General features: G+C 33.0%; 8 protein-coding genes and 1 long non-coding RNA gene across 20 annotated transcripts in view; 3 read left to right on the top strand and 6 right to left on the bottom strand.

Annotated features, from left to right (window-relative positions):
• Positions 1 to 11,633: 11,633 nt before the first annotated feature.
• LOC126659672 (uncharacterized) lies at positions 11,634 to 14,964 on the top strand. Of its 4 annotated transcripts, XR_007635047.2 has the most exons (9): positions 11,634 to 11,945; positions 12,017 to 12,154; positions 12,340 to 12,403; positions 13,222 to 13,257; positions 13,346 to 13,389; positions 13,611 to 13,678; positions 14,246 to 14,317; positions 14,459 to 14,509; positions 14,710 to 14,964. It is a non-coding gene; the product is annotated as an uncharacterized LOC126659672 (long non-coding RNA). The 4 variants fall into 4 exon arrangements; XR_008789779.1 differs by lacking the exon at positions 14,459 to 14,509 and having other exon boundaries at positions 11,639 to 11,945; positions 12,278 to 12,403; XR_007635045.2 differs by lacking the exon at positions 14,459 to 14,509 and having other exon boundaries at positions 11,645 to 11,945.
• A 524-nt stretch (positions 14,965 to 15,488) lies between these two features.
• Positions 15,489 to 18,360, bottom strand: LOC126661196 (proline-rich extensin-like protein EPR1). The gene is made up of 2 exons (XM_050355014.1): positions 16,534 to 18,360; positions 15,489 to 16,015 (listed from the first exon to the last, which is right to left on the bottom strand). The coding sequence occupies exons 1-2, from the start codon at positions 18,320 to 18,322 to the stop codon at positions 15,693 to 15,695; spliced, it is 2,112 nt and encodes a 703-aa protein (XP_050210971.1). The 5' UTR covers positions 18,323 to 18,360; the 3' UTR covers positions 15,489 to 15,692.
• An 11,024-nt stretch (positions 18,361 to 29,384) lies between these two features.
• LOC126661195 (extensin-2-like) lies at positions 29,385 to 32,354 on the bottom strand. Its single transcript, XM_056103895.1, has 2 exons — positions 30,416 to 32,354; positions 29,385 to 29,801 (listed from the first exon to the last, which is right to left on the bottom strand). Exons 1-2 carry the CDS (start codon positions 32,313 to 32,315, stop codon positions 29,479 to 29,481), a joined length of 2,223 nt encoding a protein of 740 aa, XP_055959870.1. The 5' UTR covers positions 32,316 to 32,354; the 3' UTR covers positions 29,385 to 29,478.
• Positions 32,355 to 44,650: 12,296 nt separating this feature from the next.
• LOC126661537 (uncharacterized) lies at positions 44,651 to 46,617 on the bottom strand. Its single transcript, XM_050355389.2, has 2 exons — positions 45,715 to 46,617; positions 44,651 to 45,570 (listed from the first exon to the last, which is right to left on the bottom strand). Exons 1-2 carry the CDS (start codon positions 46,615 to 46,617, stop codon positions 44,773 to 44,775), a joined length of 1,701 nt encoding a protein of 566 aa, XP_050211346.1. The 3' UTR covers positions 44,651 to 44,772.
• Positions 46,618 to 51,592: 4,975 nt separating this feature from the next.
• LOC126660367 (uncharacterized) lies at positions 51,593 to 54,617 on the top strand. Its single transcript, XM_050353832.2, has 7 exons — positions 51,593 to 51,779; positions 51,916 to 52,015; positions 52,150 to 52,270; positions 52,374 to 52,495; positions 52,952 to 53,073; positions 53,168 to 53,327; positions 54,303 to 54,617. Exons 1-7 carry the CDS (start codon positions 51,653 to 51,655, stop codon positions 54,409 to 54,411), a joined length of 861 nt encoding a protein of 286 aa, XP_050209789.1. The 5' UTR covers positions 51,593 to 51,652; the 3' UTR covers positions 54,412 to 54,617.
• A 196-nt stretch (positions 54,618 to 54,813) lies between these two features.
• LOC126660366 (putative disease resistance protein At1g50180) lies at positions 54,814 to 64,426 on the bottom strand. 5 transcript variants are annotated; one of them, XM_050353827.2, is made up of 6 exons: positions 64,319 to 64,426; positions 62,652 to 63,702; positions 59,812 to 61,553; positions 59,060 to 59,135; positions 58,785 to 58,968; positions 54,814 to 55,141 (listed from the first exon to the last, which is right to left on the bottom strand). In XM_050353827.2, exons 2-5 carry the CDS (start codon positions 63,691 to 63,693, stop codon positions 58,832 to 58,834), a joined length of 2,997 nt encoding a protein of 998 aa, XP_050209784.1. In that variant the 5' UTR covers positions 63,694 to 63,702; positions 64,319 to 64,426; the 3' UTR covers positions 54,814 to 55,141; positions 58,785 to 58,831. The 5 variants fall into 5 exon arrangements, with proteins under 5 accessions (XP_050209784.1, XP_050209785.1, XP_050209783.1 ...); XM_050353828.2 differs by having other exon boundaries at positions 54,815 to 55,024; XM_050353826.2 differs by lacking the exon at positions 54,814 to 55,141 and having other exon boundaries at positions 58,648 to 58,968.
• Positions 64,427 to 70,490: 6,064 nt separating this feature from the next.
• On the bottom strand, positions 70,491 to 84,816 carry LOC126660685 (protein ANTI-SILENCING 1). Of its 5 annotated transcripts, none has more exons than XM_050354290.1 (12): positions 84,730 to 84,816; positions 83,979 to 84,359; positions 80,545 to 80,713; positions 79,119 to 80,422; positions 78,965 to 78,991; positions 78,762 to 78,854; positions 78,428 to 78,506; positions 77,250 to 77,340; positions 75,358 to 75,466; positions 71,507 to 71,623; positions 71,295 to 71,372; positions 70,491 to 70,880 (listed from the first exon to the last, which is right to left on the bottom strand). In XM_050354290.1, exons 2-11 carry the CDS (start codon positions 84,321 to 84,323, stop codon positions 71,322 to 71,324), a joined length of 2,385 nt encoding a protein of 794 aa, XP_050210247.1. In that variant the 5' UTR covers positions 84,324 to 84,359; positions 84,730 to 84,816; the 3' UTR covers positions 70,491 to 70,880; positions 71,295 to 71,321. The 5 variants fall into 5 exon arrangements, 4 of the variants coding, with proteins under 4 accessions (XP_050210247.1, XP_050210248.1, XP_050210249.1 ...); XM_050354291.1 differs by having other exon boundaries at positions 83,979 to 84,326; XM_050354292.2 differs by lacking the exon at positions 84,730 to 84,816 and having other exon boundaries at positions 70,491 to 70,917.
• Positions 84,817 to 98,879: 14,063 nt separating this feature from the next.
• LOC126659791 (single-stranded DNA-binding protein, mitochondrial) lies at positions 98,880 to 101,345 on the top strand. Its single transcript, XM_050353119.2, has 6 exons — positions 98,880 to 99,103; positions 99,365 to 99,546; positions 99,938 to 100,146; positions 100,244 to 100,344; positions 100,938 to 100,997; positions 101,149 to 101,345. Exons 1-6 carry the CDS (start codon positions 99,028 to 99,030, stop codon positions 101,166 to 101,168), a joined length of 648 nt encoding a protein of 215 aa, XP_050209076.1. The 5' UTR covers positions 98,880 to 99,027; the 3' UTR covers positions 101,169 to 101,345.
• A 7,041-nt stretch (positions 101,346 to 108,386) lies between these two features.
• LOC126661192 (proline-rich receptor-like protein kinase PERK1) overlaps positions 108,387 to 114,884 on the bottom strand; it is a 19,492-nt gene continuing 12,994 nt past the window's right edge. Inside the window, exons 5-8 of the mRNA XM_050355008.1 lie at positions 110,853 to 110,929; positions 110,621 to 110,753; positions 109,937 to 110,098; positions 108,387 to 108,745 (exon numbers count right to left, since the gene is read on the bottom strand). Of these exons, the coding sequence (XP_050210965.1) occupies positions 108,707 to 108,745; positions 109,937 to 110,098; positions 110,621 to 110,753; positions 110,853 to 110,929 (411 nt within the window). The 3' untranslated portion in view covers positions 108,387 to 108,706. The remainder of the gene's footprint in view (positions 108,746 to 109,936; positions 110,099 to 110,620; positions 110,754 to 110,852; positions 110,930 to 114,884) is intronic.

Below are 114,884 nucleotides of genomic sequence, written 5' to 3'. Positions count from 1 at the left end.
GATACTGCTTGTCATTATGATTGTGAAACTAACAATTCTGCAGGCACTCAAACAGATATAATTCATCCAAGATCATCTAATCCTCATCAGTCACCAGTTGACAATATCTTACCTAGAAATACACCTACTTCATCCCTCATTCATCCTACCATACACTCAACAAGAGTAACTAAACCTCCATCTCATCTTTCAGACTACATTTTATCTAAACCAACCAGACAAAACACTTCTCCTCACACTCTTTCCAAAGTGATTTCTTATCACAACCTACACCCTAAACACAAATCATATTCATTAGCATTATCAGCAATAAAGGAACCAAATTCATACAATGAAGCAGTAATGCACAAATGCTGGCAGGAGGCCATGGCTGCTGAAATAACAGCTTTACAAAACAATAACACCTGGGAACTTACTCATCTACCAAAGAATAAAAAAGCAATTGGCTGCAAGTGGATCTACAAAGTCAAACACAACTCTGATGGGAGTATAGAACGTTACAAAGCTCGGTTGGTAGCAAAAGGATACACGCAAAAATCTGGCATAGACTATGTAGACACATTCTCCCCAGTTGTTAAAATGACAATTGTTCGTGCTCTTCTTAGCATTGCTGCCTCTCAAAACTGGTACCTACATCAGTTAGACATAAATAACGCCTTCCTACATGGAGAGTTAACTGAGGAAGTTTATATGACTCTTCCACAAGGTTTTGATAAAACCAGTCCTAATCTTGTTTGCAAACTCAAAAAGAGTCTCTATGGTTTGAAGCAAGCAAGCCGTCAATGGAATGCCAAATTGACATCAGCACTTCTCAGTCAAGGATTCAACAATGCTCACTCTGATTCCTCAATGTTCATCAAAAGATTTGGCAAAGACATCACAGTTCTGCTAGTCTACGTTGATGATGTTATTATAGCAGGAACAAGCCTAGCAGACATAGCATCCATCAAACATTTTTTAGACAACAAGTTTAAGATAAAAGATCTGGGCCCCTTAAAAAAATTTCTTGGTTTAGAAATTGCACGTTCAAAATCTGGAATAAATCTTTGTCAACGCCAGTATACTATTGATCTGTTAACAGAAACAGATTTCTTGGGAGCCAAGCCATGCAGCACACCAATGCCTGCCACTACAAAACTCATTAAATCTGAGGAAGACCGTTTACAAGATGTTACATCATATAGAAAACTTGTTGCTAAGTTACTCTACCTAACTACAACAAGACCTGATATTTCATTTGCAGTCCAGCAACTATCTCAGTTTCTGGACTGCCCAACTTCCACTCACTTGGCTGCTATACATCGAGTTCTTAAATACCTGATAGGAGTATTTTACTCCTATTTAGAGTGTCGTTTCCGCATGCTTTTATTATGTTTTATCACGGTTTTATGGTATTCTGAATGCCTTATTACGTGTTTTAGTATTTCAGATACTTAAGAGCATTGCGGAAGCATTTTGGTGCAAAAGTTGGAAAAGACGACAAAAGAGATGCGGAAGCTCATTTGCAAATCTGAAAAGCTGACCCCGTGCACTATTTGACCAATTTGGACCAGCTAGAAGCCTCAAATGAACTCGTGTTCCTCATGAAAGTTAAAGTAGACGTTCTAAGCTTTCCAACGGTTCAATAATCGACTCAATCGGACATTTCTACACCGAGTTACGAAGGTTTGAAGATCGCGATTCAGAGCAGAAAATGGTAGCTCGAATCGAGCTCCTCATTTAACCCAAGGAGCTCGATTCGAGCTTGGACTTGCTGGAGAGGGGAATTCTGATTTAAAAATGCAACAAGGCTTGATTAATTTGCCATTTTGGGCCCAACACATGTGTAATGAATGTTTGTCTTTTTCCCTCTTTTATAGGTACTATAAAAACATCCTTATCTCTATTTTAGGTTAAGAAGATTTCCCTAGACTTTATTCTATTGTGTGTACTTTTGAATCTTCTCCTAATTTTAGAAATTCCTAGGGGCTTAGCCATCTTCTTCAATTAATTTCCATCATTTTATAATTTCCACCATTGTTGAGATCTTTGAAGCTCTATGGGATGAACAACATTTATTTTCTATTGCAACTTATTATTGTGGGTTTTTCATCTTATTGTGAGTACTCCTTAACCATGTCTTTTATTTATAATATTGTTGATTTATCTCTTAGTATGTGTAGCTAATCCCCCATGTTTAGGGGTTGAGATGATTTCCTTCATGTTGTGTTAATTAGTGTGCTTGAGTGGTTAAATGCTTGTTCTAATTCTAGTTTCTAATGCTTGTGTTAGCTTAGCTACCTAATGCATGATTTGGTGTTTGCTTGACTCATTGAGAAATGGTTAGGTGAATAGACTTTGGAATTAGAAGCCTAGATTGTAATACCACGAGAGTGGGTTAGGATTTAGGTGACCATGAGTTTGTTGATTAATTAATGTTGGGTAATTGGTTGTGTTTAGTATCACGAGAGTGAGTTAGGCATTAATTGATTATTTGATTATTGGTTTTGTCGTTCTTAGAGGCTCGAGAGAGCGGGAACGGTGCTTTAGGCACAACTCGGCCCTTGCCATATACCAACTCATCCATGACTATGAATGCATGACCTAGAAATAATTTCAACCCCTAGACACCTTTCCTTATTGATTAAACTCGTGTTAGTATAGTTGTTTAAGTTGCAAGTTTAATTGTTTAGTTGATTAATGCCATATTTAGTTGATAATCGTGTTTGAACCATTGCATCATTGTGTTGCGCTAAGCGAATTGAATAGCAACTAGATTCATTCTCGTCAATCGCTCAAGATTCACTCCTCGTGGGATCGATATCCGACTTCCGGATTATTACAAGTTGCGCTTTTAGCACAACAATACCTAAAGGGTACTCCTGGTCAAGGCTTGTACTTCACCTCCACCAATGACATGCAACTGAAAGCTTTTTCTGATTCAGATTGGGCATCCTGCCCTGATTCACGAAAATCCATCACAGGTTTCTGCGTTTTCTTGGGTTCATCCCTCATTTCTTGGAAGTCCAAAAAGCAAGCAACGGTTTCCAGATCTTCCTCAGAGGCTGAGTATCATGCATTGGCATCAGTTACCTGCGAGCTCCAATGGTTACAATATTTTTTACAGGATCTTCATTTTCCACATCAACTGCTCATGTTTATTGTGACAATTTGTCTGCAATAAAAATAGCAGAAAACCCAGTGTTTCATGAGCGAACGAAGCGCATCGAGATAGATTGCCACTTGATTCGTCAAAAGATTCAAGAACAGTTAGTTCGTTTATTTCCAGTTACATCACAAAACCAGCTCGCACACTGTTTCACAAAGCCCTTACATCCAGCAATGTTTAAGTCTTCAATAATCAAGTTGGGTATACAAAACTTGTATACTCCACCTTGAGGGGGGCTAACAGAATATCTACATCAGCAATCCACCTTCTGCCACTTGTCAATCGTTCATTAGCTACATAGTTAGTTATTTATGCATGTGTAGTGTGTGTAATGCTGAGTCAGCAATCTGTTACAATAACAGAATTAGTTTGTTAGAGGTAGTTATATTTTCTCATTGTATATATAAGCTTATTCGCTGAATCAATAAAGACTACGAGATTATTTTCTTCCAAACACACATTGTGTTAAGGACGAAGTAAAAGAAACGGTCCAAGTACAGACTAAATAAAAAAAACATCTTAGGAATAGAGTAAAGAAAAATAGTAAAGTACCGGGACATTTGAATAGGTTATGCCTGTACATTTTTTAAACAGATCTGCTGGAATTTAAATTCGAATATATTGAATAATTTTTCTAAATTTAGTGTATTTGATCATATGATCTAAATAATAATATAAGATCTTAAAAGAAATTATACTAATTAGGCAAAATAAATGTATCTACCCACAACTCTAACAGTTTTGCTAAATATATCACGATCTTTAAATCTTACCAGTTCGATCTACCATCTTTTAAATCTTTGCCAAATATACCTAAGACCCATTTGCAACTGACATGGCGTGAGATTGTATACGCCACGTAGAATCAATTTCGTACATGTAGATGAACAACATCCCGCAACATCAACTCAAAACTAGTTCTGGATATATTTAGTAAATATCCAAAAGATGAAGGATAAAACTGGAAAAATTTAGGCTGAATCACCAAAAAAAACCCATCTTTTAGCCCCTTTTCAAATGCACCCTGACGTTGCAATTTAATCAGTTGTACCCTAATTCGCACTTTTGGTTTTCAATTCCACCCTCAAGTACTAAATTGATCTCTTTTTTATTTGAAAAAAGTTAAAATAAATCATTCATTTTTAACTTTTTATGTGGAAAAGAGTTCAAACGAGTACTTTATAAGGGTTTTTATGAATTTTTCCCGAATGAAAAAAGTCCATTTTGATTTTGTGGGTGGAATTGAAATCCAAAGGTGCGAATTAGGGTGCAACTGACAAAATTACAACGTCAGGGTGCAACTAAAAAGGAGCTACAAGATGAGGGTTTTTTTGGTGATTAAGCCCAAAATTTAAAGGTCATGCTATTTAGCAAAAACACTTAAAGTTGTGGGTAGATAAGGTCAGTTTGTCTCATAATTATAAGACTAGTTATATAATAACAATAAAAAAAAAATTAAATTAGTACAAATTAAGTAGAGTTTCTTTGTCAATTGAATAACATATGGGTGAAATTTATATAATATAAATTAGTGCAAAGTAGAGTTTCTTTGTCAATTGAATAATAAATCGAATAACATACGAGAGAAATTATGCGTAATAATAAATTAGTGCAAAATATAGTTCCTTTGTCAAAGGAATAAAAAAGAATATTCCATTTTTCCTAGGTTTTAAGCTATGCATATATTCCTCATTTCATCATCAAATCAAATTGAATAGCATATGAAAATCAGTATTCTAAAATCCAAATCATACATGAGATCACAAATCAAATTCATAATGAGATTTCAATAATCCTATTGAAAAAGAAATGGCAATACAATATTTGCTGGTCCAAACAAAAACCAAAGACTTATTTTTCCCCCTAAACATATAATGATTTTTCCCTAAGTTACATATATAAAATTTCAAAATTTCAAGAATAAATTAACAACATATAATTGAGAAAATCATTTAGGAAATGTAAAGGGAACAATAGAAGAAGCAAGCAATCCCTTTAGGCATAAAGAAAATCAAGAAATTATATAACAATAATCTTACAAGCTAGGACTGCAGCTTCAAACACAAAATGCACTGTTAAAGAATTGAGCTAGAAGAGATGAAATTAAGCTCTCTATAGGCTACCATGAATTGATGAATAAAGAAATGCAAAAACTTGGAAAATGTGGTTAATTCAGCTTTTTATAGTAAGATACCAAATTTTGTTGTACAAACTTATCCTTCTAAATAATGTTTACATATGAAAACGTTATTTTTTTATATTATTTTGAATAATCAATTTTAATTTCAAATTAAGGCAAAGTACTAATATCAGTAATATATTGTATGATAATTAGCACAAGGTAAAGTTTATATTGTTATGAATTCAATTTTGTATTTTTAGATCTCATATTTTTTTATAATAGAAAGGGGTCGTTAATTTTTTTAAATAAAGAGTATTTAATCCAACTATGTCTTTAAGGAAAAATTTATTTATATATCCACAACTATGTCTTCTTGGCCAAATATACTATGATTTTTAAAAGATTTACAGTTTGATTCGTCATTTTTCCGATCTTTATCAAATACACACATAGCATATTTAGATATGAAATTTTGCAATATTATAGGGTTAAATATTTTTGTGGTTATCGAACTATATACTTTTTATAAAATGATTATCGAACTATGAAAAGTACAAAATAGTTACCGAATTATTATATTTTTATAAAACTTTACTAAACTATAATAAATTACAAAACGGTTACCGACTATAACTTTTTTTATAAAACGGTTACTGAACTATAGTTCTTTTACAAAATGGTTATTATCTTGTTGGATGGTTGTACAACTTATCCTTATCCACATCTGTACTTCAGTCCGTTTTGTAAAAACGATATAGTTCGATAACCGTTTTTTAACTTTTTATAGTTCAGTTATTGTTTTGTAAAGAAAAAAATAGTTAGATTACCATTTTGTATTTTTTATTATTTGATAACTATTTTGTGAAAAGACTATAGTTCGATAACCACAAAATATTTAACCTCAATATTATATATGCACGTGTATAAAATTTATTGTATTTGAGCCTAAATGAAGTGTACATGAGGCACTTGAAGAGTCGGGAATCGATGAGGGACGCTACTAGAAAACAGCGCTTTAGCGACATACTATATTTCTTTCACTATTTTTTGATTTAGCGACGGAAAATTCCATCGCTAAATTGAGCGGGAATTAGACACTAACATTTCGTGACGGATTTAGCGAAGGAATTAGTCGCTAAATGAGGCGCCAAACTTGGTGCCATTTTTTTTGAGGAATTTAGTGACGGATTTGGAATCCATCGCTAAATTTGGCGATGCTAATTTAGCGACGGATCCTTCAATCCGTATTTAAATTGGCGAGGGACCAATAGTGATAGATTTCAAAATCCGCCACTAAAAATAAATTAATTTAAAAAACATTTTTTACAAAATATTTTACTATTTTTTAAATAATTAAAAACAATAATAAAAATTTATTTTTTTAATAACGAAAAATAATTAAAAATTTATTTTTTTTATTTTTTTAATAATAAAAAATAATTAGAACATAAAACAATTATTTAAAAAAATATTTAAAAAATTACTATTTTAAAAAATAAGTATTTTAAAAAACAAGTTTTTTTAAAAAAAGTATTTAGATAATTATATTCTTTAATAAATGATAATTATTTAAAATGCGGGAGTAAATTTGTGTTCTTTTTATTTATATTTAAATATAATATATATGGATATATAACAAGAATCTGAGTTGGTTAAGATAAAGTTTTGTCTGAGGGAACTTCAGGATTAAGGAGTCTTTGGTGGTAGCAATGGTAGGATGGATGACCTACTAGAAAGTTTGCACAAAATCTCTGGTGGATCGATGTATCGGATGGGTAACCTATCGGGTGATCAATAGATAGAATAATGGTCAAATTAATATATTTTACGATTTAATGAAAATTATTTTTAAAAAAAATAAAAAAAATTGTCGTTAATCCGTCACTAAATGATCGCAGATTTTTGAAAATCAATATCTCATCTGTCGCTAATCAATTAATCGTCGTCGCTAATCCGTCATTAAATTAGCGACAGACTGTAAACCCGTCTCTAAATTAGCGACACATTTTTTTTTTCAGTCGCTAACTGTTTAGCGATGAGGTTTTTAGCGACGGATTTGAGGCATTTAACGACAGAAATTTCCAACGCTAAATGCATGTTTTCTAGTAGTGGGAGCAATCGGAGCAAAATAGAGAAGTTAAGGGCAAGAAAGGCCCTCTTGCGAGCAAGCCCAGCTCCTTGCGCTCGCAAGAGAGCTGCCAAAAGCATGGCGCGTACTAGATAATTCTCTTGCGATAGCAAGAGATGTCTTGCAATCGCAAGAGATCGTGAAAACACACATACCGGACAAGAGATTAGTCTTGGAGCACAAGACCTCGATTACGCTTGCAAGACAGGCGTAGAGTGGAAATATTTTGCAACGAAGTCTCAAAATACCCCGAAAACTAGGAAAAACTCAAGGGTAAGACTGAAATTCACTAGGACATTACCTATTAGGACCAAAAAAAAGTATAAAAGGGCTTCTTTTTGATGAGCCACCATATCTCACATCTTACCTTTTTTTAGCAAAAACTCTAGTTTCATTAGAACTATTTTCCTTAGATCAGTTGGTTTTAATCATTTGTAATCAATATTTTATAGATTCAGGATTCAAATGAAGGTGTCAACTCTATTGGGTATTTATCCCCTATCTATTTGATTCTCTCTTTGATGATTTCTTCTTCAATTATGTTTGTTGCTGTTGATTTTGCCATGAGTCGTTAGACCCTTTGATTGGGGGTAACATAATTTAATCTTTTAAATCTTAGATGTATGTTATAGAATTTGACTCTAGGGAGCGTTTCCTAGAATTTAACTCTAGGGAGCGTTTCCTAGAAAAGATCTAATATACAATAAGTAATTAAGACTTAATTACATGAGAATGATTTATGGATTAGTTATTTCTATGGTTTACTTAATAAGTGGACATTGGTTAGCTAATTGAATTAGGAGAAATTCTTAGATAGACTTGGTCCATCACGTCATCCGTGAACTAAACCTATCACATAAGGATACATCATTAAAATGATGGTAATCTTGTAAATTCGTTTATTACTTATTTACACATTTGAGTAATATTACAAGATTGCCATCATTTTAATGATGTGTCCTTATGTGATAGGTTTAGTGCACGGATGACGTGATGGACCGAGTCTATCTAAAAGTTTCTCATTAGTTAGTAATTACGCTAGGGTGATTTGGCTTAGTTGATTTAATTAAGTTTTTGTTAGGTTATTTGACTCGAGAGAGCTTGACTTATCGTCCTAAACTAGCCAAAACTATAAACCTATCCTTCAACCATTCATTTGTGACATTCATCGGCATTTTGATTGTTAGTCCTCAATCGTTTTTAATCATTTGTTTCATATTCTAGTTTCTTATTTGTGTTTTAATTTCCTTAGTTTATATTGCTTTGTCCTCAATTGATTAATTTAATTCAAACACGATCTTTTTATCCTCTAAACAAACTAGAAGTAGCTTGAACCGGTGCTTAAAATCTTACCTTCCGTGTGGATACAATAACCCGGACCGTCGAGATTGGAAACTAAGGTTTAAGGCAAAAAGAAGCAACAATCAATTAAATTACAAAACCTAATCGGGGTTATGATACAACAAACATCAGTTTTGGCTTGAAATTTTATGTTTAGGTTTTAGAAAAGAGAAATTTGCAGAAAATATTCCGTTTTTCAAAATATTTGTAAAAATACTCCGTTTTTTGAAAAATTATTTGTCTACCTTATTTTTCGAAAAATTTATTTTTTTACTCCGAAATTTATTTTTTTCCTCTGAAAAAATTTGTAAAAATACTCCGTTTTTTTTAACTGTTTGAAACTGTATTATAAACGGTTTCAAAGATGTCAAAGTTTTTTAAAAATACTATGTTATAAACCATTTAAAACTCTATTAGAAACTGTATTTGAAACCGTTTGAAACTCTATTTTTATGAAACCGTTATAAACCGTTTGAAACTCTATTAGAAACTCTATTTGAAACCGTTTGAAACTCTATTAGAAACTCTATTTGAAACGTTTTTATAAAACAGTTTCAAATTGTGTTTTTTGAAACTGTATTTGAAACCGTTTGAAACTCTATTTTTATGAAACCGTTATAAACCGTTTGAAACTCTATGATAAACTGAATTTGAAACCGTTTGAAACTGCGGAGTAAAAAAATAAATTGCGGAGTAAAAAAATAAATATTTATTTTTTTTAGGTACGCTTATAAACTTTCAGTTTTTGAGGTAAATTTATAAATATTTTAGTTTTTTAGGTATTCTCCTAATTAGCCCTTTAGAAAATTACCATGATTTTTCTATTAATTGTAATTTAATTTTTTATAATATTTAAGATTGTATGAATTTTATAATAATGTAATTAATTAATTATAAATTTAATATGAAGGTTGGGTTTGGTTGGATCATTATGTGGTATATAATATGGTTTGATTAGATTAGCGGTGTTGTCATGTCAGCTATTTTTAATGTCTTTTGCCAAGTTGGCAGTGGAGTGGCCGACTTACTAACACAAAAACCAGTTCGGTTCAAAATTGGTTATAAAAGAAACACATTGTCCTTAAGCTGGCTCTGGTAATTTTAAAGATTTGACTATTACTGACATGACTCGTAAAAGTTTGATAATATTAGGTGATTAGGTTTTTATTTAGGCAAAACTCATACGGAATCCCCTCTACTTTACTAGTTTTGTTCGAGAGGCCCCTACCCCAAAGTTATTTACGTTTGGATTGCTGTACTTGGCGAAATTCCGATTCTCAGGTTCTTTTGAGGGACTGGAGGAACAAAAAAATGTAAGTAGAGGGACAAGAGAAAACTAAAAAAGGACCTGAAAATAAAAAATTATATAAGTAGAGGAACCGGAAGAATAAAAAAATAGTATAAGAGCTTCTTAAACAAAAATGATATAGTATAAGCACCTTTAAATGGATTTAGCCTTTTATTTTATAATGGGCTTTAGAACTATTTTCGACATTGTTAAGAGCCATGAAAGAGAATTTGAGAAAAATGCTTCATTTTTAACTTCATTTATTTTCTAAAAAAATATATATATTTATAAGAAGTACTCCAGGTTTAGGACTTTATTCTTTTACTCTCTTGTTTGAATATTTTTGTCTGTATTTTCTAAATTTATAAAAATGCTTTGTTTAATTTTATTTTTAAAAAACCATTAGAAACTGTTAGAAATCTTTTTTAAATAAACTGTTTTAGAAACTGCTTTTAGAAACGGTTGCAATTTGTATTTTCAGAAATCATTTGAAATTGCTTGAAACTATTTGAAACTGTATTTTTTTTTATGACGAGAGAACCTCCGGCGGAGCCCGACCATCTGGCTAAACCCCCGGAGAGGCTAGCCTCGGCATCCCACCGCCCGGACCTCCCACTTAATATGGGCCTTAGCAACTTGTTAAAGATAATCCCACATTGCTTAGGAGAACAAATATAAATGAGTTTATAAGTGTAAAGGTTCAACCACCTATTAACTAGTTCTAGTTATTAGGTCATGGTTGAACCTAAACACTCTCATAAGTATGTGGGTGGATTGTCACATTCTCACCAATTTATAATTAATTACTCCCACCAATATTTCTAATATGGTATCAGAGCGGGTCTGGCTCGGGTTCTTAATTTTTCGGTTGTCCGTCTGTATGTCCAGTCCCAGCGGCCCGGTCCGGTATTGCCGCTGCGTATTAAATCAAAAATTTCAGTGGGTCTGGCCCGGATTCTTAATTTGTCGGTTGTCCGTCTGGATGTTCATTCCCAGCGGCCCGGTCCGGTGTTGCCGCTGCTTGTTAAATCAAAAAGTTTCAGTTTCTGGGGGAGTCAATTTCAAGTGACAACCGGATGTCCAGTCCCGGTTGCACTTGAGGGGGAGTGTTAAAGATAATCTCACATTGCTTAGGAGAACAAATATAAATGAGTTTATAAGTGTAAAGGTTCAACCACCTATTAACTAGTTCTAGTTATTAAGTCATGGTTGAACCTAAACACTCTCATAATTATGTGGGTGGATTGTCACATTCTCACCAATTTATAATTAATTACTCCTACCAATATTTCTAATACAACTCATTCATGAATGCTTCCAATAAGTCCTATTTGTGGAATATGGGATTCAAACATTGGTTCTTTTAAGTCCTATGCTTACTATCCACACTTGTGACCAATTGAGCCAATGGCGGGTATTTGAAACTGTTTTTAACCCTTTTAAAAATTGGTTTACTATTTTTTAGTAACGGTTGTAAACTATGTTTTAAAAACCATTGTAAACTATTTCTAACAAAACATACCGGAACAGGATTTAGAGTAGGAAACCAAAGGCTAAGAGTAAAAAAATAGATTCTGACCACTACACCAAAAAGGACTTTTACCAACGAAATCGAAGAGGCGGTTTCTAAATTCGCCGGTGGTTTCCTATTTTGAAAATATAATGACGGTTTATAGAGGGGGCTATTAATTTCGTCGCTAAACAATATGAGAGTAAAATGACACGCGTAGAGTAATTAAATACTAGCCTCTAGCCTTCTAGAACCTTTCCAAAAAGAAAGATTGTAGAAAACTATTTTCTACCCTAATCAGAAATCAATCGTGAGAGAACCTCACTTTTCCACTCCTCTTTACTCAAAGACAACATCATTTTCCCTCTTCTCTGAATGTATGAAGATCGGAATGTAGATGAAGAACAGGTAAAATTACAATTACATTACAATTTCAATTTCAATTTCAAAATGAAGATTGATTTGATTTTGTGTTTTAGGTTTTGGTAGATTGATTTGATTTTGTAATTACTTGGCCGATTGTGGCAAAAAATGAAGATTGATTCTCTGAATGTGCGAAGATCGGAATGTAGATGAGAGACGATGATATAAGCTCTAAAATTTTGATATCGGTTCAGGTATTGACTCTTTCCTACAAGATTTGTGTAGTTTTTCTTATGTAAGTTATTATCTACAATTATTTTTACAGGATTTGAGTTTGAATGTTGTTGTTTGGCTTTATATTGCTGCTGCTGTTGCAGTTTATGAAAAAAATTCTATTTGTTTTTGTATGTTTGGCTTTCTGAAGAAAGAATTGTTGTAGTCTGCAGAGTTTGATGCTCACTCATATTGATTTTTGATATTTCTTCTGCGAGTGGAAGTTTCAGGTAATGGTCAATTTCCACTCTTCCCATGGCTCATAGATATCTCTTATTCTTGTGGTCAGTAGTCCCAAAATGTGGTTGAATTGACTGTATCATGCAATCTTTAGGAAATAAAGATTATTGATAATAATTATTTTTTTTATTATTTCTTTTTGGTTTGTTAGCTTACTGTCGAGATGTTCTTAGCTTTCATTTGTATATGTCATTTTCTTAAATTCCTAATGTTTATCTTTGGAGGCAAATTGATTGATGAATGATACATGTCTTTAAAGTAACGAATGTAGAGCCTAAATTAAATGTGACTGATATTATAATTCATATGCTCAACTCTAGTGAACATAGATAATTGTTGCTGACTTTACTCATTTGAGCTAGCGGCTCGACCTTCAGTTCTTCAAGGTTATTTTTATGTGGTGTTGCTTTGTTGAATATTTTTTTTTTAATTTGTGTGGTGTGGTAATTTTTGGAGAGTCTTCCAGTTGGGAATTCGATAAAACTGTATACTTTATGCAAATGGAACACATGCACCTAACTTTCCAATTGAACAAGTTAATCTTGTTCCAGTTGATAAGATGCCTCGACTCCAGTTTTCACCGCCAGAAAATGATTTAAGCCTTGCATAATTCTTTTACCACTCTCACTAGAGTTAATAGATACTACTAAATCATTTTGGTAGATCCTATTATATGGCATCCATATTATGCGAGTTTACTCGTCGTTTATGGTGTCCAGATCTGATGTTCTTTGAACTTGTTTTTCCAATTAACATGTGGTTTACATGGCTGTTGTCAAATCATTTTCATCAATTCTTTGTTTTTCAGGAGTACTTTCTTGTGTAGCCACATCAGTACTTGCTGGTAAGTAGGTAGTAGTCTTTCAGGGGAAAACATACCTGTTTAAGTCATAATCGTGATACTAACCCGTGAATTGTCTCTTTTATCGTAGTTTGCGTTCGTATCCAGGTGAACAAAAAAAACAAGGGATTCAAGGTAAGTCCTTGAGCATTTTCCTGGATTTCTTCCTGTTTTCATGCATAGTTATTCCAATTATTATACTTGCACACTTGTTAGAAAGATAATCATGTGAGATACCTTTCTTGCTAAAGGCTAACTTTGTGTTTTCTAATATTATCTTCATTCGAACTTCAGATAGTAAAGAAAATACATGTGCTTCAGTTGTCTATTTACTTTTTGTATTTTGGTCTTTGTAGTGATGAAGCATTGACAGTCCACAAACCTGGAACTCAAACTTAAAAGTTTTTGTTATGCCTCTGACATGGTAAGCAACATACATATAGTTTTATTTGCTTGATAATACTGATATTATATATGTAATGTGTTTGTGACAAAGGGTTAATCTTACAAAGGTATACAATTGCTTATACATGTGTCTGTGTGTTTAGTTTACCTATTTGGTCTTGACTCTTAAGTGTTGTTGTGCTCCTCTAATTTGTTTAGTAATTAGTATGAAATAAAATTATTCTGAGGTCCTGGTAGCTGATTCCAAGTTCTGTTGATGCGTTCACTGATTTCACTACCATTGCAGTTGCAACTATATATAATTTCTTAATTTGTTCATGTATAATTTTGACATTGTCACATCGTTATATCTAATGGAATAAGTTGATATCGAGTTGGATAGTTGGAAAATCATTTTAAATCATATAATTAAGTCTGCCTTTTCATGTGGTGTACATTGGAATGGTTCAGTTAACTAAAAGTGACATTTCATTGCAGGAGTCTGGAAAAAACTATGATCTGTTTTCACTACTAACAATGTTAACACCTCTCTGCCATAAGTCATATCTGGGTCAAATAAAACTAATATCACTAGTTATTATCGCAGATCCTAATGTTCACATCGTATGGATAGAGAATGCAGATGCTAGATTGAAGGCCCTTTGTGATATTGAGCCAGGTTTGTTTTATGAAGTGCATTTTCTATTATAATATGATGTCTAGTTACTATTGAGCTGTTGAGCATGGAAATGAAAACGCCAAGTTTCAGAAGCATTTAGTTTACTAGTTGTTTAGATTAAAACTTTTTTGTTGCATGCAGACTCTATTCTGAATTTTGAACTTTGCTCTGCTGAATTTCATTTAGTTCAAGGTTTGTTTTGTTTCCATACCACATCATGTTTAAACAAATTTCATTTCATGTAGCTTGCTTGAGTTATCGAAGCTTAGTTGTAGTTGATTTTATATATGGCTAGTTTATTAGGATGTTGTTATTAAATATTGCATTAATAATTTGCTTCATTCTATTTGTTAATAATTTGATTACAATGGCTGTTCTTTTTTGTTTTACAGCATGGAGTAGGCAAAGAACAATATTGTGCTCATACACTCAAAGCATCAACAGTTATATTGCAGTTATTGAAGATGAAGAAGTAGAAATTGTATTCATTCAAATTATCAGTTTATGTTTTATTTTACTCGTACACTTGGAGTATCAATGGTTATAACTAGCCTTATAAGCTTTGTAATTCTATATACATATTCTGTGACTTTTATTTTGATGTAATCAAATTTTAGTAGTACAATGTGATGTACTTTTAAGACCCATGTTTTGTTGTAGTTCATAAAGGTCTAAAAACCGCCTCTAGAATCAATTTGTTTTAGCTTATCGGGGTGGATATAAATTATAGTAACAGCACTGGCTAATGCTCTGTTTTAGATTTAGGGGCGGTTATAACCACCTCTACTGACTCCTCTTTGAAATACTGTTTTGCCTTGTAGGGGCGGTTATAACCGCCCCTACATATCGCCGTTATTTTCGTATTTACCCCGGCACTTGCTGAAACCGCCACTATTCTGTAGCGACAGCTAAAACAGCAACGCTTTTGAGACGCTTTTGAAAACCGCCTCTACAGTTTGTAGGGGCGGTTTAAACCGCCCCTATACCCAAATTTGACCGCCTCTGTAGATTCAATTTCTTGTAGTGGACGTGTGCTGGAGTAATGTTTTCAAATTAAAGTTTTTGAGTTAGATTTTGGAAAGTTTTAGTTATTTTTATAAACATCCCATGTTGAAATGCAAATTAACATTATCATATATATTTATGAAATGATGACTTGTAAGTTGCAATATCATAAAAGAATACACATGTTTATATCAGATCAAAATTACAGATCTCTTAATGAATGAAATTACAAATGAAAATAATTCAACAGAAGAACAACCAACAACAAACAAAGAATTATTAAAAATAAAATAAACAAAGCAATTAGAATCAAATCAATTTCGATTCCAAAAACTCTAAAACAAAACAAAATTCAATGAAAAAACAAACCCTAATAACCAGTAGTAGGGGTTGGTTTAGTCTCACAAGTGTAGAAAAAAGGACCAACATAATATAATTTCATTTTCTTCTCGGAAAGGATGCGGTAAGAAGAAAAAGGAGCACCAGAAATTCCTTTGTTAACATCTGTAGCAAAACTGCAAGATTTTAATGGAGATTTTTCAAGTTTGACAGTGCAGTCTTCTACCTTCAAATTATTATACAATCCTTTGAAGAAATAACCCTTTGCATCAGTAGGACCGGTCAAGCATGAAAACGGTGTCGTCTTGTACCCACTCTCGTCTATGACTGAACATGTTATTCTTGCCACAGCACCTGCATAATATGAAACTTAAATTCAAGTTCTACTCGATTCTAAAATTTAAAAATTGAAAAATTTAAATTGATCTCAACCGATCGAGTTTTATTTCTGGAGAACGAATTTGAATTAGTAAAATAATTGATAATTGTGTTTGACTCGATTATATATATCATAAAAATCTATTTTAGTTTAAAAAATAAAAGTATAACTATAAATATGTATAATTATAAAGGATAAAAGAACAATTGAGTAAAAGTCGGTTAGACTCGAGAGGTTGAGTATGTTGATGTTCAAACTCGAGTATAGATCGAATTCGAACTCGACTCGCTAATTGACTCAAGTGGGTCGAACTAACTCGATAAATATTGAGTCGATTTTCAGTATTTTGCGAGGAAATTTTGAGTAGTTTTTTAAGTTGACCCGACTCGGTTACATCCCTTAGTGAATGTAAGCATATGAGCTATTTTGCTCACCCGGTAGATTGTACCTCGACGAATTAAAAAAAAAAACATTGACGGAATGTAGATATTACCTGCAAGAGGAAGGTAAGTAGAACCCGATTTGCACATGACAAGACCTTCTATGCCAATTCGGAGAGGATTTTCCATCTTTGGACTGTATCCATAGCTTGGTTTGACAGTATCTATTTTAGGTTTTGGGACATATCCATAATCAAGTTTCTTAAGATCAGGTTTTGGAAGATAACCATAATTTAATTTGTCAGTTTCTGGTTTAGGAATAGTCAACTTTGGTTCTTCAGGTTTTGCTTCATAGTACTTAGTATCGGGTTTTACAGTTTCTGATTTGTCTTCTGGACTATATTCTTCAGGCTTTGATTTAGGATAGGTGGTTTCAGAAGTATACGATTTAGGCTTTGGGCTTTCTTCAGGTTTTTCATAATCTGAATTTGGTTTATTAGGATAAGTCACGTCGGGTTTTGTGGTATCTGATTTAGGTTTTGGGCTATATTCTTGTGGTTTTGATTTGGGATAGACAGTATCGGGTTCAACTTCAGATTTTGGAGTATATTTTTCATCGGGTTTGACATAAGCAGGCTTTGGTTCAGGAGTGTAGGTTTTCTCAGGTTTGACATAAGCAGGTTTTGTTTCGGGCTTATATGTATTTTCAGGTTTGACATCAGCAGGTTTAGATTCATGAGTGTAGACATTTTCAGGTTTCACATCAGCAGGCTTTGATTCAGGAGTATAGACATTTTCGGGTTTGACATAAGTAGGCTTCGGTTCAGGAGTGTAGACAGTTTCAGGTTTGACATCGGCGGGTTTTGGTTCGGGAGTGTAGACAGCTTCAGGTTTGACATAAGCAGGTTTAGGTTCAGGAGTGTAGGTATTTTCGGGTTTGACATTAACAGGTTTAGGTTCGGGAGTGTATGCATTTTCGGGTTTCACGTCAACGGGTTTAGGTTCTTGAGTGTAGACATTTTCGGGTTTGACATCGGCATGTTTTGGTGCAGGAGTGTAGACATTTTCGGGTTTGACATCGGTAGATTTTGGTGTAGGAGTGTAAACATTTTCCGGTTTGACATCGGCAAGTTTTGGTTCAGGAGTGTAGACATCTACAGGTTTGACATCTACAGGTTTTTGTTCAGGAGTGTAGACATTTTCGGGTTTAACATCGGCAGGTTTTGGTTCAGGAGTGTAAACATTTTTGGGTTTTACATCAGCAGGTTTTTGTTCAGGAGTGTAGACATTTTCGGGTTTCACATAAGTAGGTTTTGGTACAGGGGTATACACATCTTCGGGTTTGACATAAGCAGGTTTTTGTTCAGGAGTGTAGACATTTTTGGATTTCACAGTATCAGGTTTTGGTACTGGCGCGTAGACATCAGCAGGTTTTGGTTCAGGAGTGTAGACAGTTTCTGGTTTGACATCGGCGGGTTTTGATTCGGGAGTGTAAACAGGTTCAGGTTTGACATAAGCAGGTTTAGGTTCGGGAGTATAGGCATTTTCAGGTTTGACATCAGCAGGTTTAGATTCGGGAGTGTAGACATTTTCTGGTTTGACATCAGCGGGCTTTGATTCAGGACTATAGACCTTTTCAGGTTTTTCGGTGTCAGATTTTGGTTCAGAACTATAGTCATTTTCGGGTTTGACATCAACAGATTTCGGTTCAGGACCGTAGACTTTTTCGGGTTTTGCAATATCAGTTTTTGGTATAGAATTATAGATATTTTCGGGTTTGGGAACTGAGCTATAACTATTATCCGGCTTGGGGGCGACATAGCCGTAGTCCCTGGCAGAAGCAATAGCTAGCAATGATAAAAGGAGGATAGAGGAACAAAAGAAGAAATGGGTGACTGCCATGGCTGCTATGGCAAAGCTCCAATGGAGAAGAAGAGATTATGGGTGAGTGATGCGATGAACTACTATTTTCATGGCTTTTTATAGTTGCAACTTAGAAGAAAGTGGTCAATTAATGGCCAGTTTGTCATTAAAATGAACGTGGAGAGCTTTATCTAGAGAATGTCTTTGCCATGTCTTATAAATGCAACGTGACTAGCAAACCTCTTAATATTGGCACTGATGCACGATTCTCTTTTTATATATTCTTTAAATTTATAAAATCTGATAGAATTCAAATTGTAATTTAAGACTTAAGTTATATATGATAAATTTCTATTAATTAAACATTATTTTAGTAAAATTTTAGAGTTAAAAAATTAGAGAATGTGTTTGAATATTTCAACTAGATTTACATCCATTAGCGTATAATTTGTCTCGCTATCAATCAATAAAATTAGACTAAAAATATAAATAAGCCGATTACACTTCATCAGAGTGAAAACTAATAAAGAAAAGGATTAATTCTATTAAAAATCACGACCTTTATAAAAAGTTTTATTTCAATCATAATTTTAAAAAGTTGGCATTTTAAATCTATCATCAAAGTGAAATTCGGTGTATTTTTTCTGACGAAAAATTATTAATCCTACGTACTCTAACCGAAAGATAATAATATTTGGAGTTGATTTATAATTTGCATCTTAAATTAATGGTTTAATGAAGAATTTAGTAAAAAATAATACATTAAAATGATAGATTTAAGAAAAAGGCCTAATACCTCAAAACCCCCCGACCTTTTAGCCCCGTTTCAATTCACACCCTGACGTTGAAAACCGGTCAATTTTACTCTATTTTGCATTTTCTCGTTTCAATTGTACTCAAATTTTTTAATTTTTCATAATTTTTTTGTTTAAATGATGAAATCATTTAATTAACTAATTTTAAAGATAAAATTAAATTTATTTCCATTGAAAAAAGTACAAATAAATCTTTTATTTTTAAAAACTAACTAAAAAACATAATCAAATTAAAACTAATTTAAATTTTTAATTAATTTAATTAAATTTAAATAAATTTTCAACATATACAATTAATATATGCTAGACATGGACAATGTTTTTTAATTTTTTTTTAAACGAAAAAAACGTCAATTTAATATTTCAGAGTACAATTGAAACACTAAAATGCAAAATAGGGTAAAATTGACCAGTTTTCAACATCACGGTAGGATTGAAACGGGGCTAAAAGGTCGAGGTTTTTTGAGGCATTAGGCCAAAAAAAAAATGAAAGGTTATGGTTTTATATGGCAACTTTTAAAGGTCGTGATTAAAATGAAATTTCGTGTAAAGGGTGTGATTTTTTATGAAATTAACCCTAAAGAAAATCAAAATTTGAGCTGAAAATGAAAAAGCTCGTGAGTTGGAATAGCTCGACGAGATGCTCATGAAACTAGTTTTATTTATATATATTTTAATGGTTATAGTTTCACATTACGTGCTCAATTTATTATATTAATTAAACTCATTAATAATTATATCATTTTGTTTTATTTAAAATCAATGATAAATTAGTTGAAATTTTCATTGCAAACAAATTAATATTTTTGTTTAATAATTTTTAAAATTAGTTGACGTCAATAACATTTATTTAGAATTTATTATATAAATTAAATTTATTATGATTATATCATTTACTTTATGTACAAGTAATGTTATGTGATTACTTTGATCCCGAAGAAAAACTCTCCTGAGGAGATGTCTGACTGGAGGCCCATTTCTTTATGCAATGTTTTGTATAAAAGTTCTGCCAAAGTTTTAGCAAACAGGATGAAGGTGTTGATGCCTATCGTGATTTCCGAGAATCAAAGCGCATTTGTGGAAAATAGATTAATAATTGATAACTTTATCATTGCCTACAAGATTGGTCACTATCTGAGATGTAAGCGGAGAGGGAAGTTCGGTTTAGCGGCCCTGAAAATTGACATGAGCAAGGCGTTTGATAGGATTCAGGGGAGTTTTGTTAAACATATGATGGAAGGGTTGGGTTTTAATAGCCGCTTTACTGAGTTGATCTTGACTTGTATTACTACAGTCAAATACACTTGCGTTGGTGGTTTTACAGAGATGGATCCTATCATTCTGAGTCGGGGTTTGAGGCAAGGAGATCTTTTATCGCCCTATTTGTTTATAATTTGTGCGGAAGGCCTGAGCTCGTTGCTAGTTCAGGCAGAAAGGAGGGGCAGTATTCACGGTGTTGAGATTTGTAGGGGTGCTCCGTCGGTTAGTCACTTGTTTTTCGCTGATGACTGCTTTTTGTTCTTCAGAGCTTCTATGTCAGAAATGGAGGAAGTCAAAAGGGTGTTGGATCGGTATGAAAATTTGTCTGGCCAAGAGGTTAATTTTCAGAAATCTAAAATTCAATTCAGCAGTAATGTGTTTGCAGCAGATAGGATTGATATTAGCAGTGTTCTTAATGTGAACAACCCTGATGGCCAAGGCAATTATCTTGGGCTGCCGTCTCTTGTGGGCAAAAACAGGCGTGAAATTTTTGGTTTTATTAAGGATCGTGTGTGGAATAAAATCAAAAATTGGAACTCAAATTTTTTTTCTCGAGGGGGTAAAGAGATTTTTATCAAGACTGTTACCCAGTCTATGCCCAACTATGTCATGAACGTCTTCCTAATTCCTCAACGGCTTTGTGACGAGCTTGAGCGGATGATGAATTTGTTTTGGTGGAGGCGAGACCAAATTGCGAAAAAAGGAATTAATTGGGCTCCGTGGAAGAAATTATGTATTCCAAAAAAGTATGGTGGGATGGGGTTCAAAAAAATTAAGGAATTTAATGTGGCTATGCTCGCAAGACAAGTATGGAGACTTGTTAGTGTCGAAGATAATATAATGTTGAAAGTCCTCAAAGTTAAATATTTTCCAAACTCTTCTTTGGAGGCTGAGTTGGGGCGCAATCCGAATTATGTATGGAGGAGTATTTTGAGGCTCAAGAGGGAATGAGAAAGGGTGCAAGACTTCGCATCCGAAATGGTAAAAAAGCTAGTATTTGGTCTTCTCCATAGCTAGTTGATCCAGTTAATGGTTACGTGCATACTGCTACTCCTCCTAACTTAGAAAATGCAAAGGTTGGCTTAGAGATCAGGACAAGATCGTGGTGGAGTCGGATGCTATGTAAGCTGTGTTAGAAATTCGTAATCCGAGCTTGGTGGATCCGGAGTTGCTTGTAGAAGATTGTTTGGATTTAGAAAAGCAGTTATATAATGTTATTTTTTCTTTTGTGAGGCGATCTGCGAATCAAGCAGCGCATATATTAGCGCAAAATGCTCGTTCCATTTCAGGTCATCAGGAGTGGTTCTGTCACTTCCCTGAGTATCTTACTTCTGTAACTGCTTTTCATTGATTTATTGAAATCTCTTTTATTCAAAAAAAATGTATTATAAAATTTAAAAAATAATATAAAGTAATTGGTTTTTTTATGTTTTTATTACTCTCCTAATATGATTCGTTAATTTAAATTTTATTAATTTATTATTTATTACAAAATAAAGAATAATTTAAAAATTACATAACATGTATAAAAAATTGTACTAATATTTATTCTTATTGTAAAGAAAAAAGTCATAATATATATTTTTATTATTAATTAAAAAAGGCGGTTTTTGAACAAAAATAAAAATAATTATGTAATAATAATACACATGGGTGACTTCACTTTTAAACCATTAATTATTATATTTTGAATTTGTTGCATCTATTAAATGTTCATGTTAATACTTTATTACTAATTGATTACTATTAAATAATTTATGGTCATTAATTAATAAATTATTTTTAAATTTTAATTACAGCGATATCCACCTTTTAAAAATAATCACATCGCATACTTTTGAAGATTTAATATTATTGTCGATCTCTTTTTTTTGTCAAAGATTGAACTTCATTAAAATGAAGAAAGATATATATACAAATAGGAAATAACTCCTCAACACTAATGAGTAAGTCATTTCAAGGTAAAATGATGAGAACTGCAAAGCAGTCATCCACAAGGGCTTTTTAGCCACCAAATGGGCCACCCAATTAAAATCTAATTTTCGGAAATCGAAAAACTAGATCAAAGATATCAACTAAAACTACTCCAGTATTCTTGACGATGATGTCTGAAACAACAACTCCTCCATTGTTGTTGTAGTCCTAGTGCATCCACCGCTAAGAAACCATCGTGCCTATGCCACAATTGAAAAAACCAAATCGAAGCAAAAAATAATAAAACAAATAATTTGCCATTAAAATAGGTCTATAGCTACTTTTTTTTTTTAATAAATGTTATTTTATCCACTTATCACTATTAAATGAATAGTAATGACATTCATCCAATAGTGAAGTAGATAAAATAAATAAACACAAAGTAACTATAGAAACGGCCATAGAAATTAGATTTTGTATATCACCGCCATACTAGATAAATTGAATATGGAAACATTACTAAACAATCAAATATCTCAATATTTATTTAAAATATTGAAAAGTTGATGAAAATATTAATTAATTTTAGATAAAGGATTAATAAAAAATTGAAATAATGTACTTGAATAATATAGTTGATGAAAAGTACGCTACGACAGGTTTATTTTATTTTTTAAAAGAAGAGATAAATATATATTTTAATTAAGTTTATTTGTATTAAATGAAATTGCTGACTGGAAGTTTTAAATTTGGTTTTTAGGGCAAATTGAAAATGGCTCTACAATAAAAACCGAATCTAACCCAAAAGTTTTAACCTTAAAAATAGATATGCCATTAAACTTATTTTGTTTAATGCTTGCTATGTAGCAGATTTAAAAGGACAAAGTTACTCAATATAATCAATATGCACAAAAGTTCTAAAAAAAGAAATTCGATTATCATAAAACCAATACTACACAAATATTAATCATCAACTTATAATTAAAATTGAATAGAAAAAGAATAAAAAAGTACTTATCTGTGTAAATGAGAAAGATGACCGTTTTGATGTCCCACAGTGTTGAATAACTTCATATTCCATCCAAACTTAAAATATTGCCAAATATATAAACTTCACTCTTTAAACGCATCTATTGTGGACTCTTTATAAATTCTCTTTATTAAAAAATAAAATATAAATTAATATTTTGATGAATTTTTTATTTTGAAAAAAAAATATAATTTAATTCTCTAAGTTTAAACGGTTAAAACAAATTTCTATTTCTTTTATAAAAAAATTACAAAATATTATTTTTTTCATTTTTTTAATTATTTATTTTAAGAAGTATTAAACATTTTTACTTTTAATTTATTTTAAACTACACTTTAAAATAAAGAAGACCATTTAAGATGCTTTAAAGAGAAAGTGCCAAGAAATGATATATTTTTTTTGATGAATTTAAAATTTAATAAAAGGCCACGAGGAGTGGCAAACGCTCCCAACTACAAGAGTTTTCGCACAAAAGTGACACGAGGCACACTAGAGGCTACGACTCGAGAGAGGAAAAACAATCAGTGGAAAAGAATACAATCCGGATTCCTAAAGAAATCCATTCCCGAGTATGGGAAGCTAGTTACATTACAACTAAAGTAAAAACAAGCTGAGATGAAGTTTCTAAACACTAGATCTTCAATGCCTGTTGATTTTTGATCTAAAATTCTTCGGTTTCTGCTTTTCCATAACTCCCAAATGGTAATGTCCCAAATTGAATGCCAAAGTTTTGGACTCGAACATCTAGGAATGAGAGAGTTCCATTGGAGAAGGAATTCATCAATCTTATTTGGCATAACAGATGAAATACCAATCTTCCTCAAAATATTATTCCAAACTGATGAGGCAAAGGAACAATGCATAAGGATATGATTCTGAGTTTCCGGTTCCTTACACAGCGAGCAAAGTCTGTTTGCATCTGAGACGATGTTCATGTGATTAAGATAGATCAAAGAGGAGACACAATCATGTAATGCTAACCAGATAAAGAAACGAATCCTTGGAGGAGAGAAGGAGGACTAGGCTGTGCAGAATGAAGACGTGACAGGTGAAGGAACCGATCTGTTATTTATTGTAGCAGATAATGGAAGTTGCAAATTAGTAGTCCTAGTTAATTTGCAAAAACTTCCAGCTGAATACACACCTCCATGTTTAATCCAGCAAACCAAATCTTGTTCTGGAGATAAAATAATCAAACGCAGGTGAGAGAGCATAGAATCGAGCTCTCTTTTTTCATTCAATCGTAACCTGCGACGCCAACTCCATTCACTATTAAATATATCAGAGATAGAAGCTTCTTTTTGTCTTGACAGATTAAAGAGGCGAGGGAAAAGATCCTTCATAATACCATTATCAACCCAGCGATCAGACCAAAACGAGATTGAGAGGCCATTATTTACCTTAAACTTAATATTCGACAAGAACAGCGACCATTGCGAAGAGTCGGTACAGCAGCTTCTCCGAATACCCTTCCAAACATATGAAAGCTGAGATGCATCGTTGGAAGTTAAAGAGTTCCAATTATACACATTAGAGCCTGCGAACATAATCCTCGACCACAAGGAATCCGAGTTTTGAAATTGCAATTTCCAAACCCATTTGTACAGTAAACTCTGATTACGAATGCGAAGCTTATACATGCCTAAGCCACCATCTTTAAAATCAGAACAGATAGTTTCCCATGAAACTTTACAAAGAGCTCTCGATGTAGAATCACCTTTCCATAAGAACCGTTTCATGTAACTCTCAAGTTTATTTTCGATAGACACAGGCATTTTAAACAAAGACATGTAATAAACAGGTAAGCTCTGCATGACAGATTTGATCATAATTAATCTTCCTGCAGGAGATAGAAGTGATCCTTTCCAGAGAGAGAGCTTTTGATTGAATCGAGAAATGATAGGATTCCAAGAACCCGAGTTAATCGATCTTCTTACTAAAGGAAGGCCAAGGTATTTGGAAGGAAAGGTACCTGTTTTACAGCCCACAATTGCTGCTGCCCATTGAAGATCATGGTTGTTGACATTAATTCCAAAAAGAGAACTTTTATGGAAATTAATACGCAGCCCAGATACGATCTCAAAACATCGAAGAATTCGTGTCATATTCCTGATATTGTCCTCAGAAAACGGCAAAACAAGCAATGTATCGTCCGCAAACTGAAGTTGCGAGATGGCAGGCAAATTGGAATCATAACTGTACCCTTCAATCAGCCTTAAAGAGATAGCTTTCTTGATGATGCTATGAAGACCTTCTAAAGCCAGGACAAATAGAAAAGGCGATATTGGGTCTCCTTGCCGTACTCCTCTTTGAAGCGGAAACGGTTCCGTCGGGCTTCCATTTACCAGAACTGAGCTAGAACCCGAAGTAAGACAGCTAAGAATCCAATCATTCCAAATAGAAGGGAAATGCATACAGCGTAAAACACCAACCAAATAATCCCAATCAATCGAATCGAAAGCTTTATGGAAGTCCAATTTTAATATCAATAATTTCTCTTTCCTTCTATTAGCCAAATGAAGAATCTCATTAGCAATAAAAGAACATTCTAAAATGCTTCGACCTTTGATAAAAGCATTTTGATTTTCAGAAATAAGCTTAGGCAAAATAGGAGCTAAACGAAGTGAGAGAGTCTTTGATAAGAGCTTGTAAATACCGTTAACGAGACTTATAGGGCGATAGTCCTTCAAATTAGATGATCCTGGCACTTTCAGAATTAGAACGACGAAAGACGTATTGATCCCTTGAGGTAAATATGAGGAGCTGTGGAAAGAGTTGAACACTGCCGTAATGTCTGACTTAAGATGAGCCCAAGCTTTACGATAAAAAAAGAAATTGAAACCATCGGGCCCCGGTGCTTTTGAAGGACCACAAGCAGAAAGTGCGCCGTATATTTCTTCCTCTGTGAAAGGTCTGATAAGATGATCTGATTGTTGCGAAGTTACATAGCTGAATTCAAGATTGGATAGGTCGTAGCAGCAGGTTTGCTGCTTAGTGTAAAGTGTTGAGAAAAATCCTCTAATGTTACGTTTAATGTCTTCTGGCTCAGTAAACGTATCATTGTTGGACTGAATTTCAGCTATACGATTATTTCTAAAATGGACTGAAGACACACTATGATAAAATCTAGTGTTTCTTTCCCCCTTCATATACCAATTTAAGCGAGATTTCTGAGCCCAAATTGAGTCTAATCGTTTTTCAGCTTGCCAAAGATCTCTTTTCCAAGTATCCAATTGATCAACCTCCGCCAAGGTTAACTCTCTAGTATCATTTGCTGTTTCCAGAGTGTCAATAGCATCAGATAACTGAGAAATACGTTTATTTTGATTGCCGAAAATGTCTGCATTCCAGTTTCTAATCAGCTGCCGTAACTTTCTAAGCTTTTGAACTAGGGAGTAGTTGATTCCAGGGCCTGAGAAAGAGTGCCAGGAAGTAGTAATAAAGCTTTCAAAATCAACATGTTCCCACCAAGCGTCAAGAGAACGAAACGGCTTCGGACCCCAGTCGATGTCGTTAGCTGACTGAAAAAGAATAGGAGTGTGGTCTGAGTGTAATCTTGCCAAAGCTGAGATAGATAAGAAAGGCCAAATAGTTGCTGAATTACTTGAAATTAGGCATCTATCAATCCGCGATCTTGAAATCGAGTTGTACCAAGTGAATGAACGACCTTGGAGAGGCACATCCAACAATTCAGAGTCATTAATAAAGTCATTAAAAGCAAGCATTGACGGAGAGTAACCTGAACAATTAGACCTCTCTGACGGGTTGGTAATCTCATTGAAATCTCCACTGAAAATAATCAACCCTTGAAACAACAATAAAGGTTTAAGTTCTTCCCAAAAAATAATACGCTCTTCGGACAAATTGCTTGCGTAAATCAGAACATGTCTTATAGGGGATCCAAACCATAAAAAATCCATGCATAACCAGCGGTTACCTTGAGATAAGGAGGTAATAGTCAACAAGGAAGAGTTCCAAATCAAAAGAAGTCCTCCTGATGATCCCAACGAGGGGATGAAAGAAAAATTACAATCTGAATTCGGCCATAGTTTGCGGACAAGGAATTCATTAATCACTTCTTTCTTCGTTTCTACTAAACCCAGGACAGTAATATTATGTTTTGACACCAAGTTGCGGATGTCGGATTGTTTACGGGAGCTCAGAATACCCCCTCTACAATTCCAGGATATAAACTTAAAAGGAAACGACATATAATCAACAATAAAACCTTGGAAAAGAACAAGAAATTCAGCTCGAGACATTCTCATTCCTCATTGTGATGTTAGCAGCTAACTGCTTAATGATAGAGTCTTTTCCTGTTTCAGAAAATAACTCGATTTCCTTCCCTACATTCCAAGTTAAAGTTGCCTCATCAGGTTCGTTTACTGTTCCCTGCTGCTGCGACTTTAAAAAAACATTATTCATGCACTGAAAATTGGTGTCTGAGATATCATTGTCAGTACCAATAATCGAGTTTGACAGGGATTCAATATACCCATGATATCTACCTTTTTAAAAGGTCTTCCTGAAGTTTTCTTGCGAGAGGTGATCCAAATAGAATTTGGAGTAGGAGTGGGGGTCTCAGAAGGAGTAATACTGCTGACTATCTGTAAAGAATCTGGAACAGCGGAGCTGTTTGGGTTTAAGTCAGAGATGGCTAAAGGGGTATTCTTTCCTGTCGAAAGAATCTTGTTGCTGTCATAAAGGTTATCCCTTAACGGAGAAGGGATTTGCTTGCTGTTTAAAGAAGAGGGAGAGATGATATATAATCACGCCAAATTTATCTTTATACAAAATTTATCACAATCACCCAAATTTATCTTTATACAAAATTTGATAATCTAAGTTAAAACAACTGAAGTTTAATTATTGTTTTAAAAATAACGGAAAAATAATTTTAGAATTGAAAAGAAATGATTGGGAGATTTTTATATTAATGTAAAGAAAAAATGAATGTAAATATCCAGGGATTGAGAAACATAGGATCATTTAAAATGATAATGAAGAATTTTTTTGACAATCAATGAAAACAGAATTTTATAAACAGAATTTTAAGCAAAAATAGAAAAGAAAAAAACAAGTTTATGAAAATTATTTGTGAAATTCAAAAAGAATGCTTAAATATATGAACAAAAAGGATCAAATCATCTTTAGAACTTCAGTAATGAATTGGAGAACACAGAAATCTAGTCAAGACAGACACGGATTGTCCAAATTGATTAGACAATAATGTATTGTATTGGTGTATTTGATATTGAAGAGAAAACCATATCAGAGTTAATAAAAGTAAAACTGATTTGGCATATATAAGAGATTTTTTGTGTACTAGTAAACTATAATAATTTGTTCATGATAATAGTTTGATTAGCGAGAAAATGAAGATCTCATTTAACATGAAAGCATATGATAATCTAATAATGAGGCGATAAAAAACCGTTATTATTAGAATATATCAATTCTCTTGAATATTTCTTTCTAGTTTAAGGCTAGAGAAATTTCTAAAAGATTCTACGAAAAAATTTCTCGGTTAGAAAATTTCATAGAATTTTGCATGTTTTTCTTTTTAGTTTTGAAATAACAGTACAAAATTCCAGAAAACTGCTTTTTATGAATTTATTTAAATTTTGAATACGTTTCACAGCGAAATAAATTGCATTGAACAACTCTTATTGTCAATCTCTTTCAAGTTATAAATTCTTTAAGTTATTAAGGAATAATTTATGGAAATTTTTAATTATTTAAGAGTTTGTAGTTGATAGATATGGTATAAAATTATACTCCAATAAAGTAGATGAGTATTTTTTTTTTTTTTTTGAAAATGAGTAGATGAGTATTTTAATTGTAGTGGAAGTGTTTAAATTAGCTAATATTTAGGTAGAATAATTATATTTATTTACTTCCAATTACATTTAGTTTACTTTCAATAAACCCTTAATTATTATAAAAAAAATAAAAATAAACCCTTAATTAGTTTACTATCAGTAAGAGATAAATTCCCAACACGTGTAATATCTGTGAGATGTAAGAAATATTTAAATAAGATTAAAATAAATAAGATTTTCATTTAATATCAATTCATTAATTAATAAATGACTCAATAAGATGAAAATGAATAAAACAGACAAACAAAACAATTAGAATCAAATCAAAAAAGAAAGAAAAATACAAAACAAACCCTAATAACCAGTAGCAGGGGTTGGTTTAGTTTCAGAGGTGTAGAAGAAAGGACCAACATAATATAATTTCATTTTCTTCTCTGAAAGAATGCGGTAAGAAGAAAGAAGAGCACCAGAAATTCCCTTATTGACATCTGTAGCAATATTGCAATATTTTAATGGAGATTTTTCAAGTTTGACAGTGCAGTCTTCTAGCTTCAAATTATTATACAGTCCCTTGAAAAAATAACCCTTTGCATCAGTTGGATCGGTCATGCATGAAAATGGTGTTGTCTTGTACCCACTCTCGTCTATGACTGAACATGTTATTCTTGCAATGGCACCTGCATTTTGTTATTACCATATATGAGTCGAAAGCTAAATAAGTTTTGGTTTAATCTACTTCAGTTTGAAACTAATATGTTAAAGATTGATGGAATGTGTAATGTTAATTTCTAAAAAATATTATCGAGGTTTTGAGTTTGAAATTTAATAATTCATAGAGGTGAATCGAGTCAAAATAATGTTAAAATTTAAGTTTGACTCGATTTGCATTCAATCGAAATTTATTTCAGGTGATTAAATTCGAGTTCATAGAATAGCTGAGAATTGAGTTCGACTAGATTAGATTTTAGGATAAAAATAAAGATTCTGTTATAAAAAAAGTATAATTTTAAAAGATGCAAAATTAATGAATTAAAACTCAATTAGAGTCGAAAACCGAGTATATTGACGTTTAAACTCAACTTGGCAATCGACTCAAGTAAATCGAATTCGAACTCGACTTGTTAATTGATTAAAGTAGGTCAAACTCGAACACGACTCAATCAATATCGAGTCAATTTGCCAAAAAAAAAATATCGAGTCAATTTTGAGTATCTTTTTAGTAAATTTTCCCCACACAAACTATGATATCGTCCTATGAATAAAAGAAAGATTGATGGAGTGTAGATATTACCTGCTATAGGAAGATAAGTAGACCCCGATTTGCACATAACAAGACCTTCAATGCCAATTTGTAGAGGATTTTCCAACTTTGGGCTGTATCCATAGTCGGGTTTCTTAAGATCAGGTTTTGGAAGATCACCGTAATTTAATTTTCCAATTTCAGGTTTTTCTTCAGAATATTCGGTATCGGGTTTCACGCTTTCCGATTTCTCTTCGGGACTATCTTCTTCAGGTTTAACAGTTTTTGGCTTTGACTCAGGGTATTGAACATCGGGTTTTACGCTTTCTGATTTCTCTTCTGGACCATATTCATCTGGACCATATTCTTCAGATTTGACATCTTCTGGTTTTGATTTAGGATAGGTGCTTTCAGAAGTGTACGATTTAGGCTTCAGGCTTTCAACAGGTTTTTCATATTCTGAAGTTGGGTTATCAGAATAAGTCGTGTCAGGGTTTTTGGTATCAGATTTTGGTATTGGGTTATATTCTTCTGGTTTTGATTTGGGATAAACAGTATCAGGTTCAACTTCAGATTTTGGACTATATTTTTCATCAGATTTGACATAATCTGAGTCGGGTTTAGTATTGGTGACATCAGGTTTTTTAATGTCTGATTCAGACTTTGGGCTATACTCTTCATTGGGATTGACATATTCTGGCTTTGGTTTAGAAATAGTAACATCACGTTTAACAACATCTAATTCAGATTTTGGGATATAGCTATAGTCTAGTTTAGGCTCTGCATTAGGTTTTGGTTCAGGATTGTAAACATTTTCGGGTTTGACATAAGCAGGTTTTGGTTCAGGAGTATAGACATTTTCAGGTTTGACATAAGTAGGTTTAGGTTCGGGAGCGTAGACATTTTCAGGTTTAATGTCAGTGGGTTTTGCTTCAGGACTGTAAACATTTTTGGGTTTGACATCGGCAGGTTTTGATTCAGGACTATAGACATTTTCAGGTTTGACATAAGTAGGTTTTGGTTCGGGAGTGTAGACAATTTCAGGTTTAACATCAGGATATTTTGCTTCAGGACTGTAGACTTTTTTGGGTTTAACATCAGTAGGTTTTGATTCAGGACTATAAACATTTTCAGGTTTGACATAAGCAGGTTTGGGTTCGGGAGTGTAAACATTTTCAGGTGTAACGTCAGTAGGTTTTGCTTCAACATTGTAGACATTTTTGGGTTTGACATCAGCAGGTTTTGATTCAGGACTGTAGACATTTTCGGGTTTGACATCAGCAGGTTTTGATTCAGGACTGTAGACATTTTCAGGTTTGACATAAGCAGGTTTTGGTTCGGGAGTGTAGACATTTTCAGGTTTGACATAAGCAGGTTTTGGTTCGGGAGTGTAGACACTTTCGGGTTTGACATAAGCAGGTTTTGGTTCGGGGGTATAGACCTTTTCGGGTTTGACAATATCGGGTTTTGGTGCAGGATTGTAGACATTATCAGGCTTGACATAATCAGGTTTTGGCTCAGGACTGTAAACATTTTCGGGTTTGACATAAGTAGGTTTTGGTTCAGAATTGTATATTTTTTCGGGTTTGACATAATCAAGTTTTGGTTCTGGATTGTAAACATTTTCGGGTTTGACATAAGCAGGTTTTGGTTCAGGATTGTAGACTTTTTCGGGTTTGACATAAGCAGGTTTTGGCTCAGAATTGTATATTTTTTCGGGTTTGACATAAGCAGGTTTTGGTTCTGGACTGTAAACATTTTCGGGTTTGACAATATCAGGTTTTGGTTTAGGGGCATAATAGTTGTCGGGTTTGACAATGTCTGGTTTGGGAGCGGAGCTATAACTATTGTCCGGCTTGGGGACGACATAGCCATAATCGCTAGCCGAAGCAATAGCTAGCAATGCGAAAAGGAGGATAGAGGACGAAAACAAGAAATTTGTGATCGCCATGGCTGATCAGCTGGCAAAGATCGAAGGAGAAGAAAGAAGAGAGAAATTAGTGATGTGATAAGCAAATATTTCCATGGCCTTTTATACTTAAAACTTAGAAGATAATGTGAATTAATGGCCAGTTTGGCACTAAAATGAACGTGAAGAGCTTAATCTAGAGAATGTCTTTGTTATGTGCTATATATGCAACGTGACGAGCAAAACTTGTTATCTTGCACCGATGCACGCACGATTCTCATTATCTATATACACTTTCATCTAAGTCAATTATTAATGAAAGAATTAAATGCAAAATTAATTTCATAAACCAGTTTATTTATTATTTTGAAACTAGTTTGGTAATGTGCAATAAAAACTTTTATTGAAATTTGTCAAAATAGCATAAAAATTAAAATAATTAATTCGAACTCTCTATAGAAATTTTTAAATTATAAAGAATTAGTGATGTGAATTCCGAAATATATATTAACTTGTCACCAATGAAGGAACCAGAAAATTTACTCAAGAGGAGGTAAAAATTTATTTGGCCAACCGATATGTTGTTTGGTTATTTTTTTCAATTTTTTCATGTATTTTAGATTATTCTTTAAAAAAAACTAAGTCTTTAAAAATTAGAAAAGCTAACAGTTCCATCAATCATCTATATAGTTTATCAATTCATTACCTAAAACTTTTAGGTCAATTACTTAAACATGATATGCTAATTAATTTTTTAGTAACATTGTAATTATTAAAAAAAAAGTAACTAAGTAGAATTACTAAAAAAATAGAAAATAAAAAAAAGTTGTAAAAGATGATAAATATGAGTTATTATATAAAAAACAAAAAAATTAAATATTAAACTTAAGTGTAAAAATCATTATTATCAAATCCAAAACAGACCGTCTGGTTCGACCGAAAAATCCAAACCGTTCTAGTTACTGATTCGGATTAGAGTAAAAATCCTTATAATAACAAATCCGCAATTTTCTATCAAATCGGTTGGACAATATTTTATTGATTGAATATTTAATTACGCGAAATTGAGTTATATATTTATGAATTGGATTGAGATTCCCTCAATTTCAAATGAACTTGAAGGGGTCATGTTCACGATCTACACAGTGAATGGTATAGATTAATTTTATTAAAATTATATTTTTTTATCTACATCATTCATTTTGTAATAAACGGTGTAGATCGTGAACATATAATCCTTCAAGTTCAAAATGAACTTGAAAGAATTTCAATCCAAATTGAATTAATCAATTTAGAATTAATTTGCTGATTAGAAACTTGATAGAGCATCGTTGGTTCTATAGGATAGGGGTGGGCATGGACCGGTTAACCGGTCCATGAGGGTAATTTGTAAACCGGTCCATTGTAATACGGTTTTTAAAATTAAAAACCTAAACCTAAAATTTTAAACGGTTAACCGGTAAATTGGTTAACCATAAAAAACGGTTCGGTTTTTCGGTTTTTTGGTTTTTAACTATATAACCATTAGAAAAATTAAAGACAAAAAAAGATATATTTTTAATTCTATTTGATTTTTTAGCAAACAAAAAAAATTATAGAAATTCAAATTATATTAAAAAAATATAAATCTAAACTATCTTATAAATAGTTAAATCAATGCAAATATTTAAAACTATTATTATTTACAAATAATTTATGAGTAATATTAAAGCTAGGTTTGTATTTTTTGAATTGTTTGTAGTGTTGTTCACGTCCACTTTCTACTATTTATAGACTTAAATATTTCTATTTTTGTTAAATAAATATTTTAATAAGGAAAACAAATTTCTTTTACAATATTTTCATATATAAAATCTCCTAAAATATATAAATATTCCTAAATAAAATATATGTCAATATATTTTTATATTTAGATTTTATTGTGTATATTATAAAATCAATATTATTTTATAGATCATAAAATATATCTTATTAATTATTAAAAATATATGAATATATATATATATAAACCGGTTAACCGGTTAACCACGGTTTTTAGAAATCCAAAACCTAAACCTAAACCATTAACCATGAAAACTAAAAATCAAAACCTAAACCTAAACCGTTGGACCGGTTAACCACATTTTCCGGTTCGGTTTTCCGGTTTCGGTTCGGTTAATCGGTTTGACCGGTTTTGTTGCCCACCCCTACTATAGGATAGCTTGAATTGCAATTAATTGGATAGTTCACAATTCATCAGATAAATTGAGTAAGAAATACGTGTTAATCCCTGATTGGCAAAATATATAATTAAAAATCATTTATTTCCATTCATTGCATTTTGTTAGCGAAAACAATAATTAATTATATCTTTCATTTTAGACATAATGGATATAATTGTTTATCTTTTCCAGATGTCGTTTAGAACCACGTCATCTATGAATTAAGCCTATCACGTAATATCACGTCATTAAAATAATGGTAATCTTGCAATATTACTATTCAAATATGTAAATAAGTAATTGTTCGCCTGGAAATATTCCGGACTCGAATCTTTGAATTTATAATCGGGATCGGTTTGAGGTTTGATACTTTAACGAACCTATGTAGATATTCGCAGGGCTTGTTTGGTTAAAAACACTTAACCACGTGATCTAAAGAGTAATAATTTGGGAGTTATGAACTCAGGCGAGATTAATACCGAAAACTACTCCTAAATTAAAACAATCCGGAGATTGCGAGATAAAAAGCACTGGGTTTGGTTTTTGATTGATTGATTTGTTGATAATAAAAATAATGAAGCTCTGAGCTATTTATAGTTCCTCATAACCATGACTCCTAATTCAACTAAAACTAAGACTCTAATAGAAAATCACTCCTAATGAGTTACAAATTCCTAAATAGAAAAAGCAATAATAAAAAGGCTTCTATTTGGGCCTGATTCCCTAGCAAGCCCACATGAAATTCTTTACCCAGTAATTATTTGGGCCGGTGTAAACAGTAATAAACGAATTTATAAAAGAGAAAATTAGGAAAAATACTCTCTTTTTAAAAATAATAGGATTTCCTACCTCAAGAAGGAAAAGATAGAGAAAATACCTCACCCTTTTACTATAATTATTTTTTTACTCTAAGACATATTTATATTATAATTATACCTACTTTTTATTATTATTTTACTCTAATTATATTTTTTTTTACTCTAATAATATACCACCTGTTACTCTTTTTTTTCCTTTCTCTTTTTTCTTCTTTCTCTTCTCTGCTTTCTTTTTTTTCGTCATTTTTCTTCTTCTTCTTCTTCTTCTTCTTCTTCTTCTTCTTCTTCTTTATTCTTCTTTTCTTCTCCATTTTTATTCTTTTTTTCATCATCGTTCCTTCATCGATCCGTTGTCGCTCCGCCATCGTTTCGTCGTCGCTCCGCCGTTCTTTCATATTTGATTTTAGCGATTTTTTTCTTAATTCGTGGTGATAAATACAATTCATTTTAACTTTCAGATCTAAATAAATTAATCTTGATTTTTTTCAATTTTAGATCTAAAAAGCTGCATGAAAAACGATTTTATGATGAAAAAACGATTTTCTGCAAACAAAACAGCATCTGATTATCATATGAGTATCACTGCATTATCATCACATTATCATAACACTGCAGAAAAAATTATTTTTTTATAAAAAAACAGCCTCTGATTATCATATGAGTATCACTCTATTATCATGTAGTTATCATAACATTGCGGGGAAAAAAATTATGCATAAAATAATGTTTGATTATAAAATCGTTATCATAATATTATCATATTTCGTTATCATAACATTATCATATGATACCGAGATGATATTTATGGTATCAAGATGATAATGTTATGATAATATCTATGATTATGTTATGATAAAACAATATTGATTATCATGTCAGTATCAGTATATTATCATGTTGTTATCATAACACTGCAGTAAGATAACTAGATGATAATGAAATATGATAATGTTATGATAATATCTATGATTATGTTATGATAAAACAGTATCTGATTATCATCTCAATATCAGTATATTATCATGTTGTTATCATAACACTGCAGTAAGATACCTAGATGATAATGAAATATGATAAGATTATGATAATTGGATGATAACGTGCGCAAAAATATAATTACAAAAGGATTTATGATAACCAGATGATAACGGAGTAAAATCATAAATATTTTTAAACCCAGAGTAAAAACATAAATCTGAAAAAAACGTGAGGTATTTTCTGCAACTTTTCTGTGTTGAGGTAAAATGTGCAAATATTTTTATTTTTGGAGTAAATACCTAAATTTCCCTTTATAAAATTATCATCATTTTAATGACGTATCATTACGTGATAAGCTTAATTCATGGATGACGTGGTGGACTGGGTCTACCTAAAAATTTCTCGTTTATGTTATGTAATGTACTAATGGTCATGAATATCATAGATTCTCTATATCTTCTTTTATTTTGGTCGATCCTTTAGATTAGGCCTAATAGTCTAAAAATAGAGAGATTTAGGATTTTCCCTAAAAAAATAAAAATAATATGAATTAATGTATCAACATGCAAAAGTTAACAAACATATCTCAAGATTTTGGCTTATTTCTTTGTATACTTCCCGTGCATAAAATATTTGTTATTTTACTCTCAGTGCATAAAACATGCAATGTTACACACATCTCACATGCCTTTTCTCTTTTATTTTTCGCTCTTTTCTTTCACTTCTCTTCTTTTACTTTCTTATTCCACTTTTTTTTTTCGCTGTAATTTTTTTTTCCTTTCTCTTATTTTTTTTTTCTAGATAATATCATCTTCAACCATGTAATTTAATTTTAAAAATATATAATCAATTATTAGTTATTATATTTTATTTTATAATTTGATTTTTTTTTATTTTAGTTCTAGATTTAAAAAAGCTGCAATAAAAAATAATACATCAAAACATTCTATGAGAAATAAATATTTTTTCACTATTTATGTTAATTTCAGCTTGCAATTAATTATAAAATGATCATTTTATTTCAAATCTAAAAATATGAAAAAAAAAATGATTTTTTTTTGTATTTATTATCATAATTTTACGAACTTTATCATAACCTTAACATAATTTTATTAAAGTTTCATCATAACCTTACCATCACATTATCATACTATCATCATCACATTATCATTTTTAATAATAATAACCTTATCATCACATTATCATAACCTTATCATCATATTATCATTTTAAAAATAAATATTCTTAATAATTTTTGTTAATTTCAGCTTGTAATTAATTAAAAATTGATTATTTTAATTACTGATTTAAAAATATAAAAAAATGTAAAAAAATAATTTTTTCATAATATTATTATAAAAGCAGCAGTGATATTATCATCTCGGTATCATAATTTTTCTATAAAAAATTATTTTTTGTACATTATCATACTATTATCATTAACTTTGTCATACTATTATCATAAACTTTTCTTATAAAAATTATCACAACAATATCATAATATATTTTATCATAACATTATTATAATATTATCATGATGTACTTTATCATAACTATATTGTAACTTTTTATCATAAGCTTATCATACTATTATCATAACATTATCACAATATACTTTATCATAACAATATCAAAAATTATTATCATAACATTTTCATGACGTACTTTATCATAACTATATCATAACCTTATCATATTATTATCATAACCGCGTAATATTATGGTATTGATATGATAACGTTGTGATACAGTTATGCTAACGTTAATGACACCGGAATGATAATCAAGCATTTTTCTTGACAGAAAATCGTTTTTCTCTTCAGTGTTACGATAATGATATGATAATGTCATAGTGATAACAATATGATAATCAGGCGCTGTTTTCTGGAGAAAATCGTTTTTTCTGCAGAAAATCATTTTTTTCATCATAAAATCGTTTTTAACGCAGATTTTTAGATCTTAAACTAAAAAAAATTGAGAACAATTATTTTAGATCTGAGAGTTAAAATAAATCGTAATAATCACCACGAGTTAAAAAAAATTGCTAAAATGTGAAAGAACGACGGAGTGAAGACGAAACGAAGGCGGGGCGAAGGCGGAGCAACGACAAAATAATGGCGGATCGGCGAAGGCGGAGTAACGGCGTGATAAAGAAGAAAAAAATAAATGAAGAAGAAGAAGAAATTGGAGAAGAAGAAAAAATGGAGGAGAAGAAGAAGAAGAGAGAGAGAGAGAATCTGAGAAAAAAAGGGAGATGCACATGTGAGAGTAAAAATAAAATGCTTAAAGTAAAAAAAAAGGTGAAGTATTTTTTCTATCTTTTTCTTGTTGAGGTATAATTTACTATTATTTTAGAAAATAGAGTGTTTTTCCTAATTTTCTCCTTAAAATATCCAATTTTTTTAATTTTTTTATAGTCTAAACTTTCAAAACAATTAATATTAGCTCATTTCTTTTTCAGTTTGAGTTATATCCAATTGCTCAAATTTGAGCGGAAAAAAATTTAATATACGTTTATATTACTTTATATTTAGAATTTTTGATGGTAAAATAATAAATTAGAATAATATGAAGCAATATAAACGATATATTTAATTTTTTTTCATTTTTATTTGAGCAATTGGCTATAATTGAAGCTCAAAAATGAAAAGTAGGCTAAAATTAATGATTTTGAAAGTTTGGGCCATAAACGAAAAAAAATTAAAAAGATGTAGTATTTTTTGATGATTAAGTCTTTATATTATTAATTAACAGTTCTTAATAGTTATAACAATTTATACGATAATAAACTAAATGTTTGTAAACCGGCATAACAGCCGATTATGAGTCGGGTGTCAAACTGAATACTCTCTCTGTTTTTTTTTAGTTGTCCATTTAGCCAAAATTGCACATATTAAGATAGTGGGATTTTTGTCTTAAATAATAGGAGTAAATACTAATATAACCCTACTATATAAAAAATGCTTTGTAAATTGAGTTATAGAGTCATTTATTAGGGAGGGTTAAATTTGGAAGATAATAGCTAATGTTATGTTGAAATTTTAAATGTACAACTAAATGTAGATAAATTCATTTGGCTAAATGGACAACTAAAAAAAAACGGAGGGAGTATGTGATTGCAAACTTTATACGGATAAAATTTGCATTTAAAGGTCGAGATGTGATATTTGTTTTGTATTATAATACATATTAATTATTTAGATAGTCGAGTCAATATTTTCATGACCAATAGTTGTGAGGCAGTATATTATTTATTTTATTACTCCCTCCGTCCCAATAGAGTTGTCCACTTTGCCTTTATCACACAGTTTAAGAAAAGCAATTATTGTTTATGGGTTTTGTAAAATTTTCCTTACTTTCCTTATCATACCCCTATTTAATATAGGACTCACTTGCAATTTACTCATTAATTTATTTTAAATAGGGGTAGTATAGAAAAACTAAGTGTAAAAGTTAGTTACTTTTTAAAAGTGGACAAGAGTTTTGGGACAAAAAAATTTCTCAAAGTGGACAATTCTATTGGGACGGAGGGAGTATAATTTATTCAATAGTATAAATGAATAAAGTAATATTTATTTAATGTAAACAAAGAAATTATAGACTTACATTTGATGGCAGGATACATTTATTTTATTTTAGTTAGGATTTGATTTTTTAATTATTATGGAGGTGTTGGAACTTTAGACATATATAAAAAATACAAAATCCCAAGGTGTAGATGAGTTGGTAAAGCGCTCTTCTAATTTAAGTGAGGTCGCGGGTTTGAACTGTACTAATATATGAAGCCGTTTAAAATTTGGGGTCAGAATTTGCTTTCCGTAAGAAACCTACACGATGAACTAGCATAGCAATAGCATTAGAAGGAAATCAGACAATTGCACAACAATAGGTGTTACTCTTTTTACAATTGATCCGCAGCTACCGCCAACCCTCTTCTTCTCTGTTCTTTCACAAAACCAGAGAAGATACATAACTATACTAATATTTGACCGTAGTGATAATCATGAACAAGAACAACCATTATACTGCAATAAACTGAGGGTTGATTTGTTCCAAAAATAAGTTAAAGGACTGTCTTATACTTTTTGGGTAAAGGTATAAAAAAATTCTCATAGTTTTCACAAAAGTACAGATCAGCCTTTTTACTTTTTTGGGGTATAATTGAGCCCTCTTTGTTTTCAAATAGAACTGATAACTAGTGATCTTGAATCGTGGCTAGCTCCGAAGGACACTTCAAGGCCGTACCTACAAGGCACAAAACAACCGTGAGAAGGGTGCCGGAGGAGGATTCCGGCAAACCACTCCGACGGTCTAGTCAGTAGCTGTTTTAGTGAGAGAAAGAATAAGAAGTGAAAAGTGGTTGAGAGTTTAGAGAGAGAAAGAGAATTAACCTTTTTTACCTACTTTTTCCTAGCCTTTTATACTATGTGTGTTGTTCCTCTTTGTCTGGGCCGACAGACCTGATTTTGTTCTCTTTGTCTTGTGCAGATGTTGTCTAGAATGTCAGGGTACGTTCTGACAAGTTTGTCGTTGTGTCTGGTTGAGGGTAAACTCGGATGGCACCGAGGCGGTGTACATGGTGTTCGGTTCGGCCGAGATGGTACCTTTACGTGTGGCGTTCGGTGACCGAGATGGTATATATGGTGTTCAGTTCGGCCGATATGGTACTTTTACGTATGGCGTTCGGTGACCGAGATGGTATATATGGTGCTCGGTATGACCGAGGTGGTAACTTTACATGTCTTGTTCGGCGGCCTAGATGGTATATGGTGGTCTGGTTGATTTAGTTGGATTGGTTTCTTGTCGTGATCTGCCCGGTTTGTGTGTTATTTCGGGTTTGTTCCTTTGTGTTGTTATCACAAGTCCCCCCCTGCTTGTTCGGATATTTATGTCCGAGACTGGTATGGGTTAGTTGGGTCTTTTTGGTTTGCTTTCTTCCTTAGTACGCTTTTTGGACACGTGTCCTCTCTTTAATGACGTTGCTTGACATCTGGTATCCACTAGCACATTTATTGAGGTGCCGTTTCAGTTGCCCTGTTTCGGTTCTTATAAAAAGCCTTTTCTTTGATTTGCTGATTTTCTTTTCTCTCCTTTTGCTCTCGTTTGTCTTTCCTTCGTTGGTGTCTACTTTCGTGTTTTTTTTGAAGATATTCATTAGTAAGTTGCCTATTTTCTTTGGTTTTGATCTTGTTTATTGCTATTTCTTCATCTTTTTTCTGTTTGTTCTTCGCGTTCTTGAGTGTTCTTTCTTCTGGGTTAGTATAGGTGGGTTGTTGATTATTTGATTTTGTGTTTATACTTTTTCAAATAATGTCTTCTGTGGAGGATTCCCAGAATGATTTTGTGGAGATTGTTGATGAGGAGTGTAACTCGGACGGGTGTACTTCGGGGGGAAATAAATCAGAGGCCGAGCCTTCTGACTCGGCCAAGGGGGAGTTCGTTGAGATCCTTCGTAAGGTAGAGGATGTAGGTTGTTCGGAAGCGACCTCTTTTGTTAAACCGAGACGAGTTAGGCCTAGGAGTAGTAAGACTGCTGAGTCTCGGAGAGTTAGGATGGAAAATGCTTTTGCCGAGCTGAACCAGGGGTATTTAGATTATCTCGTTTCTCAAATAAACCTTCGTGAGGGGTATCGGTTTGAACTGTCCCCTCCTGGTCTAACAATAAATAATCCGGCCGGGCCAGATTATATAGTGGTGAGTGTGGAACACCTTCATTCGGGTGTTCGTATTCCTCTTCAAACCGATTTAGTGGCCTTTTTAAAATTTTATAATATGCCTCTTAGTCAGTTTCACCCGAATGGTATTAGGCATTTCTTGTGTCTTCGTCGGTTATGCCGACGTCGTAGGATTCCTTTCTCGGTAGAGCTGTTTGCCAGTATTTATGGTCTTATTTTTGGCGGTGCCTATGATTTTTCTTCTTTCAAGATTCTTAAATCGGAACCTAGGCATGTAATAGAGAAAGTGTCTACCTCGGTTAAGAGGATTAGGGAGGATTGGTTTCGGATCTATCATCCCACCGCTTTTGCCGACTTGCCGCAGCGATGGTTATGTGCCTCTCCCGTGACTCTGTTGAGGCGGGATGTTGCGGGGAATGAGACCCATAGGCTTCTCCAGGACGTTTTGAAGACGACTGGTCCCATAAATACTTTCTCCCTTATACCGAAACTGCCTATTGTTAAATTTGACCCGAAGCGGGAAGGTTGTTCTCGGTTTTCTGTCTTGCTTTATTTTGGTGTGTTGTTTTTTATTGGTGTGCTAATACTTGTATATATATTTTTTTTTGTTTGCCAGTGTTTAACATGAGTGCTTTTAACGCTGCTCGGCGGAAGGGTGGTGGTGATGCTGCTAAAGGTTCTACTGCTAAAGGCAAGGATGAGCCAAAACCGGTGGGAAAAACCATAACTTCGGCTATTCCTTTGGCTTCCGTGCCTCCTCCTGCCAAACCGCTGAAGCGAAAAATTTTGGATAAGGGGAAGGGGCCCTCCTTGGCAGTGCCAGTGAAGGATGATGTGGCCTTCGTCGGCGGCACTGACATTGTTGTGGGTTTGAGTGCACCCGAGAAGGAGAAGACGCTGTCTCCTCCGAATAAAAAAGCCAAACTGGTTGAATCGGGGGCTACTCCTGCTGCTCAGGATGAAGTGAGGCTGTCTCCTCGGTTTCTTGCCCGTTATCTGAAATCTAAGTCGATGGAAGATTCTGTTGATTCTTTATCGACTTCGGTTTTTCTGGGGAAGATGGTATCTCTTCCTCGGGACCGGGAGGCGCTGGCGGCCACTTCGCCCAAGGATTTTCTTGACACCAGCGTGTCCCTTTCTTTTCAGGTATGTCTTTTCTGATAATAATTTTGGGTTTTATTTTAAGAAATTTTATTAACTTTTTGGTCGGTTTATGTAGTTGATAAACCATCTTCTGAGCGCACGGTCCTTTCAAGAAGACTTGACTGCTCAAGCTTCCTTGGATCGGGAGAAGCTGACCACGGCTGTTGCTGATTTGGAGAAAGAGCAGATTCAGAGGGCTAATGTTGAGTCCGTCTTGACGAGCAACACCGAGAACTTCAATGCTAAGATTGAGAAGCTGAGCGAGGAGGTCTCTCTTTTGAAGAAGGAAAAAGCCGAGCTTGTTCTTGCGAAGGAGGCTTTTGATAAGGAGAAAGAGCAGCTTCGGGAGCAGCTAACCGAGGCTTTTGACAAGGAGAAGGCTGCCTTTCAGGAAACGATAGAGGGTCATCATAAAAGTTACATGCGTTTGCATGACATTCTCGATGATACCACCAAAATCGTGGAAACTCAACGGGACGATATGATGAGGGAGTTTGCTCATCTAACCGATGCCATGGAGGATGACCTGAAGGAGCGTGTTGGGCCGCTTCTCCGAGCTGATGTTGATCCTATTTGCCTGTATCTTGACATGGAGGGCATGTATCAGAAGATTCAGGATGAACGAAATCTTGCGAAGGCAAATGAGGTGGCTGATGCCGAGCGATGTGCTGAGGAGTTTGCTGCTGAGCTGAGGAGAGAGCTTGAAGATGGTGCCCCTCTTGTTAGGGATGATTTGCCGACTCGTGGTGCTGATGATGGTCTGACCGAGAAGACAGATGTTGTTTTGATTGAGTCGGCTGATGTTGTTGTTCCGCAGAGGGATGCTGAGAAAAACGATGATGCTGTTATTACCTCGTCTCCGACTGTGCAGCTTGAAGTTCGTCATTATGAGGAAGCTGGTTTAAGCGAGAATGATGGGACTTCCTCCGGGGCTGGCTTGTCGGTTCCGGAGCATGTTAGTAATGCTGTAATAGATTAGGATCTTTGTTTCGTAACGAATTTTTGCAAAGTAATATATCGGTTTATTTTTTGTGAAGTGTGGTGTTTCTTTTCTTGACAAGTAATAGATCGGTTTCCCTGTTTGTTTTGAGTTGTGTCTTAGTCTGGTTTTAAGCACTATCCTTTAAAATATGGTCCCACTCGGTTTTGATTTATAGTTTTGAATTTTGTTAAGCTGTGATCTAATTCGGTTTTAAGCGATAGCTTTGAATTTTGTTAAGTTATGACTTAACTCGGTTTTAAGCCATAGCTTTGAATTCTGTTAAGTTATGACTTAACTCGATTTTAAGCAATAGCTTTGAATTCTGTTAAGTTATGACTTAACTCGGTTTTAAGCAATAGCTTTGAATTCTGTTAAGTTATGACTTAACTCGGTTTTAAGCAATAGCTTTGAATTCTGTTAAGTTATGACTTAACTCGGTTTTAAGCAATAGCTTTGAATTCTGTTAAGTTATGACTTAACTCGGTTTTAAGCAATAGCTTTGAATTCTGTTAAGTTATGACTTAACTCGGTTTTAAGCAATAGCTTTGAATTCTGTTAAGTTATGCTATGGTTTGACTCAGTTTTTTCTTTTCTTTGTGTTCTTTATTAATAGGGGAAAAACTTGCATTTTGGGCCTACAGCCGACTTTGACCTAAATGCAAGTGAAAAAACCCCTGACAGACTCGATTAACTGAATGTTGTCTACTGGTAGAATCTTTTGAGAACTCTGGCATTCCAGGTTCTTGGTAGGTCTCTTCCGGACATGTAGGTTAAGTGATAGGCTCCACCTTTTCCCACTTTCTTTACTTGGTAAGGCCCTTCCCAATTAGCTCCGAGCTTGGAGATGCCTGCGTTTCCTCTTGCTATATCCGCTCGTCGTAGTACCAGGTCGCCTACTTCGAATGTCAAAGGTTTGACTCGTTTGTTATGATATGTTGCCATCCTTTGTTTGTATGCTTCGATGTGCATTAATGCTTGATCTCTTCTTTCTTCTAGCAGATCGAGACAAATTTTGGTGTTTTCTTCGTTTTGTTGTTCGTCGAAGTATTGTACTCTGATGGTGGGCATGCCAATTTCGACTGGTACCATTGCTTCGCACCCATAGGTCAAACTGTATGGTGTTCTTCCTGTGCCGGCTTTTGGGGTGGTTCTGTATGACCATAGTACATTGTGTAGCTCGTCGGCCCATCGACCTTTAGCTTCGTCGAGGCGTTTTTTCAGGCCATTAACAATGGTCCGATTGGTGACTTCTGTCATTCCGTTGCTTTGTGGGTGGGTGACCGAGGTGAACCTTAGGTCAATTCCTTTTTCCTTGCAGAACTCTCTGAAGTTTTTGTTGTCGAACTGCTTTCCATTGTCGGTTATGATGGTTTTTGGAATCCCAAAACGACAGATGATTTCTCTTCGGACGAAGCTTCGAACTCGCGCTTCTGTTATGGTGGACACAGCTTCGGCCTCTACCCATTTTGAGAAGTGGTCAACTGCTACTATCAGGAATTTTCACTGTCCACTTGCCGTTGGAAAAGGCCCGACGATGTCTATTCCCCACATGCTGAATGGCCAAGGGCTTACTATTGGGTTTTGTTACGCTGTTGGCTGATGGTGGACGTTTTGGTGGTACTGACATTTTTCGCATTTTTGTACCAGGTTTGCTGCGTCGTGTGCCAGTGTCGGCCAGTAGTAACCTTGTAAAACAGCTTTTCGGCAGAGAGCTAGATGCGAGATGTGACTCCCACATATACCTTCGTGTATCTCAGACAATACATATTTCCCTTCTTCTACTGTGAGGCATCTGGACCAGGGGTGCGAGAAGGATTTTTTGTACAGAGTCCCGTCTCGGTATGAGAAGTGTGGTGCTTGGCGTTTTACTTTCTTTGCTGCTTTGTTATCTTCGGGCAGATTCCCATTCTCGATGTATGAAATGATGTGTTCCATCCACTGATCTAAAGGGTTTATGAGGAATGTGGCTTCAGGATTTTGGATACTGCTGAAGTTTTGAACTGAGCATGGTATGCTCGGCATTATCTCTCTGGATGCTCCTGCCTTTGCTAGTGTGTCTGCTTCGGTGTTTTCTTCCCTGGGGATTTGCTCCAACTCCCATTTCCCGCCCTCTTCGGTAATTTTTGTAAGTAGCTCTTTCACCCGATCTACGTATTTTTTCATTTCTGGGTCTTTCACCTCGTATGTCCCGAGTACCTGATTAACCACTAGCTGAGAGTCACTCTGGATTTTGACATATTCAGTCTTCACTACTGTAGCCATCCTCAGCCCATTTATCAAAGCCTCATACTCTGCTGCATTGTTGGTTGCTGGGAAATTTAGGTGGATTGAGTGTTGCATTTTGATTTTGTGTGGTCCTCTTAGTATTATGCCTGCTCCGGCTCCGGTTATATTTGATGCCCCATCGACCTGCAGTGTCCAGCTGGTAAGACCCTTGTCTACTTCGGTGGGTTGGTCGTGTGTTGTTGTTTCGGCTACAAAGTCGGCTAAGATCTGGGCTTTCATTGCTGTTCGCGGCTCATATTTGATGTCGTACGATCCTATCATGACTGACCAATTGATTAGCCGTCCTGATGTTTCCGGTCTTGCCAGTGCTTTTCGTAGGGGTTGGTTTGTTCGGACTACGACGGTGTGAGCTTGAAAGTATCTTTTTAGTTTTTCCACTGTTAAAACTAATGCGAGTGCAAACTTCTCAATTTTACTGTATCAGATCTCGGGACCTTTCAACACCTTGCTCGTGTAGTATACCGGCTTTTGCTCAGTCAATTCCTCCTTCACCAGTACCGATGCCACTGTTTCATTAGTGACACTTAAGTATAGGTATAGTACTTCTCCGGTTTCCGGCCTTCCGAGCAATGGTGGTGAACTCAGGAATTTCTTGAGTTCTTCGAAAGATTGTTGACATTCATCGGTCCACTCAAACTTTTTTGCATTTCTCAATGTTTTAAAGAATGGGAGACATCTTTTGGCCGAGTTGGACACGAATCGACCGAGGGCTGTGATTTTTCCATTTAGCTTCTGAACTTCTTTAGCTGATTTTGGCGCCTTCATATCTAGAATTGCTTTTGTTTTCTCTGGGTTTACCTCGATACCCTTCTGGGAGATGAGATATCCTAGGAATTTTCCTGCTGGGACTCCGAAGGCGCACTTGTCTGGATTTAGCTTGAGTTTGTATTTTTTTAGCTTTGTAAAGACTTCTTCCAAGTCTCTCGCATGATCTTCTACTTTTTTGGACTTGACGATGATGTCGTCTACGTAAACTTCCATATTGCGACCGATCTGGTCTTTGAACACGAAATTCATTAGACGCTGATATGTTGCCCCTGCATTTTTTAGTCCGAATGGCATTTGTTTGTAGCAGTATGTGCCATTGTCGGTAACAAAGCTTGTTTTTTCTTCATCGTCTTTGTGCATTGGGATTTGGTGGTATCCTTGGGCTGCGTCTATGAACGAGTATACTTCGTAGCCGCTGGTTGAGTCGACCAGCTGGTCGATGTTTGGCAAGGGGTAGCTGTCTTTTGGGCATGCTCGGTTTAGATCTGTGAAATCTATGCACAGTCTCCACTTTCCGTTCGGCTTTTTTATGAGCACGACATTGGATAGCCACTCCGGATAGTATACTCTTCTGATGAAACCTGCCGCTAGCAGTTTGTCTACCTCGGCTCTGATGGCGATCTGTCTGTCTATTGCGAAAGCTCTTTTCTTTTGTTTGACTGGTTTGTGTTTTGGGTCGACATTGAGTTTATGTGATATTATGGCCGGGTCGACTCCCTCTATTTCGCCTGGTGTATTGACAAATTCGACTTCGTTTCTGATCAGCATGTCGGTTATCTCCTGTTTTACTGGCTTAGGTAGTTCTGCGCCTAATTGGACCGATCTTGGTGTTATTCCTGCCAGGCTAACTCTTTCTATCTTTCCGTGTGGTTCGAGCTTTCCTTCATCCGAGTCTGGTATCTCCATTGTTTCAATGGCTAGTGTCTCTGATACCGCTTCCATCGATACCAAGTAGCACTGCTTGGCTATGTCCTGCCTTCCCCTGACTGTTACCACTCCTTCCTCGGTTGGTATTTTCATACACAAGTATTTAATGCATGTGACCGCTCCTGTGCTGTACAACATAGGTCGACCGAGTATGACGTTGTAAGCAAGTGGCATGTCAACAACCATGAACAGTGTTTTAAATTTCTTAGTGATGCCGACCAGGCCTCCTTTTTTGGATCCGTTTTCTTTCCCCAGCTCTACCGTTAATTCTGCTACTCCTTCGGCTTGTACCGGTGTTCCCCCTAAGCCAACTAAGGGGGTTTTGACTGGTTTAAGATTCAGTATTGAGCAGCCGATTCCGAGGTATGCTTGTTTCGTGATTAGGTTAACTGAGCTTCCTTCGTCTACCAATTGTCTCATCACCCAAAAAATTTCTATCAAACCCGAGATTACCAGCGGGTCCTGGTGAGGAAAATCTATTCCTTCCCCGTCAGTTGGACCGAAGCTCACTTCTGGCATAGTTTTCGCCATTGATATGTTCATTACCATCTTCTGCCTTTTCCGTCTTCCTCGTTTATATTCTGGGTCCGTCATTCCGCCTGCTATTGTGTTGATTATTCCTGACACGTTTTGTCTTTTTGGTGGCGGTGCTTCCTCTCTTTTTCCATTGTTATCCCTTTGGTTTCTTCCTCCCGAGTTGTAATTTTTGCTTTGTGCTACAAAGTCTTTTAACCGACCGACTTGTACCAAACGGTCGATTTCTTTTTTCAAGCTTCCGCATTCGTCGGTAACATGGCCGTGACCGTCATGGAACTGACAATATTTTTTCCTGTCTCCTTCAAATTGTAGTTTGGGTGGGTATCTCACTGGCTCATTGTTATTTTGTATCCACATCAAGATGTGTGATCTCGGGGTATTGAGTGGAATGAAAGCTTGGTCTTCTACTTTTATTGGTCGGTGTGGGTCTGCTCGCGGCGGACCGGCTTGTTGTTGGTTCCTTGGTCCGAATCTATCGTGCCTGGCACTTTGATCGAAGTTAGGCCTCGGTGTTCGGAACGATGTTGTAGTTTGTGCGGCTTTTCGCCGTTGTTCTTCATCTAAATTTATGTAGTTCCAGGCTCGGTCCATCAGCTGGGAGTAAGTTTGTACCGGGTTTGTTATCAGGTTATCCCGGAAGGCCATCATTGTTGTGTTGTCTTTCATTGCGTCTATCACAGTATCATCATTCAAATTTTCCACCTCGACCGCTTCTGCGTTGAATCGGCCGATGTAACTCTGCAGACTTTCTCCTGGCTTCTGGTAGCAGAGTTTTAAGTCACTGGACTTTTTCTTTCGTTGTATGCTCGGTGCGAAATGTGTTCGGAAAGCTCTTGCCAGCTCGTCGAAGCTTCGGATGGAGCCTTCTTTTAGGCTTTGATACCAGATGGCAGCTGGTCCTTTTAGGGTAGTCGGGAAAAGTTTGCAGACAGCCGCTTCGGACAAACATTGTACCATCATGACCACTTGGAAACAGCTCAAGTGCGTGATCGGGTCCCCTGTTCCATTGTAATCGTCTAACTGCGGTGTTTTGTAGTTTAAGGGGAAGGGTTCTTCTCGTATTTCTGCCGACAGAGGGTTTCCGATGTTCAGGAAGCTTGTGTTTCTCGGCTCTTTTCTTCTAAATTTCTCCATCTCGGTTCTGACCCTTTCGGTGATTTCTTGCTCCAGGTTCTTTTTCTTTGGGGAATCAGCACCCGAGCTGTGTACGCTCTCCTCGATCTCCACCCGTTTTGGTGTCTTTTTATGCCCCTCTGGCGTTTTATGTCCGGTCTGTGTTGGTTCTGGGTTTTGTTCTCGCGGATTTTTCTCGCGGTTTGTTTCCTCGGGTGTTTTTTGGCCTTGGTAGAATTCCTGTGGGTAAGGTGGTGCGGTTGGTATGTACGGCGGAGTGGTAGTGTTATCCTGGGTAGCAGTTGGGGCTGTTGGTCGAGTATGGACCTGTTGTACCTGTTGGAGGAAAGCTAGCTGCCGAGTATGAAATTCGATGTATTCTTGGATTTGTGCTGGTGTAGGATTTTGGACTTCTGGGAGGGTTTGCCCAGGTGTGGGGGGGGCGTTTGGGGTGAATGTGAGGTTGATGGGGGTTACGCCTGGTCGTAAGAAGGTTTGAGTGGTTTGGTGCGTAGGGGTGGAGTATGATGTTGGAGGAACGTTACTTGACGACGGCATTCCCCACGGGTAATAAGTAGTAATCCCCGACATAGGGCTCGGGTGAACGCCCACCATCGATGTAGTGACCGGGCAAAACGAGCTTTCGCCACCAGCTTTTCTCGGTGGAGCGTTGAGTCCCTCTCCCGTTCTACTGCTTTGCGTATTATTGTCTCCGATTGCAGGATCATCTCCTTCTACTCTACTCATCCTATTAGTTTCCAAAAGGATAGAAAGGGGGAAGCTTTCTTATTTTCTTTCCCACAGACGGCGCCAAATGATAACTAGTGATCTTGAATCGTGGCTAGCTCCGAAGGACACTTCAAGGCCGTACCTACAAGGCACAAAACAACCGTGAGAAGGGTGCCGGAGGAGGATTCCGGCAAACCACTCCGACGGTCTAGTCAGTAGCTGTTTTAGTGAGAGAAAGAATAAGAAGTGAAAAGTGGTTGAGAGTTTAGAGAGAGAAAGAGAATTAACCTTTTTTACCTACTTTTTCCTAGCCTTTTATACTATGTGTGTTGTTCCTCTTTGTCTGGGCCGACAGACCTGATTTTGTTCTCTTTGTCTTGTGCAGATGTTGTCTAGAATGTCAGGGTACGTTCTGACAAGTTTGTCGTTGTGTCTGGTTGAGGGTAAACTCGGATGGCACCGAGGCGGTGTACATGGTGTTCGGTTCGGCCGAGATGGTACCTTTACGTGTGGCGTTCGGTGACCGAGATGGTATATATGGTGTTCAGTTCGGCCGATATGGTACTTTTACGTATGGCGTTCGGTGACCGAGATGGTATATATGGTGCTCGGTATGACCGAGGTGGTAACTTTACATGTCTTGTTCGGCGGCCTAGATGGTATATGGTGGTCTGGTTGATTTAGTTGGATTGGTTTCTTGTCGTGATCTGCCCGGTTTGTGTGTTATTTCGGGTTTGTTCCTTTGTGTTGTTATCAAGAACAAATAACCCCTTTCATCCAGCATCTTTAAAAACACTCGTTAATGGCTGACATGTCTCTCATAATCATATAGGAAAAAAGTTCAAACATAATTTTAATATTTAAATTATTTACCAAAAATTTAAGGGGGTAATAGTCCCAAAAGTAAACTAAAAAGATTTATTTGTTCGATTTTAAAATAATAAGGGTTTAGTTGTTCAGTTTTAAAAATACGGGGGGCTTAATTATGCCCAAATAAAATAAAAGGGCTGACCTGTATTTTTGAGAAAAATTTGAGGGCTTTTTTGTGCCTTCTGCCTACTTTCTGAAAAGGTTCAAGGATTGTTTTGTAAATAATATAAAATATTAATTATATTTTTAAACTTTTCAAAGTCGTTGAAAGACCAGCGCTTTCTTTCTTACATTCTTCTCCTCTCTCTCTCTGCAACAAATACAATAAAGAAAAGCAAAACACACAGAAAATATGAGAAACCGCACCGTATGGGCATGGGGAGTCGCACTTCTATGCTTCATTATACTCATGATCGTCACTCCAGCAATCCCTCAATCTCAAGAATATCACGATTTTGCTGATCAACGCCAATTTTTAGGTAATTTAAACCCTCCCCATCTTCAACAAAGCCAAAAAATTTGACTCATTTCCGAGTACCCAGTACGTTTTTGTATGTTAAAGTTAAGTTCTTGTGATGTTTTTTTAATTGGGTTTTGATTGTATGTGTGATTCAGGAATACCCAATGCATTGAATGTGGTTTCGAATTTTCCTTTTCTTGTTATTGGTGTGGTTGGATTTGTGCTCTGTTATTATGGGAATTACTTTAAGCTGAGGTATGTAGTTTCTCATTTGAATCAGGATTAGTTTTTTCAGTTTATCAACTTCGTGGTGCGATAATTATGTAGATGCTTGTATGTTTGTTGTTTTGAGGTTGGTGGATTAATTTGTTTTTGTGAACTTTAAATAGTTTGCAAGGTGAGCTTTGGGGTTGGACTTGTTTTTACGTTGGTGTGGCTGCTGTTGCTTTTGGTTCCGGATACTACCATCTCAAGCCTGATGATGCTCGTCTTGTGTGGGATCGGTTGCCAGTGAGTTTAAAGGATTACTATTGGTTGCTTTGTTCTTCTAGTTTATTTTGTTGAGTGTTACACATTCATTCTTAGAGTTGCTTATCTTTTGTTAATACTGCAGATGACTGTTGCATTCACGTCAATAATTGCAATTTTTATCATTGAAAGGATTGATGAGAGGAGGGGAACAATTTCCATAATACCTTTAGTTTTGGCTGGCATAGTAAGCATTGCATATTGGAGGTGAGTCCTTTACTGAAGCTAATATTTGGTCTGTATTCTTTGATGGTTTTTGATTCTATCACCATAAATTCTTTGTATAGTATAAGTCATATGCACTTTATTATATCTTGGTTAAAAATTAATGGCTATTCAATGTAGAAGTTATTGTACATAGAGAGGGTATTGCGTAAATGAAGTAAGCTTCACTTAATGGGGGTTATGTTATCTGCTATACATTTTTCTCTTATCTCATTCCCGTCATTGATGAAGTGGCAGGCAGGTTTTGAAAGTGGAGCTTAGTCATTTTTGCTATAAGATGTGTCTTTCTTGAATTGCTTAGAAAGATGTCATTAGACAGTGACACATATGTTAAGGCATTGTACAACCTTTAGCGAGCAACTTAGACTAAGAGGCCTTCATGACCAACATTTCCTGTAGGTCTAATTGTATGGTATATTTTCGTATTTGTTGATCCAGGTTTTTCGATGACCTCCGCCCGTATGCTGTCGTCCAGTTTGTCCCTTGCATTGCCATCCCACTGATGGCTATCCTGTTACCTCCAATGTATACACATTCTTCATTCTGGCTTTGGGCTGCAGGTTTGTAATTCTTACTGAGTAGGGTACTCCGTAATATTCCTAAAGTATTGTAGTGCTCTTGAATGTTGAGCATTCATTATGTCGAATCCTGCAGGATTTTATCTTTTAGCCAAGGTGGAAGAAGCAGCAGATAAACCAATTTACAGATGGACTCATCATGTTGTTAGTGGGCACACTGTCAAACATTTATGTGCCGCAATGGTTCCTGTTTTCTTGACGCTTATGCTTGCAAAGAGGAGCATTGAAACAGAGAGGTTTTCTCTTGCTCTTTTCCCTTCTGCTATAATTTCTTTAAATTTATTATCAGAGATGGTGATACAATATCATTGCTAAAGGGTCATGTTGGACTCTGGTTGTTAAATAGATGCTAATAGATATTTCTTTTATCAAAAGATGCTCATAGATGATGGTGAAAAAAGGGTTCTCTAGTTAGCATTTATAGCATAAGAAACATTTTGAACTTGTAAGAAGCGTCATCATTCCCCGAGTCTTGTGGAGGAAATTTCCTTTTCACTTGATATTACATTAGGATTTTAGGCTGGTTTCGATAAGTTGGGAATTTTAAGAAGAACAAATACTTGAATGCAGCAGCATAAAATTGGTATTCTTAAGAGAAAAAGGTGTACTTGGTCTCCTTTAGTTTTGGAATGCCAGCAGCTTTATTTGTCATAGGACTTGACATCTGTTTAGGGCACGATATACTTATCATATAGGCTACTATTGTTATGGTGCTCTTTTCTAAGGCCTTGGTGAGATTTTGCTCATTAAACCTGAAAGCATACGGAGAGAAAGTAAGAGGTGCAGCTAAATTTTTGATTAAAGTTTTTTGATTGGTTTAGACTTTAGCCAATAGCCGTAGAAACTAGTGAACAAACTCTGCTTGCTTATACTGCTGGCTAGGATGCTGATTTGCAGACTGTTAGTCGGTTCTGTGTTCTTTTTTCCATATACAACTATGTTTCACACAATTACTTTGAGTTCTACGTTTCGGTGTTTCATTTCCGTTTATGTAAGTACTTCTGAAACTCCGACATTTTATATTTATATGTATAAAAAAATGTCCTTTCGCCATTTCCCATTTGAGTATTTTCTGTTGCATTGTTCGTACAATATTGATTCTTATAAACTAATTTTACTTGTAAAAAAACAATTAGATCATTTATATGTTCCTATGATCCTTTCATTCTGTGTGTTTCTCTCATGCATTTGCTATGGAAATTTCAATACAGGACAAGTCTATACAGAAAATGGAAGATTTCATGGACAGTGAGCAAAGAAAATGGTGCAAAAGTGGAAAGTGTTGACTGTACTTACACAAGTGTACCTACTGGGGAATAACTCTAATCTCTATATAGACATTAATCTCAGTGTAATTGTACACAGTACACCTGTAAGCAGATCATAATCAGAAGGTGAACGCTAACGCAGTTATCAAATCCTCGACCAACTTACATGAATACAACATCACAGTAATACAAGTTATAGAAAGCTGTAATTTTCAATTGAGTGAAATCAGTTGCAAGTTTTCATGTTGGTTGTAAAAATTGTGTTCTACCTAACTATCTTCGGTTGATAAAAATGCCACCCAAGGAAGTCGCACGACTATGAAAATGTCTTTGCCATTTGAATCGGAGAATTAATGGTGGAAATTGGGTTTTAATTTTTAGAACCGCACGATTATATAACTAGGCCCAGCCTAATCATCTCAAGTGCTGCTAATGTGGTTACTGAAGGTACCAAGACAGTTGTTAAAGCAGCAAGAGATCAAACCAACAGCAGCCAGGATTTTCTTGCATCACATATCGGAGAAGGTTACCAAACTCAAAGCTATGGGGTCTTGGGTAACCTAAAGTTATTGTTTATAGCGAATCGGAACGTAAAGAATTTAGAGTTGAGCATGTTGGTGAAGAGTATTGGAGCTGTTAATGTCCTCCCAATCGAGCTTCTTCATCTGTGAAACAAGCTTAGAAGTATCAGGCTGAGGTTCTCTTCCAGGTTGACTCAGCGTATAATGGACGTGCTGACTTCTCTTACTTGAAGGGTATTAGTAGACCTACCATTCGTGTCTCTGGGTCATAAATGTTTAGACATAAAATACGATTAGTTTAAACACGAACTCAATCATTAATTGAATTTGGTACATAAAATTTAAACACTACACATTTAGAATATGACTTACACGATACGACACGTGTAACACATTAGGTTACATTAAATTCAAACCTATTTATCTTATATTGTCAATACAAATGACAATGGGGTGGGGTGGGATCGGATAAGCCATCCATCCCCATCTCCAAATATATGGAAAATCTCTAGGCTTCTTTAAATAAGTACCCTACATGGCTATACTTAATTAGATTTTTACTGTTGACCAAAAAAACGTTGATGGCATACTTTTTAAGTTTCTAAATTGCACAAATAATTTTATGATATTTGAGGATTATTGTCAACTATAAAAAAGGAAGGAAGTGGTTACAAGAATCAAAATCTCCTACAAAATCTCAAAGCATAAATATATAGCAATTAATATTCAAAAATCTTTAATAATCCTTAATTATAGCAACTGATAATTTGAATTATATGCCATAAACGACAAAAGGGAAACCAAAAAAATAAAATGATTAAAAAAATGAAAACAACAAGCATTTGAGAAATAAAAAAAATCCAGCAAAACAAGAAATTCAAATGTAATTCCCATATATAATGGCAAATACAAGATTATTCAAATACATGATTCTTAAAAAACAAATAACAATTTTTTAAAAACTAGCTGTAATTATTTTTTCAACAAAAAACGATTTGATTTTTTTTAAATAATAAAATTTTACTAATAGTTACCTAATGGTTAACTAATATGAAAATTAACAAATTTTTTATTTTATAAATGCAAGAATGACAACATTGAAAGTTCTGATATGACGGAGTATGCAAGGAAGATCTTTATGTAGACATTGGTTTTACTTTTCAGTTAACTAATAGTATACTATGAATCATTAAAAATATCAATTTGTTCTTAATAACTTAACATTAGGTTGAAAAATAAAGTTAATATGGAATTAACATGCAGTTAACTAATAGTATGCTATTACTCATTAAATAGGCACAGTTAGTTAACTAGTAGTCACATATTAGTTAATTGTAATTAAAAAAAGTAATTATCAATATATATTCATATTTTATATAAAAATTCATACAAAGTCAGTTAACTATTAATTAACCATTAAAAAACATATAGTTAACCTTAATTATTTGTACATCATTGCCAATATCCCAATTATAATAAAAAAGACAACAGCTGCCAGACACCGCGCCTTCGTTTATCATTCGCTTTCGTTCATCATTCGCCTATCTTCGTCCCACTCCAACGACTGCTTTCTTCATTCAACTCAAACCGCCTTCGTTCATCGTTTTTTTCATCAGTTTGACAGAAAAAAACTGCAATATAAAAATTTAGAAATGCTTGCAGAATTAAAGTTTATGTTATGAGTTAACTAATAGTGTACTAATAGTTACCTAATGGTTAACTAACATGAATACTGACAGTAATTATTTTTTAAAAATGCAGGAATGACAACATTGAAGGTTGTTGTTTATTATAAGATCAAAGGAATTTTAATTAAAGACGATGCCGGATTCTGAACTCTAAAAGCAATAACATATAAGGATTTTTTAGAACAATTACCTTGACATCAACGGATTTCTTGACGTTTCTGTCGTCTCCTCCATGGCTTCATATCTGCGATTTTTGGACGTGCGGCGGCAGCTTGGCAGCGGCGGGCTTGAGACAAATAGTTAGCTGAGGGCTGCAGCAAAAAACGAACTCGATGGCGGTCGCGATGGCGGAGGGCTTGCGTCGGAGGCGCGCTGAGAGAGATGAAGAGATTTCTCGGTTGGAGGTGGGTTTTTTGGCAGCCCTTGTTTTCGTCATTTTTAGAAGATATTCAACCTAATTTCTAAACAAAATGGGGAATATTTTGTTAATGATAGGAGTTACAGATTGAAGGCAAGAATCTAGGGAAAATATATGAGGAAAAGGAAAGTGCATATAAGGTTCCAAAAATCTAGAGAAAATCTTAAGAAATAGGAAAGTAACGAATTGATTGTGGGTTTGCTGAATTAACAGTTAAGTATTTGTCAAATTTATAAACTTATTTGTATAAAACATATATTGATAAATCAAAAAAAAAGTTTGTAACCGTAAAAAATTAAAATGAATTTGGTCACCGTAAAAACCACAATATTTTGGCCCAAAACAGTATATGGGCTAATTTTCTCAAATCTCTATCCCCATTTCTATTTAATTGATGGTGATGAATCCATTCTCGTCCAACTTTTGAATATAACAAGTTTTTATTTTATTTTAAGTTAAAGACTAAAAGTTTTTTTAATTATAATCAATGTCGTTAAAAATTGCCCTAACTATTTGAAAAAAATATATATATTTATTTATATAAAAATGATGTTATTTTTATTTTAAAACAATAAATTAAATTTTAAGTTTTCTAAATTTAAAAAACTACAACTAACACTAATGCATATTTGCATTTGTTTTTTTGTTTTTATCTTTTGAGCACTATACAATTACACACACACACACACACACACACACACACACACACACACACATATATATATATATATATATATATATATATATAAACATTTTTATAATGAAATTTATACAGAAACAATTTAAATTACATAAAAACATAAATGATATATATTCAAGGTCTAATGTCTTAAAAAAACCCGACCTTTTAGCCCCTTTTCAATCATACCCTGACGTTGAAAATTTGTCAATTTTACCCTATTTTGCATTTTTGTGTTTCAATTGTACCCTGAAAAATTAAATTAACGTCTTTTTCGTTTGGAAATTTGTTTAAAACATTCTCCATGTCTAGCATATATTAATTGTACGTTTTTAAAATTTATTTAAATTTAGTTAAATTAATTAAGAATTTAAGTTAGTGTTAATATGATTATGGGTTTTAGTTAGTTTTATAAATAAAGGACTTATTTGTAATTTTTTGAATAAAAAAGAATTTAATTTCATGTTTAAATTTAGTTAATTGAATGATTTCATCATTTAAGTCAAAAAATTAATAAAAATTAAAAAATTGGGGTACAATTGAAAACGGAAAATTCAAAAGTGGGTAAAATTGACAAATTTTCAACGTCGGGATGGAATTGAAAAAAAAATTAAAGGTGAGAGCTTTTTGAGTGATTAGGCCTATATACAAATAATAAATATTCACATATATACTTCGGGTTCCCATGAGATGGGGACTACACACTCTCCATCTCCATGGATGGAGAATGGACTTTCCTCATCCTCGTATACATGGAAGTAATTAATGGTAATTCCTGGCCTCGTTGGGAGCGGATCCTCATGGAGAACGGAAAAGTTTCTCCCCGTTGTCATTCGTACGTGATTGTGCGGATGAGAGTTGATACTAGGTAGTGATAAATTAGTGAGATTTTTATTTTGGAGTGTCTGCAAAATACTTTAGTATCACTACTTTGAGCTATTTATTGCGCCAGAATTCCTAATTTATAAATTCAAAATGAAAATTCAAACTGAATAAGGGACACATCACCATCACCATATATACACCTCTGCACAATCTGCAGAGGTTTTTGAGATGTTAAACACTGCCATTGCCAATGACCGAGCTATGAATATCACGTCAACTAAAAGAGGAACTTACATGACCAAAAGCATGTCGTTACCGATAAGAATGTGACTCGAGCTGTTCTAAAATGCAATCCTCCTTCTATTAATAGGTTCTGTGCGACACAGTTTTCGGACCACCATCACTACATCTTCTGGATCCATATCCCCAATTATAGAGAGTTCTTTTAGTTGCATATCAAAACTAACTGATTTAACACCTGCAATATGCAGAATATTTATGTGTTATAGCAACAAATTGTCTCATATGAAATAAGTAGCAAATTCTCAAAAAGCCAAATAATACAATACCTGAAACGCACGAGACTGCCATGAGGACTTTGCGCTTACTTGAATCATTTGAAAAATCCAATTTAAAATTCATTTTCTGCCATTCAAAATACATTCTGCCATCAGTTAATATAATATATTCATTTATATAGAATCAAACAAGAAATTATATTTTTATCATGCATGCAGATTTGTTGTGGAGAAGAATCACAAATAGTGAGCGTTTAAACCATAACAAGCAATGCCATCACTTAAATTTCCAAATTCTGCATGGCGATTGATCGTTTTAGTATATTCAAACCACAATTTTACAAGAGCTTGATTGAAATGTCTCTAATGTTCACCGAATTTATGGTTGATCACAAGAAAATCCTATTAAAAACAAAATTCATTTGTTAGCAATATTCACTTTCTAAATAAAGCAAATTATGCTTTCATCTACCAAACAGTTAACAAAAGAGAGAAAACATACTAGCTACCATACTTGAATGGTCAAACTAGGAGTGTGCATTCGATTTAGACAAACCAAAATTTAATTTTTTCCAAAATCGACCAAACAAAATTTATAAGGATTTACAAAAATTCAAACCAAAATAGTTGGTTCTGTTGGTATCAAAACAAAATTGAAACTTTTTTACTTCTAAAAGAAAACCAAAGAGAAAACTAATTTTTTTATAATGTCAAACCAAACCGTTTGTTGGTTCCGGTTGTTTGGTTTAATTCGATTTTTGCACACTCCTAAATCAAACCAAGTTATCATAATAGATGATTACCATATTTGAAGTAGAATGTAGAAATTCGATCAAAGGCACATGTTGGACTTTATAGAAGTCTTCTCCTCCTTCTATCATCTTGTCTTTGAACGTCTTCGGCATTGAAATGATCTTAAGTTCTCGAAGAGATGCAGCAAACCTCAATCCATCAGGATATGACTTTAAATACCAGCAGTTTGATATGGTCAACCGACATAGATTAGGAATAGCTCCTTCATCTACCCTCCATACCTCAAATTTTGGTTGCCCTTCAACTAAAAGTGTATGCAGTAGAGGAAAATCTTCCTTCGAACAAATCATTTCCTCTCCAATGAACACATTTTCACATATTTGGAGGACCTTCAAGTTAGGTAGCTTCCCTAAAGTTGGCATTGGGTCTTCTGCCAGTAGACAATTCTGTAAACATAAATGGGAGATGTTTGGAGGGAACTCTTGATAATCTGGAATCTTTTTCAACCCCATATCTAACTTCAACTCATGAATATTAACAAACGATGACAAGAATAACCCAATGTCTAATTTTCCGTCACTATAATCATCAATTATGGATAGAGATTGAAGATATTTTAGTGAGCCATTTGGCAGTTTAAAGGTTTCTATTGAAGTGAAACCGTCAGAAGATACTCTGATGCCCAACTCCCTCACATTGATCATATTTGCAAGATTATTCATATCGTAGTTATTTACTCTCAGATTCACAATTGTTCTCAGGTGTCTCAGGCTAGCCAACTGAAACCCCGTTCCTGTAGAATGATTAGAAGGGAGATATAGATGTCTCAGTTGTTCCAAATTGAAGATCTCGTTGGGTACATACATATATCTGCCACCTGTATATAAATCTAGTGTTTGCAGTCTCCTTAAATTACCAATACTTGGCGGAAGATGTAGCACCTTTGAATTCCGTAAACTTAAGAATCTCAAGTGGATGAGATTACCAATGTCTTTTGGCAACTTCCCTCCATTAATATTAACTCCCTCAAGATCCAACACTCGAAGCAGTTTCAAACTGTCAAATGTTGCTGCACTTAATTTCCAGAATCTCTGCCAGTATCCGTTTCCTGAGTCATAGAAGTATAAAAGAGACCTGAGTGTGTGATGGTTTCTGATAGAATTTCGAAGATCAGTTTCACGCCTATCTCTGTTCAGATGTACGGCAAGTCTTCGAACTAAGGAACTCGGAGAGATCTCATTGTTGTGAGAGTAATTAATAATGTCAAGAAAATTCTCCTGCTTTGCTTTCTGCAAGCATAGATCTCTCATAAGATCATGCATGCGACAAGTTCTCATTTTAGAATTTGAATCTGTTTCTCCCACTTGAATCATACACCTCTCGACCAGCTCGTGTAAGTGCCGTTCAGCTACCTCCTCCATTGATTCCTCTCCATCATCTTCAAGCTGCACCAAAGGGATGAATCCTTCTGCCATCCACATCCGTATCAATTTGACCACAGGTATCTCATAATCTTCTGGAAAATTGCCCAAGTTCAAAAAGCATGGCTTCAACCGAGCTGGTAAATCATCATAACTTAAAGCTAAGACATCCAGAACTCCAAACTGTTCTTGCCCGTGAATTTTGCCTCTTCTCATGTATGATTTAATATTGTCATGCACAATTTGCCACTCATGAGCTGTATATTTTGTAGCCAAAAGCCCTCCTAGCACAGTGACGGCCAAAGGCAAACCAGCACAATGCTCAACCATTTTCTTCCCTAGCTCCTCCATTCTAGTAATATTTATTAAGTCTGCAAAAACAGAAACAGGGTTGAAACTGAAAAGAGTATCAATAACCATGTCGAGAATGAACTGCAGCTCTTGATTCCAAAAACTAAAAAGCTCTAGCGCATATAGTTGGATAAATAAGGAAAATTACATTTCATATGTAGCAAAAAGTATGTAATTTATATTCATGCTACACTATCATCATACTCATAGTAGCATGTACTGATGAACATGACAAATTTGAAATAATTATTATCCCATAATTTAGAGTCACAAAGATCAAAAGTCATTTGCAAGCCGCACTTTTGTTGCCATGATTTATACATTATTGGTTTTCATGCATACTTCTCAAACATTAGGTAGTATACTGCCTATTGGACGGGCTAGATTGAATGATGCGCTTGTTTAAACTACAGAAAGGGTTGAGCTCAAGGCTGTCAATAGTTGTTCAGCAAAGTACTTGTACTCTTCAGCATGCTTATGTCTTCTGGATTCTAAAAATTTTGGGGAGACTATAAATTATTTATTCATTTCTTGAGTCCATCAGTAGCCTTAATGAGCATAAGCTTCTATATAAACTTGTGCCGAACTTTATTCTCATCCCTCTCATTTTTACTTCATTGTTTGACCTGAAATGGGATCTAGATCATCAAGCAACTACAACTAACCTTTTCTAGGTGTCACTAGAAGTAGCAACCTGAAATCGGTTGAAATTGACATTAAGCACAACAATTTCAACCTTCCCCAGTTCACACAAATTTGATCTTCAATTTTAAATTGTTCTAAGATACTATAAATGATGTTTTTGTGCATATAATTTTGAGAGAGATAACAAGAGCAAGTTCTAAAGACATGCACGAGAAATTTGTTACGAGTCTAAACCAAGACTTGTGCATTACACCTCTTTGTGCTCTCATTTCTAAAATTATATTTGGTAGAATTGAAAAATCTTGTAATCCCTTCTAGCAATCCATTTCCTATATAATTGGCTTGCTAAAACAATTCCATAATAAATTCAGATCTTAATATCTATACATTCATGATTATTTAGCATAAATGGAGAACATGGTGAAAATTCTTTAAATGAATGAAAGCCATGATTGACATCAGTAATTTATTACCTGTACGATCTTTTAGAGGTATTGCTATCCTTTGAAGTAGATCCCAACTTTCTTCACCACTTAGACATTGTGGTTCACAAAGGAACCCTGTCGGATCTACGTGCAAGGCTACTTCTCTCTTACGAGAAGTGAGCAAGATTTTACTGTCCATCTCTTGAACAGGAAAGGCAGCCTTAAGCCTATCCCAATCTTGAATGCTCCAAATGTCATCAAGAACCACCAAACATTTCCTCTCTTGTTGAATCTGATACAGCTTTTGCGCTACCTCTTCATCTCGTAGTTTTAAAATTTCATCCCTCTGCTCTAAAGATGGAGAAATGAGTTTAATCAGAATTCCTTCCCACACATCTCTTGGTTGACATTTCTGCGATATACATGACCAAGCGAAGCAATCAAAATTACTCCGAACCTGACTATAATGATATATTTCCTTAGCGAGTGTGGTCTTCCCCAAACCACCCATACCCCATATCGAAACAACTTGGCACGAATTTTTCGATTCCACTAAATGTTTCACCAGCTGTATATTGATTTCTTCTCTCCTAATTATATGTTTTTCAGCTACATGCGAGTAAGACCATCTTAGTTGCCGTTGCCTCTGGTATGCGCTGCTTGAAGTTTCCGAATTTTTCATATCTCTTACGCCATAAGTTTCCAAGCTTCTGGTGAGGTTAGAAATCTTGGCAGTAAGATCTTGAATCCTACATCCTATTTTGTGCGATTCTAATCCTTCTTCCACAATGCAAACAAACCTTTTGAGTACATTAATGAAACCTCCTCTCCTCTTGGAAGCTACTTTCACAGCAAAGCTTTCAATTACATCCTCTGCATCATAAGCAAGATCTCTGATTTCCGACACCCAGTTACGCACACTCTCATCCTCATTCATTCTCGAATCTGCATCTTTTAAGAAACACTGCATTCGCCTGAGCTCAATCTGAATACCCTGAACTTCATCATTCACGCCACTCAATAAGATAGCTTCTTGAATAAGCAAATCACCCAACCTTTCCACTGCAAACGTGACGACAGCCTCTGCCATTCCAATTCACTGGAAGGGAAAACAAGTGTAACAATTTCTCGTCTCAATCGTAAAATGTTATCTGGAATAAAAAAAGTTCATTTTGCATAAAAAAAAAACAAACTGATGTAGATGATGTTACGAGAATTCAGGTTAATTTGATTTTCAGACAAGGTTTACTTCAAACAACTGCAAAAAAATATTAATATCTTTCTAGACCCAATAATTCTAATTCATTCATGTGCTTGCTTTCATTACTTAAGAATATGATGAATAATAAGCTACTAAAGGTAGCATGGGAAACAGGACACGGACACAGCTAAACAGTGTTATTTTAAGGTTTCTATGTAAAAATGAAGTTTCGTATCCGAAATGTCCAAGTGTCCGTTTCTGAAACAGGGCATACGTGTCCGCGCTACACATAAAGCTTCAATTTTTCCACTTTCACCAGGCAAATTTATGAACCTCAACAATTTATGACCTCACCAGGCAAACTCCTTGCTAATTTGAAGTTCATAACTCACAAAGCTAAAACCCCATTAACGGAATTGAGTTGATAAAAAATTGCATATAAGTTTTGGTAAGAAATGAACTAGCATGCTTACATATCTTTCACCCACAAAAACAAAACAGAAAATTTAAATACCTTTTAATCTGCAGTTTGAAACAATTACTGAACCTAGGCCGGCAACTCCAGTCTTCCACTCTAACCAACTGCCGGTAGATTGACCATTTTTGACAAGTAAACGGAGAAAAACTCATTTTTATTCTTCTTTGGTAAAAGGTACAAAACAACCCTTGTAGTTTTCGTAAAAATACATAAACCCTTAAACTAATTATTGACACAATTAAACACTTGTTGTTTAAAAACAGAATAAGTAAACCCTTCCATCCATCATCGCTATAAACAAACATTAATTGCTAGTGTGTCTCTCATTACCTTAACAAAAAAATGGATTAAAAATAACTTTAATATTTAAAATATTTATAGATTTTGTATTTATGAATTTTTTTAACATTTTTTTACCATCTTTTTTCTTTAAACACCAATAATTAAATAATATATATTATTTTTTTATAATTGGGGAGGGAGAGCGCTTGTGGGAGAAATTGAACCCACGACCTTAACACTTTTTTGTCCAGTATTTATACCATTTGAACTACAACTCGTTGATAGTTAAATAATATTTTAAAAAATAAATATTTAAAAAACTCTGCTAGTCAGAGATTGTTTTTTTTAATTAAATAGTATTTAAAAAAAACAACCTCTGACTAGCGGAGTTTTCTTTTCTATCTACTTAATGTCAATTCACCTAATTATTGGCGTTTATTAATCTTTCTTGTTTCTCTCTAGCGAGTGAAACTTTTTCTTCTTCTTCCACACTTCTCTCCTCCTTCCACTCACCTCCATAGTCACCGTCTTAGCCACCACCTCCGTAACCACAGCCTCTACATTCAGCCCGTTACCCCTACCCGCCACTGGCCGCTAGAGACCCTCTGCTTTGTCTAAGACGAAGCTCAAACGCTGAGCTTTGTCTCAAAAGAAGCTCTTCGCCTCAGACGAAGCTCAGATGCTTGGTTCATCTCCAACAAAGCGGTGGGTCTCTAGCAGCCAGGGGCGAGTGAGGGTGGCGGCTGGCCGCGGAGTAGGGTTGGTTGTTCGCTAGAGGTCGTTTTTTTTTTAAAAAATTGTTTAATTAAAAATAAAAAATATCGATTTAGCTCTCTAGTTTAAAGTTTCTATCAGTAAAAGACTAATGAAGGATTAATTTGAGAGTTATTGTGTTTTTTAAGGTAATTTTTTGAACCTTTTTCCTAATAAATTTGATTGTACTAGTCGCCACATAATCAATTTAACTTTCAATAGTTAACGGAAGGGTTTATTTGTATAATTTTAAAAATTTACAGGGTTTAATTATTTTATTTTGAAAACAGAGGGGCTTTTTTGTGTCCAAAATTAGTTAAGGGGTTAGATATACTTTCATGTAAACTATGAGAGTTTTTTTGTATTTTTAGCCTTCTTTTTTTCATATTTTTTTTTATGAGGTGTATAAGGGATGTGCGCGCATGCGATGTGCCCAGCGGGGGACTCCGGTTCGCTCCCCTTTATGGCACCCTTTATGGTTTTAACTAGAATCTCACACAACGGATGTGCCACGTCATTTTTACAACAAGCCAATAATCATTTGCGATAAAGAATTTTTATTTATTACTTATTTTTTTATTATTAAACATTTGCACATGGCTAACGCCTCATTGGTTTGTTGCACGAATGACGTGGCGCAACCGTTACGTTGTATAATTATTCGAAGTGGAATCGCTACCTAGTTAGGCTATGAATACCTTTTACACTAAATAAACGCCCCACTTGCTTATATATGCATAAGACGTTGTGCATCGGATCAAAAGATTCGGGTTTATGGACAATAATTAACTCTTATACTTGGTTTACTAATTTTATCGATTTAACAATGTCATGATCCGATTTTACGGCATTGCAACCGGCGCTTGGAAACGGGAGTGATTTCTCCTGAATCTGTAACAAGTCTAAAAAAGACAAATAAATAGTCAAGCAAAAACATACATTCAGTTGTTCGGGGGCAAATGGAGATTCCAACCTTATACCAACATGGCATTAACAATTCGTCAAACAAGATTCTCAAACCACGACTCTCAGAGGCAACCAAGATTCTGACTCTTATCTCAAAACATAAACATACCATATGCTCGGGTCCAAAATATTGAATCCAAAATATCATATCATAAATATAAAACGTTGAAACAACTTCACGTCAACATCCGAACTCTAGGGCTAATAATCACCCATGGCCTCTGATCTTTAAGGCTACGGGCGCTAAACCCCTTGATATTTAAAAACGGGCGCTAAACCCTCTAAACTTTGTGTCGACGCTCACTAAACCCCCCCTAAGCCCTAAATATGACCAAAATACCCTGACGACGTCTTTTCTGGTAACCTGACATTCTTAAAAAAAATATCTGACACTGTCACGTCATCTGCCATGTCAGCAAAATACCTTAAAAAATTCAAACACCCAAAATACCCCTAATTTAATTTAGAAAAAGACAAAAAAAAAAACAAATCAACTCAATCTAACCTAAACCATTTGATTAACCATAAAAACCAACCCAACCACCAACCCCACCCAACTACCGCCGCCACCCACCACCGCCGAAAAATTTTCCGGTCATCTTCTCCGAGTGAAAGATGACCGGAAAATTTTCCGGTCATCAAACCTTTGGATCTGTTCTTGAAATAGATCCATGGTGGATCTGTTGCAAGAACAGATCCGTGCGGATCTATCATCGCGGATCTATTGCAAGAACAGATCTGCGCGGATCTGTTCTTGGAACAGATCCATCGCGGCTTATATATCCTTAATACTAATTTAGCTATTATTTGATATAATTATTAAATGAGAAAATTACTCTAAGCCCCCTCACATTTGTCATAATTTACAGTTTGATATCTTTTATTTGAAAATCAAACAATTTGGTACCTCACTTTCAATTCCGTCAACAATAGGGGCTTCCGTTAGTTCCTTTAATAATTTAGTATTCACTTTCAAACGATTTGGTACTTCGCTTTCAATTATGTTAACGATTTGGTACCTCGCTTTCAATTATGTTAACGATTTGATATCCCACTTTCAATTATATTAACGATTTCAATTATATTAACGATTTAATACCTCATTTTCAAACGATTTGATACCTATATTTAGTAAAAGGTTGTAAGTGTTTGTAAAATTAAAACTGAGGTACCAAATCGCTTGATTTTCAAATAAGAGCTACCAAACTATGAATTATGATATACGTGGAGGGCCTTATATGTTCTGTTTCTTTTATAGCCATTTTTGAATCGAACCGGTTTTTCTGACACCATGTCGTCCACGTCACCGCCAACTAAGCAATTGGCTGGCATGGCAGCTGAAATATTTAAATAAGGTTTGGTTATAACTGACACAAAAGAAATAGGTTTGGTATTTTTAGGTGAATAAACCTAATTTTAAATTCAAACCAATTTTTAAATTTAATAATTAGTAAATTAATTATCATTTATAAAATTTATATATATCCTATTTAATACTAATTAAAACTAATTTTAATTTTTTTATTAAACTTAATTAAATCTAATAAATTTATATTATAATATATTTTAATGAATATGTAATTAAAAAAATGAATTAATGTATTACTTAATAATTAATGTTGAATTAAATTTGGTGAAAGCGTTTAATGTTCATGATGATTTTGAACTTGATTTATTATTTTTAATGTTGTTGAGATCTTATTATGACTGAATTTAGGTAATAAATAAAATAGTTATGTGTAAATTAAGGTAAGTTTTTGGCTATGCCGAGTAAAATAACATATGCGTTTATACTTATAAACATCATGATATATATTGATTACACCACAATGAGCTTCACTTTTTAAAGAAAAAAATGAGAAAAAAATTACATTCGTCCTTTAAATAAGCAGTCTATTAAGTGATTATTTTTATGTTTATGTGTGTATAGTTGAATTATGAACACTGTCGTATGCTTGGTGTGTATATTACTGTCAGACGAGCAATTGGGTCTCAAACAGCGGCGGTGTCAACGAACCGACGACTGAAACTTAAAAATAAATAAATTTTAAGATGAATATGACATTTTTTGTTTTTTATAGAATTTAAATTAATTATATATCCATCAAATATGTAAAAATAATTTATTAGAATTAATTAAATTTAGTAAAAAATAGATTAATTTTAATTAGCGTTAAATAAAATATTATTTATTAAATATATTTCAATTTTATTATAATATAATTAATCATTTAATTATTTAATTTTAAAATTAGTTTTATTCACAAAAAAATACCAAAACTATGCATTTTGTGTTAGTTATAGCCAAACCTTATTTAAATATTTCAGCTGCCATGCCAGCCAATTGCTTAGTTGGCGGTGACGTGGACGACAAGGTGTCAGAAAAACCGATCCGATTAAAAAATGGTTAAAAAAGAAACAGAACATATAAGGTTTGGCTAAATCTGGTGATTTTTAAAGGTTTGGCTATAATTGACACAAGACGTATAGGTTTGGTATTTTTTAGTGATTAAGCCTTTTTATAATTGTATTATTTTTAAAATATACAAACATATACAATGTGTTAACCTGAGTACTACATTCATAATTTGTTTCATTTTTACTTTAATCATGGAAGATCACAATTGAACTAGTACGGATTAAAAAAAATCATGATTGAGCGGGTCAAATTACGAGTCAAGTGCGAAACATGTGAAGCGAAACTAGGTTTTTATACGTACAGATAAAAAGAAGGGTCAGCGACGAGAAAAATTTGGGGTGCCTTTCGCGGAATTAAGCGGAATTAAACCATTTTTGTTACCCATTAGGAGCAGCGATAACCCCTAACCCTAAAATTTAAATTATCACCAATCTTCAACTCACCTTCTTATCAGCTTGCAACATAACATTCAATCAGACTCTTTTGAATTCTCATGTTACAATACTGAACACACCACTTCATTTCTTCATGGATCACTCTTAAATATTTTCAGTCCTTTTTAGGAGGAAAATTTGTATAATTCTGCAGTTTCTGGATCATTTTGCTTCCACTAATTAACTCAGGTTTGACTTGATCAGCTTCACTAGTCTATGGAGTACTTCTATTTTGTATATTAGGCTTGATAAAGTTTTTGTCTACTTATGAATTTTGTATAATTTGTCTCCCAAAAATGATCAAATAATAAGAGAAGGGTATGTTTTATTTGACATTGACAATTCACTGTCTTCTCAATCTAATACTCTGGTTTGGTAAACTTGGATTAAGAGATGTATAATTCATTAAAAAGTTGCAATCTTTATTTTCAAAGTTTAATTTTGCATCTGATAGGAGTAGGGTATGTTGGGTTTTTGATATTTGGGTGCCTCAGAGGCACCCAAATTTCCGGATCAGTGCCTCTTTCGGAAATAATTCCGAAAGAGTGCCTGGACCCACATGTTCCGCATTCTAAAAATGCGGAACATGTGGGGTTCCGCATTCCTATAATGCGAAACATGTAGGTCCAGGCACTCTTGGAATTAATTCCAAATGAGGCACAACAATGGAAATTTGGGTGCCTCAAATATCAAAAACCCGGGTATGTTCAATATTGAATATTTCATTTAAAAGTTGCAATCTTTAATTTGAAATTATAATTTTGCATCTGATTTGCATATTTCAATTAAAATCTGCAATCTTTAATTTCAAGGTATTAATTTTGCACCTAATAGAATTCGTTTCCACTCGAATTTTCACTGGTGTGTATTCTTTTACTAAATCGGCAAATGTCAAGCCGAACGCGTAAACATGTTACCAAAATGTCGGCTGCTTTGGCTAGCAATGATAATCAAACTCAGGTGTCTATGCTGTGCACTTTTCATCTTATGAAAATCAGCAGCTCTTAGTAATCTCTCTTCTTTTAAATAATTTTTTGCTAAATACTTTTTAGGCAGCTCTTGCTCGGTTTGAGGCGTTAGAAAGGATTATGAGGGAATGGAGAAGGTGGAAACTAATGATGGTGATGAGGCTTCTCACGACGACAATGATGATGTCCTAAATAGACCACAAAACCAAACCATCACCCTTTCAACCAAAAAGTTGAAATTTTTGCTTCAAAACAAACTAGGAACTGTTTGTGTTTGTTGTCTCCTAGGATACACAAAGGTCAGCATCAACTTTCGCCTTAAGGTAACCAAAGTTGTCAGCTAACATCAAATTTTAAGAAACTAAACTCTGAATTTAGAAAAATAATAGGAACAAAACGATACCTGCAGCTTCATACTTCCACGCCGTAATGAACATTGCTGTAAGATTAGACATCTTTTCTTGAGCCAAGAAAAAGCATCGTCATCGCGATGAGTTTCATTTAATATACTTTACACATCTGTTACCATCAAGGAGGCAACACAGAAAAATAAATAAAGAGACGTCGTTCACAGACAATTGACTAAATGTACCCAACAAAACCACCGCATCAGGTACATTAAAAGGACTTCCTTTTCCGCAGAAGAAATCGTCAAAATTTAAGAACTTCCGAGGTTCCGTTTTGTCAAATGCCAAAATCCACCATCACCGGCTTCCAACTGTAAGTTGTGGTGCTTGATTAACCTTGACCCAAATATATCTTTAAGGAATCATTTCCTGATAAAGTTTATGATGCCATGAAAGAGGAACTAGCCTATCAATATTCAATAGGGGACCATAAATGGTAGAGCAACATTAGAGGAAAACAAGAGCTTGGAAACGGAAAACGAACAATAATGGACATTTAAATCCAAGATCCCAATTCCAAATTGAAATCTGAAATAACTAAGCAACATTGATAGTGTTTTAAGAATTATACATATATGTTATTTTATCTAAAACTTTAGTTACTACAAACATGAAAATACGCATTTAAATCTCTAAAAACTCAGATTAGTATGCCAAACTAAAAAATATCAAATCATTCGAGAATTGCATGCTATCCTATTTCCAAAGCATTTAAAGGTATTTTATTCCAAATATTAAGAGAAAAACTAGAGAAAATACAGCTATTGTATTTAAAACACTTACCAAGAAGAACAAGACATTCTTTTCATCTCATCTCGACTTCATAGCAACCTTGAGTTTTGACAACTCTTTTCCATGTCGCTAAGAAAGGAAAAAAAACAACATTTCCAGCATAATTCTTGATGAGCGGAACACAAATTAAGATTCATAAAAACTAGGCACGCATTAATATTGATGAAAGATAATATAAGAAATTAGGAGCACAAATTTCAAACCTGGTACAATTTCTTCCATTCTAGCTTTGTTTGTTCTTGTTTTAAGCACCATTCCAAAGCCATGTCATACTCAATTGTGTTGGGTTGAGAACAATGTGATGTAGATACAGCTTCTCTCTATATAAGTGAAAAAGAAAAGATAAACGAAATATTCATGCAGATTGGGATATAATATAGGTTAAAAAGAATCTTTACAACTTTTCTGGATTAATCAATTGAACTTATTGTTAAAAGAATAAACGCATTGGTTCTAGTAAACCTACTTTCATGCAAACCAACTATTTACCTGCTTCTCGAAATTACAGTCTTAACCACTCAAACAGCCAAAAAATAAACAATGATTTTGCGACCTTAAAGCCTGACAGGACATATGTTTTGTTACAGCTCTTAACAAAAAAGTTGTAATGCATCATGTTACGGCCAAAGTAACATGATCATACAATTAAGGGAAAGTGAAGTACTGAAAAATAAAAGCCCAAGCTGAAGCTCTAACTAGAATACTAAAGTTAAAACCACCAAATTATTATGTGTGGTGGTTTAACACTAGTGGCTTTAGATTCATTTCCTTAAAATAACAAGAGCCAACAATGGGTGGCGCAACAAGTCTTGGCCAAATATATAGTACCGTGATAAGTCATGAAAATAAAGAGTCAGAGCCAACCACGGTCAGAAGAAATACCAACAGTGTGACTGTATGACTATGAAGCATTGACATTTTGATCCAAGTATCTAGGACTGTTCATGTTTGATGGTTGGATCTAACAGAAATAAAATATAAATGTGGCATGCGACTTCCTACTGTTGTCAATGCCTATTAGTTAGCTGTTATGAGTAAGTTTTTTTTTCTTTTTTCTTTTGATGAATATGAGTGAAAGTTAATATCCCTTAGCATGGCTAACTAATAGGCTAAAACTACTAAACTCACCCATGCAGTAAATTGAAAGACCAAATAAGATCTTTCTACTATGAAATAAATAAATTAAAATTCTTAAACAAATTCACATTGTCAAAGAAAATAACTAAAAGAAAAAATGAAGTGGATAAATATTAAACACAACTTGGAATAGAGAACTTTAATACTCTCTCTGTCCCAAGTTGATAGGCACAAGTATTAAGAAATTGACTTATCTAGGTAAAATGAGTTATTTTATAAAAAAATACGGCTTAAATGCACTAAAAATCACCAACTTTACCGTGTTTTTGGTATTTAACATAATCTTTTAATTTTAGCAAAAAAGTACATGAACTTGCAAAATTTTGTAATTAAAGACACTGACACCGTTTTAGATGTAAAACGGCACCGTTTGGATGTAAAACGGCACCGTTTGGATGTAAAACGGCACCGTTTGGATGTAAAATGACACTATCTTTCAAAGGAAACACACACGTGGTCTTAATTGCAAAAAATCAAAATTCATGTTAAATATGCCAAAATAAAAAAATTATGTTAAATACTAAAAACAAGCGAAAGTTGGTGATTTTTGGTGCATTTAAGCCAAAAAAATACCCCACTTAACCTTATTTACTGTAGTGGTAATTTTTTCTTGTAACGTCCTTTATGTTTCTTTAATGCATTCAACCATAATAAGTAAGCACATATAACAATTAAGCATTAAGTAATAAATTACCGCCTATAATTTGGGATAAAAAAAATGGAAATAGTGTCTACTAATTTGAGACAGAGGGAGTAATAATATAAAGAGCTACTACATGCTATTTAAATCTAAACCTTTAGTTCATTATCAATTACAACTGAACCTTTTAATTTTTACAATGATATTCCAACCTTTAAGATTTGTTCCAATTGTATTTCAATTTTAGCTTGAGTATAAAATTGACCTATGTGGCAAGACACAAGTTGCCTAATTGGACTACATAATAGTTAAATCTTATCATTTATCCATTTTTCTTACCATTCCAATCAAACTCAATTTTTAGAAAATAAAAAAACTCAATACTTACCCATTAAAACTTGTTGATTTCTATATTTATGATGTATCTAATGTATTTTAGGTGTCCGGTAAGTCTAATATTAGTCCACTTGGGTATGATGTGTTGAATATAGTTTAGCTATGCACCTACATGTATTGCCATGTAGGTAAATTTGAAATTGGGATACAATGTTTGGTTGTAATTGATAAGAAACGAAAATAGTCTTTAGGCCTATTATAAAAAGCATAAAAGCGATAAATATCAAACCATTTCTCCAATATTAATATATCAAATGAAAGTCTAAAATAAATAATAATGGCATAATGTTTGATTGTAATGGTATAAACGAAAATGTTTAGATTTAAATAGTCTTTAGGCCTATTATAAAAAGGCATAAAAGCAATAAATATCAAATCATTTCTCAAATAAATGGTAAGTTTAAATAAATGGTAATGACATATTTAAGTTAATTTATCGACTTAAGTGGCAATATACCCCTCCAACTTGTAAGCATGAACAATTAACATATAAATTAACTTTGTGGACAAATCAGTACATGAATTTACTGATTATGAGCAATTTGCCCCATTATGACAATTTTTCCCCTCAATTTGTAAGTTAATTGTCTCCTAAATTGGTAATTTGCCCACTTAACTTGTAAATTAATTTGCCAAAATGGGCTAATTGCCCATAATTACCAAGTTTGTGCATTGATTTGCCAACAAAATTAGTTTATATGTTAATTGCCCTTTACTTACAAGTTGAAGTGGCAAATTGCTACTTAAGTCTTAATTGATCACTAAAAATAACACATAAATTTTTAAATCATTTGTATATTTATAATGACATTAGAATTCTTGTTTTACTTGACTAAAATGACACATCCAAGTTTAATTTCATTTGTTGATAATTTCATTTGAAAGAATAAGTCTTATTTTAAGTTTCTAATCCAAAATAATAATACAATGAATCTTTACCTTAATAGAAATGAAACAAATAGTATATTTCAACTTTTAAAAAATTCTTAGCTAGATTGGTGTGAACCGTGAGAAAATTGCGAGCAATAAGGTGAAAGGATGTGACATCCCAACTAGGTAACACAGACACTTCTTTTAATCAACGTGTCCCGTTTCCGAGACGTTTCGGACACGGAATTTCATTTTCCACATAGGATACCTTAAAATAACATTGTTTCGCCATTTGTGTGTCCAAAATCCCCATTCTCCATACTCGTGTCTGTGCTACTCATCCCAATTCACATATAGATTGAAGAATATAACTGAACAAGAAATATCTTGGACTTAAGTGGAAATTTGCCCCTTCAACTTATAAGCAATGGGCAATTAACACATAAATTAACTTTGTAGGCAAATTAGTCACGAACTTGTTGATTATGGGCAATTAACCCCATTTTGGCAATTTGTCCCCTCAACTTGTAAGCTAATAGTTTCCTAAATTGGCAATTTACCCCCTCAACTTGTAAACTAATTTGTCCCAATGGGGTTAATTGTCCATAATCAACAAGTTCGTGACTAATTTGCCCACAAAATTAATTTATGTATTAATTGCCCATTTCTTACAAATTGAGGAGTCAAATTGCCACTTAAGTCAAATATCTTGTATAAGGTGGGCAAAAATCAATATCATTCTCGCATGGCTTAATAGCGGAAAAATCACAAACTTTAGCTTGTTTTGCAAATTTAACACGAACTTTTAATTTTAGCAAATTAGTACATGAACTATCAATTTTTAACAATTTTAGACACCAAGTAATTTTCCGTCAAAAAAATGATGTGTAAACCGGAATAACCATTGTTCTGTTCTGGCGTCCACATCAGCATTTTTCTGACGTAAAATTGCCTAGTAGTCCAATTGAATTTGAAGTTCATGAAAATAAGATGGAAGAGTGCAAGAATTACCATCTCACGTTGCATTTGTTGTTGTCTAGTTTTGTCAAAAGACATGTGACCAAAAAACGTTGATGGCTTTCCACGAAAAGTAAGTTTTGCAAAACTTCCAACCAGAGGCCTACAAATAAAGATTATTTGCTCAAAGGACTTGAATATGACTTGGTAAATAAAGGGACAAAGAAAAGAACAAAGGTCTTGATTACTATAAGACATCATAACAAAAATATGACTTAGTAAAATTCATCATTAGCAATGGAAGATCCATAATCATAGCTCAAAGGACGAATTTCAAACGGTCCTATAATGATGGAGCATAAAAGGAATTGGCACAAACTTGATTCAAGGTGACGATTTTTGAAATATTTCAACTAGTAAGAAGTCTATAGAGTAAACGCCGCTTGAAGTTGAAGTAATTTTCATTGAATGTTGAAAGCCACTGGGTGAAAAGTGTAGTCGTCCTTCTTTGTATCATCAAAAACATCAACAATTTCAAGAATAACATATTAAGTATGTCATTCGCCAAGGTATATTTGTTAAACAACATTCTAGTCGAGCCCCACGTCTCAAATGCACTATGAAAAAATAGGTTACCTTTGTAAAAGCAAATGTTCTATTCTCAACCATGCACCATAATCAATAGAAAAAAACCAAAGAAATCAACTTCACAAATTTCCACCTTCTAAAACCTTTCATTGTCTAGGTTGCCACCAATATGTCTCCTTTCTATTCCGTCATATGACATTGTCACACAAATCACTAAAGATGGTCATCATAATCATTAAAGTCACCCAAAACTACACAACAAACTTTTGAAGCTATTAGAAGCCGATAATTGTATTTTAGCATCAAAATGCCCAAATGCCTCTTATATCTTTTGTTCTCCTTTTGAATTGACTCGTTATTTCCTTTTGACCTCCTTTTAAAAATTTCATTACCTAACCTCTTAGAGAGCAAATCAATGGAAGCTCAATCAAGTTCAATCCTTAAAATTACACATTGAAATGAAATTTAATTGAACGCATCACTTTTCACAATTCATAACACGGCTATTACAACTCGGGAGCTCACTTAGTTTAGGACCATAGTTACTAGATTTGCTCCTCCCCCCTAGTAATGTGAACCAGTTCGCGGTTCTTTGGCAATCTGATTCGCCTTGGAACACGAATGCGAATTGATTTGCAGGGGTGGAGTTCCAAATATAACGGCCATTGAATATATGCAATGAAAGTAAATAACCGCCATTGAAGAAGAAGAAGAAAGAATATCAAATTGGACATTGCACTCTTTATTTGTCAAATAGGAAATGGCCCCGTGTCCCGAAAGAACGAGCCGATGAATCCTATCCCTGAAGCATGGGATTCTCTAACTACAAGCGAATTAAGTACCCGTCCCCATACCACGACTCGCGCCATCGCGAATCTAGTAACTACGTTAAGGACTAAAAACTAGCTTATTTAAAAGCCTTGTTAGATATAATACAATATAGTCGAAGCTCACCTAGCGGCTTATATTTTTGGATGATAGAAAGGTTTTGGATTTGATCCTAGACAACCCCATTTAATTAATTAAAAATTCAAGTACAAGGTAAAGCGGATGTGTTTATTCACGCTTTAAAATCTAAAGAACATTCGTGTGCAAATGTGTTAGAAATAATCAAATCATTATGAGAGCCTCATAAAAAAAACTTTGGATTTTCTAATGAAATGGTTATCTAACAAACTTAAAAATAGATTATCTAGCAACTCATTTGTTAACTCATGGACCAGGTATCTAGATCATAGTATGATGATTTTGACGGAAAAATAAATCAAACTCATTTCATAATATCTATCAATTTTATTATGTCTTGATGGAAGCAAATTAAGAATGAGTACCAACAATGATGGACTAAAGTTGATTACCTCCCATTCGACATCATAAGGCAACCTTCATTAAGTTTTGTGATAGTTGTCTCGGCTGCTTCCTTTGTTTTAAATATAGCAAAACCTTGACCTGCAACGCAAGCACTAAATATTGTCAGCATAAAGATAGGTTTATACTAGCAATGCTAGTGTGAGCATGTGAAAGCGCACAATGTCAAGCAGGGTGTGCAAACAAATTGAATCAAATCAAATTAAAACAGCAAAAAAAGTTCAGTCGAGGTTTTTGTAAATATTCAGTTTGAACATTATTGAACAATCGAACAAATAACTAATATATTAAAATATTTACAAATTTAAAAAAAGATTAATATAAATAGATGCATGTTTCATGTATACTTCATTTATAACTATTACATGTAGTATATTTTCTAATATGTAACCTACATGTAATATATATTTTTAGTAATCTATTTATACTAAGTTAATTCTATAAAAAATTTAACATTCAGTGAACTTCATATTTTGTTTACAAGGAATGCCAGGTCATGGACATTGTGGCAGGACATCACAATGGCCGTTGACTTCAAAATTTTATTTAAAGAAAGGTGTCGTTTTGAACAAAACAAAACCGATTTGTTTTGAACAAAACGGTATTGTTCTCCTTCTAATCTAAATACCTAGCATCAAACATATCAATCTCGTTCTTCAAACTCGTCTCCTCTCCGTTTCGAAAATTAAAATTGGGATACAAAATGTAAAAAACGGAAAAGTTTGGGTTTATTTTGTAACGTTTTGAACATTGGAATTAAATCCCTACAAATATGAAACGTTGGAATTTGCTTTGTCAATACCCCTTAGAAAATATGTTAATAATTTTATACATGAAATTCTATTAGTTTATACTTCTTTATTTTTAAGTTACTTTCAAAATATATCAAAATAAATTTAAATTAAAAATGTTAATTGAACTGACCAAATAGTTCAGTTCGGCTCAGAGTTGGTCTAAACATTTATTGCGATTTGGTTAAGATTGAACTTTGACATATCGATGATGGTCAGTTTTGGTCGATTTCAAAATGAATCAAATCAACCCGACACATAACCCTATTGTCAAGTCCTACTTCTCACCAAAAAGTCTGCTTAATACACCTTATAGAATAAAAACCAAAGCTTGTAAGCAAAATTAATAGAAACTAAAAGATAAGTGGTCCTTGTACCAGAGTGCGGGCTAGAGTATTCAACTCGTGGAATAATTTTTGCTGTGCAATGTTGCTTCAAAGCATGCCAAACAATGTCCTGAACAATTAAACTACATTAGTAGAAAATTCAAAAAGAAGGAAAAAATTGACCAAAGATAGTGGCTAAGAAAACATGAAAAAAAACAAGTAGCCAAGACGTCAAAATTAGGGGAAATGGGTGATGAAGGTCAGGGAGTGCGGAAGGAAGACGATAGTTATCCACAGTAACAGAAAACTACAATTGTGAAATGCTGCAACACAAAAGTATGTATGTAATCAGTTAAAAGAATTTATTTTTTAGAAAAAAATTTACCTCCACTTCTGCTCCAGTGTAAGAAGGATCCAAATTTTGGAGCAAGACTACCCTTCCACTTTCATTTGCAGCTTTTATTCTTTCTTCCCAAGGCTGGAAAATATATGCATGGCATTTATTAACATTAGGTGTCAGCCTAAGTAATAAGTAAACAAAACAGAATCAAAATTAGGCAACAGTGCGAACTGAAAAAGGACACTTACAAGTCCTGAAAACCATTTGCTTTTATCCTGTCAATAAACATACAAACCTTAGTGTTAGTACTAATATAAGCGCCGCTAGAACTACTGAACAAAGGAAAACTCACATAAACAAAAAGAAAACTGAGTCATTAAAGGTCCTAAAAATCCAACTTACAACTTCTGGTCTTCGAGTGACTTCCAATATTTTACTACTAGCTTTGCTGATATCATTACACGCCTCCCTTGAAGATTCTCCAGGCAATTTCCCATTAGAAAACTGCATAGGCTTCCCATCAACCTTTGGCTTATTAGAAGAAATGATCTTTTTCTCATCAGACTCCTTAATAAGTTGAGGTCTAGATTTCTCTACAACAGCAATAGTTTTACCAGTAGGCTTGGCATCATAACATTGAGAATCCTGTACTAATTTCTGCACAATTTTCCCTTTATTACCATCAGATTTCTCTTTATTACTGTCAGATGGCTGAATAGAATAATTAAGTGCATCATTTTTTGATGGCAGATATCTGCTACAATCTTCTACAGCCTTTAACTTCTTTTTTATTTGAGCATCAGGGGCAGGAACTTTACCAACTTTACCATTACCCCTAACAGCATCATCATTCGAGACTTCTTGAGGAGATTCTCTAGGCAAATTTTCATTGTCAAACTTTGTAAGCTTCTCATCAAGCTTTGGCCTCTTAGAAGAAATAAACTCTGTCTCCTGGGGATCCTTTACAGATTTATGTTTAGATTTGTCTTCAAAAGCTGTGACTGTTTGACTTATGGCAGGGGCAGGAACTTTACCAACTTTACCATTACCCCTAACAGCATCATCATTCGAGACATCTTGAGGAGATTCTCTAGGCAAATTTTCATTGGCAAACTTTGTAAGCTTCTCATCAAGCTTTGGCCTCTTAGAAGAAATAAACTCTGTCTCCTGGGGATCCTTTACAAATTTACGTTTAGATTTGTCTTCAAAAGCTGTGACTGTTTGACTTACGGCCTTAGCATCACAGCAGCTAGAATCACGAACTAATTTCTGCACAATTATCTCCTTGTTACTATCAGATGCTTTGACAGAACTATCATGTTTGTCATCTTTTAGTGGCCTATTAGCAAATCTAACAGAATCTTCGGTTGCTTCCACCCCCTCTTCAACTTGAACTTCAGTGGCAAGAATTAAACCAGCTTTACTGTGACCCTTAACAGGATCATCCTTAGACTTTAAAGTGATCGTGTCATTAGACAAGCTTCGTTGTGTAATCAAAACATTAGAATCTCCATTTTCTTTTGCTAGAATATCAATTAAACAGTTGTCTGCCTTCAAAGTTTTTTGCTCCCCTGAAGCGGTCATCTCAAAAGAAAGTGTTGTACCACCGGCAACCGTAGCATTTCCAAGGTCCTCTTTCTTGACTGGATCACGCTCAGTAACAGCACTAGATTTCTGACTATGGAGTTTGTTAAGTAAAAACTTACCTGCAACAATTACAAAAATACAACACAAGAAACACAATAATCAGAATTAAAAATATGAATGTGATCATATTGCACCCGACGTCAAAAGCATGGTAAAATATGAAACGTTGGATAATACATACCATCAACTAGCGCAATTTTATCATCTATCTTATCCAAGATCATCTTGCGCCCGACATCAAAAGCACGGTAAAATATGAAGTCCGCCTTTTGAAGTTCTTCTTGTGAAGGTTGTAGATTTCTATTGTCCTTTGAAACGCATATAACATTGCACTTTCCCGCAATTGCCTCCTGATTTAATGTCAAAAAATAAGCTTCCTTAAGGAAGCTCTAAAAAAACTAAATATGCTTAGAGTAAAAAAGAAAAGCCACTTCATTTCTGCTAGCAGTAGCACTAGCGCATGGATAAGTATTTGCAGTGCAATTCACAAGCCTCAATCGTACAAAAAATATGTAGCACTGACGGATACAGGAACATGTATGGACAAAATGAACGGTGTTTTCTAAAAAATAAGACACGGATAAGGCGGTGAAATGGGAACTAATTATATATTTAAATTTGCATATATATAGAGAGAGAGGGAGAGGCTGGCGAGTGGAAAAGGATGCGTGCACGCCTTAAGAAAAATAGGTCTATTTTGACTTTTTAAAAATATTAAAATAAAATCCTGATTTTTTCACTTATTCAATTCTTATGGTATATCTACTCACAATCTAATTACCCTATTTTTTCCTTGATCAAAACATACACTTCTCTTCGAAACGCAAAAAAAATAGAAATCAACAGTAAGCAAAAACAGTTGATCAAGACCACATCTTCTCTTCTTATGATCATGATACGTTTTATAAATTTCATCGTTATTGTTTCTCAGCGCATTATTTTTAAAATTTGAACGCTTCGCCTATCACTTCGTGCACTAGGAACCCTAGGCGCCAATCACCTCGCGACTTGGGCACAAGGACCCTTTGGTGGCTTTTGTCTTAAAAGTCACAGAACTTAAAAAGAGAAATCCATGAAGTTGAAGAGATGAGTATGTTTATTTGTGTATAAATAGAAGAAATAGAAAAGATATTAGACGAAAAAATCAATTAAATTGAGGAAATGAAAAGAAATTGTAAGAAAAAATTAAAAAAAAATTGAAGAGAGTTGTATTTTTATTTCAAAAAAGAGAGGGTTGTGTTCATATTCAAAGAAAAAATTAGAAGAAATGTTGCATATCTATAACGTGTACTTGGTGTCCCCTTCCTTCAACCGTTAAAAAATGGACATTTTGTCGTTTCTCATGCGTGTCGATGACGTGTCGCGTGTCCCTGAAGTGTCCCAACATACGACACTTCTGAGAAGTGCCAGAGCTTCATAGCCAATATAGAATAGAGGAAAATCAAATTGCAATAGAGCTAACAACATAAATCTATGTTACAACTCGTTCAACAACCCGTTTACAAGATATCTCACAATGGAGTTTATCAATTCAATGCAACACAACAAGATCACATATATGAATGTTTTGAAGCCGCGTATTCGGAATCCTACGAAATCACCCTAGTTGTAGTTTAGCTATAGCATCTACCCTTCATCGTATCATGAATCCTAATCAGCTATTCATTTATCTAAGACTCGAATAACTAAATCATCTAAACCTCCATACTCTTGACATGTCAGTTCTAAGTGAAACTCTCGTCGATTGCCTTATCAATTAAGTCCATAAAATCATATTTCATCTAACCACTATCATTTCCCCCAACACGCATCTTATAGGCAACGAGAGGTGTAATTATCACTCAATATCCACAACCATACATCATAGCAGGTCATAACCCAATGCAATATAGCTTCCCTTTAAAAATGGTTAATATCGTGCAATCACATAGAATTCGCGGCATTTCTCCACATTATTCATCATACTTACCCTAGAACTGGCATGCTTTTCACATCCTCTTATCATCTTGAATATTTAAACCAAGATACTTGGAAACATGTGCTCTCTTCCAATACCACTCCATCTAAATTAGCTTTATCCTTTTCACGTCCTAGCCTTTAAGAACTTGTAATGTGTACACTCTTTACTTGTTTTACTCAACTTGAACAACCTAACATTCTAATCAAGACACAATATAATACTCATTAGAAACTACGAGTGTAAACTAATTGGGCTAAGTCCGATTTGTGTCAAGCTCGACCTCAAGTGTGTTATACAAGTTCAAGCTCATCCTCAAATGGGCTTAAATTTTTGAACTCGTACTCAAACAACATCTTTTGAGCTACTCGACCCTTAACTCAACTGAAGTTTAAAACAAAACAAAAATAATAATTCAAAAATTATATTAACGTATTCAATTTATTTCACTATAAAATATGAATTTCAAGCAACTAATTTGATATACACCTATATTTAGAGGTATATATAGTCAATATAATATGAAATAAATTATTATTTTAAGCATGTAAGAAGGTCGTTTGGGATCACGGGATCACGAGCCTCTTTAATTGATACAAGCTTATCACAAGGTTAAGCTCGAGTAGCTGAAGCTCGACTCAATTTTTTTGAATTGATCTTACGTAACTGACACTCAACTAGTTTACACCCCTAGTAGAACATAATTAGGCTTGAGTTCGAGCTTGGCTCTGTCCAAAACTCGACACTCAAAAGTTAACTCGATCTTAAAGCTCTGGCCAATTTGATTATATGTGGATCTTTCAACAATATTGAGCTTAAATTTCAATGAATGAGAAACTACTATAAAATGCAAAATGACAAAATAGTAAGAACATCAGTTAGGAAAAATTTCAAAAATTGAAGAATGCAATGCTCAAACTTGGATCACAAACCTACTTGACTCAAGCTCGACTCATTATGAAGTATTTCACTACACAATCTTAAAAACTACGGTGTTCGTTCATTATTATAGTTTTTTGAGCAAACATGGAATTAAGTACAAAAATTATATTAATTATAAATTTGTGGCTCGCAAACCTTCTCACAATAATCATCAACCTATTAGCATTATTCCTGTTTTAGGTGATTCTCTAAACTATTTTATATCTCCCAATACCGATAACTTAGACTATTTCCCATAAGAATGTAAAACATGTGGATGGGACCTTATCACATAATGTGTATGCAAATCAAGGGACATCAGACAATTTGATTAAAATGATTGGGATGTAAAATAGTCGAGCTCAAATTTAGACTACTCAAGTAATTTGTCGAGCCATCTTCTAGCACCGCAACACACGACTCGCTAATCTCACAAGCTTAATCTTGCATCTATTACTTTACTATTTACTCTCCCATATTTTAATATATTCTTTGAGATTATTTGAGCCTATCAATCTCGCCAAGGTTAATCTATTATAATACTATTTTGCCATTTAATGTTTCAATTTATTATTCTAGCTTATTTGAGTTAAGGTTGAGTCGAAAACATAAACCTTGATTGAGATCAAGTTTTATGCTTTGACTTCTATAATGACCCAAGGTAAAAAGTAGCCATGAAATGCATTATATTGAAGCAAAATTAGAAGCTAAAACCAGGGTATAAAAGATATAGTTACCAAAGGATTAATATTTGTAAGGCCTGTACCATCACCAGATGCTAAAAACAATTCATTCTGGCAAACTTTGTTGCCATTGAGATAGTTCAGAATCTCACAAGGACGGAAGAACCATAGAATTTTCACTTTCTTGGTCTTGTCTGAATTCTCCCATATTTTTATGATTTTACCAACATGAGGCTCGGAGTCACTATCCGTATATAAATAAACAGAGTCATAGAGTGCATACTCCACACCATCATAAGTAAACGATTCATAAAATTGTACGTCTTTCTTTTTCCCACCAAGCCCTCTCTTCTTACCCCACGCAAATTGAATGTTCTCGTCTTCCTCTGCTCGAGTCATGCTCTGGTAGAATTCAGTACAGAATTAGCAATTTACCTGCATACAGTATATTGATATTTGTAATTGTTAATGTGGAAGCACAAAAAAAATAATTTTGTGAATATAATTAAACACAGTCATATGCAAAATGTGTATATGAATATATTACTACCAAATAGGTGAATTTCGAGTAACAATGCACCAGCGATAAATTACCGCGATAATTTCCAGTTCCGTTTGTCTCGACTAATTACAGATACAAAAATCTTAACTCAAACAAAAAAAACCTAATAAAACTCACTATTCAGTTACCCAAAAATTATGATTCTAGGTCATATGGTAAAATTGATTCAATTTTTTTTTGAATATAATTATGAACAGTTAAATTACGAAACTTGAATTGAAGAGAGGAAGAAGAATCGCATACCTGAATCAATCAAACAGATTCACAGCGAAGAGGATTCTTGAGAGATAGAGAGAATAAGTGGCTTTATAACTTCGTTATAATTTTTAAGGGATAAATATTATAACCCCCCTGATTTTATGTTATAATACTATTTCATCATCAAATTTTTAAAATTGAATTAGTTCCCCCCTAATGATTTATTATTTTAGCAACACATCATCCCCTCCCCTCCGTCTCTCGATCTGTCAAATATCCGTTAGTTTCAAACCATTTGTTGGTCAAGATTAAAAACATATTTCTAAAATCCAAAAATACTCTCATTTGTCGAAATCATACGATATAAATAGTTAAAATTAGGGATTTTAATTTTCTCTTTCAATATTATGTTAAATTTGAAGTTTTAGAGTTTTATTTTTATTTATTTTCCATTTAAATCTTATTTAAAGCTGAATATTAAGGTAATTTTTATATAATTTCTCATTGATTTAAGTTGGGTCTTTTTCAAAAATATTTGGGTAATTGTAATTATGACTATTCAAAGAATGTTATTAACTTAAAAATCCTTACAGATATGTAATTCAAAAATCTATAGATTATTGTTTTTTATTGCAAAAATGGCAACATCACAATCAACCGGAAAATAAAAATAAAAATAAAAATAAAAATTATTACTTTTTAGCATTCTAACTCCAACTAAAAACAAAAAACAAAAATTACATAAACAATATTTCAATACAAAACTACTCGCAATCTAATAAACGAAAAATAGTTTTTTTAATATAAAACTTTTTTTAGTTAAACTCAGTCCACCATGTCAACCGTAAATTAAACTTATCACATAATGACACGTCATTAAAATGATGGCAATCTTATAATATTACTATTCAAATGTGTAAATAAGTAATAAACGAATTTATAAAATTGTCATCATTTTAATGATGTGTCATTATGTGATAGGCTAGTTTACTAATGACGTGATAGATTGAGTCTACCTAAATTTTTTCTTTATAGTAGATTCTAAATAACATATACTCCCTCCGTCCCACAAAGATAGGCCATTTAGACAAACACAAGATTTACGAAAAATATAGTTAAGTTTGTTCAAATTAATTTTTTTTATTGAACTTTCCAATTTTATCCTTGTATAATATTTAGATACATAAATAATATATTGATGGCTAATTTGTTTATTAGTGAGTTTTGTATTGGAATATGAAGTCATTAATTCATATGAGGATAAGTAGGCATATTTATTAGGGGTATATAAGACTTTGAGTTTTTAAGTTGTTTACCAAATTTAGAAGGTGGCCTATAATTTGGGACGCCAAAAATAGAAAGGTGGCCTATTTTTGTGGGACGGAGAGAGTATAACATTAGAAAAAATAAATTTAAAACCTCATTTTATTAAATAATCAAATCAAATTATAAATCAAAACCTAATTTTTATTGTATCAAAGATCTTAGGTTAACCAATTCAATTTTTAAGAAAATAGTATGAACAGAGGATAATCCACCCCCTAAGCTTGGCACGAAATATCAAAAAAGAGTCATTTGGAGGTTTTTGGATCACATTAATCCGCAACTTGTTTTCGGATCAAAAAAACCAAAGAAAGTGGAATATCACCCCCTCCCTCCATACTATGTCAAGCTAGAGCAATTTATCCTCCATTCCCACCGGAAACCACTCCATTCTACCGCCGACTGCCACACCCACCAGAAACCGCCGCCAAAAGTCTTATTTTCACCAGAATTTTTTCTAATGGAATTTGTTTCTCCGTTGAAAAGCAGACCCATTTAAGTATGATCTCGTCGGAGCAGGCCTGTCTGTGTCTGCTCTTCGTCGGAGCAGACTCATCTGGGTCTGCTTTCGTCGAAGCAGACCCAAATAAGTCTGCTAGGTTTTGAAAAAAAATTGGTGGGAACATTTTTTTCCGGTGGTGGGTGTCGGAGTTGATGGCTGTTTTCGGTGAATAGTCACTCGTAAATTTGTAATTTTTTTTTTGAAAATCTTCAAATATTAATTTAAAAATTAAAATAATATGAAGGATTATTTGAAATTTTTACTAACAATTTTACAGAGAGTGTGTTTCAAATATGGGTTAAGAGTGCGCGAAAATGAGGGAGAGACTGATTTAATGCAATTTGACATCAATTGCGTTCCGGGTCTGTTTGGCCCAAAAGACTATAAAATGATTTTTTTGATATTTCGTGTTAAGTTCAAGGCGTGAATTGATCATTTGCTTAAATATTATTTAGTAAACACCTCATCAATTTGATACTCTTGGTTTGTTTTAGGTCATTAAACGAAACCATAAATAAATATAATAAGTTGTTTTTTAGAGGAAAAATCAGAAGCTGTTTAGTGAGAAAGAGAAAGCAAACAGAAAAGTAAAATCATGGTTAAAGAAAGTGGAAAAAAACGAAATAGAGAAATAAACGAAGAATGCAAGGTAAATAATGGTTCAATTAGCCAAGTATCTCCATAATTAACTCTAATTACTGTCATACAATTGTTTTCAGGGTATTTGTGATGACATCTGACATCTTTGACGTTCCTTCAAATCAGCGATCTTCCGGTACATCTTCGACATTCCCTCAATAAAATTAACTAGAAATGTATCTTTATAAAAAAAAAAACCTATAGATTAATCAATTTTTATCAATTTTGTTTCCAATCTCGACTGTGAATATTTCTTAATTCGATATTTTTGTCTCAAATGGTAATAAAAAATAAAATTCTAACTAAATTGACAATTGTTTTAGTTTTATAGTAAAATTAAGACTTACTAACTTAAAATACACCTCTTTTAACTCTTAATCAATTTTTTTCCGATGTTATAAAATTGTAAATTATGTTCAAATTTTAAATTTCAGTTGCACCCTCAAACATCAAATTAACCTCTTTTTAACTTGAAAAAATTAAATAAATATTTTATATTTTAATATATATTTGAAATAGCGTCCGATGTTATAATTAGAACAAAATATCTTCTTTTCCATAGATTCAAACATTAATAATAATTTTTTTATTTAATATAAATAAATATTATAGTATAAAAAAACAAACAAGTAGTCTTCCTCAACACAAAGTTCTCGTCTTCCATGGAGAAAGACGGCTTTTGGTTCGTCTTTCTCGAGGCGAACAGCCCCGGAGTGACACGGAAAATTGGAAGGTCGGAGGGAGGTAGCGGGGTCGGAACGGTTTTTATTCATAAATTAAAATTCAGTTTCTTGTAGCCACCTAAAAAGTATTTGACCCAGGCCATATGCTACTTATGTAAATCAAGAAAGAAAAAGACAGAAATATTAATTTGTAACATTATTGAACAATAAAAACTTAGAAACAGAGTCTTAATTTACTGCATAAGCCACAGTAATTAAGTAAATTAAGCAGCAGAATAGATCAAAACGTTCTTGAGTTGATGAAGAAAATCTTGATTAACAGAAGAAAAAACATCAACCAGCTGACAGTAAAGATCATGCTTACTAATACGTCCCTGTTTATACAAATTCCAGCCATGAATAAAATCTTTATACTCATCTTCACTCTCTAAACGCTCCTTAACATGGTTTATAAATTTGGTTTCTTGATCTTCCGACTTAATTATCTCCATAATTTGATCTTCTGTTTCTTGAATTTAAATTTTAGGGTTTTGGAAAATTGAATACGGTAAGGACTAATTAAGGATGTATATATAATGTGGAGATTGTGAGAATCTTATATATTTATATTAAATTTAGATGGAAACAATAGAAAATAGGAAGGGAAATAGAATTATAGTTTAGGAAAAAGAATATTTGAACCGACCTTGCCTTGGTGATGTAATGTTAACTAATTTTCAGCTTTGGAATTGTCAATATATGGTTTTTTTTGAATGGATATATGGTTTGTTTAGATTAGAAATTATATGTCTTTTTTACACAAAATAATACATTTTTAAATAAATAATGTTAGTATAATATTTTTAAAATTAAAAATCAAATATTTTGATGATATTGTAACAAATATGTCTAACTTCTGTCAAGAAAGAATACATTGCTTATGACTTACTACATACTAATTAAGATTAAAATAATTTTCAATTTTTTTATCTCCACAATTTTATTAGTTTGATATTTAAATTATATGTTAAAGACTTTTGAGATTTGATCAATTTTTTGAAAATAAATTAAATAAAGTAAAAAAACTCTTGAAAAAGAACTCTACAATCTATCTATATGAGAGATTCTTAGGTAGACTTCTACCACATCATTTGTGAACTAATCTATTATTATGATACGTCATTAAAATAACTAGCTTTAGCCCGTGCGTTGCACGTATTTATTTTAATTTTATTTGAATATTATAAATTTATTATCTGTTATAGTTATTTTTATATTCTAGCCATAAAAGACAATAAAAATAAAAATAAATATATAATTAAAAAAGGCTTAATGGCGTAAAAAATCATAAACTTTAGCGTGTTTTGCAAATTTAACATAAACTTTTAATTTTGGCAAATTAATACACAAATTTTTGATTTTTTGCAATTTTAGCACCGATCAATTTTCTTTCAAAAAAAAGAGAAAAATGCTGATGTGGATGCCGGAATAGTGGTTATTCCGGTGTACACATCAGCATTTTTTTCACAAAAAATTGATCGGTGCTAAAATTGCCAAAAATCATAAGTTTGTGTATTAATTTGCCAAAATTAAAAGTTTATGTTAAATTTGCAAAACACGCTAAAATTTGTGATTTTTTACGCAATTAAACCTTAAAAAATAGATATTAATTTTATAATATTAAAATATCTTTATTTTCATTTATATAATATAATATAATATAATATAAGTGTGTGTGTGTGTGTGTAAGCAAGAATGTTACCTTTTCGTAATTATTTGTTTCTAGTTTACTATTAATTAATCTTAATGTATATTGTTAAATATTTTTCCGTAAAAAAACTAAAATAATAATTGATTCTTTTAAAATTATTTATCTTATATTTTATTAATTCTCACACATGTAATATACATTAGTTAAGATATAAAAAATAATAATATAAGTAACTCGTGAGCATCACAATTTGTATTTTCTTATATATAGTGGATATAGTTTATAAATCTCTTTTTCTTAAAAAAAAAATAGTTTATAAATCTCAGTTTTCTAGACTCATACTCATTTATGACTTTCTAACTCTAACACATGATTTCCATTTTAATACAGTTCCGTAAATTTTAAATCTGTCATTTTATTTAAGTACTCTCTCCGTCTCATTTTATTTGTCTTATTTCAGTTTTTACACATATTAAAAAAAATTAATACATTTTTTAAAAACTTTTCATTTCATTATATTTCTTGATTACAGAATTATGATTTAAAATTATATATTAAAAAAATAAATATACTCAATACACTAAACATAGCATTTAATACTTTTAAAAAATCATTTTTCTATGATAAAATAACTCTTGTATTGAAAATATAAAACAGTCAAATACACTATCACTGTACAATGTATACACATTAATAAATAAATTCTATCCATTAATATTAAAGGTGAAAGATAAAAGTATTTATCCATAATAAAATTGCGACAATCATTTTGAGACATCCAAATATAGAAAATAGAACAAAAATAATAGGACAGAGAGAGTCTATACATATTTTACTCTATTTATGCTTAATATACTGTAGTTTGTTTTTTACATAATAAGCAACTCAAGTAATAATTTATGTCTATTTTTTAGACATAAATTTTCTTTTAAATTTCTTAAATTTAATTTTAAAAATACTTTTTTAATAAATAGGATATTTTTTTAATTGAATCGCCTTTCATTTTGGCAAAAATGACAAATAGAATATTAGTTACCGAAAAGAATAATTCTCTAATAGACTTGGTCAATAAAAACAATCAATTCATTAACATATGTGAATCAAAAGACTGAAATTTATTATTGGTGGTGCGAACTGTGAAATCGAACGGTCACAATGATTTTTTTTTTTTTAATTTACTGCAAACCTAATCGGTTAAGTAATATTACATTAGATAAAAATAACATTAACTCTCACATAGGTATCAATTAAATAAAAAAATATAGTAGTTGTTTATAGAGTTTATTTTAAAAGGTATATTAAAAAAATGATAATCTCATATGTGACGTTCTTAATTATTACATAAAAAATTAGTTGTTTTTTTTTTGAATGAAAAAATTAGTTGTTTCTAAATATGAGTTAGCACAAGACAAAATATTTTAAATTAAAATTTACTATTAATAAATAAATTATTGTCATATTCAAATATTTCCTATCTAAATTTTACTTGTCTATTGAATTGTAGACACTTACATTTTTAGAGATTACCCCACTAATAAAGAAATAGAACAAAATATTAAAAATTTATAAAAATGTAATGAACAGATAAACGAATAAAAAAGATAATCATTTTTAAAAAATATTTTATCAATGTAAATATAAAAATAATTCTAATAAAGAGTTTTTTTTAGTATTTGATACAATCTAGTGTTACTTTGCGAAATATATGTTAGCTATTCAGGTTCTTTATAAAACTGAAAATAAGAAACTTAAGAAAATGACATTTGTATCAAATTAGATGTTTTATCATTGCAAATTAATAACATAAAACTCTAAAAGTTTTATTGATCAATTATACAATATTAAAAAAATTAGCCAACAACAATTTATTTATTAATTGTAATTTATTATTAGCTAATATTTTATAATTATTAGTTCAATTTAAACAACAAATCATGAAAATAAAAATAAAAATTGTTTATAAAAAGTTAATTAATTATTTCAAACTTGTGTTTGAAAATGAATTATTTTATAAAATATAGTAATAAATGTAGATCAAATTAAGAATAGAATAATATCCGACAAATACATTAGAAACACAACAAATCATAAGCCATACAATTATTTTTTTCCCATCAATAGAAATTTAGTTAACACTTTTATTTCTCTCCTTTTTATTGTTTTGCAGCAATATATTCTTCTCCTTTCTCATCGGCTTTTTTCTTTATAGAATCTTTTGCCCTTTTCTGCAAAATATCTCGTAAATTATATAGTTCGGTACAACTAAATTTTGTAATTGCAATTACTATTCCCTAACATACTTATTAGGAAAAATAATTATAATTTCGGTGGAACAAAAATATAAATAATACCTTGATAGATATGGCAATAAAGACCACATCATTATGTTATCATCATATTAACCTATATCTCTCTTGCTGAATTCCTATGAAGGATTAAGAAGCTTGTGTCATTCTTCTTGTCATTTCTTTGCCTCTTTTTTCTAATTGTTCAAAACAATATCTCCACATTGCAATTCTAAAAGTACATTTATAAAATGAAAAGAATTAGTGAGAGTGATAAGGAAAGATTAGTATTCTTATATACATTAGCATTTATTAGAGATATGTAACTCCAAATTAAATTATTAACAATTAACAATTTTAAAATACTTGTATTATTGAAATCGTAATGTGAAAGAAAACGTTACCTTTTCTATTTACATTAGCATTAATTGGAGATATGAGAATTAGTTAAGTTTTAATTATACATGACTGTTTTTTTATTTTATTTTAAAAAATTACACATGAGTGAATCTATTAGTGTAATAAGTTTAATAGTCTTTTAAACATTTCAAATAAATTTATAACGTGAGTTTATAGTAATAAGAAAAGAAAACAAATGTGAGAGTTATTATATAGCAATTGATAAGGAAAGAGTGATTTTATACTTATATATATAACATATCCTTAAATAATTAAAGAAAATAATAATTATAATATTGACATTGTTTTTTAAATATAAATTACATACACATTCAAATTAGTATGTGTGTGTGTGAAATAATTGAATGTACTACTAATTGTTAAAGAAAAGGAAAAATAAGAAATTATATTCATAAAAAAGTAAACATTATAGTAATTTGTTTCCCGATGAATTAAACATTATAATTTGCTAAAGCAAACGTTTCAGTATTCCATTGATTTGTTGCTTTAATGTTTAGATTATAAGATTATAATGTTCTTTTAGTTTTATAGTAACGTAGTTTACTCTCTAAATAACAGATATTAGAATATAAAGCAAAAGTTGATTGCAATTTAAGTGTTTTCAATTCATGTAATAATCATAAAAAAAAAATCCTTCTTAAGGTGTTTAACAGAAAAGTTAAATTAGTAAATTAATGAAAACTAAATTGAATGTAATCAATCAATATATTAAATACACCAATGAGAATGTGGCAAATGTCAACTTTTTAAACCATTGGAGAAAATATTCTGCTTTATATATATATAGTAGATGGCATTATCATAATTTTGTTTATTATCTATTTACACTTTTAAATAGTAATATTACAATATTGGTTACTATTTTAATGACGTGTCATAATGTGATAGGTTTAGTCTATGGATGACGTGGTGGACTGAATCTACCTAAAAATTTCTCTATCTATATATTTTGAGACATGCAGTTAAATTAAATTTTTAAAATAAAAATAAAATGAAAATATTAAATTAAAATATATTTATAAAACTAGAATTTTGAATAGATTTGTAAATTTTTTAGTATCAAGAAACCTGATTAAAACATATAACATTAAAAATATAAAATATAAAATATTTGATCCATCAATTATTCCATATATATATATATATATATATATATATATATATGTCTGGGAGCTTTGGCCTGGTTGGCAAAGCTCCTAAGACATCCTTCTGAGGTCCTGGGTTCGACCCAGGCCTCAGCAGCCAGTGGGCTGATTTAAAAGGAATTGTATATAATCACAATTAATTCCCGCTAACCCCCGCTAACAAGTAGAATAGGTCTATCTTTGGCAAAAAAAAAATATATATATATATATTTACTCTAATTGCTATCTGACAATTAAAATATTTAGAATACTTGGAATATATTTTATACCTTGGAAGTAGGTCAGGCTACGTCTTCTATGAATTATTATGCTGAATGTGTCTCATTTTGTATGGTTTGTTGCACGGCGATGCTTTTTATAATGGAAATTCGATTGTTCTGTTTCATGTTGTCTTTATTAACAATAATGTCATACTTTATTTTATAGATTTAACAGCAACATAAATCTAATATTTGCAGGTTATTGTAATTTAAATTTAGACTTTTAATTTTAATAATAATATTTTTATTTTATTATTTTTTTGTAATTTTAACTATTTTTTTCTAATTAAAATTATTTATTTTAAATTTTAGTCAAATTTATAAATTAACTCTGAAATTAGCGAAACTCATTTTTTAAAATTTTAAAAAAACTTCGAGTATTTTAAAAAATCAAAAATAACATTAAAATGTAATTTTTAATTTTTTATATTTTTTATGGTTGAAGTAAAAATAATGAATTTAAAAATAAAATAAAAATTAATTGTAAATCAATATACAAACTTTACTCTAATTTGCAATTACAACATGAACTTTAAAACTTAACAATTATCATATTAACTTTTATTTTTTGGAAATTAATACGTCGAACTATAAAAACACGACTTAAGTAGCAATTTGCCCCCTCAACTTGTAAGCAATGGGCAATTAACACATAAATTAACTTTGTGGGCGGTCATAAACTTGCATATTATGGCCAATTAGCCTCATTTTGGCAACTTACCCCCCAAACTTGCAATTTATTTGTCCCTCAATTGGCAATTTGCCCCATCAAATTTTAAGCTAATTTTTCAAAATGGGGCTAATTGCCCATAATCAACAAGTTCATGACTAATTTGTCCACAAAGTTAATTTATATGTTAATTGCTCATTGCTTACAAGTTGAGGGGGCAAATTGCTACTTAAATCATAAAAACACTAACATGAACATTGTAATATACAACCGTGTGTTGTTGCATGATTGGCTGGTGTATCAATTTGTCAAAAAAATAAAAGTTAATGTGGTAATTGCGAAGTTTCAAAGTTTTTGTTATAATTGCAAATTAGGTAAAATTTGTGTACTAATATACAATCAACCCTAAAAATCATTGTGCAAACAATTACAAAATAGATTTTTAATGTTTTGTTTTTGTATTTTATAGCTCTTTTTTGATTTTCAGCTATTTTTTACATAAATGGCTGCCGAAATTTTCCTATCTTACAAGCTACATCACCTATCATAATGCCGTGTTGGAAATATGTTGGTGTATTAAATTCCAACGATTTAAAATATTGTCAATAATTATACTATATAACCTAAATTCGGCTTTCAACCATTTTTTAATTGTTATATAAAAATAATTACTAGATAAACAAAGTATAATTATAATAATAGAATATAATTAATAGTGATATCAAATTACAAAACCAAATTAATCGGGCCCATATGCTCTTTTAATTCGATCTTTTTCAAAATTAAATTAAAATGTTTCATCATTAAGATCAATAAAAAATAAAAAATAATCATTTACAAACTATTTATATATTAAAAACATAATTCAAAAACAAAATTGAATAAATAAATAAATGAAAACTATTTTTAGTTGACTTAATTATTTTTAAAGTACCGTATGACTTTGGAAGTAGTGTTTAAGTGCAAAGAGAATATTGAATTTAGTAATTTTATCTTTTTATATTTGGATGACATCTTAAATCATGCGTGGTAATTTATATAGTTAAACTTGAGACTTCTTTATTATGCAAACTCAGAAGTAAGAGTGATGTTTCAGAGTGATTTGAATTATGTTTGAACGAAGGATCATTTTACCCCCCGAACTTGGCGCAAAGTATCAAAAACGTCCAAATTAGCAAAACCGGATCACTTTTACCCCGAACTTGGCAAAACCGGTTCAAAAACTCCCCCAATGCTGATGTGGCACTAAATTGGAGAGTGAGATTCCAAAATACCAATTAATCATAATTAACTCCTAATTAATCCAGGGGCCTTTTTGAACTTTTTTCAGAAAAAAAAAATCAATTTTTTTTTAAATTTCCGGCGAGGAAGAGCTCCTCGCCGGAGAAGAAGAGCTGCTGCTCCTGAGGAGCAGCAGCTCCGTCTGTTCTTTGAAGAACAGACCGCCGGAGTCTGTTCTTCAAAGAACAGACGCGGTCTGTTCTTCAAAGAACAGACCGCCGAAGTCTGTTCTTAAGAACAGACGTCCGAAGTCTGTTCTTAAGAACAGACGTGGTCTGTTCTTCGAAGAACAGACGCCGGTGTCTATTCTTCAGAACAGACGCCGGTGTCTGTTCTTCAGAACAGACCTGGATCTGTTCTTCCTCAAGAACAGATCCATGGGGTCTGTTCTTGAGGAAGAAGAACAGACCCCGGGTCTGTTTTTTTTTTCAAAAAAAAATTAATTTATTTTTGTTAAAAATATTAATTTGAGGGTTAATTTGTTGTATGTAATGAAATTTGTGGGTTAATTTGTGATATAAAGTTTTAAATTAAAGGGATTAATTTTTATTTTTTTTAATTATTAGGTATTAATTTAAAATGTTTAAAAACAATAAGGACCATTTTAAACTTTTTTTTTATCAAAAACCACCTTAGAAAACCGAAACCACCATCAAAACCGGAGAGTGTATCTCACTCTCTTTGGTGAGAGTGGGGAGGGGGGGGGGGGGGTTTGTACAATTTTTTACAAGTTCAGGGTAAAAGTGATCCCGTTTTGTTAATTTCGACGTTTTTGATACTTTGTGCCAAGTTCAGGGGGTAAAGTGATCCTTTGTTCAATTATGTTTTCAGCTTATAAAAGTTGACTAGCTTGCATGAATCCTTGTGGAACTGCACATCATACTAGCTGCATATGATTTAAAATTTAATATATTTTAATTGACACGGAATTACAAGTATATAATATCACGTATAAATAATAAAGTGATGAAAAAATATTGATTCCACATAAATAAAATTTAATATCGAAACAGTTAACTAAACTATTACTATTTGATCTCGGTTTTTACTTCCAGAGCCAAACCGAATCCGGAAATTAATGCTTCGTATTCCACCACATTATTGTTAGCACCAATTTTTATGTGTACACCATGCATATTCTATTTTTATCTTTCCGGTTTCGACTCCTTTTTGTTTTTCTGCGGAAAACTTCCTTTTCTTTTGCTTGACTGTAGTTGCGCTTTTGTACACGTTGAGCTCATGGGTGATGATATGCGGATCAATTGCCAGTTTTTCCGACGCCTTTGATGCACTGTCTTTGTATTCCTTTTTAGGATGTCGATGATTTTTTCTTTGATTTCATGGGCTATTTTGGCTCCTAGATCCACTTTTTTCTCTTCATTTAACTCCAGTTTCAGCATTCTCCTTTTAGGCTCATAAGTGTCATGGTTCGGTATCTCCTCGATTGGGAAGGTTTCAAACTATTCGGCTAGCAACTTCTCATAGCATTGTTGGACGATTTTTTTGATTTCCTCGTATAGTGATGATTTCTTTGCTTGTTGATATTTTCACTGTGAGCGCTTTTACGCTGGCCACTGTCGCCGAATTGTGGAGAAAAGGTCTCCCCATAATAGCGTTATAAGGAAGGTCAACATCCACGATGTTGAACAATGTTGTTAGTTTTTGATCGTTTTCTCTTTTTCAAATTTTCACCATCAGGGATATTTAGTGGGAAGATGCATAGTCTACCGAATCTCGTCAGCGGGATCTTGACCTTATTTAATTTTGTGAATTTTCTTTCTAGGCATTCATAGGCCTCTTTTGTCATCAGGTTTATTGCACTTCATTCGTCAACTAAAATACATTCCATATTTCAATTATCCATGACCATTGTTACCACTAATGCATTATTATGCGGGCTCTTGGTGCCTTCAAAATCTTCCGTGCTAAAGGTCACCGCTTGTAATGTTAGCATTTTAACTTCCCCCGTCTTTTGTTTCTTTATGCTGGTGAAATTTGCTTGTTGTCATGTTGATCGTTTGTATTTGGTTCAAGGCAAGGTGTCCAGTTTCTACCAGAGATTGGGTTGCAGGGTCAGTTTCATCAAAAATCATCATGATTAATAAATTTGTTTAGTTTGCAGAAAAAGATCCTTCACTTGAAGTTTTAAGTTTTTTCCACAGACGACGTCAATTGATGGATTGTTAATTCCACTCAATGGTCGTGGCCTGCAAAACAAGATAGATGGTTAACCAGATGGTGGTTATCCGATTAACTCTCTGATGTTTAAATCAATTTAGACTTGAAGCAGGAGTAATTGTATTAAACCTGTGTGTTTAGGCATAGCTCAACTCCTTTAGGAAGTATAATCGAAGTAGAAAAGAGATTCCTACTTCTTAGCGTGATCTTCTCTCTTTCCTTATTTAAGGAAGAGTCCTAAATAGGAATATTTTCCTATTTTGGTATTTACTCACGTTTAGGAGAGTATCTTTGATAGATCTGAAAGATCTTATCTTCCATATTTTTTTCATGATTATTCCATTATAGTTGACTATAGATTTGATCTATTAACAAGATTATATACTTAGAAATTGGTCTTTTGAGCTCTGGCCAACTCCTTGAGGATCCACTCAATGTCTTATTTGGACGAATTCCATATAAACATGCTTTTAGGCAAGTGAATCTCTTACGATTCAGCATTGCCAATACGATCACTAGCAGTGTTTTAAAAACCGGATCGGCCGGTCGGACCGGTTGAACCGGTCAGTGGTCCGGTCTAAAAAGATAAAAATTGGATCTTTTGGTTGGACCGAGTTAAACCGGATTGAACCGGTAAAAACTGGTTGTTGAACCGGATTGAACCGGTGAACCATAATTTTTTTAAATTTATCTAACCGGTTGAATCGGTCATTAAACCGGCTAAACCGGTTGAACCGGAAACCGGTGGCCTCACCGGTTCGGCCACTTGTTCGGTTTTTAAAACTCTGATCACTAGTTATGTCAGAGCAAGTCCTGAGGTAGGTTTCATCGGGCGAACCTTCACAGGACTCGGTCCATCATTATAGTCTTGATAAAACGTGTTTCCATCGAGTTAAAATATATTATTTTGTTTAATTTATTACAGGTTTGCATATATTAATTCTGTCTCGTGTTTGTTGGTGAATAAAAAATTGTGATTCTGCAATGACCGGAGCCGCACCGTAAAATTAAAATTATTTAAACGTTTTACCGTGACTCGCCTAATTTCCTCAAGATAAAACTGAGGCCCGTAGCCCATTGCGAGTTCTAAGCTTTATTTGCTTCTTTTTGTACTTGGGCTTTGGTCTTTGGTGAGCACTCCATTGATTTCTTTGTTTTTCTTCCATTTCGCCTGTATTCTTTCTTCTTGTTTGCTTCAATTTTCTCTTGCGCGCGCTCGCGTACTCATTTCCCCTGTTTAAACACAGCCCAGAGATTCAACAACTTAATGAGTTCAATTGCTGTCAAACTCGCCAAGTTCTTGAGACTCTCTTCTTCCTCTACACCAGCTACATATTATCCAGGTAATCTTCCTCTCCCCTTCTACTGTATAATTATCTAAATGTGGGCATGCTTTGTTGTTAGTGTATGAACTGAATTATAGTTAACTTACATGTACTACGTAATGGGTTTTGTATTTAGACCAACTCATGCTTCTCCTGCAAATGTTCTATTACTTTTTCTTTTGTGAGGCATTTTGTCAAGCAGTTGGTGAACATGGTGAATTTTTTTTCTTTTTGAGCTGTTTTGTTTTTAATTTTGTTGGGTGTGTTATGTGATTGTAGTGGCGGGTTTGCAGAGAAGCTTTAGGTCATTGTATTCAACTGGGTCGGTTAACGGAGAGAATGATGGCGGAGATGATAATGTACTAGATGAAGAGTTTGATGATTTTCTTGGTGAAAAACCCGATTTACGACTTCAAAGTGTTGATCCTAGGAAAGGTTGGGGATATCGCGGCGTCCACAGGGTATTATGTTGATTTGAATCTTTATTGTTTGATTGAATGAGGTTTTCAATGTTGTTGATTAAAAAAAAGAGTTTGGAAAGTCGAAAATGCAAGAATTTTATTCAATTTATTTAGACTTTAGTCATTCTTTTGTTTGGAAAGTTCACAGTTTGATGGAATTCAATTCTTTCACCTTTAAAAATACAAGAGAATTTGAAAGAAATGAAATTTTTTCGGGAAACAACATGACTTTGCAAGAATTCAATTTAGTTGAACTACTGCTCCTGATTTCCATTTTACATAACTGATAAATATGACTCAGGAAACTTTCTTGTAGAAAATGGAATTGCGTAACTTATTCTATTGTCTCTCTCTGTTGTTGTCGAATTCAACTTGTAGTGATTTTATGTAGGCGATCATCTGTGGAAAAGTTGGCCAAGCTCCTGTACAGAAAATTTTGAGGAATGGCAGAACTGTAACTATTTTCACTGTTGGAACGGGGGGCATGTTTGACCAAAGAATTGTGGGAGCAAAAGATTTGCCAAAACCTGCTCAATGGCATCGAGTTGCTGTACATAATGAGACACTTGGAGCTTATGCTGTTCAACAACTTGCCAAAGAGTATTTCCATCTCTTAATTTAACAAAATTTGATTCTTTTAAAGGGAAATGAAACGAAAGAAAAATTGATTTTCTTTTTGTCTTATGAATTTGTGCAGCTCTTCTGTTTATGTTGAGGGCGATATTGAAACTAGAGTTTACAATGATAGTATAAGCGGCGAAGTTAAAAATATTCCAGAAATATGCATTCGTCGTGATGGTATGTTTCCTTGTGTACCTTGCCTATCTTCACTTTCTTCAGAGCTGAGAACTTCTACTTGTGGTGTATATATGTGTGTTTTTAAGGTTCAAGATATGGTTAATTAAGATTTGATGCTGCTCTGATAGTTTTTGTTTCTTTCTTTTAATTGACTTGATCTAATCACCATTTTTTTTCCTTCTATATTATAAACGACTTGAAAAAGTGTATGATATAACCAATATGTAGTCTGACTGCATTTCCCAATTTTAGTCATTCTGGTGCAAAATAATTCATAGTTACGCTAGCTTACTCAATGAATCAAAATTGTGAATTTTTTTGCTCGAGTTCATGTAGTTATTAACTTATTTTTTTGTGCTGCTGCTTCTGTATCTGTTTTGGGCCATGCGTTGGCGATGGCGACTTGGAAATGGCTTTTACTTGTCATGAGTGATCATTTGAATAGCTTAGTAGACAGTTTTCAATTGAAAATAGCCCTAAAAATATCATGGGGATGGTAGAAAGGCTGAAAGAGAATATAGATGAGTATTGATATGTTGCATGGTGGAATTCCAGATCCTAACTGTTCTTTCCCTGTCGTTTACTTCTTCTAGGGAAGATTCGCCTTGTAACAAGCGGGAAAAAAGTCGCTGATATTTCATTTGATGATCTCCGTAAGTCTTTTTGATAGTAGTACTATTGAATAAATCCATATGCATTCTAGTTGCCCTATGATTTCTTGTCCAATTTGATCCCACTGCCTTTAACATTTGAGCTGGAATTCACTTTCCTGAATCTCTTACACGGGACTATCTTGTATTGCAGGAGAGGGGTTATTTAGCTGAAAGTAGGGGTTAATTTTCGGAAAGCAAGACCGCCTAAAGTCTTTATTAGCTGCAACATGGATCAAAAGTTGAATCTAATTAATGAACTGAGTTGGCTCGGAAAATCTCTCCTTCGGCTAGTTCTTTCGTCTTGTACAAGGAATGATGTTGTTCAAGCTAGTGTGACAAATTGGTTAATTTGTTTATTTATCATTCGCCCTATTTTCTATTCTCTCTATGCGTGTGATTGTCAGTAGCGTAAGTATGCTTTCTTTTTTCTCTTGGATTGTTTCATGTTAGGCACCATAATCAAGTAGTCTTATACTCTGTTCATACAAAGACTATTATCATGCAGAAGTATTTACTCAACAGGGAGTCATGCCCGGATGAGGTCCTAGGAAGATCTTGAGGAAAATATGGAGGTGGCATATCCCTTGCCCTAAATTTTTTCTTCCTCTCTAAATGCCTTGGCCATTTCATCCAACTCTTCATCAATTTCATCCATTGGTGGAATTTGTTTCTTCATTACTCTATATTTTCTCTTCTCCTCTTTTGACCGCCTAGAACTTTCCCTTATGATAACTTGCTCACCTAATGGTTGAATATATAGTTTGACCCCTCAACTTGCACCTTTTTACCCATCTAACCTCTAAATTTAACGTTTGACCTATCGAACCTTTGAACTTGTTAAATAATCCTTCTTAACCCCTGAAAACGGAGATTAAATCTCAAACGCACTGACTTGGCGAAAAATCTTTGACTGAGTTGACAGCTCGTTTGCCACATCACCAAATATATAAGATTTAATATATTATTTGACCCTTAAACTTGTACGGATTAATCTATCTGATCTCTAAACTTTTTGTTTAACCCATCATACCTTTAAACTTGTTAAATTATTTTTCTAACCTTTAAACTTGAGAGTTTTAAATTTATTTTAATTAACATTTCATTTTTAATATATATTTAGTTTAATTAACAATTAATAATAAAATATTTTAAATAAAATATTGCTTTTCCATGCTTTATATACCATTTGTTAAATGATACTGTTTATTTTGTATATCTTATCAATTATAATAAAATTTCAATGAAAAATAGTTATACTTTATTTAATTATTATTTTCATTCCATTTCATTTTAATTTATTTTAATCTACAATACAGCGGACGGGATGAGATCGGAACAAACAGATTACAGGCAGTTCAAATAGCCAGGAAAACTATTATAATTTATTGTTAAATATAGTTTTCATATAAAAGAAAAATAAATTTAAAATGAACATATTATAAACATAAATAAACTATGATAATCATAAAATTAATATTTAATAAACTCAAAATAAATATTATATAAGAAAATAATATTAAAAATTAACAAAAAATAAAATAAACTAAAAATAAATATTATATAAGAAAATATTTTAAATATTTCATTAGTTTATTTATGTTTATATGATTATTAATTAAATTAAATATATATTAAAACTGAAATATAAATCAAAATAAACTTATATTTTTCAAGTTTAGGGATTAAGAAGGATAATTTAACAAGTTTAGAGGTCTAATGGGTTAAACAAAAAGTTCAGGGGTCAGATAGGTAAAAGAATACAAGTTCAGAGGTCAGATAGGTAAAAGGATACAAGTTCAGAGGTCAAACGATGTATTAAGCCATTTTATTTTGTCCACCGAAGCTTTAATTTTTTGCCATGGCGCGCTAGTTTTTGTTTGAACACAAACGCCAAAGCCATGTGGATGAAGAGAGTTTAAATGTGTATAAAATTATCAAATTCAGAGATAAAAAGAGATTACTTAATAAGTTCAGAGGTTCGATAGGTTAAATATTAAATTTAGAGGTTAGATGGATAAAAAAATACAAATTCAGAGATCAAATTATATATTAAGCCTTCACCCGATAGATACTTAGTTCCCATTTTCCTCAAAGATTTTTCTCTCAAGAAATAGTCTTTGTTAAGTCTTGGGGAGTTCCACTTAAACGCTTGAAAAACGCTCAAGACAGAAAAGAACCGTTTAATCAGAAGAGTCGTTCCAAACAAAAAAGAATGACTCAAAAATTCATTCTAGATAAAAGGAATGACCCAAAAAGTCATTCCAAACGCAAGGAATGGTCCAAAAAATCTTTCTCAACATAATAAATGATGCAGAAGAGTCGTTCTAAAATTGTTTTAACATTGATACTAATTGTTGAAGTTATGTAACCAATTTTTATGACTGCTTCGTGCCGGATTGCTATGCACAGCGGAATCAAGATCATTTAGTAGATATTTCATTATGAATTTAATTAAAAAAATAAAAATGTAGCAAAATAAATAAATAATACAAGAGCTTACGTGGTTTGACATTAAAGCGTACATTCACGAGCGAAAGAATCGAGCCTTCTACTAATCATTAAAAGGAGTATAAAATTGGTGGAAAATCACCAAATAGAAAGCCTCTCTAGTAAATGCCCTTAGAAAAAAAGCCCACAACAGTGTTTAACTCTCTAGGAAAAATAACTCACCAGGATTAAGATTAACTTATATTTCTCACATCACACACCTCTTTTTTCCATTTTTTCACATCAATATTAGATCTACATTGTGTATTCGGTTTGTGTGGTACAATTCTTAAAGATGAACAAGGTAGAGTATTTATAATGAGCAAATAATCCAAATGATGTTATGAGGATTAATCCTAATTGGATTATACTTATTAATTAGCCAATAAAAACAAAGTTATCCTTCACCCGAATAGAGTCCTAATACAATTAGAATTCTAAGCATTATTCCAACAATCTCCATTTTACTTGAATTCTCCAATAAACTGTGATTACTGTTGTTATCCACCTTTTCCATTTAAAGTTTAAACTAAACATATTTCAAAAGAGGTTTTTGAGGAGGACCATACAAACTTCAAGAACGTCTTGAACTTGCTGAAACCGAAATGACTTGAAGATTTACTATCTTCGGATGTATTAATCAAAATTTCATGAAACTTCAAATTTTGTTGGTCTAAAACTGATATCAATAACAAATGTCATTAGCAGACTATAATGATTAAAATAAAAAAAATAAAATGTTGAATTCGTAGCATATCTCTTAATCTTTATAAGTCGACCAACCCAATGAGCATTACATTACAAGTGCAATATCTAATCTCACTTCATTGCCAAATAATCCATAAAATTTGCAGTTTTACATACTGAGATACTAGACATGTGCATTTTTAAACATGTTAAACATATATTATTATTCTAACCGCCTCATTATGCATCTTGATTAAACTAATATCTAAAATTCTGCATGTATTGACTGTTGCCCGTAGCTACAACTCCACTATCAACTCAGTTGTAGTCGAAAAACCAATCAAAATACATGTGATATGAAGAACCCGAATCTACATAAATTTTGGATCAAAAAACACGATCCTCATCTGATTATTTCCAAACAAATTGACTTAGAATGATACAATAGAAACACCATTCCAAATGACAAACATTGTAATTCATCTTATGTTTAAGATTGCTACTTATTCAAAACAAAACCTCTTTTACAATGTCATGATTATTCAAAATCTGCCCATGTCCAAACAAACTTTTCATTCAACAAACTCTTAAAAGAAATTAATTGATAAAGTATCAAAAGCGTATAAAGAGATAACCTCAACCATTCATCTTATAAAGACTCTATAAAATCCTCAAATTGTGTGTTTGTAAAAAAAATCATACCTTATTTATTTAATGAATAAAGTAGCATATTGATATACATCACAAAATTCTCCCTAAGAATTTTCAAATCCAAGTATGTCTTCAATCAGCGACTTTTGACACTTCAAAATTGGTGGCTTCCCCATCTCAAAATCAACTTGTTTGTGTCAAGTAATTTCGCCTTGTGAAATCCTCCAAATAATAATTTTGCTATACTAATCGTAATCCAAAATTCAACCTGAAAATCGAATTGTCTCTGATACCAATTGTTGTAACGTTGATACTAATTATTGAAGTTTTGGTACCAATTGTTGTGACCGGTTCGTGACCAAATTGGTATGTGATAGGAGTAAAATACTCCTATCTTTAGGATGTCTTTTCGTATGCTTTTATGTGCTTTCACCCCACTTTTATATGGAATTGATTAGCTTATAGAGGGTGTTTATGTTTCAGGGAATCAAGAGCGTTACGAAGAGTTTTAAGGCCGGAATAGTGGAAAATGAGCGGAAGCGGAAGTCGAGTGCGAAAGAAGTTAAAGCCGGAAGCGAAAGAAGTCGACTCCCCCTTCTGAAGAGGTGTCTCGAATCGAGACATCCCACTTAAGTGGGTGTCTCGAATCGAGACACAAAGAGTTGAGAAGCAGATTGTTTTGCTAAGATGTGTCTCGAATCGAGACACACCTTTAAGTTGTGTGTCTCGATTCGAGACAATGGTTATAAGGAGGCTCAGATTTTCTTGGTTTCTTTCCTTATTGGGCCAAACATTCTAGATGGGTTGTATTTTTATTCCCTATTTTGGGTAGTACTATATAAGGATACATTATTTCCCTTTTTAGGGTTATGCACTAGATTTAGATTTGTAGCCCCCATTTTCCTTTTACCATTCTCAGCTTTTTGAATTACACTAGTTCTTAGTGCTATTTTGAGTTTCATGTTATGAATTGAAGATTATTATTATTAATAGAAGATTGTTGGTTTCTCATTATTGTTCTTCATTATCTCTTTTATGCTTGGATCTTCAATTATTGCAAGGTAATTAATCTCTAAACTATGATTACTCCTAATGCTTACTTATTAGTTATTGCTATGATGTTTGTGATGAGTAGCTAAATCCTTAGTTTAGGGGTTGTTGATGAAGTTTGGTTGTGATTAGTTGACTAGGGTTTGATTTGGGTATTAGGGTTTGTAGTGATTTGTATGCTTAATGCCTAGGATAGATTGATCTCCTAATCCTAGGTTAAGAGGGTAATTAATTAGGCGAGAGTCACTTAATAACCCGGAATTAGCAAATCACTTAATTAGGGTTTAATCACGCGAGAGCGGTTTAGGGCTTAATCGGTTTTAGGTTAAACTTCGTGATTGGATTAAATTGGTATAATCGAAATCTAATTACGCGAGAGCGATTTAGATTTCGGGGTATTAATTTAATTGCAATTAGTTCTAATTGCGGACTCGAGAGAGCGGATTAGGCACTTTTGGAAACTTGACCCGAACTAATTACCAAATCAACCCCGGTTAGCTAGAACGTTTCAAATCGATTTAACAACCTCTAAACGCCTTTTACCTATTGTTTTATCCCGTTTATTAATTAATTGCTTTAGTTTTTAATTGCTTCAAGTATTAATTTCACTAGTCTTAAATTCCGTAATCATTACTATAATTCCAATTGATCGTTGCTTTCCGAATTGAATTTCCAAATACGTGTTCGCTCACTTTAAACCTCTTGTCTTCGTGGGATCGATTCCGTATTTCCGGATTACTACAAGTTAGTATTTTTGCTAACAGTATGCGCAATAAAATCAAAACCATTCGATATGTATTTAATTATGCATTTAATTAACAAATAACAATATAGAAAAAAATAACACAAGAGCTTACGTGGTTCGACATTAAAGCGTACATCTACGGGCGAAAGAATCGAGCCATCCATTAATCATTAAAAGGAGTATAAGAATCACCAAATAGAGAACATATTTAGTAAATATGCCTTTAGAAGAAAAAACTCATAAAATGTTTTAACTCTCTATAAGAAGTAATCCATAAGGGTTATGATTAACTTATAGTCCTCATATCACACACCCCCCTTTTTCCCTTATTCACATTAATGTTAGATCTACATTATGTGTTCAGTTTGTTTGGTACAATGCTAAAAGATGAATAAGGTAGGGTATCCATAATGAGTAAATAATCCAACGAAATTAGGAGTATTAATTCTAATTGAATTATACTTACTAATTAGCCGATGATAATAAAATTATCTTTCACCCAAATACTTCAAAATAAAATCCTAACACAATTAGAATTCTAGGCATTATTCCAATAAGAACGAAAGAATCAAGAGAATCATTCAAATAGAAAAAACGGCCCAGAAAAGTAGTTCCAAATTAAAGGAATTACGCAGAGTAATTGTTCCGAACAAAAGAAACGACTTAGAAGCTTCATTCCAAACATAAGTCGTTCTAAACTGAAGGAACGGCCTAGAAGAATCGTTCCAAACAACAAGAACTGCCTAGAAGAGTTGTCCTAAATAGAAGGAACTATTAAGAATTGTGACTGCAAGCATAAGGAACTACCCAGAAGAATCGTTCCAAATAGTAGGAACAACCCAAAAGTATCGTTCCAAATAAAAGGGACGACCCGAAAAATTGTTACAAACGGAAGGAACGGCCCATAAAAATCATTCTGAACAAAAAGAACCACTCAGTAAAAGCGTTTCAAATAGCAGCAACAACACAAGCGAGTCTTTCGACCAGAAAGAACGATTTGGGATAAGTTGTTCCATTAAGAGAAATGATCAAATTTAAAACGAAGAGGAAGAATGATGAACTATGACATCAAAGATATTTAAACAAATATAAATGTTTGAAAATAAAAGAACAAAGGATCATTTTACCTCCCCAACTTGGTACAAAGTATTAAAAACGTCCAAAGTAGGAAAACCGGATCACTTTTATCCTAAACTTGGCAAAACCGCTACAAAAACACCCCTATAATGACGTGACACCTTAAATGGATAGTGAGTTTCTAATTAATCATTATTTACTCTAATCATAATTAAATATTATTTAATTACAATTAATTTCTAATTAACCTAGGGCCTTCTCCTCCTCGTCGGAGAAGTGCTCCTCGCCAAAACAAGGAGCAGATCCGCTCCTCGTTTTGACGAGGAACACGATAAACAGACCCATTGAGCAGACCCAGAGGGTCTGTTCATCGTTTTCATGAACAATTTGTTCATAAAAAAAAGAACAGACCAATCGTGGGTCTGTTCATCTTTTGATGAACAAAAATTGTTCATCAAGACCCATGGGTCAGTTTATCTGTGATTCTAGTGATACCCGTACCGAACTATTAGGACAGAATTCCTGCACCGAACCATACCGAAAAATAGAATCTCCGAACCGAACCGAACCGATTATTAGTACGGATCCGAAAATCTAAATTTTAATATCCTCGATTTTTAGTTTGGTTCCGGAAATTTGCCAATCACCGAATTCTCCCAGATATGAATTGAATTGAACGGTACATAACAAAATATCAAATTTGATCCCATAAAATTGAGATTTGATTGAAGTAACACGATTATCTCCAAGATAATAAAGTCTAAGATAAATACTTCTACATTAGTAGAATCATACTAAAACACATATACATGAGACAAAATAGTTATATATGTGCAAGTAGCAGGTACACTTAAACCCAATTTTACTCATCAACTTTAGATATAGCATCTCTGTCGACCGGTCACTGACTTATGTATTAGAGTGTTGTCAATCTCAACTGGTCCGGTTCATTCTGACTGTTCTTATGATTGCAGGTTCGATCCGACGATCTTACTTAGCCAAGCCGAAACCATTAACCACCAATGTTATTTCCTTCTAAAATGCGAACCACCTACTTTCCACAAAAATTGACAACAAGGGGTAGATGGTAAGTATTAAATTTATATTCTCTCAACTTCCCATTGAGGATGAGTCTTAATTTTGCATAAATTGTCATTGTTATGAAAATTCACAAGTAAAATATAGGTATCAATTATATAGCACAAAAAGAAAATTGTATGAATAAATAATATTCAAACATGAAATGAAGAAAAATATATTTTATTCAAGGATAGATTATAAATAAAATGTTTTGGAAATTTGAAAGTATTTTCAAAAAGAAAAAAATGAACTAACAAAATGTAGAATTTGATATATTTTCATGCAATATAAGACATCACTGGAACTAAGGATCTTTGATTCACTAAAAAAAAAAGTGGAGAATGAGAATGAATGATTCTCATGGTAAGTGTTTGTTTTATCCAAATTCACTAAGAAATGAGAATGCAATTATATATTCAATGGAAATCACTCATTCACGCCTTAACCCATGTGAATGAATTTTTCATTCCCATGAGAATCAAAAATTCGATTAAATATTTTAATAATAAATAAATAATATATAATTATTAAAAAAATATTTTCAAAAAAAATTAAAAAAGTTAAAGAATTAAAATAATTAAAAAATAAAAATTAAAAAAATTATAAAAGTTAAAAAAAATTAAGTTATGTGCAAGACCGAATCCAACTGAAAAACTAATTATTTTCTAATATCAAACCGAGTTAAATTTGGTCCGCATTTTGAATACTCATACTCATTCTCATTCTCATTTCTATACTAATTTATGGAACAAAAAACAAATGCAAAACAATCATTCTCATCCCCATTCGCTTTCTTTTTTAACCTCGAACCAAACGGCTAAGAGGTTTGAATCACAATTGTTCAACGGTTGAAAATAATCAAATTTAATGAAACTTTTTAGTTCCAACAATTTTAGTTGGACTTTATAAATTAACTGTAGTTTTAGCCAATTTTAATAGTTTTTCTTTTTATAATTGTTCAATCTAACATGTACTTTTTATGTCTTAATTGATTAATTAATAGATAATTTCACTTTATTTTTCTATTGCGAATTATTAATTTTTAATACACCATATCACAAGTCTAATTTATAAAATTTGACTAGAATTATTAAAAAAGTTTGTTAGATTTACCAAAAAAAGTCAAAAAAAAAAGTATAGTTCTTTGTGAGGTGATGTTTACCTGGCTCATTTGTGGCCGATGCAGCGGAAGTTTATGCACACAGGCTAAAGCACATTTTATCATTCGAATCATCTCCACCAAGTCATAGTTCTTTCCCAATCTGGGATCAACCACATTTTCAAAAGTGCCAACCTCCAAAGCTTGTTTAATTCGTGGAATAGCCTAAGGAAATCATTAAAAAAAATCATCAATTACTCACTAATATTTTATAAATAATCTGGTAATCAGCCAATTATTATTATTGTTAGGTTTGATGTCTAAAAGTATCAAAGTTTTTTGAATGAGGTCAAATTTAATTAAACATTTCAAAAACATCAATTTTAACTTGTTTTGCATTTTTAGCTTTTAATTAAGGCTATTTATCCAATTTAATGCACGATACAGTTAAAAATGATAATTTTTGTGAAATACTTCTAATTATAACCAAATTTAATCCTTTTTCTTTTTTTAAAAATACTTTTCAAAATAAGGATATAATTGATGAAATGGTTATAACCGAAACAACTCGAAACCATTGACTTTTTTTTAAAAAGAATGAGTAGTTAGATAATATTAAAAGGTACTTGTCGAAAAATGACCAAAATTGATGGTTTTAAAAAATTTAGTTAGAATTTACCTCATCCGGAAATATTTTGTCTTCTTGGATGATTAAGCATTATAATTATATGTTAAAGTTATACCTACCCAAGAAACAATATTAATGCCGGCATCAACATGTCTTTTGCCAGTAATAAGTTCAAGAAGCACAACACCATAAGAATAGACGTCTGACTTATGGGTGAGTTTATGCGTTTTGAAGTAATTTGGATCCACATACCTGCAATATTTCGAGAAAAATCTTATAAATAATTTTTTCATATATTCATAAAATATAGACAACTAAATATTATATAGAAGTGTATATTTTTTTACTTACCCAGGAGTTCCTTTAGCTACAGTGGTAACATGAGTGAAAAAATCTGGAAAAAACTTGGCAAGTCCAAAATCTGCAACCTAAAAAAAATCATATTGATGTCGATGCATGTTAGATCCTTAATTTTATTTGATATTGAAAAGGCTTAACCCATATAAAGGTCCCTGTACTTTACACATTTTTTTCCGTAAGTCCTTATACTTCATTTTTGTATTATTTGATCCCTCTACTTACCTATTTTTGATTTTCAGGTCCTTTATGAGTTTTTTCGGTCCTTTTGTATGGCTGGAGGAAACAAAAATTGTAAGTAGAGGGACTTGAGGAAACAAAAATTGTAAGTAGAGGGACTGGAAAAAACTCATAAAGGACCTGAAAATGAAAAATAGGTAAGTAGAGGGACCAAATAATACAAAAATGAAGTATAAGGACCTACGGAAAAAAAAGTATAAAGTATAGGGACCTCTATATGGGTTTGGCCTATTGAAAATGATACCTAGCCGCAATTTATATTGTTTTTAATATCTAATTTTTTAGATAACAATATCTTAATACAGGTAGACTAAACTAAGTAGATGTCGCAAATGTTAGGGTCAAATATTTTTACGGCTTTCTACAAAACAACGCATGACGTTTATTTGTTAAATTTTAATAACTTAACTTCCATTTTCTAACAAAGTTACACAATTAATTCCGACTAATAATTGCCTATATTAATTCCATTTTAGTCGTATTTCATATTTTAAATATTTACTTTTTTAATCCGCAGTTTCAAACAGTTCTAAAAAAAACATAATTTAAAACTGTTTTATAAACCGTTTCGAATACAGTTTCTAATGGAGTTTCAAACAGTTTCCAAAAAAATATAATTTGAAATTGTTTTATAAACCGTTTCAAATAGTTTATAATGGGCTTCAAACAGTTTCTAAAAAAATAATTTGAAATCGTTTTAAAAAACCGTTTCTAATACAGTTTCTATTGGGGTTTCAAGGATAGTTTCTAATGGTTTCATATAGTTTCTAAAAAAGGAGTATTTTTACAAATTTTCAGAGTAAAAAAATAATTTTTTTTAAAAAAGAGTAAAAAGTAAATTTTCAAATCCGGAGTAGTTTTAGCAAATATTTTAAAAAACGGAGTATTTTTCACAAATTCCCTAAAATATACTCTCCCTTTTCGAAAAAGTTAATAAATCACCTTATTATTTTTGACGTGCTAAATTATACATCATATTCTATTTTTGATAAACAAATTATAAATTATAAGTATTATTTATCCCTAATACTATGCCCAAATAAATTAATTATTTCATACGTGGTTAAATAGACACTAAGGTGGTCTATTAATTTTCTTGATGGTATATGGTCTCAAGAAAATTGTGCGATACTTTCAACTTGAAGTTGAGGTCAGTCAATACAGTCAAAGTAATCTTTCCATTGAACAATATTATTTTGAACTTATTAACATATGGAGCGAATCTTCTAGTATTATATATTTTAAGGTTTCTCAAGAGATATTGGAAGGTCTTCAGAAGGGTTGTTAAGAAAGTAAGCGAGATTAATTCTTAATAAAACTAAAACCAAAATTTGAGACTGCACGGGCTGGAACCACTACTAAAAAACTGTGTTTTACCGACGGATTTTAGCGACGGATTCAAAATCCGTCGCTAATTTTTTTTACCGACGGATTTGAAATCCGTCGCTAAATTGTCATTTAAATTGGCGGGAGTGTTCCCGCCAACTTTAGCGACGGAAAATCCGTCGTTAAAGTTGGCGGGAACACTCCCGCCAATTATTTTTGATGTATTTAGCGACGGATTTGAATCTGTTTTTAGCGACGGATTTTAGCGACGGATTTAAATCTGTCGCTAATTACCGACGGATTTTAGCGACGGATTTAAATCCGTCACTAATTACCAAAAAATAAAAAAAATCGTAAAAAAATTATAAAATTACATAATTTTTTTATCAAAAAATTATTTAGAAAAAAAATTATTAAAGAAAAAATAATAATTATTTTTTTAATTATATATAATATTATTTAAATATAACATAAATATATATATTGAAAATATTGTTATTTATTTATTCATTAATAATTATTTAAAATAACTATTAATTATAAAAAATAATTATATTAAAATGTGGGAGGAAGTATTTGTCATTTTTAGTTACATTTAAATATAAATATATATATATATATATAACAAGAAGCTGAACTGGTTTAGGTGGAGATACGCGCGGGAGAACTTCAAAGTTAAAGAGCAATGAGTGGGAGCAGTGGGAAGGATGGGTGACCTACTGGGAAGTTTGTAAAAATTGCAAGTGGGTGATGGAGGCAACGGATGGGTAACCGAGGGCGACGGGGGACGGGTGGGGGACGGAGGTTGACGGAGTGTGACGGGTGTGTGACCGATTAAATAATAATAATTTATTTTACGATTTAATTTAATTTTTTTTTTTGGTAATTAGTGACGGATTTAAATCCGTCGCTAAAATCCGTCGGTAATTAGCGACGGATTTAAATCCGTCGCTAAAATCCGTCGGCAATTTCTGAAAAATCCGTCGCCAAATTTTTTGGTCCGTCGCCAAAAATTTAGCGACGAGGATTTTGCCGACGGATTGAATCCGTCGGGAAATCCGTCGGGAAACGTTTTCCCGACGGATTTCATGCTTTTAGCGACGGAAAAATCCGTCGCTAAAAGCAAACATTTTAGTAGTGAACATAAATCTAGTTGTTTCATTAGACATCTACATTGACGAATTGTTCCATGAAGAACAGAGGATGACTACCCAAGTAATTATAAGTGGGCTAAATAAATTGTTGATTTGGTTATTTTTGCTTATGTTGCTCAAGGGAGGAATCGATGAAAAGGACAATCATAGTACTATAAGTGCAAGGAGTTTGGCCTTTTTTTCCCACAAAATATTATAGTAAGAAATTCTGCAACTATTGCAAACAACAAGGGCACATCATCAAGGAGTGCCCTACACGTCTAGAAAATTGAAACGTCCAAGCCTTTGAAGCTATTGTTTCTTCTTCTACAGTTAATGATGGTGCTTCTGCGACCACAAACGCCAATCAGTCAACTCTTACTTTATAAATGGTATAACAAATGATTCTCACAACATTCTATACTCTTGAACTTCAATGTAACATTAAGCATTTAATTTTTCCTTGGATTGTTGATTATGGAGCATCCAATCATATGACTAGATCACCTAATTCACTATATAATATACGGGAATATTCTGACACAATATTAAAATTGGCAACAACATTAATCTTCCAATTACAACCATTAGTGATACTACACCTTCATTTCATCATTACTTTTTTGGACAGGCCACTAGTCTTATTTTTACTGGTCAAATAGTGGATAATAATTTTAATGTGTATTTTTCTTAGAATGGTCGTCTTGTGCAGGATCAGGTGTCGGGGAAGGTGATCTCCAAAGGGCCTAAAGTGGGTAGAATTTTCATGTTGCAATTTCTATTCCTAGAGTTTTGTCTTTAGCTTGTACTGTTGTTAAAAATCTCACCAACTTTACACATTTTTTCATTTTAATCATGTAGTTTAAATTTTCTCATTTTCATACACGAACTACCACTTTTTCTCAAGTTCATGCGCGGTGCTGAGGTGTCGCGGCTCCATTGGTGTAATTTGCTGAGGTGGAGGTCAATTTACACCAATGAATGAGTGCCACCTCAACACCGTGCATGTATTTGAGAACAAATGGTAGTTCATGCATGAAAATGAGAAAATTTAAACTGCGTGATTAAAATGAGAAAATATGTAAAATTCGTGATTTTTTTTGACATTAACCCTTAAAAATAAGGTTGTGATTTAACATAAAGTTTAGGTCATCTGAACAATGTGATTATGTCTACCTTAACAAAATTGTGGATTTATTGGTAGCAAAGATCTGTGTTCCAATTTTGATTTTTCTACTTGTAAGTTGGGAAAAAGTACAATACTACTTTTTCCTACATATGAAAGTCGTGCTAATACAGAGATCGTATATTATGATGTTTGGGGTAT

The sequence above is a fragment of the Mercurialis annua genome, linkage group LG8, assembly GCF_937616625.2.
Source record: "Mercurialis annua linkage group LG8, ddMerAnnu1.2, whole genome shotgun sequence".
Lineage (NCBI taxonomy): Eukaryota > Viridiplantae > Streptophyta > Magnoliopsida > Malpighiales > Euphorbiaceae > Mercurialis > Mercurialis annua.
Note: the sequence above shows the minus strand (reverse complement) of the source record. Positions and strands in the feature narration are given on the sequence as shown.

Bases quoted from the DNA above. Each gene is read 5' to 3' on its own strand.
- LOC126660367 (XM_050353832.2), top strand. From the start codon at position 51,653: ATGAGAAACCGCACCGTATGGGCATGGGGAGTCGCACTTCTATGCTTC. The intron at 52,271-52,373 runs GTGAGTTTAAAG...TTAATACTGCAG, and splicing joins TTGTGTGGGATCGGTTGCCA to ATGACTGTTGCATTCACGTC. The intron at 52,496-52,951 runs GTGAGTCCTTTA...TTGTTGATCCAG, and splicing joins GTAAGCATTGCATATTGGAG to GTTTTTCGATGACCTCCGCC.
- LOC126660366 (XM_050353827.2), bottom strand. From the start codon at position 63,693: ATGGCAGAGGCTGTCGTCACGTTTGCAGTGGAAAGGTTGGGTGATTTG. The intron at 61,554-62,651 runs GTAATAAATTAC...CTGTTTTTGCAG, and splicing joins ACCTCTAAAAGATCGTACAG to ACTTAATAAATATTACTAGA. The intron at 59,136-59,811 runs GTAATCATCTAT...TTTGAATGGCAG, and splicing joins TACATTCTACTTCAAATATG to AAAATGAATTTTAAATTGGA.
- LOC126661196 (XM_050355014.1), bottom strand. From the start codon at position 18,322: ATGGCAGTCACCCATTTCTTCTTTTGTTCCTCTATCCTCCTTTTATCA. The intron at 16,016-16,533 runs GTAATATCTACA...CATATTATGCAG, and splicing joins TACTTACCTTCCTCTTGCAG to GTGCTGTGGCAAGAATAACA.
- LOC126661537 (XM_050355389.2), bottom strand. From the start codon at position 46,617: ATGATAGGATCGTACGACATCAAATATGAGCCGCGAACAGCAATGAAA. The intron at 45,571-45,714 runs GTACAAAAATGC...AGTGGACAGTGA, and splicing joins CACACGACGCAGCAAACCTG to AAATTCCTGATAGTAGCAGT.
- LOC126661195 (XM_056103895.1), bottom strand. From the start codon at position 32,315: ATGGCGATCACAAATTTCTTGTTTTCGTCCTCTATCCTCCTTTTCGCA. The intron at 29,802-30,415 runs GTAATATCTACA...AACAAAATGCAG, and splicing joins TACTTATCTTCCTATAGCAG to GTGCCATTGCAAGAATAACA.
- LOC126660685 (XM_050354290.1), bottom strand. From the start codon at position 84,323: ATGACTCGAGCAGAGGAAGACGAGAACATTCAATTTGCGTGGGGTAAG. The intron at 78,992-79,118 runs GTAAGTTGGATT...GTTTATTGACAG, and splicing joins TCACTCGAAGACCAGAAGTT to GATAAAAGCAAATGGTTTTC. The intron at 71,624-75,357 runs GTAATTCTTGCA...TCACTTATATAG, and splicing joins AACAAATGCAACGTGAGATG to AGAGAAGCTGTATCTACATC.
- LOC126659791 (XM_050353119.2), top strand. From the start codon at position 99,028: ATGAGTTCAATTGCTGTCAAACTCGCCAAGTTCTTGAGACTCTCTTCT. The intron at 99,547-99,937 runs GTATTATGTTGA...GATTTTATGTAG, and splicing joins GATATCGCGGCGTCCACAGG to GCGATCATCTGTGGAAAAGT. The intron at 100,345-100,937 runs GTATGTTTCCTT...TACTTCTTCTAG, and splicing joins AATATGCATTCGTCGTGATG to GGAAGATTCGCCTTGTAACA.